This window comes from Dipodomys spectabilis, unplaced genomic scaffold (assembly GCF_019054845.1).
Source record: "Dipodomys spectabilis isolate Male_0828 unplaced genomic scaffold, ASM1905484v1 ptg000188l, whole genome shotgun sequence".
Classification (NCBI taxonomy): domain Eukaryota; kingdom Metazoa; phylum Chordata; class Mammalia; order Rodentia; family Heteromyidae; genus Dipodomys; species Dipodomys spectabilis.
Genome location: NW_024870865.1, coordinates 98,892 through 239,598, shown reverse-complemented (window position 1 = coordinate 239,598; position 140,707 = coordinate 98,892). Strand labels below are relative to the sequence as shown.

The window sequence follows — 140,707 nt, the reverse complement described above, 5'->3', positions numbered from 1 at the left end:
CTCGGTTTTACCAAGGCTCACTTATAGCACCCCGAAAAATACACAACTCTATCAAGCTAGTTACAAATAAAGACCAAATAAAAACATTTTTTAAGAAAGCAAGAAGCCTCCCAAAAGAAGATCAAGTCAAACGCACTAGTTTCTGGCAATGGGTATTATGCCAACTAGGCAGCTCAATATAACTGAAAGGCAAACACCAGTGCAGACCTAACCTCTGGGAAAAACACATCTCTTAGCTCAGGAATTCCTAGGGAAGAGTCTCTTTGCTAAAAAAAGTGCTCCAAGTATCCCAAGGCTCCACAGAGCTTGTTAAGGAGAGTGAGCCTCCACCAAGTCTGTCTTAAAGTGAGACCTCACTGCTGAGTGACAATTAAGGGAAAGAGTGAGGGATCCAAAGAGGTGGGGCACCTGACAGGAGCCACAGCCAATGGGGCTCTTGCCATTCCCCAGCCCTGAGAGAACAATCTGAACAAAGCCCTCCCACCTCTTAGGAAGTGGCAACTGCCTTTCCAAATATACCTTCTCCTAATTTCATCACCTCTCTCAATTATTAACTGGCCAAAATACAACCAGAACATCATTTATAGGCATTTTTTCCCGGGGTCTTCCCCTCATCTCCTATCATTTGCTTGAAACCAGGAAAAATTTCACTTTCTCCTGTACTGCAGTCATCTTAGGAAGAACTTTTCTCGCCATGCAGAATCCAGCGAAGAATACTGTGCCTATGCTGTGAAGGCTGAAGTTTGGTTGCTCATTGGCGAACACTCCACACATACTCGGGGACACAGTGAACACTCGGGATATCATTCTGCTTATTCAGTACAATGCAAATGACAAAAGACTGATGAGAATTCAGCATTTATCAATGATGTTTCTAAATCTTCTGAGCCTGAAGGGACCAGCGACTTTAACATATGCCTGAACTCTTGCATGTAACAGTCCTCACACACCCTAAGTGTACAGCTAGTCATCCCTCACTTTTAACTTGCTGTGGATGTAAGGGATGTACTTCATCCGTTTCATTCTGCATGGATACCTATTGGGGGAGGGGGATGGTAATCAACATGGCACAGAGCATCACCATCATCTGTTTTGCTATGGCAAAAATAGAAAGCATTCAAAGTTCCCCTTTGCCTGAAATGTTTGGATCCCACAAGAGACAACACTAGGGCCAAAGGAAGGTTCTAGTACAACAAGGAGCCCACGAGCTACCTCTTCCCGAATGGTACGTGGGCGACATGGGTGTCTACACTCCCTATTCTGGATGGAAAGGCATATGGCTTCTCCCTACCCAGCCAACACGAATACAATTTGAGAAAATTAGAAAAAGTCAAGGTAACAGGCTCACTAAATATGGCTGACTGGGAAACCGGAGCCATAAGGAGGCTATGAGTTCTCTCAAAAAAAAAAAAAAAAGGAAGTTTATTTCCAAGAAAAGGTTCGAAGACTCCTGGGTGTGGGATGTACAAAGTCTGGTTCTTACTGAACAGAAGGACAATGATCAGAGCACCAAAACTCAAGGGCACATGACCCTTTTCCCATTGGGCCAGTGTGGCATACTGAAGGGTGCCCCCTAAGATCCCAATCAACAGAATATACCCTTGTTTTCCTGGGACAAGGGAGGAATTAGTGTAGTCTTCTTTTTTTTCTTCTTTTTTTTTTTAACTCAAGTACCAGGCACAGCGGAAGTCCTGCCCTACATCTCACAGGCGCTCCCACCTTCACCCAGACAGGGAACTCCGAGGACAGAGAGCGTGTCAGGGTAGACAAACCCCTGGGGAAAGGAGCACTGGGACGTCCAGTTACCTCTACGAGAAAAAGAGGGCAACTCAAAGGGTATTCAGGAAATGAGCTCACCCTAACCCAGGAAAGTGTGCGCAGAGTGTACATAATCTGGGAGAAGTGTCTGCTTTCCTATTTAGAAATGACTTCAGAGCTGCACAGGGCCCCACGATCCACTGGGTGAGGGAAAGAACAACACGGGTCGCCCGAGTCCCCTTCTTCTGGCAAAAAAGGGTCAACAGATAAGCGTGCAGAGGCCCCAAAAGATGCCAGGGCAGGGAAGAGGCTGTGGCGGACCCCTGTGCCCAGCGGCGATCGGGGTCACGGAAGGTAAAGGGCACGGGAGTGTGGAGATCCTGACTTGCCCCGGGAACGCGGGACCCCACCCTCCTGGCTGTCAGGGTGCAAGGGCAAGAGTCGGGTGTGAACGGCGGCGAGGGGCGGGTGCTGCGCAGGCCCCCCTTCCGTCCGGGAGGCAGGGGGAGGGGTCACACGAGGCCCGCGGCCAAGGGACGCAGGGCTGGATGGGGTCCCCCTAGTGGGGGACCCGCGTGGGGACCCCCGTCCGCCCTGGGAGGCGCCGCGGGGCCCAAGAGCTACGGAGAGTGCGTCCGGCCCTGCCCGCCGCCCGGACCGAGCAGGCGGCCGGCGAGGGATGAGAGCCGCCACGGCCGCCCGACGGGGACCGACCCGAGCGGCCCGGCCGGGGCAAGGGGGCCCGCGGCGGGTAAACTTTCCGCCCTGCGGGCCCCCCACCCCCGACCCGGGCCGGCCCGGGGGGGCGCCGGGCGCCTCAGGCCCGGGGGCGGCGGGGATGCCCGGTCCGGTGGGGGAGGCGCCGGCCCTCCGCGGCTCCTCCCCCTCCTCCTCGCTGGGCCCGGCCCCCGCCCCGCGTGCCCCCCCCCCCGGCCCCCGGCCCAGCCCGCCCCCGGGGGTGGGGTGCGGGGCGCCGCGCTCGGCCGCCCCGCGAGTCGCCTCAGGACTCGCCGCGCTCCGCCCCCCCCCACGCCGCCGGCCCCCTCCCCGGCCGGGGCGCCCGCCCGCCCGCCCGCCCGCCGCGCCCCCGCGCTCCCGCCCCGCGCCGCCGATGCCCGGGATGTCCGGCGGGGCCGGGTCCCGCCGCCGGCCGCGCCGTCCCCCGGGCCCTCACGCTCCGGCTCTTACCTTCCGGCTTGTTTTCGGCAGCCATTTCCCCTCCGCGCGCCACATCCTCCTCCTCCTCGCGACCGGGACCCCGAGCGCGCGCCTCGTACCGCCGCCGCCGCCGGCCCAGCCACCCCGCCGCCGCCGCGCACCCGCCCTGGCCCCGCCCCGCGGCCCACGCACAGCTTCCGTTGGGCAGCGTAACTGCCACTCGTCGCTCCCGCCGCCAATCGGCCCGCACCAAGGGTCTCACTACTCTCCGGGAGGAGCGTCCTGTCCGTCCAGACCATTGGCTGGTCACCACCCAAAGGACTGAAAGGATTGGTCAAGAGTCAACGCCCCCTCCCCACCCACTCCCAGGAAAGCCCGCCTTCCGGACCTAAACAAAGCTTTCCAGTGGCCAGAGCCCGAAAGGACGGCCAAATCAGGACAGGGCCGACACGGGATATTTCCTCGAGGCCGAGACGTTGCGTTATGATTGGACGTCACTGCAGTGTTTCCCAAGCCGTCCAGACCAATCAAAGGGGGTTCCCGGAACTCGGGAGCGGCGGAGGAAAGCCCCGCCCCCAAGCGTGACCGTCACGAGGAAGGCGCCCGTTCATTGGCGCGTTGGGGCTTTTCCCGCGTGCTCCCGGAGCTGAAGGACGTTCCCGGGGAAAGCCGCTGCCGGCGCGTGGGGTCCCGGTGGCAGTGGAGGACGCGCCGGGATCTCCGGGATCCCTCAGCCTACCGCGTCGGCGGGGAGCGGCCCCGCGAGACGGAGGCGCCGAGGTGCACCGGGCCGCCGCGCTCCGGAGCCGGTAGCCCGGGCGTCGCTGCCCGCCGCGGGGGGGGAAGGGCGCGCGCGTCCCGCCAAGCCCCGCCCTTCCCCCCTCCCCCCCCCCCGTCACCGAGCCCCGCCCCTCCGGCCCGCCGCCGGAGGCGCGGCCCGCCGCCGCCGCCGCCGCCGCCGCCGCCGCCCCCGGCGTGCTCCGCTGTCCCCTTTTTCTAGAAGCTTAAAATACTGAAACTTTATTTTGGTCACGTTGCCCACGTGACCGGCGGAGGCGATGAGTCACGGACCCTCGTCCCGGGATGCGGCCGCCGGACGGAGCCTTGGACCTCGGTGCGGCGGGGCTGGCTTCCCCTGCCGCCCGCGCGGCCGTGCCGTCTCGCGGAGGTCCCTCCGAGGCCGGTGTCGAGGGGAGAGGGAGATCCCGGGGGCCCAGGGCAGAGCGACGCCACTGCGGCGTCTGCAGACGCGGCCTCGGCCGGAGGTGCCCCCCCACGCCCGCCCCCCGGGCTGACAGCCCCGGGCCTGCCCGCCCTGCCCGGGTGCCGGGCGCTGCACCGCCGGCCCAGAAAACGCCCCTCTCCAGAGAAATTGAGTCATTCTGCACGTGGGCAGGTAATACCAGAAACAAAGGAGGACTGCCATCTCCACTTTCAGGGAAATATAGATATGCATATATACGTGTGTGTGTGTGTGTGTGCAACCCCAAAGTTAGGACCAAAAAAAGTAAAGTTGAATGAAAAGCAGTGCTCTAAACCCGTTTCTGTCGTCTTGCACGGTTTGCAGCGAACATGTTCTATTCCTTTTCCTTCCCCCCTTTTCTGTTACTGACAACTAGCACAACCAGTGAAAAGTAGATGTTCAACTGTTTTGGCATCAAAATTGACTGTCAATGTGAAATTTGTGCCAGCCCTAACAACATGTGTTCTTTTTCTGATCTTCACTGGTGAGAGTTTCTAAGGTTCCCTACCCCACCCCCCAGAAATAAAGATGTCCCAAAAGAATGTTTTGTGTTGTACACCCATTCAACAAACTTTAATATTATGAGCCTCCAAAAAATGCAAAATCTTAACAACTAGGGTACAATATTTTATCGATTAACATTCTTAATAGCACCAGTGTTGACGATTTGTGTGCAGAATCATTCTGGAAAGTGCTGGTGGCATTGTAAATTAGTATAACCCTTTTGAAAAGCAATTTTACAGTATGTATTAAAAGCCATAAAAATGTCTGCATTTTTTGACCCAGTAATCTTACTTCTGGGAATCTATTCTAAGGAAATAACACTAAATGCCCAAAGTACTTGGTGTGTGAAGGTATTCTTCACAGGATCACTGTATCTGTTACAGCAAAAGAATTTTGGAATGTAGTAATACTGGATATTTCCTAAGAAAAACTATGGTATAGCCACACAGTGGAACATTATTCTAGGCATAGACAGCAGAAACAGAAAGAAAAGCTAGAGATAGGGAAAATTCTCAAAATTACAGCATTCGTTTATAAAATATTATCTGATGGCAAATAAAGAAAATGGTTTTCTGTAAGAACACTGATATGAAATACACCTAAGAAATGATATTCGGAGGTAGGTGATGTTGGCTCATGCTTTTATTGCTAGCCAGCAAGGAGGCTGAGACCCAGAGGATCTCAATTTGAGGCCAGCCCAGGCAGAAAATAACCAGCAAAAGGCCAGGCACTGGTGGCTCACACCTGTAATCCTAGCTATGCAGGAGGCTGAGATCTGAGGATTGCCGTTCAAAGCCAGCCTGGGTAGGAAAGTCCGTGAAACTCTTATCTCCAATAAACCACCAGAAAACTAGAAGTGGTGCTGTAGCTCAAGTGGTAGCTCACCTTGAGCTGAAGGGCTGAGGAATAGAACCCAGGTCCATTCAAGCCCTACAACTGACAAAAAAAAAATAAGACATGGCTCAAATGGTAGAGCACCAGCCAAATAAACACAGGAAAGGAAAAATAAGCCGGCGAAGGTGGCTCACACCTGTAATCCTGGCTACTCAGGAGGCTGAGATCTTAGGATCACAGTTCAAAGCCAGCTCAGGCAGGAAAGTCTGAGACACTTACCTCCAATTAACTGTAAGAAAACCAGGAGTGGCGCTGTGGCTCAAGTGGTAGAGCACTCACCTTGAGCTGAAGAGCTCAGGGACAGCACCCAGACCCAGAGTTCAAGTTCCACAACCAAAAAAAAAAAAAAAAAAAGGAAAGATAATTCTTGGGTGTTTAGGAGTATTTTTTCCTCATTCTCTTGTCTATAGCCATAATAAAGCTTCGTTATTAATTAATACAAACATTTAAGAAATAAATTTGCCAGACATGAATGGCTCAGGCCTGAAAGTCACGTGACTCGTCTTCAATTAGCCACAAATGCAGAAAGTTGAACTGCAACTGAAGTGGTAGAGGTCTAGCCTTGAGCACAAAAGCTCAAGAATGTCGGGGGCCAGTGGCTCACATCTGTAAGCCTAACTACTCAGGAGGCTGAGAGCTGAGGATTGTGATTCAAAGCCAGGCCAGGTAGGAAAGTGTGGGAGACTTACCTCCAATTAACCATCAGAAGTGGTGCTGTGGCTCACAGTAGTAGAGCACAGTCCTTAAGCAAAAAAGCTCAGAGACAACACCCAGGCTCAAAGCTCAAGCCCCAAAACTGGCAAAATAATCATTTTTAGTCAAGCATAATGATATATCCTGCAGTCCCAGCTACTCAGGAGTCTTAAGGCAGGAGGATCACTTGAACCTAGCAGTCTAGACCAGGCCAGACAACATAAGAAGACTTTGTTAAAAATAAATAAAGTGTTCAGCCTGGCGCCAGTGGCTCATGCCTGTAATCCTAGCTATTCAGGAGGCAGAGATCTGAGGATTGCAGTTCAAAGCCAGCCCAGGCAGGAAAATTTGAGAAAGACTTATCTCCAATGAACCACCAGAAAACTGGAAGTGGCACTGTGGCTCCTGTGGTAGAGCACTAGCCTTGAGCTGAAAAGCTGAGGGACAGCGCCCAGGCCCAGAGTTCAAGCCCCACAACTGACAAAAAAAAAAAAGGTCATAATTTTATCTGCTGCCTACTGCGGACCAGGTGCAGTGCTCAATTCTGACTACCACAACGAATAATGCTAATGGTCTCCCTTCAAGGCGCTCACAGACTAAAGCAGAGAAGGGCAGGTATGGTGGGGGTGGGAAGTGTAGGAGGACGTGATGAAGGTTATCTGGACCTCCAGAAAGTGTCACGCCTGCCACAGCCTGGGACCCAGGCCGTGCTGTGGTTTTCCAAGCACAGCCTGGGAACCTCAGTGAGCCTCAGGGGTCTCCAGAACTCTGGGAGGGGACATACAAGATAAAAAGTGCTTTTCAGAAGGCTCCCTCCCGCTCACATGCCAGTGGAATTCTACAGAGGCAGCGCAGCGCGCGACGTGGGACTGCTGGGAACTGAAGCTGGGGCAGGTGTGAGGATCAGCCATCACCTAGAAGGCAGATGTGAAACTTGCAAAATGAAAACGAAACTGAAACCACTCACTGCTAATTTTTAGTTATTTTTTAAAGTATGGTTTACATTACCTGTGATGGGTTTATTATTTTTTAATGAACTGCTGGCTGTTCTTGAATTTTGAATACAGTGCCTAACTGTAGCTAAACAAACTCACAGAAGCCAAATTCCTTTGAGGATCCTAAATAATTTTTAAGTATAGTTTGAGAATCCTTGGGCTAGAGAAAGAGATGTTTGGGGGCTGGTTGGTGGGTGTTGTGTGTTGGTTCAAGAAGGTAGCCAGGCATTTTAATTTAAAAAAAAAAAAAACACCTAAAGTGCTTTTTTAAAAAAAAAAAGTAAATATTTTAAAGAAAGCTGTTATACAGACTGGAGCATAACTTAAGTGGTACAGAGCCTGCCTAGCAAGCACAATATTCAGCACCATCAAAAAGAGACGAGGAGCCGGGCACCAGTGGCTCACACCTGTACTCCTAGCTACTCAGGAGGCTGAGATCTGAGGATCATAGCAGGAAATCCAGCCAGAGCAGGAAAGCCCCTGAGACTTATCTCCAATAAACTGCTCAGAAAAAGAAGTGGCACCATGGCTCAAGTGGTAGAGTAGTAGCCTTGAACACAGAGGCTCAGGGACAGAGCCCAGGCCCTGAGTTCAAGCCCCAGGACCTGGGAAGGAGGCGGAGGGGGAGAGCCGGGTGCCAGTCACTGAGATCTAAGGATCATGGTTCAAAGCCAGCCCAGGCAAGAAAGCCCATGAGACTGTTTATCTCTGTTTAATTGCCAGAAAGTCAGAAGTGGAGCTTGGCTCAAGTAGAGCAGTAGCATAGAGGGAAAAAAGAAAAAAACACAAAAAAACAGAGCACTTAGGCCCTAAGTTTAAGCTCTAGGACTAACACCAAAAAAGGGAGCGGGGCGGGGCGGGGAGTGGGGGAAGGGAGACACACTGGTGGCTCACACCAGCTCCAGCTACTCGGGATGTTGAGATATTAAGATCATGGTTCAAAGCCAGCTCAGTCAGGAAAGCCCACTAAATTCTTACGTCCAATTAGGGGGGAAAAAAGATAATTTTAAAAAAGAAAAGATATCAGGAAAAAAATCAGCAAAAAGCTAGAAATGGAGCTGTGGCTCAAGTGATGAAGAACTAGCCTTGAGTGCAAAAAGGTAAGCTATAGCTTCAAGGCCTTGAGTTCAATCCCCAGTACCAGCACAAAAGGAAGAGGGGAACAGAGTAAGAGAAGTCAGAAGATGCACTGCTAATGCATTGCTCCAAATTCTTGCCGATGTAGAACCTAATACTTCTCAAGCAAAGCATGTTACTGCCCAGAAGCAGGACCTTTAAGGTGAATTATGGCAACATTAAATAGCTACTTTGTGTGTGTACCAGTCCTGGGACTTGAACACAGGGCTTTGTGCTCTTAGTATTTTGCTCAAAGCTGTTCTACCACGTGGGCCATACCTCCAATTCCAGATTTTTACTGGTCCATTGGAAATAAGAGTCTCTGGAGATGGCTTCCAAATTTGATTCTCAAATCTCAAGTCTCCTGAGTCATGAGGATGATAGGTCTGAGCCACTAGAGCCCAGCACAAATTGTTATTTCTTTTTTCAAGCTGGAAAATGCACATAGTAGAGCCTTCTTTTCCAATCAGCACTCAGAAGTAGAGTGACTTTATTATGACCAGTGGTGGTGACGATAAAAAATGCTTGGACTCGCTTCTTTAAACTGGCAGCCAGTGAGGCCTCCACATTACTGGACTGGGAGAAGAAAGCATAGACTGAGCCAATTCCAAAGCTTAAATGTTCCTGAAAGAGACAGCGTGAATTAGAGTTCATTTTCATCAGACACAGAAAAAGAGAGAAAGGATTTATTCTAGCTCTGCCTTCTTCAGGGGCTATCAGGTTAAAGGTTATGTTTCCAAAAGCTTTCTCCCCTTCCCTTTTTTGATTTTTTTTTGAAGGTGTAGTTTTGCATACAGCTGCAAGGAATAGTGCAAGGAAGAGCTCATATCCTTTGCCTTTCAAAATAAAACAAAGGGATGAAGTTTTGTTAGAAGCAACCTTTCCCCAGAAGTCCACGCTGTTCAGACATCTTTTCTCTACACCAACCTGCCTCTGTTCACCAATGACATCAGACAGCACCGTCTCATGACACAAGAATAGACACTTGCTGAGTGCCGGTGGCTCATACCTGTAACCCTAGGTACTCTGGAGGCTGAGAGCTGAGAATCATGGTTTGAAGCCAGCCTGAGTAGGAAAGTCTGTGAGATTCTTTTTTTTTTTTTTTGGTTGGTCATGGGGCCTGAACACTGGGCCTGGGCACTGTCCCTCAGCTCTTCAGCTCAAGGCTAGCACTCTACCACTTGAGCTACACCACCATTTCTGGCTTTATCTGCTTATGTGGTGCTGAGGAATTGAACCCAAGGCCTCTTGCATGCAAAGCAAGCACTCTACCACTGGGCCACCTTCCCAGCCCATCTGTGAGATTCTTTTTTTTTTTTTTTTTTTTTTTGGGGGGGGGTCCAGTCGTGGGGCCTGAACTCTGGGCGTGGGCACTGTCCCTCAGCTCTTCTGCTCAAGGCTAGCGCTCTACCACTTGAGCCACAGCGCCACTTCCGGCTTTTTTCTTTTTGCTTATGTGGTGCTGAGGAATCGAACCCAGGGCCTCAGGCATGCAAGGCAAGCCCTCTACCACTGAGCCACCTTCCCAGCCCTCTGTGAGATTCTTATCTCCAGTTAGTCACCAAAATTCATGCTGGGCCACCGGTGGCCCAAGCCTGTAATCCTAGCTACTCAGGAGGCTGAGAGCTGAGGATCATGGTTCTAAGCCAGCCTGGGGAAGGAATGTCCTGTGAGATCTTACCTCCAATTAACTACCAGAAAACCAAAAGTAGCACTGCGGCTCAAAGTGGTAGAGTGGTAGCCTTGTTCACAGAAGTTCAGTGACAGTGCTTGGGCCATGAGTTCAAGCTGCAAGACTGGCACCAAAAAAAAAACAAAACATTTTTTAAAAAGAGTAGACATTTGTCAGGTATCCCAAATCAAATGAGGTATTTGGGCCTAGTAAGCCTGAAAATTCAGCTCATTTGAAATATCATTTGAACATTAAAAGCTTGACTTGGGGAACTAAGATGCTTTTGAAGTTTTCCAATGAATCGCTAGTTTCATTGGTTCAATATTGACTGAAAGGTAGCCAAGCCCACAGGGACAGTAGGTCCGAAGACCACTTCTGGCAGCTTCATTTCCCTCTTAGCAATTAAAACCTAGAACAGAACATTATCCTTTGTCATTGGGGGTTGCAAGCGAGGTTGTTTAAACAATAGCTATCATCATAAAACTTTTTCTCATCATCCGCTATTGCATAAAACACGCCCGAGCGCACTTGCTCTCCAGGGCCCTCCGTGGAGTTACATCTAAATGCCTGTGATGTGCCGAATCTCACCTTCATCGCTCTTTCAACCATCAGGCTGAGTTGGGTTTTGGCTTTGAGTTTTGTTTTGTGTCTGTGTGTGTGTGTGTTTCAGGGATGTTTCCTTTTAAGCAACAAACTTCCTACTCCCTCTTGCACCCTCTAGTACTACAGCCTGGTGGTTTTTGTGTTTCTGTGGACTCTGAAAAAAAAATGACGTCGCTTCTAAATAAGGGAGAAAGTTCAAGAACTCTGACTTTGAGCCAGGTGCTGGTGGCTCATGCCCATAATCCTAGCTACTCAGGAGGCCGAGATCTGAGGATCATGGTTCAAAGCCAGCCGGGGAAGGAAAGTCCAGGAGGCTCTTATCTCCAATTAACCATCAGAAAATCAGAAGTGGCTCTATGGATTAAGTGGTAGAGCACTAGCCTTGAGCTGAAGAGCTGAGGGTAGGTAGGAGTGGAGAAGAAGAAACAGCAAGCCCAAAAGCTCTGAAACAGGGACACACTTGGTACATTGTAAGAACCCCAAGAAGCTACTTGGGCAGAGTGCTGGGACATGGATCCTAAGTTCAGCCCATATAGTGCTTCCCATTCTACTGCGAGATCTCTGGATTTTATTCTGGTAGTGCCAGGAAGCCAACAGAGGGTACTGAGCTGAGCCGGAGAGCATTATTTACTGGTGTTTTCAGAAGATGGCTTTGTGACAGTGGAGAACATCTCACATGTGCGAGACACGAAGCAGAGAAAGTAGGTCGGATACGAATACAGGAGCCTTGCCTTGCCTCTTCCAACTCCTAGTGGCTGGGAGCCACAGAACTCGACTTCAGGGCTCTCCGTGTGCATCTTCGCATGCTCCCTCTATTCTGCACAGATGTCGTCTCCCTTTGCCTACCTTTTATAGGAACACATGTGATGGCATGTTGAGATCACACAGATAGACCTCCCTATCTCATGATCCTCAATCACAGCTACAAAATTACCCTTTTTTCAAATGACACAACATTTACAGGTTCCAAAGATTTGCAAAAATAAGATTTGCATCTTATTTTTCTGGGGGCTGGGGTATTATTCAGCTGGCCATATCACAAATCAACATTTTTTTCCCCAATAAACTACCAAACTGTAAGATTGTGGTCTCTGACACAATTACTCAACCCTACCATCACCCCACAAAAGCATGTGTGAGCAATGTGTACATGGATGGGCATATTTACGTTCCAATAGAACTTTATATATAAAAGCAGGTGGCAGGTGTAGACCAAGGTGGAAGTGACACCAGGTAGATGGATTTAGGATATATATTGAAAGGAGATTGATAATGTTTGTTTGTTGTGGAGGAGGAGGGGGTTGCTGAAGGATTGGATATGAAGTAAAATAGAAATTCTTTGTTACAAGAATTTGGTTGTTGGAACTGGTCTGAGCAATTCAGTTATCGGTATCTAATGTAAAGACCTGGGGAGGTTTAGGAAAGGATGGGAATCTAGAATTCTATTTGAGATGTGCTAATAAACCTGATATCAAGACGCACCTGAGCGTGTGCCTCTGCAAAGCTGTAGGCGGAGGTACAGCATCAAGTAGTTCTAAACCCATGGGATCTGATAAGATTTCCCAGAAGAGGAGGTATAATTTACTTTCACTCCATCCCAATTCACAGCAAAATAAAAATCATACCTCTTGTGCCAGCATAAAGTGAGTGTGTCACAAGCATTTTCTTTGGCTTTTTAATTAACGAGGGAACCCTGAAGATGGTGAGACCGATTCAAAAGAGAATTCAAAAAAACACAGGTACATTTATAGACAAACAAGAGTATTTTCTATGATTAAGAACCTCTGGAGTGCTCAAGTGTCCTGTGTGGGGTTATCTCTACAGACGGGGCCCCCAAAGAGGAGTCTGGGGGGGGGGTCATCTTTTCTATACAACAAAAATCAATTGTATACACGGCAAAGAATTGCGGGTACGTCGTCTAAACAAAAGCTGTCCAAGGTGCTGGTAGAACCTTGTCCTCTGTTCAGTGACCACAAAGCATGGTCATCCCTCGCTCAATGCCAACTCTCGGCCAATTTGGCCTGACACTGCCATCCAACATCTATTAAGCGCCCACCAAATGATGAGGACTGCTCTGTGCTCTAAAGCACATCTCTCAACACAACACGGATCCTTCTTCCAGAGGCTGAGGATGGAGGAGATCTAAGGATCAAGGTTCTAAGCCAGCCAAGGCAAGAAAGTCCATGATGCTCTTCTCTAACCACCATTGTGTCTCCAATGGTGGAGTGCCAACCTTGAACAAAAGAGCTAAGGAACAGCACCCAAGCTCTGAGCTCAAGCTCAGGTACCAGCCAAATAGAAATGAGTATGTAAATAAAGACATAAAATAGATCCCAGATCCTTGCTCTCTGGATGTTTCACTCTAGTGGAATCAAGACGATTGTATGGTATTGTAAGAAGTCCACGAGTGAACAAATAAAAACAGGCTAGAGGCGCTGGGAAGTTGGCTCAGTGGTAGAGCGCTTGCCTTGCATGCCTGAGGCCCTGGGTTCGATTCCTCAGCATCACATAAGCAAAAAGAAAAAAGCCGGAAGTGGCACTGTGGCTCAAGTGGTAGAGCGCTAGCCTTGAGCTGAAGGGACAGCGCCCAGGCCCAGAGTTCAGGTCCCACAACCGGACCCCCCCCCCCCAAAAAAAAAACAGGCTAGAGGGACCAAGAGTGCCATCTCATTTTACGCCAGAATGGTAGTGTTAAGGCAGCATTAAATTGAGATTTTTATGCCATGTGTCCATGCGTGGAGGTGTTATGAGGAGATGTCTGAGAGGAGGTTGTTTAAAGTACAAAAGGAGGCACATACCTGAGGCTCACACCTGTAATCCTAGCTTATTCCAGAGTCTGAAATCTGAGGACTGGTTTGAAGCCAGCCCACAGCAGAAAAAGTTTATAAGATTCCTATTTCCAATTAACCACCCAAAATCCAGAAGCGGAACTATGGCTCAAGCGGTAGAGCACCAGATTTGAGCAAAAAAGCCAAAGGATGGCACCCAGGCCTCTAAGTTCAAACTTCAGTAATGGCCCCCAAAAATGAAAAAAATAAAATACAAATGGAGTTTCACACTTTTAAAAGGTTAATTTAAAAGAAAAGTGGCAGCCGGGCGCCAGTGGCTCACGCCTGTCATGCTAGCTACTCAGGAGGCTGAGATCTGAGGATCACGGTTCAAAGCCAGCCCAGGCAGGAAACTCCGTGAGACTCTTATCTCCAATAAACCACTAGAAAATTGGAAGTGGCGCTGTGGCTCAAGCAGTAGAGTGCTCGCCTTGAGCTGAAGAGTGCAGGGACAGCTCCTAGGCCCAGAGTTCAAGCCCCACGACCGACAAAAAGAAAAAAGAAAAGTGGCAGAGTAATAAGGTCTGAATCATAAATTGAGTCAAAACAGTGTTTTCCTGCCTGCGACATGTTCTTTCAAGTTCTAGGCATATTGTGTTGCTGTGGGCATGAGATGAGATAAATGTGAAATCAGAAGAATAACTTTCACAACACCAATCTCTTCACCCTCTCAGAATGAACACTTGGCGCTCTCTCTTTTTTAGTATTATTATTATTAGAGAACATTCCCATCTGCCTTGCTTTTCCACCCACAAACAATCAGTTTGGGTGTGTGACAATACTTAAAGAAAAAAATTAAAATTTTAGTAGTAAATAGCAATTCAAAAATAGCTTTCTTGAAAGAACTTCCTTGTTAATGGGAGCATTTCTCTCAAGCAGACCTGGGCTGCTGCTCTGATTTTTGAAAGTCTGCCATACTCAGTGTATAAAAATGAACTTTTGCTTCTCTCCTTTCACTTGTGAGGCTAAGGAGACGTGGAATGGAATCTAGGATTATTTCCATTTTTTTAATTCAAACTCAGTAAAGCATGGCCTTAAGACTTGTGCAATGATTTCACAAAGCACAAGTTCTTCCAGTGACAAAAAGATTTCTTTTCTTTCTCATCTCGTCAAACAAAATCACTCACAGATAAAGTCAATTTGCTCTTTTGCCTTGTTGTTCGGCAGTTTCTTTTTTGCCAACTGACTAACGTTTTCTAGGGCAGGTTGAAATGAATCATTTAGCACTCTGAGATTTTTCAGGCTAGCCGTGGCTGTGGATTACAGGCAATAAACTCCACATTCTCCTAACCAAAGGCCTCACAGCTGACGAGAAGAACAACATTCGTAGATCACCTTGGAGAGAACCGTAGGAGGGAATTTGACCAACTACTCCAATCTGGATCTAAACACATTGGCTCATGTGTCAGCTGACCTACAAGTTGTGCTAATGTACACATTCACTATCTTACCCTGGAGCCCTTTTGGTTCCCCCTGGGGGCTTTACTGCCAAAATTTGCATGTCCTGTATGTCAACTCTTCATCCAGCATCTTCTTCAAGTGACCTGAAATCTATGATCTTTCTGCCTGGCTGCCATTTGAATTAGCTATTTCTAGGTAGCCAAGCTCAGCCTGCCTGTGCTCTTAAAAAAAAAAAAAAAAAAAAAAACCACACCACCTGCCCTTCTGCTGTCTGTAGGTTCGAGACCAAAAGACGGAAACATCAAGGCAGGACTACCCAACACTTCTAGGCAAGCTGGCCAGGATGCTAGCACAAATGTCAAGGGATGTTTGCTTCAGAGAGACTCCAGAAATAAGGCAAAATTGTTCTGTCCTTTTAAAGATGGGGGGAAAAAATGCCTTGGCAGGGCGATCTATTATTTGCCTGGCTGCATTTTCTCTCTGTCTCCGTCAAGGCTTGAAAAGTCCTGGTACTTCTGCCTCTTCAAGCGGAGCTGGCTGGAAGTGGACCACATCTAATGCCTCTCCGATGCAAATGAAGATTGAAACTCGTGTTGCCTTTGATGTGTGTGACTAAATGCTCAACCGGGATATTTTCTTTTCGATCCTCCAGTGGCTAGAACCTGTTGGCTCTTTCTGTCTCCCCACTGGCAAATTGAAGTCATTCCTGCACTAGAGGCAAGAGGCTGCGTCCCGTCATTGATGAATGGTTTTCTCTGGGCTGGATTTCCTTTCTTGTGTTTGCAATGATGGTTCAAGTTCTGAAGGGAATTAAAAGCATGGGGGAAATCACAGGGACTCCTCCAGCTCTTGCTGGCTCTGGGTAGTATGTACAACCTGGAAAGCTGGAGTAGGGGGAGGCTGTACAAGAGAAGCCCACCCCAGTGCCTGCTGACCATTCAATCTCACCCCTCACCCTCCCTGCCAAGACAAGAGATAACTGCAACAGTCCAAGAAGAATTGGAGCTCTTCCCTGCACCGGGGAAGCCTCTGCAAACATACATGCAAGGAAATCAATAGCTCTGAGCGCTGTCAGAGCCCCTGAGCCTCCAAATTGGCTATGCTGGGCGTTCCGAACCTCATCCGTAATGAGAGGAAGCCTGACTCTCATCCACCTCGGTGACTTCTCCTCCAGCGCCCAGTTCCACCCAGCAACCTTCAAGGGGATGCTGATGTTTGAACACAAAAGAAACAAAACATTTGGAGCCATCTCTATAAAATCCTGATTTGGACCATTAATTTATCTTTTGTTGTATCTTCTTTCTCCTTTTTTTCTTTCTTTTTTTTTTTTTTTAAATCCTGCAGAATCTCACTTGATGATGAAGCTGGAGACAGGGCAAGTCATTTGGGAAGTGGGAATATTAGATCAGAATATTAGATAATATTAAACAGCATCCCTCCATGACAAAGGAATGTTGTCTACCAGGTTACATGTCTGAGAATAGACGGGACGGGCACATGGCAATGTGCAATAAGGAATGGAAAGGAATGAATGAATGAATGAATGAATGCGCGCATGCATGCCAGCCCAGCTCTATCCAAAGGAACCAGACTGATATGGGAGCAGGACATTCATGTCAGAAAGAATCAGAGTTCACCCCTGGATGAACTGGCTCTGGCCAGTTTGCTCTGGCCACCTTACAGAATACACAGACAGGGAGACTTAACAGCAATTTGTCTTCCCACAGGCCTGAGGGCAGGGGTCCGATGCATGATCAAGGCTAGGCTGCTCTTGCATCTCTCTTTGACCCTCTGACTGGCAGATGGACGGGCCTCCTCGGGATGTGTCCTCCCGGGGTCTTAACACTGCATGTGCATCCGCCGTTCCTTAACCTTTCTTTTTTCTGGAACTACAATTGGAACTCAAGGTGTCACGCTTGCTAGGCAGATACTCTGCCTGAGCCATGCCCCTGACCTCTTCGCTTTGATTGTTGTTGTTTTTTTTTAGTAGGGTTTTTTTGCCTAGTCACTCTGAATCATGATCCTCCTCTTTATGATTCCTGCCTATGTGGGATGACAGTCATGTGACACTACCCTCAGCTTTTTGGTGGAGATGGGGTCCTGATAACATTTTGCCCAGACTAGCCTCTAACCACAATCCACCCGATCTGTGTCTTCTGAATCACCTGGAATTACAGAAGCAGTCTTCTCCTCCTCTTCCTTTTGAGACACTGGTCCGATAAGATTAGAGCCCAAACTAACAGTGTCATTCTGCCATTTTAATTCCCTCTCTTCAACCCTGTTTTCAAATAAGGTCACTTCTAAGATATTGGAGGTCAGAGTTCCACCACATGAACCTCAGGGAGATGCGGCTCAGCCCACCTCTGGTATGGAATGTTCTCGCACTAAAATCCAGCCCTTTGCTGTGTTTTAAAACAAAACAGCACCGGTGTCATTTCCCACTGGGTGAGGAAAGGTTACACTGACAGGTCTTCATCCACACTGGCAAAACAGAGAAAACAGTGCCCTTCAAGTAAACCCTGCAGCCATTTGTCTTTTGTGTTTATTTTTTTTCAGTTGTGGGGCTTGAACTCAGGGCCTGGTTGCTGTCCCTGAGTAATTTTGCCCTAAGGCTAGCTCTCTACCACTCTGAGCCACAGCTTCACTTCCAGTTTTCTATGGTTAGTTGGAGAAAAGAGACTCACAGATTTTCCTGCTCAGGCTGGCTTCAAACCATGATCCTCAAATCTCAGCCTCTGAGTAGCTAGGATGACAGGCGTGAGACACCAGCACCCAGCGTTTTTTGTATGTGAGGTAGTGGTATTAGGGTTTGAACTCAGGACCCTGTGCCTCCTAGGCAGGTCCTCTACTGCTGAACCATGCCTCCAGCCATTTTTCCCACTGGTTATTTTTTAGATAGAGTCTTACTTCCCCAGGTGCCTGCCTGGACCCAAATCTTCCTAGTGCAGGCTTCCCTTGATAGCTGGGAATGTGCCACCATGCCAGCTTCTTCCATTGAGATGGAATCTCAGATTTCTCTGCCCAGGCTGGCCTGGAACCATGATCCTCTCAATCTCAGACTCCAAAGTAATTAGCAAGACAGGCGTGAGCCACCAGCACCCGGCTACCATTTGTCTTTTTAGAGCAGTTTCTCTCTACTTTAGCATGCGTATATGGTCATGGCATAATTGAGTCTGTATCTGCAGAGGTAGTGTGACAAATTACCAGGACAGAAGAAGCATGCCAAGCGCCCTCTGGCTTATATCCTCACTATCTGCGTCACCTGGGGAAGGTCACTTGGTGTCACCAAACATCAGGCACTGCTTCTGACATGGGGCTAGTAATTCCCTTCCTCCCCTCCTCCAGACATCACCACCATAACGCCACAGGTTGTGTGTCTGCCCCTCCTAAGTGGAAATACGTTGTCGGCAGAGGGGCTAAATCTGAGGATAAAAAAGCACATCTGCCCGGAGCATCTGGTTGTTCTGTTGTGTTTTGTCTCCAGTACCAGAGTCTGATCTCAGACCCTTGTGCCGCACAGTTTGCTCACATGGCTGACACTCTACCACTTGAATCACACCTCCAGCTCAGCTTTTTTTTGTGGGTCATGGGGCTTGAACTCTAGGCCTGGGTGCTGTCCTTTAGCTCTTCAGCTCAAGGCTAGTACTTGAGCCACAGCACACTTCTGGTTTTCTGGTGGTTAACTGAGAGGCTCACGGAGAGACTGGGAATATAGCTTAGTGGTAGAGTGCTTGCCCAACATGGGAATGTAGCTTAGTGGTAGAGTGCTTGCCCAACATGCATGAGGTCCTGGATTCAATTCCTCAGTACCACATAAAAAATTAATAAGAAGATAAACTAATAATAAAGTGACATTGTGGCTCAAGTCAGTACCCAGGCCCAGAGTTCAAGCCCCACGACCAACCAAAAATAAGTATATTTTAGAAGGGCACTCTAATCCTAGCTACTTAGGAGGTTGAGATCTGAGGATCACGGTTCAAAGCCAGACTGGGCAGGAAAGTCCATGAGACTCGTCTCTGATAAACCACTCAGAAAACTGGAAGTGGCATGGTGGCTCAAAGGGTAGAGCACTCACCTTGAGCTGAAGAGCTGAGAGACAACGCCCAGGCCCAGCGTTCAAGCCCCACAACTGGGGGGGAAAAAAAAACTTCATGGACTTCCTGCCCAGGCAGGCTTTGAACTGTGATCCTCAGATCTCAACCTCCTGAGTAGCTAGGATGACAGGCATGAGCCACTGGCACCACGCTCCAGCTCAGCTCTTTGCTGATTACTTAGAAATAGAGTCTCGGGACTTTTTTGCCCGGCCAGGCTTTGAACCACAATTCTTCAGGGTTCGACCTCCTATAACTAGGATTATAGGCATAAAGTCCCAAGGAGCCTGGCTTTGAGTATCTCTTTTTAGAAATTATTTTCATTTGAAAGTCAGCACAAATGCATTAGGAGGCAGAATGCAATGTTGACATGATATGCAAATAAAATGGAAAATCTGAAATAACTGCTGCCCTTAGTGACAATCTTTGTGTCTCTGTGATCCCAAGCACTTGGGCAGAAGAGTCCAGCAGTGCCGGTTACACACACGAAGGTGGGTGAGCCTGCTCTCCATGGAGACTGATCAGAGCCATGCCAAACCCTGACAATGTGAAACTCCAGGCACAGAACAAGGTGGTGCCATTTGTTGTTAAAAAGCAAAGGAAGCCAGGTGTGGCAATGCTCGATCTCAGCTCTCCAGAGGCAGAGGCGGGGCCATCGTGAGTTCAAGGCTAGCCAGGACACTACATTGTAAGACCCTGTTGCCAAACAGAAGAAATGGAGACCGCTGGGAGCTGGCAGCTCACGCCTGTAATCTTCGCTACTCAGGAGGCTGAGATCTGAGGATCACAGTTTGAAGCCAGCCTGGGCAAGAAAGTCTCCCGTTAACCACCAGAAAAACAGAAGTGGCACTGTGGCTCAAAGTGGTAGAGCTGAACAGCTCAAGGACGACATCCTGGTCCTGAGTTCAAGCCCCATGATTGACCCAAAAAAAAAAAAAAAAAACAAAGAAAGAAATGGGGTGAGGTGGGGCAGGGTGTGTTTGTAAGCGGCTGTAAATGTAGATCACTCTTCAGAGTGATACATAGCAACTGGAATAGGACTTAACTCGCAGCTAAGGACCTGGGGAATCCAGAACCTCTTCTCACAGAAAACCTTTCCATACTATCTGGTTTTGGGTCTTCTGTTTCAGTGCTGGGGACTGAACCCTGGGCCTTCAGCATGCAAACAAGTCCTCAACCACTGAGCTACATCCATACCCTTAGTTACTTGAAATGGTCTCACAGATAGCCTTGAACTCTCTCCATAACACAAGGTGGCTTTGAACTTGTGATCCTCCCTCCTCTGCCTCCCAACTCTGGGATTGACCAACATGGGCCACCATACCTAGCTCAGATTTCTCCTTTGCTTTTTTAATGTGCATGCACTGCACATTAGCCTTGCCTTTAAAATTAATTACCATTATTCAAATGAGGATAATTACCTGAAAAAATAAGATGAGGAAAACATCAAATGTTGGCTACTATTAAACATTTTGAGTAACAATGCATAATAATTGAGTAGTTGGTGGGTGCTGGTGGCTCATTCCTGAGATTGCAGGATCACAGCTGGAAGCCAGCCCAGTCAGGAAAGTAGATGAGACTCTTATCTTCAAGTAACCTCCAAAAACCAGAAATGGATCTGTGGCTCACGTGGTAGAATGCCAGTCTTGAGTGAGTATAAGGACAGTATCCAGGCCCTAACTTCAAGCCCCAGAAACACCATACAAAAAAAAAAAAAAAGGGTGACAGTAAAATTAAAAGTTGAAATTTCCTCTATCCTTTAGCATCTGAGAATTATTTCTCAGGGCTGAAGGCATGGCTCAGTAGTACAGTACCTGTCTAAGAAGCACAAGTCCTGAGTTCAAACCCCAGTACTGGCAAAACAATGAAAACTGTTTCTCTACACTTTCTACCTACATGCAAGGGAAACATCAGACTGTACAAACTCTGAAATTCTCCCTACAAAAACTCGGAATCAGGCCAGGCACCAGTGGCTCATGCCTGTAATCCTAGCTACTCAGGCTAAGAACTGAGAAACACGGTTCAAAGCCAGATCCGGCAGGAAAGTCTATAAGACTCTTATCTCCAATAAACCACTCAAAACCGGAAGTTGCACTGTGGCTCAAGTGGTAGAGCACTAGTCTTGAGCTGAAGAGCTCAGGGACTGCGCCCAGGCCCAGAGTTCAAGCCCCATGACCAACAAAAAAAAAAGAACAAAACAGGGTCATTGACAAAGCACTTGTAAACCACTCCTAGTCCCTCCCTGCCCAAATGCCTGCATAAATACTAGCTCTTTCTCTTAGAATTTATTTTATATAGTAGATGATATATGCTAGCTTTTTTTTTCTAGTGCTGGGGTTTGAAGTCAAGTTTTTACACTAGGAAGGCACTCTACCACTGGAGACACCCCTCCAGTCCCTAGATGAAATTACTTAGTGTGTGTGTGTGTGTGTGTGTGTGTGTGTGTGTGTGTGTTCTGGGAAGGGGTCTCAAGCTAGGCAAAGAATCTAGCTGGAGCTGGCCCTAATTTGTAGGTTTTCCAACACCATATTCATCAGCTTTTTATGACTATAATAAACCCTAGACGAGCTGGAAAAGATGGTTGTATTGGCTCATGTGTCTGGATGTCCAAGGTTGAGAGGCCACATCTGATGAAAGCCTTCTTGCTGGCAGAGCCCCTAGGTGGTATGTGCCCATCACAGAGCAAGAGATGGAAGTGTTTCTGGGGGGGGGGGGGGGGGGGGGTGAGTCCTGGGACTTGAACTCAGGGCCTGGGCTCTGTGCCTGGGCGTTTGTGCTCAAGGCTAGCACTTGAACCACAGCTCTACTTTCAGCTTTTTTGGTGGTTCATTGGAGATAGGAGTCTCTCGGACTTTCCTGCCTGGGCTGGCTTTGAACCATCATCCTCAGATCTCATCTTCCTGAGTAGCTAGGATGACAGGCGTGAGCCATCACCCACACCAGGCTTTGAATATTTTTATTATTTTTTGTCGGTCATGGGACCTGAACTCTGGGCCTGGGCACTATCTCTCAGCTCTTCAGCTCAAGGCTAGTGCTCTACCTCTTGAGCCACGGTGCCATTTCTGACTTTTTCTTTTTTTTTTTTTGGTCCGGTCATGGGGCCTGAACTCTGGGCCTGGGCACTGTCCCTCTGCTCTTCAGCTCAAGGCTAGTGCTCTACCACTTGAGCCACAGCGCCACTTCCGGCTTTTTTCTTTTTGCTTATGTGGTGTTGAGGAATCGAACCCAGGGCCTCAGGCATGCAAGGCAAGCGCTCTACCACTGAGCCACCTTCCTAGCCCTGAAATACTTCCGTTTTTAGTAGACAGTTAGAATAGGGTATGGACAGTTAGAAAAAGGGTATGGAAGGGGCTAGAAATCTGAGCTGCCCCTTGTCCAGGGAGGGGTAAGTTGAATAGCAATGAAGTCCCCATAGAAACAGGCTATGACTATATGGAGCAGGTGAGCTCCTAGGTTGGACTCATGTTTTTGGGGTGATTAGAGGCTGAAAAGCAGAGAAACAAAGTCAGAAAGCAAAGAGAAAAGAGGAAATAAAATCTGCATAGTGTTCATGTCACAGAAAATGCAAGTTAGAGCCACTTCATTACAATAAAGACTGCCCACCAGTGGCTCAGTTATATCTCAGGTACTTGGGAGGCTGAAATAAGGAGGATTGAGGCTCAAGGCCAGCCTAAGCAAAACAGTTCATGAGACCCTATCTCAACCAATAGCTAGGAAAGGTGGCATGTGCCCATCATGCGAGCTATGGAGGGAATTGTAAAATAGGCTCATAGCCAGGGCAAAAAGTGAGACCCTCTATAACCAAAGCAAAAAGAGCTAGAGGCAGGACTCAAGTGGTAGAGTTCAAACCTTAGCAGTATAAAATGAGACCGAAATTAGAATGGTGATTACCAAGGCTGGGTAGGGGCATAGGGTGGTGTGTATATAGGCAAGGAATTCGCCCGAAAGTGAATTTAATCATTGTCACCAAACTGGCATGTCTAAACGTGGGTAAGATGGTAAATTTTATGTTATGTACATTTTACAGCAACTTTTTTAAAGTAAGAGGAAACTGCTGCTGGCTCACCTTTACAATCCTAGCTACTCAGGAAACTGAGGTCTGGAAGATCTCTCCTAGTCAAGGTGACTCCTTCAAAACAGGCTTCTTCTGACTTTGCTCAGAAAAACATGAACTTGGACTTGCCTACACTGTCAGGGTCCTCAATAATCAGAGCTTACCATTGGCCGATCCATAATCAGAGCTTACCATTGGCTGATCCATAATCAGAGCTTACCATTGGCTGATCCATAATCAGAGGCTGATCCATAATCAGGGTCGATTCTTGGTGACCAGAGTCCACATCAAGGGGACCTGGGTACAAGGAATAAAAGGCTGATTTTAGGACTGGTCCTTCCTTCTTCCTCCCTTCCTTCTCTTCTTCCCTTCCCTTCTTCCCTCCCTCTTTTCTTTCCCCCTCCCACCCTCCTTTTCCCCTCTTCTTTCCTTCTCTCCTCCCTCCCTCCCTCATTACCCTCCTTCCTCTCTCTATTCCCTCCCTCTCCTGTCTCCTCCTCCCTCCTTGTTCCTCTTTTCCCTCTTCCCTCCCACAATTCCATCCCTCCTTTTACAACCCTCCTTTCTCACCCTCTCCCTCTCCCCCTTCCTCCCTTCCCTCCTTCCTCCCTCTTTTCCCTCCCTCCTTCCTTTCTCCCTCACTTCCTCCTTCCCTTTAGGCTGTTGCTGAATGAGAATGGGTGGAGAAAGCAGAGGGTGTGCCTCGCCATGACACACAGGTTCTCTAAGTGGGGCCCTGGCTTCGCCCTACTGGCCTCATCCCGGAACTCATCAAGCACACACTCTGGGTCCAGCTGCACCCCACTGAATGAGAAATGCCCAGAGAGGTCGGGCCCTTCAGGGGCTGGTAGTCAGGTGGTCTGGTGGTCCCTCCAGGAACCTCCAGGGGTGCCAGCATCTACATTGGAGCCGAGTTCCTCCTTCTCCCTTCTTTACCTATGAATGAAGAGATGCTACAATGTCCCTGGTGGGAGGGGAAAGAATTTTTCTTCAGGCCTCTGCCTTCTGGGTGCCTGGTCTGGAGCTTTCTTTATTTCAAAACTGGCTCTGCTGCACACTGGATCAAAACCTATGAAGGTGAAAAATACAAATGTCAACTGGAACAAAGTTCCAAAGTCCTGTGAACTCTCCGGTAGTGGAATGCTGTCATAATATGAGAGAGCTGCGTGCAAAGTCGTTTTCCTTGGTTTTTGTTATTAATACTAGGGTCTGAACTCCAGGCTTCCTGCTTGCTTAGTAGGTTCTCTACTGATGAGCTATGCCTTCGGCCCTTGATTTGAGTGTTGTAGAATGCTCTAGAAAATTGTCTACTTGAAGGAAATGTACTAGCAGTAATAAATATGGTGTTTGAAATGGTTCATTGTGTGTGTGTGTGTGTGTGTGTGTGTGTGTGTGTGTGTGTGTGTGTGTATGCTGGTCCTGAGGCTTGAACTCGGGCCTGGGCACTGTCCGTTGGCTTTTTCATTCCAGTATGGTGCTACCACTTGAGCCATAGTCCCACTTCTGGCTTTTTGGTAGTTACTTGGATAAGTGTCTCACAGATTTTCCTACCCAGGCTGGCTTCAAACCTCGATCCTCATACCTCAGCCTTCTAAGAAGCCAGGATGAGCCACCAGCGCCCTATGAGGCTGACTTTTCCAACATCTGCGTGAGACCGCCTGAGAGGCACAAAACCTAGGTTTCTTGCTTGCATGCAGTGAAAGCATGAGTCCTTGCAGGGCCCCAGCTTAAGGAGACTCCCCAGGTGGGGGAGGGGAGAGGAGGTGTTCAGAAGCCCCTGGAGCAGTCCTTCCCGAGGCCCCCCAGGCTGGAGGCCCCGCCTGCTCAGGCTGCATCTCGCCCTTGCGTCCACAGTTCCTGCGATTTGAAGGGAAACAGCAGCAGCAGCCTGGAATTCCCTACCACACCATCAGTGCTGACTGAGCACTGGCTGAGTGCTTCATGCATTCCAGGGACCCGGTCCCTGCTGCTCCCCGCCATCCAGAGTTGATCTACCTGGGAGGGCATGGGCAACTGCCTGCCCTGGGGAACCCCAAGGAGTTGGTGTCAAGGGCAGGGACAAAGTTCCCTCATTTCCTGCCTTTCTGCCTTTCTTTCTTTCTTTAATTGGTCCTGGGGCTCAAACTCTGGGCCTGGGCGCTGTCCCTTAGCTCTTCAGATCAAGGTAAGCACTCTACCACTTGCCACTTCCCGTTTTCTGGTAATATATTGGAGATAAGAGTCTCATGGTCTTTCTTGCCTGGGCTGGCTTTGAACCATGATCCTCAGATCTCAGCCTCCTGAATAGTTAGGACCATGATCCTGCTACCTATGCCTCCTGAGTAGCTAGAATGATGCATGTACCACTGAGCCCAGCTTGTTTGTGGATATGAGGTCTCTAACATTTTTGCCAGGGCTGTCCTCTAATTGCAGTCTCCTGATACCCACCTCTCAAGTAGCAGGGGTCCTGGGTACGTACCACACACCTGGAAGGTTGTCTCATTCTGAACCCCAATACTTGGAAACACTTTCTATGGAGCCTTGGAGAGAGGATGAGAATGATTCCATCAGAGCCCTCTCCCTCATCCGGGATAAACCAGAGGAGAGAGGAGCGGCAAGAAAATACAGACTCTGGATGTGAAGGGTAAACAAAGGAGGAGGCTGCAATGCTTGGTAAGAAAATAAAATAATAATAAAAAAAAAGAAAAAGAAAATACAGACTCTGCCCCTCCAGCGGGCCCCTGGGGCCCCAACTCACCATATGCCCTCCTGGGGCTGGCTTCGTGGGTCCCAAGGCCAGAGCTCCGGAGTCAGGCGGGACACCTAGAGAACAGCAGAGGCTTCCGTCCTTCCTGCACATAGCCCAGGAAGCAGAGCCGGGCCCACACGGGCCCCTCCCCTCCCCGCCGGGCCTCCCCAGAGACACAATTAAAGGCTGTAGAGGGTTATTGGACAAGATCTGAGGTCCTTGTGCCATGTTTGTGACAAGAGCTGAAGCCACTATCGAGCCCAATCCTCCAAGTCCTCCCAGTCAGCAAACTGCACATCGTGGGGGAAAGGAAAGCAGAGCGGGAAGGGGTGGATCTGCTTTCTCTGTCCGTCCTGCTGGCCGTCGGTTCCACGGGATCAGCAGAAACTCCTTGGCTTCCTTTGCTGCGGTGTCCAACTTGACTGGCACTAGGGAGCATCTGACCAAAGGTGCTGGGCCAACAGCCAGGCCTGGATTCTAGTCCTGCCCCTGCCAATGGCAGGCAGTGGCTGGGGGCATGGAGCTCCTAGGAGCTTTGTTTCCTCCTCAAAAAAAAAAAAAGTATATGAGGCCGGGTGCCAGTGGCTCATGCCTGTAATCCTAGCTACTCAGGCGGCTGAGATCTCAGGATCACAGTTCAAAGCCATCCTGGGCAGGAAACTCCCTAAGACTCTTATCTCCAATAAACCACTAGAAAACCGGAAGTGGCACTGTAGCTCAAGTGGTAGAGCGCTTGCCTTGAGCTGAAGAGCTGAGGGACAGCACCCAGGCCCAGAGTTCAAGCCCCAGGACCAACAACAACAAAAAAATGTATATGAGCCCTGAGCTGTGGTGAGGGCCTGTAGGCGGGAGGCTGAGGCGGAGGATCACAAGAACAAGGTCAGCCTGGACGGCACAAACAGTAACAAGGAAAGAACAGTAAGGGAGGGGGGCCAGGAATGGAGGGAGGAAGGGCAAGCAAACGCAGGCTTTGCGTCCCGTGTACACTAAGTGAAAAATGAACTACTTAATTTGTGGGTAGGGATGGGCGGGGAGAACAGGAAGAAAGCAAAAGGAGAGATGGCATTGACCAAGAAGCACTGTACCTCTCACCTGACTTTAGGGAATTGTAAACCCTTTGTGCAACTACTTAAAAATAACTATTTTTTTACAGGCTGGGAATGTGGCTCAGTGATAGAGTGCTTGCCTAGCAGGCATGAAGCCCTGGGTTCCATTCCTCAGTACCACATACACAGAAAAAGCTGGAAGTGGTAGAGTGCTAGCCTTGAGCAAAAGCAGCTCAGGGACAGAGCCCAGGCCCTGAGTTCAACCCAAACACTGGCTAAAGTAAAATAACAGTTTTTTCTAAAAAAGTATGTTGATAACTACTGCAGGCCCTCATAAATGTCATTAAAAAATAGCCAAAAATGTAACATGCTCTAGAAACGGAGATTATGATAGTAGCCATTGGCTCTTTACCTTCAGGAGTCTCTGCCTCTATGCTCTCTAATTGCCTAGCCACACATATTCATTTTATGTTGTGGCACCCTTTATAAGAATTACTGGGCTGGGAAGGTGGCTCAGTGGTAGAGCGCTTGCCTTGCATGCATGAGGCCCTGGGTTCGATTCCTCAGCACCACATAAGCAAAAAGAAAAAAAGCCGGAAGTGGCGTTGTGGCTCAAGTGGTAGAGCGCTAGCCTTGAGCTGAAGAGCTGAGGAACAGCGCCCAGGCCCAGAGTTAAGCCCCACGACCGGACCCCCCCCCCCCCCGAAAAAAAAAAAAAAAAGAATTACTAAAGCCAGGCGCCAGTGGCTCATGTCTGTCATCCTAGCTACTCAGGAGGCTGAGATCAGAGGATCTCGGTTCAAAGCCAGCCCAGGCAGGAAAGTCTATGACACTCTTATCTCCAATAAAAACCACCAGAAAACTGAAAATGGCACTGTGGCTCAAGTGGTAGAGCGCTCACCTTGTGCTGAAGAGCTGAGGGACAGAACCCAGGCCCAGAGTTCAGCCCCACGACCGACCAAAAAAAAAAAACGTATATGTTCCCAGGCACTAGTGGCTCGGTCCTGTAATCCTCTCAACTTGGGATATAAAAAGATCACAGTTCAAAGCCAGCCCAGGCAGAAAGGTCCATGAGACTATCCTTTCCAGTTAACCAGCACAAACCAGAAATGAAGCTGTGGCTCAAGTGGTAGGGTGCCAGCCTTAAGCAAAATGTTAAGGAACAGAACCCAGCCTGGACTTCAAGTCACAATGCTGGTATACACACACACACACACACACACACACACACACACACACACACACACACACACACACACACACACACACACCTTAAAATCATATGGGTGACAAATATCTTAAATTTTTGCATGGAGTTAATATTTCCCAGTTTACTTGTCCAGGCTGGCTTTGAACTTCTATCTTCAGATCTCAGCCTACAGAGTAACTAGGATTACAGATGTAAGCCACCAGCGTGGGGCTAAGGTTCAAATTTTTTTTAATGCCAAGCTAAGTTCCAATTGTTGGACTGAACTGATTTGAATTGAAGTGAATTGAATTTCACTCACTTGGCCAAGGATTAGCTGGTGACCTTGGCCTTCCGTCCTGAAGTTCTTCTTTGCACATAGCAGGCACTGGCTCAGTATTTTTTGGACAGGAAACAATCAGTACTTGAGGGTTCCTCCTAGATTAGTGTTTGCATTCGCTGAGACCTCAAACTGCTGAGGTGGGCTTAGCATTCTCTAAGCTTCCCCCAGTGTGGCGGCATACCATTCTAATTGGATTATTACAGCTCATTCCTCTCCAGAAACTCTCAAACTCCCTCCTTGGACTCACAGCCACAAAGGGGAAATTAACAGGAACATAAAAAGTTAACAAGGTGAAAGTACAGGATCACTCCTATCAACAATAAAATCTGCTACCCGTCCGCAATTGGGAAGACAGGCCCATCTATTATTCATAGAACACAGATTGTTAAATATTAAATACTTTCTAGGCACGGGTGGGGCTCACGCCTATAATCCTAGCTACTCAGGAGGCTGAGATCTGAGGATCCCAGTTCGAAGCCAGCCTAGATAGGAAAGTCCATGAGACTCTGACCTCCAATAAACTCCTCAGGAAAAGCCAGAAGTGGCGCTGTGGCTCAAGCGCTAACAAAAGCAAAAGAAGCTCAGGGACAGTGCCCAAGCCCTGAGTTCAAGTCTCAGGACTAGCAATTTAAAAAAATACAATAATACAGCATGAGGATAAAACTAAGAGAGTGAACTTGTGAACTTGCCAAAAATCATAAAAATGATGACTCTTTGCAAAGGTAAAAATGCGCCTACATTTTTTATTGCACTGCAAATTGGGGGGGGGGGGGCGGTTATACATAGGTACAATGTGTCCATCTCAAGCTTTCAGTGATCATCGGTTTCACTAGGCTGGCATGTGTGTGTATACTAACTCTGCTTCACAAACAGCTACTGGCACAAGGCCTAGGACTATTCGCCATTTCAGCAGAAGATGACAAAAGGAAAGGCTGCCTTCCTTATTTACCACCAGAGGGAACGGCAGGCCAAGTGAAGCATTTTACGAGCTGGTAATTTTTCTTGAAGATATCTGCATGCTGGTCCAAAAGCTCATGGTAATGAAGGCAAAGAAACTTGGTGAGCTGGGCGTGCCTAAAATCAGAGCTTCTAACTTCAATCGGGAAGACTGAAGTTCACAAAGGCCAACCTAGACCAAAAACAATCAATAAAAGGCCGGCTACACTGGCACACACCTGTATGTCCCGTCTACACAGGAGTCACAGATAGGAGGATCATGGTCCAGGTTGGCCTGCACATAAATGTGAAACCTTATTTTAAAAAAAATAAAAAAGAGATAGGTGAGGCATGACTCAAGTGGTAGAATGCCTGACTGACAAACTCAAGATGCTCAGTTCAAAACTAGTATCTCACACACACACACACACACACACACACACACACACAGTAAAATAAATAAATAAAATCTTCCAGATATGCTGGCACACAGTATATCTCAGTTATATGGGAGTCTGAAAGGGGAAATCACATGGATGCAGGAGTCTGAGAACCCAGCTTAGATAACATAGTGAGAACCCATCTCAAAAAGGAAAAAAAAAAAAAAGCCAAGTATCAATAGCTCAGGCCTAAAATCTTAGCAACTCAAGAGGTTGAGATCTGAGGAACCTGATTCAAAACCCAGCCCAGGCAGAGAAATCTGCAAGAAATAAGAAGAAAACCAGAAGTAGAGGAGGTGTGTTTCAAAAGGTCCAGTTCCAGGGGCTGGGAAGGTGGCTCATGCCTTGCATGCATGAGGCCCTGGGTTCAATTCCTCAGCACCACATAAGCAAAAAGAAAAAAGCCAGAAGTGGTGCTGTGGCTCAAGTGGTAGAGCACTAGCCTTGAGCTGAAGAGCTGAGGGACAGCGCCCAGGCCAGAGTTCAGGCCCCACGACCAGACCCAAAAAAAAAAAAAAGGTCAAGCTCCAGCCTTGAGCTAAAAAACTTAGGGAGAGGGCCCTGGCCTTGAATTCAAGCCCTAGTACCAGCAGACACACACATACATAAAACACATACACAAAAACAAAACAAAAAAAATCTTAAAAGTCACAAGGATACTAAATATTCTTGCAAGATTTTTTTTGGGGGGGAATTTTTAATGCAAAGTGAACAACTTGCCTAGCTACCATTTGATCTATAATGCAAGTCATCACAAGCCCTAGGCATGATGTCATGATCTGACATCAGCCAGCTTCTCCAGACCCAGGTACATCAGAAAATGATTCCCCTCTTACAAAGAACATTTGCAAATCCAATTTGATTTTTCCTTTAAAAAAAAAAAAAAGGGTTCAGCAGGGTACCAGTAGCTCACGCCTGTAATCCTAGCTACTCAGGAAGAGATCTGAGGATTGTGGTTCAAAGACAGCCTGGGCAAGAAAATCCATGAGGCTTTTTTTTTTTGGGGGGGGGGGGCGGGGGTCCGATTGTGGGGCCTGAACTCTGGGCCTGGGCGCTGTCCCTCAGCTCTTTAGCTCAAGGCTAGCGCTCTACCACTTGAGCCACAGCGCCACTTCTGGCTTTTTTCTTTTTGCTTATGTGGTGCTGAGGAATTGAACCCAGGGCCTCCATGAGACTCTTATCTCCAATTAACCACCAAAAGCCTGAAATGGAGCTGTGGCTCAAGTGGTAGAGTACTAGCCTTGAGCACAAAAGCTTAGGAACAGTGCCCATGCCCTGAGTTCAAGTCTCAGGATCAGCCCCCCACACACACACCACCACTACCACCACCACCACCACCACCACCACCACACACACACACACACACACACACACACACACACACACACACACAGAATTGAATTAAGTCAAAATATCTCAATGAAGTACCTGACTCTAATACAAATTTTTCTGCAGCTTTGTGTTTTAATAGGTTCTCAGCAGGGATTATGCATTAAATTATTTCTCTTAAATACTTGCTGATAGACTTATCAATACTTGGATTCATTTTAATGTGAAGAAAGTAAATTCCTAACATTTCCATTTTAGGTAGGGGAGAAAAACGACAATTTAATTATATAACAATTTTAACCTTGACTATCTCTTTTCCTGATTGAACCCTATATAATGATATTAAATTCAAAAATTAATCTAGCCTGCAGGATGGATAATTAGTCAAAACCAGGGAAAAGTCACAAAAAATTAACAATGAAATCAATTCTTTGATTTTATGTCACACCTCTTTCTCCTGGGCATTCTGAGGTACATTCTCAATGGGAGGTGCATCGCCTTCTAAATTCTGCTGAAGTTACATGCTAGAAAGATCTGGACTCTTCCTTTAAAAGATGGGGAAAGTGAGGCAAGGTCAAGTTTCATAATGAGAGAAGAAATCATTCAGAAAGGAAACTCTAGGAAAAGGGAAAAAGCTTGGAGGAGCTGAGTCAACCTGACCAGGCAGTGATTGGGTCTGCGGCTGACAGGTGGCACAGGAGTTTGGGAGGTTTGGTGGCGGAGATGCAGTGAGCAGCTGCTTGGTTTGGAGCAAAAAAAATCAGAGGTTCTGGGAGGAAGATGGCCAATGAAAAAGGAGATCTGATTTAAAAAAAAATTAAAAATGATGGCATGAAGCGGGGCACCAGTGGTTCACGCCTGTAATCCTAGCTACTTGGAGGCCAAGTTCTGAGGATCAGGGGTCGAAGCCAGCTTGGGAGGAAAGTCCATGAGACTCTTTTCTCCAATAAACCACCAGAAAACTGGAAGTAGCGCTGTGGCTCAAAGTGGTAGAGCACTAGCCTTGAGGGAAAAAGCTCAGGGACAGCACCTAGGACCTGAGTTCAAGCTCCAGGGCCAGCAAGAAAGAGGGGGGAGGGAGAGGGGAAGGGAAAAAGGAAGGAAGGAAGGAGGGAGGGAGGACAGAAAAGGAAGGAAGGAAGGAAGGAAGGAAGGAAGGAAGGAAGGAAGGAAGGAAGGAAGGAAGGAAGGAAGGAAGGAAGGGAAGGAAAGAAAGAGAGAGACTGAGGCAAAGACAGAGACAGATGCAGCGAGATGGGGGATGGGAAGGATGGATGGAAAAAGTAAAATGAAAAAAATCTGAATTATAACAAGCAAAGATTGGATGAATCTTCAACCATGCCACTACCCACACCAAAAATGCACAAAATTCTACTGAATTCTCTGGATTTTACCCAATGCTTAAAGAAAAGAATAATGCCAACCCTTTACATACTCTTCTGGAAAAGAGAAAGAGAATAGCTCCCAAGTCATCGTATGGGACCAGTGTTCCCTGGTACCAAAACCAGACCAAGGTATTAAAAGAAAATCCCATGTGAAAAGCCCTCCACAAACTACCAGTGAGTGGAATCTATATACTAAGGATTATGTGACCAAGCGAGACATCCCAGGAATGGATGCTGGTCTAACATATGAAAATCAATCGGCGCAATACACCATAGTAATTGAATAAAGGGGAAACGACCAGACCATCTTAATAGCTGAAGAAAAAACTATCTGACAAAATCCAAGTCCCTTTGCTGTTCACAGCACTGAACAAAAGCCTGTCTCTGAAAAGCTCAGTTAACATCATGTTTAATGATGAGAGATTGAATACATTCCCTCTAAAATCAGGAGCAACTCAAAGACATTCACTCTGGCCAATTGGGGGTCTAATCAGGGTAATTGGCAGAAAACAGCATCTGGACTGTAAGAGAAATAAAATAGTCACAAATGACATGATCTTAAGACACGGGAAGTCCTAAGGAATAGCCTCTCTCTCTCTCTCTCTCTCTCTCTCTTTCTCTCTCTCTCTCTCTCTCTCTCTCTTTCTCTCTCTCTCTCTCTCTCTGTCTGTCTGTCTGTCTGTCTCTCTCTCTCTCTCTTACACACACACACACACACACACACACACAAACCAATACAAGTTCAATGAAATGGCAGGGTACAAAATCAATTAGAGGGCTGGGAAGGTGGCTCAGTGGTAGAGCGCTTGCCTTGCATGCATGAGGCCCTGGGTTCGATTCCTCAGCACCACATAAGCAAAAAAAAAAAGAAAAAAAGCCGGAAGTGGCGCTGTGGCTCAAGTGGTAGAGTGCTAGCCTTGAGCTGAAGAGCTGAGGGACAGCACCCAGGCCCAGAGTTCAGGCCCCACAACCGGACCCAAAAACAAAAACAAAAACAAAAAAAAATCAATTAGATGTGATATCATGTACCAGTGGCTCACATCTGTCATCCTAGCTATCCAGGAGGCTGAGATCTGAAGATTATGGTTTGAAGACAGCCCAGGAAGAAAAGTTCCTGTGAAACTCTTATCTCTAATTAACAACAACAACAAGTCACAAAAAAACCAGAAGTGGAGCTGGGGCTCAAGTGGTAGACCACTAGCTTTGAGCGAAAATGTTAAGGGACAGTGCCCAAGCCTTGAGTTCAAGTCCCAGTACTAGCACAGAGAAGAGAGAGATAGAGAGAAGGAGAGAGAAAGAGAGAGGGGGAAGAGAGAGAGACACCCTAGAATGGGAGAAAATGGGGAAAGGGGGATATGAACATTATCTATCTGATAGGGGTATGCCATCTAAAATGTATATTAAAAAATTTACAACTCAATAATAAATAGGCAATCCACAAAAGACTTGTATATTTTTCTAAAGATTCCAAGTGATCTATAAATTAATGAAAAGATGCTTAAAATAATTGTAATGTGAAATATGCAATTCAAAACCACCATCAGATCCTACTGTATAGCCACAGGATGGCTACTATATATATACATATATGGGGGGGTGTAGAAAGTTCATAGCTGCCAGAAGTTGAAGGAGGAAAGACTGAGGAGAGAGTTTCTTTGGGTGGGGGGAATAGTCTAGATTTAGAGAATGGAGCACACTCGATTGCAAGGTGGCCGTTATCTCTTTGTGAATGTACTTAAAATCACTCCACTGAGCACATTAATAGGGTAAAGTACATCGTGTATGCATCAGATCTTAACAAAGCAATTGTAAAGAGAGAAAGAGAAGAGAGGACAAAGAGGAAGGAGTCAATTACATGCGCTAAATCACCTTCCTGTTTAGGAGTCAAAAGATACTGTACATGCCTGGTGCCAGTGGCTCACACCTGTAATCTTAGCTACTTGGGAGGCTGAGATCTAAGGATCGCAGTTCAAAGCCAGTCTGTGCAGGAAAAGTCTGTGAGACTCTTATCCCCAATAAACTACCAGGAAACCAGAAGTGGTGCTGTGGCTCAAGTGGTAGAGTGCTCGCCTTGAGCTGAAGAGCTGAGGGACAGCGCCCAGGCATAGAGTTCAAGACCCTGGACTGGAACCAAAAAAAAAGCATTTTTTTCAAAGATCTTGGAGATGAGGCCAGGGGAACATGCAGCTATCCATGCTCGTGGACATACAGGACACGGTCTACAGGCTGAGATCTTGTCTCTGCTTCCCACCTGCTGGTCCTCTTAGCGGCTCCCGCTGTGGCCAGATGACTGACTCCAGCCTGAGCTAGGGTAATGACTGACCCAGACTTTCTTCCAGCCAGCTGAGACATGGGTGAGTGACATTTTGTCAAAAAAAAAAAAGAAAGAGTGAAAAGAATTAACTGTAAAATTAATTAAATGTCATACACTCAAAAACACAGCATGACCAAAACAAGAAGAGGGGCTGAAGCTAGCACAGCCAGCACTCCACTTCCACTTACCATCCACCCCAGCAGGCCAAGAAATTGGGGTTTCACGCTGTCAATGGTGTCACCTCTCCTTGTCTTTTTCTGGCATTTTCCCAAACCACTCCTCTCCAGGGTTGAATGTGTGACTTTGCTAAAACACTGCTCAAGACAGCTGTTTGATTCAGGACTCCGGAATTTTTTTTTTTTAAGAGAGACAGAGGGGAAAAAAAAAAAAAAAAAAAAAAAAACCAGCATGTAAGGTAATTTTGTCCCAGATCTTTTCCTCTGAGTCACGAACATAATAGATTTGACTTTTTCCTCGTGTACCCCCCTAAGAAGCATAAAAGAAAGGTTACACTGGCAGGCAGCTAGAAAAGAGTTTAATTAATCCCAAAGTGTACACTTCATTTGGAAAAGCGCATCACAAAAGAACCCCGTGTCTACTGAACTAGATCCTTCAGGCTATTATGTTTTTGGAGTTTTTGGAGGAAGACTTCTCCCTGGCATGGACAAGGCACTGCCATTAAACTAAAGTCCACACAGGGACAGGGATGTGGGAGGCGGAGGGTGCAGAAGAACCTGCACTGCACAGGGAGCTGCGTCCCAGGGCCTGAGGAAGGAGGGCTGAGCTTCAATACTGTGAATTTCTTCCCATCTGGCTTCCCTCACCCCAGCCCCTCCCCAGGCAGGAACCCTGGGGTGCCCTGTGATACACTCTGGTCTGCTAGTTCTCCCAGAGCAGCTCCTGTCCTACCTTGGGCAGGTGTACCAGGACTTAATCGTTGACAAAAATAAAAATAAAAAAACATGTAATTGTATTTTAATTTAGAATTGATTTTAGCAACTAGAGAAGCAGGCTGGGCACCAGTGATTCACGCCTATAATCCTAGATGCTCATGAGGCTGATATCCAAGGATCATAGTTCAAAGCCAGCATAGGCAAGAAAGACTATGAGACTTATCTTCAATAAATTACCAAGAAAACTGGAAGTGGCACTGTAGCTAGTGGTAGAGTGCTAGCCTTGTGCAAAAGAAGCTCAGGGACAGTGCCCAGGCCCTGCGTTCAAGCCCCAGGATTGGCAAAATAATAATAATAATAATAGAAGCAATTAAGGGCATAAGAGCTTAGGATGGTATGCTATAGATGAACTCTGAAGACAGCAAATGCTATGTGGTCCCAAGTTAGTCAGATTCGTAGTCACAGCACTTAGCATGGGAGGGGAAGTAACTGGAATACATTGCATGCGTGCGTGGAAATGTCACAACAAAACTCTCCTTTGCATGTATGCTAATAGAAAAATAAAAGTAACACATAAAAGACTTGCTTAGCACATAAGAGACCCTGGATTCCATCCCCAACACCAAAAGACAGATAGATAGATAGATGGACAGACAGACAGACAGACAGACAGACAGACAGACAGACAGACAGACAGACAGAGCCAATGCTGGACACCAGTGACTCACACCTATAATCCTAGCTACTCAGGAGGCTGATTTGAAGATCACAGTTCAAGTCCAGCCCAGGCACTAAAGTCTGTCAGACTAATCTCCAATAAACTACCCCCCACAAAAGCCAGAAGAGGAGCTGCAGTTCAAGTGAGCAAAAAGAAATCGGGGACAATATCCAGGCCCTGAATTCAAGGTTCAGGTCTGGCATCAAAAATAAATAAATTAGCCAGACACCAGTGGCTCACACCTGTAATTCTAGCTACTCAGGAGGCTGAAATCTGAGGATCATGGTTCAAAGCCAGCCCAGGCAGGAAGTTCGTGAGCCTCTTATCTCCACTAAACCACCAGAAAACTGGAAGTGGCGCTGTGGCTCAAGTGGTAGAGCGCTTGCTTTGAGCTGAAGAGCTGAGGGACAGCGCCCAGGCCCAGAGTTCAAGCCCCACAACCAACCAAAAAAAAAAAAAAAAAAAGTAATTATAATATTAATTAAGAAAAAGAGCCAGGTGCTGGTGGCTCACGCCTGTAATCCTAGCTACTCAGGAGGCTGAGATCTGAGGATCTCGGTTCAAAGCCAGCCTGGGCAGGAGAGACTATGAGACTCGTATCTCCAATAAACCACCAGAAAACCAGAAGTGGTGCTGTGGCTCAAGTGGTAGAGCGCTCACCTTGAGCTGAAGAGCTGAGGGACAGCGTCCAGGCTCAGAGTTCAAGCCCCACGACCGACAAAAAAAAAAAAAAAAGAAAAAGAAAAAGAAAATCAAGAAAGTAAACTATGGCTATCAGGAACTGGGGGACCAGTATGAGGTCTTAGCATTTAGTGGGGATCAAGTTTCAGATTTTGCAAGATAAAGATCTGGAAGTGGGTGACGGTGGTAGCTGTACAATGATGCGAGGAGACTTAATGTCCCTGAAAAGTGGTTTAAATGGTGGCTTTCGTAGTATGCATGTTTTACCATGCTGGGGCTGGGGATGTAGCTCAGGTGGAAGAGAATCAGCTGGTGAAAGAACACATCAACCTTGAGCTTAAGTCGTGGTCCTGGAAAAAAATAAAAATAAAATTGGGGGTGGGGGGAGACGTTCGGAGCTATTCTACTTAAACATCTCTAGCTTTCTGCTTCCTTGCAGGTGTTGGCATTGTGCCAGTTTCCGAGGCAGCCTGAGGCCCGGGACGCGGGCCCCTCAGTGGGCATCTGAGGGTGAGCCCAGACTCTTCTGGAAATGGGAAGGGAGAAAACTTCTTTTGCTCCTGAGTAATGACTGTGGTTTTTCTGGCCAACATTAAGAGGAAGGAACTAAAAATACTTATTGGCCACTCTGCCAAAACTCCACAGTGCTCAGAACGTACCAGGCCAACTTGTAGGAGCACTTACAGAGAAGGCTCTGCCTGAGCGCAAGGTCAAGGGCACGCCCCATCCCCCCCTCCCCCCCGTGCCAACAGAGACGGCTGGTGAGACAGAAGGAGGAATGGGGTGCCTCACAAGGCCCCCACAGCCCGCCGGAGGAACCCCGGGACCCCCGGGCACTGAGACGCCTCCCCCACCCAGCAGTGGGCCCGGACGCGCGCCACTCAGCCGCCACAGCCCCTCTTCTCACGCCAGCTCAAAGCAGCCAAGACAATTCCCTAATGCTTCCTCCCAGGCTGCAGGAAGCCAAGACCAAGACACCTGTGGAGGGGGAGTAATAGAAGAGTCCAGAAGGCAGGCGGGTGAGGATCTGGTCCTGGAGACCTGTCCTCTCACACAAGTCATGGGGGGGGGGGGGGGGACTCATAATAACTCATAATATACAGGTGCTGACCTGACCAAGGAGGACCCGGATGTGAGGATGCTGCTGGACCACGGGCCACGCTGTGAGAAACAAAAACAAAAGCCCACCAGGTACGGTTGCAAATAGGGACAGCCAGCTCCTGGCTGGAGACGGACGCAGAGATTATTTTCTGAACCCTTACCTTGCAGGTGAGCCTGGAGCAGGTGGCAGGAGGCTTTGTGTCCACCAGTGTGGAGGAACTTCACTCCCACTGCGGCTGACCATGCATGAGCCCCAGTAGGCTTGGGGCAAACACTCTGGGGAAAGTAGTCTGATGTGCCTAGGTTCAAATCCCAGATAAGTCTAATACACCCAAGTTCTAGCCCTTGCTGCTCTACATCAGCCATAGGACCTTGGACAAGTTCTCTTTCTTGTAAAGCAAGACTAGTAATGGTACCTTTTCATACCTATAATCCTAGGTACTCAGGAGACTGAGATCTGGAGGATCACAGTTCAAAGCCAGCCCAGGCAGAAAAGCTCATTAGACCCCCATCTCCAAATAGTCAGCAAAATATAAGCAGAGTTGAAGGCGTGACTCAAGTAGAAGAGTGCCAGCCAAGCAAGTAAAGTAAGCACAAGTTCCTATGTTTAAACCCCTGTTCTGCCAAAAGAGAAAAAATAACAACAATATCCCTCAAAGATGTCTATTTCTTGAACCCCAGGATCTGTGAATATGTTTCCTTACATGCCAAAAAAAAGTCTTTGCATATGTAATTAAATGGAAGCTCTTGAGTTAGGGACACACTCCTAGATTTTCCTGGGTCCCAATGTGATCGAAGGGTCATTATATGGGAGAGAGAGACTAGTTCACACCTGTAATCCTAGCTATTCAGGAGGCTGAGATCTGAGGATTGAGGTTCAAAGCCAGTCCTAGCAGGAAAGTCTGTGAGACTCTTAATTTCCAATTAACCACCAAAAAAACAGAAGTGGAGCTGGGGCTCAAGTGGCAGAGTGCTAACCCCGAATAAAAAGGCAAAGGCCCTGAGTTCAAGTCCCAAGGCTGTCACAAAAAGGAAGGAAGGAAGGAAGGGAGGGAGGGAGGGAGGGAAGGAGGGAAGGAAAAGAAGTTTCTAAGCCTGTATATCAACATCCCAAAGCAATGACACTTTAGAGGTGGTAAGGAGGGCATGAACAGAGCTGAACTGCAGCTACAACTTCGGCTTGACGCAAATGAGCAGACGGCTCCACACCTCCATAAAGGAGATCTTGTTGGAGCCCAGTGGCTCAGTCATGAGACAGAGAGCCTGCTTCCTCCTCAGGGCTGGGCCCGGGCCAGGGCATAATGTATTATAACTATAGAGTAAGTTATTCAAATTATGATCATTTCAGGAACCCTTTTTATGAGAAAATAAATTTTAAATAATAGCATTTTAAACTTTTTATGGTTACATTTGTCATGTGACCAAGGACAAGGTATATTTTTGCACTAAAATGGGACACATTAATTATCTCCAAAGTAACATTCACTCCGTCACAGCAGAGAATGAAAGGACATGTGGAATCGGGCAGCCATTTTCTCCACATGAGACACGTGAACCCACATCTGATACACACACACACACACACACACACGCACACACACACAGGTTAAAGGTAGGGCAGTGGGGCTGCAGGCCTAAAAATAGGTCCCTGAAAAGCAGAAGAGGATTCTAAATAGAGCCGTAGATTTTAATTCAGGCCTAGCAAACACAGTAGTCTGTGTGTGCACTCGTGGACAGGTATGTCTGTGTGTTTGGTATGTTTGTTCAGCTGTTCATTAAACACTTTAATTTTGGCCATAGGTTTCCCAAAGTTCCTTGAAATGGGAAAGAAGGCTTCTATCAGTAACGAATTCCCTACCCACGTATGGACAGGCGGACCAATACGCAGGGCTATGGAAGGTCAGAGCAGACAGCTGGACAGCATGAAGGAGATGTTTCCTAGCAGTGAGGTTCATGACACCATCTAAAGACTCATAACCACAGTCTTCTGAATACCCATGAGTGATGCTGCATCTAGACTTGAAGTTGACATAGCCCTTCTTCTCCGTAGTCTATCATCTGCTCTCAACTGCCTGTGCAAGTTGTGGGACCTGATATAGGATACAAATGCGACTATTGGTTTAATGACTATTAAGAATTTTACGACAGTGACAGCACAGGATTAAGGCCCATGTGACTGTTCAGGCCACCTCTCTGTGAAGCTGGTCTAGCCCCTTATGATACTGAGAACTTGAAATCTGCAGGGAACAGGTGGCTCACGCCTGTACTCAGCTACTCAGGAGGCTGAGATCTGAGGATCTGAGGTACGAAATCAGCCCCGACAGAATAGTCCATGAGATTCTCCAAACAACCAACAAAACGCCAGAAGTAGAGGTATGGCTCAAATGATAGAGCGCTAGTGAAAACGCTAAGTAAGAATGCAAGGCCCTGAGTTCAAAAAGCCCCAGTACTGGCATGCACAAAGTGTTTGGAAAAAATCTATGACCTACACATTGCCCATCATGCCCACAGACTCACCTTCCCTCCAGCCAGTACCTCTGCCAACCAGGCAAACTCACTGTCTCTGACCCATTTTCTGAGCATGCTCTGGTTGTGCCCTCCTGGACTGGTGCTGTCCTCCTAGGTACCTAAGCAAGAACAGCCACCTCAGCTTTAGGCTCTGCCATCGGTGCACAGCAATGTCCCAAGAGGCAGGCCTCCCCTCTTCCTACGACCCCACCTTGCGAGCAATGGCTTTTCATCCCAGCCGTGCCCATTGGAAAACAATGGCTGATTTAGACGCCCTTCCATAGACCAATGCTGTCCCCGAGGTTCGCTGGGGTGCTGGCCCCAGGCACGCGGAGGAGGAGGAATTCCCCTGACTGGTTCCCGCAGGCCTCTCCCCAGCCACAGCCCAACAAGGTCAAACCCTGAACGCACACTACTGCTTGTCATAGGGAGTATTATAATGCTGGTTCCCATGCCCTGCCCACAGCCTTGACCAGAACCTTCCATGGGCGATTGTGTAGAATATGACTTTGGCCCTTAGCCGTACCTGATTGTACCATAGAACCCCAGTCCAGGGAGAGACAGACAGACAGACACAGAAGCTGAGACCATCAGATCCTTACCTGGGACATTTGAAGGAAGAGCTGGGCTGAGAGAAGGAAGCAATGTTACGAGTGGATACTTACATATCATAAGGAAGAAAAAAGCCAGAGGCCGCAGTGGTCCTCATCCGCTGAGGTGCTGAGGGGTAAGAACTGTGGCCCAGCAGAATCTACAGCACTCTACGGCTACATTGACCTGACCCCAGCCATCTCGAATCATGTCAGCCATGACTGCTCCTGAATAGGTCCTAGTTCTGCCTGCACAGTTTCCCAGCGGACGAGAAACAGACACAACTCCTAGAGTGGTTAAGGGAGAGCTTTACCATGGGCCTCTGGCTCCGGGATGATCCTAATGCTCCACAATTACCATAAGATAAAGAAGGCATTTTCCGGGCCGGGAAGGTGGCTCAGTGGTAGAGCACTTGCCTTGCATGCATGAGGCCCTGGGTTCGATTCCTTAGCACCACATAAGCAGGAAAAGCCGGAAGTGGCGCTGTGGCTCAGATGGCAGAGCGCTCAACTTGAGCTGAAGAGCTGAGGAACAGCGCCCAGGCCCAGAGTTCAGGCCACACAACTGACAAAAGAAGAAGACGGCGGCATATTCCATCCAGGCCCCAGTCAACTTTTGTCCTAACCAATAAGCTCGCGCGTCCTTCTGACCCAAATTATACATCCAGCTGGGCTTGCTGCTGCCCGGGCCCCAGCAAGCTGCCCTCTGCGGGGTCTGGATCTGACTGCCCCACTCCGGTCTTAGCACTCAGGCTGGTCCTCATAAGCTGACTGCGAGATGAGGAGGAGAACAGAATGAATGGAGTGGATGAGAACAGATGGCCACCTCGTGTGCATAGCGGCCACTGGGGTGAAAGCGGCTGCTGAGGGCCCTGAGCCCCTTGAATCCAGAGCAGCCGTTCATTCCTGTTGCTGTCATTCATAACTTGGCGTCTCCAGCTTTCCCTGGGCTCCCGGCACATCCCTCTTCACCCCCACACCTCCTTCCCTGAACGTGCCCTTCCTCCTCCAGAATCCAGGGGGGACAGCCCAGTAGTCAGGCCCTTCTGCTGTTGTGTGAGGAGAGGGGGAGGAAGGAAGGGGGGGGACAGAGAGGAACCCCAGTCCCAGCAACCTCCCAGCCAAGTGCCTCCAAAGCTTAAACCATCCTGGAAATTTATGCTCCAAGTGAAAATGAGATGCAAATGTTTGATAATAAACAAGCATATGGCAAATTTATTTCCGCTCCCCTCCCTACTGCTTTCTCCTGGATCTGTAATCCTTCTACCACCATTAAAAAAGAATTTAAAGCAAACAAACAAGCTTTATCCTGAGAGCCTTGTGCAGATTAATTCTTACAGTGAGCCAGGCTCACAAACATGTGCAGAGAACCTGAGTGCCACGATCGGAAACACAGGGAATCTGCAACAGATACGCAAGGAAACAGATCACCTACCAAGGATACTCTTTCCAGATTCTAGCTCAGGAGATTTAGGAGTAGAACTTTCAGAGAGAAATGAGCAGAGTGGAATCTGCATGGCATTCATTTGTATCAAGATTCAAGGGAAGCCCAGGTCGCCTGTAATCCTAGCTACTCAGGAGGCTGAGATCTGAGGATCCCAGTTTGAAGCCAGCCTGGGCAGGAAAATCCATGAGATTCTTATTCCCAATAAACTACTCAGAAAAAGCCAGAAGTGGTGCTGTGGATCAAGTGGTAGAGCTAGGCTACCTTGAGCACAAAGAGGCTCAGGGACAGCACCCAGGTACTGAGTTTAAGTCAAAAGACTGGCAAAAAAGAACCAAAAAAAAATTCTAGCCAGGCGCTGGTGGTAATGCTGAAGGAAGAGGAAGAGGAGGGGTAGGGGGAGGAGGAGGAGGAGGAAGAGGAGGAGGAGGAGGAAGCCCAAGCCAGGCACTGGTGGCTCATGCCTATAATCCTAGCTACTCAGGAGGCTGAGATCTGAGGATCATGGTTCAAAGCCAGCCAGGGCAGGAAAGTCCATGAGACTCATCTCCAGTTAACCACCAGAAAACCAGAAGTGGCGCTGTGAGTCAAGTGGTAGAGTGCTCACCTTGAGCTGAAGAGCTCAGGGACAGTGCCCAAGCACAGGGTTCAAGCCCCATGCCAGAAGGAAGAAGGAGGAAGAAGGAAGGAGGAGGAGGAGGAGGAGAAGGAGAAGGAGGAGGAGAAGGAGGAGAAGAAGGAGGAGGAGGAGGAGGAGGAGGAGGAGAAGAAGGAGGAGGAGGAGGAGGAGGAGGAAGAAGAAGAAGAAGAAGAAGAAGCAAAAGCGGAAAGCTAAGTTGGAGGCCAACCTGGACTACATAGTGAGATCTTGTCTTAAACAAAAAAAGAAAGCAATAGGAGCCCATGCTTGGGCAAATTCCTGTGCAATCCTCTGAAGCCAGCACAATCCAAGGAAATTTGTTCCAAGCTCTGCAGAAAGACTTCTACATACCCAACCCTAGCAAAGACTGGGGTGTGATGATTGGAAATTAGTTCCTGACCTAGTAATATTTCTGTCATCTTGGGGATTAAACTCAGAGTTTCAAGCTAGCTAGGCAAGCACTCTACCACCTGAGTCGTACCACAGATCCCATTTCTACTCTTGAGTTTGCCTGGACACATGAGGACAGGACTCAGTGGCCAGCAGTTCCATTTTCTATATCCATCTGTGTACTAGACATAATTATTAGCTATTCCTTCCTCCCCTCCTTGGGACTGGGCTAACCTGTATAACATGTCATTAGCTTCTGAAAGAAATAGCACTGCATAAATCAAAAAAGACTGAAATTTAATTGTTAGATTCCAAGAGAGAAAAAAGCAAGCTTGCAAAGACAGCCCTTAAGGTCAGCTGAAGGGAACAGGAATTGATTTCTTCACACAGTCATGTGACACACCCCTGGCCAGATGTGACCTGGCAAACGTCCACATCTGCATCAATGAATCCAAACCACCATCTTCCCATAGTCAAAGATCACACCAGCGCCAGTCACACCAGCAGCAGCCACCTGCATGAGGACGGGCAAAGAGCGTTAGTACACGCGTTAGGTTTTCAGAGCCAACAACTTTTGATAATTGAGTTTTACCCCCAACAATGAGTATAATTCTAGGAAATCTAGATACAAGCATTATGGACTTTGTTTTACTTAAGTGTTTCCTGAGCAAGGACCATTAACTTCTGGTGACTTGTTGGAGTTAGGATGGAAGGTTGGCAAGCTTCACTACTTCCCCCACCATCTCAAGAAACCCAGTTTAAAAACAATACTTGGGAGCCGGGCACCGGTGGCTCACGCCTGTCATCCTAGCTTTTCAGAGGCTGAGATCCGAGGACTTGGGTTCAAAGCCAACCTGGGCAGGAAAGTCCTTGAGACTTATCTCCAATTAGCTACCAAAAAGCTGGAAGTAGAGCTGTGGCTCAAGTGCTAGAGCACCAGCCTTGAGGGAAAAAAAAGCTCAGGGACAATGCCCAAGCCCTGGGATTGGCACACATGTGCGTGTACGCGCGCGCACGCGCACACACACACACACACACACACACACACACACACACACACACACAGACAACATGGAAAGATCAGGGAACCACATAGGAAAGTCACCCAACTCTGCTTGGTGGGTGGATGGGAAGGAACAACCTTTGACCCTACCCTTCCTTCCCTTTACACACAGAAGCCTGGATTGAACACCACTGAACAATCTCATGTCTCCTTCCTGATCCATGGAACAGCACAGGATTTTCAGAGGAGAATCAGCCTTGGCATCCCAAGCCTTGGCTGTGCCCTTTGGGAAGAGGGTAAAGCCTGGTGACAGGTACCCCCTTCCCTCTCGACATACACACACACACACACACACACACACACACACACACACACACACACACACACACACACACTGCATGAAACTATAATCCATGCACAGGCTGTGAGCCAAGAGCAGTACAAGGTACTTGTCATGAAGCAAGCCGGTGGGCAGAATCCAAGTACCAGGAGAGTTCGGGGAAGGGAGGGAAACTAAGAAACTACTGTAGAAGGTGGAAGGGGTGGAAGGAGCTGGGGAAGGGCTGGGGAGGGGCTGAGCTAAAAAGCATGGGGAAGTTGTAGACAGGGAAAATAAGGTGGTTCTCCAATTTCCAAGGATGAGAAGGTGCCTCAGAGCTGGGGGGGGGGGCAGTCGTGGGAAGGCCTGGGGAGAGGGGTGGTGCCCATAGACAAGCTGGAGCTGGTCTGCTGGAGCTATGGTTTGCAAATCTCTCTATAGAAGGTCTGGCCAGGCTACGTTGCTGAGGTCTTCTGAGACAGACATATTAGCTTAGCAAAGCTGTAGCTCCAAGCTTGGTATTTAAATATGCAGGGATCTGCCTTTGTATTTTAAAATTGATCCTGGAGAAATGTCCAGACATAACACTGAGAACCCCAATTGGCAGTGACTCGGCTTATGCATTTTAATCCTGTTCCAATAGACTCACCAACCTTACAGAGGGGGTAAAGGAGGGACACCCCAGTCTGGTCAGATGACCTGGGGGAGGGGGAGGGGCGCACGAGACACTCACCACCATGTAAATGGCTGTGTGCGTTGTGATGAAGCTTGGAGGGTGTGCGGGGTTTTTTTTTAGTTTATTTTTAGACAGGCTCAAATAACAATCCAGAAAAAAAAACCAAAAACGGACTCTCGAGAACAATGAGAAAATGTAGAGATGTCAAATCGAAAAAATAAAGTAAAACACTAGCACATGCAAAAAATATATATATAATAAAATAATCAATTCACTTCCCCAGATTATGACTGGAAATTCCCAGAGGGATAAGTAGGTTTTGTTTTTATTTTTTTGGAAGAGAAAAAGAGATTGTATTTTATGGGAAAAGACACAATAACCATTCTCTTTCCCATAAAGCAAGTGATGGAAGATTGTCTCTGCTCCATAGATACACTGCACATCTTCAGGATAATACTAACAGAAAATCAATAGGATCGTGTATATGTGAAAAGACATTTTCTCTCAGCTAATCAGGCTGCGGAAGACCTTCACAAAAACTTGCCATTCGGCATTAATCTTGGTCTTGGGGTAAGAAGTAGCCTTTCAATCCAGATCTTTGTGGGTTTTCCAATTGTGTTGTTGGTGTTGTTATTATTATTATTATTATTTTGAAATCATCGCCCTTCATTAGAGTCACAGAAGCATCAGGTGACACGGTGTGGTAAGTGCTCCATGGTGGCCTGGTGCTCTCAGAACCCCTCTGGCCCCAGCCTGGCTGAGGGACCCCCACACCATGGGACCCCCACACCATTAGCCACCAGGAGCTCTGTCGGGGCATAATCTGGCATTGAGGACGGTCTCAGCGGGATTTATGTGATCCTCTTGGGTTTTGCATTGATCTGAAAAAGAACTAAAGTTGATATGAGAGGGAGAGAGAGAGAACCACTTTGTGCTACGTTCATCTTCCCATGAAAGGCTTTGAACATTTATTACACCCCAGTTCTGAGCTGACTATTGTAGTGTCACAATGCCCCGAAGACTAAATATCCCAGGTTTTACCAGGAAGTGGAAGTCTGTTGTGGAGAGGAGGGGGAAGGAGGGGGCCACACGAAAGGAGGGAGGGAGGGCGGGCGAGCAAGTGCAGTCATTGTGTTCAATTATAGAAAAAATGAACTAGGTAAGTTGAGGGTGGCTATGGGAGGGGAGAAACGGGAAGATGAGGAAAAGGGGGACAGTGATCAAGATGCACTGTACTAATAACCTGACTTATGGAATTGTTAACCCCTTTGCACAACCACTAATAACAATAAATCATGGTCTCTGCTGCCCTGTGAGGATATAACCAACCACCATCTTGATAAACCATCTTACTATTCTAAGAAACTAGTTCAATTGTGGAGCAGGGAACCCATGGCAGTCATTTAGCAATGGCTCCGCCCATCCTCCTCCTCCTCCTTGTCCTCTAAGGATCTGCTTAGACTACCTTATCACCATACCAAAGTCTCAGTGGTGGAAACCACAAAAATGCATTCTCACCAGGTGGCAGTGGCTTCTGCCTGTCATCTTAGCTACTCAGGAGGCTAAGGTCTGAGAATCAAGGTTCCAAGCCAGTCCAGGCAGGAAAGTGCATCCGTTAATCTCCAATTAACTACCAAAAACACAATACAAACACAAAAATGCTGAAAGTGGAGCTGTGCCCCTAGCCTTGAGCAAAGAAGCTCAGAGCAGCTTCAGGCCCGAATTCAAACCCAGCCAGGAAAGAAGGAAAGAAGGGAGAGAGGGAGAAAGGGAGGGAAGGGAACGAGGGAAGGAGGGAATGGAGGAAGGAAGGAAGGAAGGAAAGAAGGAAGGAAGGAAGGGAGGGAGGGAGGGAAGGAGAGAGGGAGGGAGGGAGGGAAGGGAAAGAGGGAAGGAGGGAATGGAGGAAGGAAGGAAGGAAGGAAGGAAGGAAGGAAGGAAGGAAGGAAGGAAAGAAGGAAGGAAGGAAGGGAGGGAAGGAGAGAGGGAGGGAGGGAGGGAGGGAGGGAGGGAGGGACGAAAGGAGGGAGGGACGAAAGGAGGAAGGGAGGGAAAGGAGCAAAGAAACAAAGAAAAAGAAAGAAAGGTGTTGCCTTCTGTCCTGGCTCTACAAGCTGGAAATCCAAACTTCAGCTGTTCTGCTCTCCCTGGCTGTAGAGGGGCCTCCCTTCCTCGCCCTTCCAGCTTCCAGTGGCTGCTCATATCCCTGGCTTCTGACTATATCACTTCTATTGCATGGCCACCTTTTCCCTGTGTCCTCTTACCATCTTCCCTCTGGGTCTATGGGTGTCCCAAACCTCCCTTTCTATAAGGACACAAGTCCTGTTGATTGGAGCCCACTCTAATAACTCATTTTAACCGATTGCCTAAAAGGTCCTAGCTCCAAAGACAGTCAATTCTCCAGTGCCAGAGTAAGGACTTCAACTTATAAATTCTTCAAGGATACAAGTTGACCTTAAGGGGTTGGAGGTATGACTCAGTTGGTTAAACACTAGCCAATGTGCAAAATCAGGTACTGAGTTCATATTGCAGTCTTGGACCAAAGGGAGGGGGAAGAGAGAGGGAGAGACAGAGAGAGAGAGAGAGAGAGATCAATCTTTATAAGCCCATAGGAAACCTGCAAAAGCAGACCTGGTCACTTCTAAAATGATCAGGTTAAACCAGAGTTTCTCAGCCTTAGCACTGCTCACATCCTGCCCAAATGTTTCTTTGCCACAAGGGTATGCTGTGCATCATCTGGGGCACTGAGCATGATCTCTGTTCTCTATCCAGTAGTTCCTCTCTCTACCTCACAAGAATCCAAAATGTCTCCATTAATTGCCAGTAGTCTCCTGAGGAGTACACACACACACACACACACACACACACACACACACACACACACACACACACACACACACACACACACACACACCAGTTGGGAAACACTAAGTTCAGTAGAATGCAGGCAAAGCTTAGAGAAGCACTACAAATAACTGAACATGTGTGCACATGTGTGCCAGGAAAAGGTGGCCACACGCCAACCACTGCTTCTTGAACACACGGACCCTGAGCAATTCCCTACATGCCTGCACTCTTTCATTAACTTAACAGATATTTACTGAGAAGCCAGAGGTATGCCAGGTGCTGATCAGGGCACTGGAGGAAAAGAAGAGGATAAAGGAAAGGTTTGTTTTAAGCCCTACCTTAAACATCACACATTGATTGAAAATAAGCAAGGACCATGAGGTATAGAGCACGTTAGTTAGTGAGATTTGTGATGGAGAGAGAGCACAAAGCCAGTGGGGCGGGTAGGAAGAGGTGGTGGAGTTTGCTGGGACGCCCATGCACAGACCTGCCAGTAGGGGGCGTCAAGCCATGGAGAGATGAAGGGAGAAGTTGCAGGCAGTGACACCCTGGGTGTGTCGACATCAGAAGGCTTTAGCAGCAGAAGGCACAGCCAGAACAGGGTGGACAACAGGAGAGACTAGGAAGGACAGACTCACTGGTCCCCTCTTATCCCAGGACCCTACCCCCCCCCCCACCAAGGATCCCAGGAACCAAACCACCCATAGTACCAAACACACGTGTGTGTGTGTGTGTGTGTGTGTGTGTGTGTGTGTGTGTGTGTGTGTGTGTGTGTGTACATACAGAGAGAATGCAGGGAAATCTTATAGAAACGCTACAAGTACTTGTACACATGACACATGTCACCCTAATGACTCAGTAAGCTGAAATCTGGAGGACCAAGGATCAAAGCCAGCCCAGACAGAAAAGTCTTCATGATTCTGATCTCAATTAACCAACAAAATGCTGAACTAGAGGCCTGGTTCAAGTGGCAAACTACTGGCCACGAACAAGCAAATCTGGTGTGAGCACAAGGCCCTGAGTTCCAGGTTTGGCACCAAAGGAAAAATAAATAAATCAACATAAAGACTAAGTGACTAAAAGGAGGGTAGCACACACAATGTGGAGACACTAAACAAAGGGATGATTCATGCCTGAGCAGAACAGACTGGGCAGACTCAACATGTCACCATGCTACGGAGAACAGTGTGCAATTTAAAACTTACTGGGTATTTTTTTTTTTTTTTTTTGGTCAGTTGTGGGGCTTGAACTCTGGGCCTGGGCGCTGTCCCTCAGCTCTTCAGCTCAAGGAGAGTGCTCTAACACTTGAGCCACAGCGCCACTTCTGGTTTTTATGGTGGTTTATTGGAGATAAGAGTCTCACAGACTTTCCTGCCCTGGCTGACTTTGACAGCAATCCTCAGATCTCAGCCTCCTGAGTAGCTAGGATTACAGACGCGAGCCACCAGTGCCCAGCCTTTCTGTGTATTTCTAAAATTTCCCAATTCGGCCTTTGGACCCAAATAGACCTCAGATAGCTAAGCACATGTATGCATGTGCACACACAGAGCAAACCCATGGAGAAGGGGGTTTTTCTTTCATGGAGGACTTGCAGGCTGCAGTAAGGATGAGACTGTTACGGAAGCCAGCGGGACAGTGCCCAGAAGATGGGCATTCCCTGACACCCAGCAGGGCGACTGTGAGAAGGAACATGGGTGTGGGAAAGCAAAAGTCCAGGCATGTGACTCTTACTCCATCTAAGGGGAAAGCAATGATCTCTGCAACAGGATGGTAGAAGATGTGCTGAGATCCTGGGCAAATGTGTCCGAAGTTCTAAACATGGCTCTAAGAATAAGAAGGGATCTTTGGCTTCAACACCTGGAAAGATGATGTTTATTTTAACTGAGAGGAGAAATCAGCAGACCAGCAGGTTTGGAAGTGAAGGCTACTTACTTGTTGCAATGGTGGTAAAATATATATGACATGAAATTGGCCTTTGTGAGAGTTTGGATCTGAGCTGTTCTCCCCCAAAAGCTCAAGTGAGGTAAGCTCAGTTCCCAGGTAAAAGAGTGTTGAGAGATGATTGGTTCCTGAGGGCTCTCAAATTCATAGCTCACCGGCCATTGGGAGGCAGTAAACACTTTAGGAGGTGGGACATAGCTGGAGGAAGTAGGTCACTAGGTCACTGGGTCACTGGGTTACTGGGTCATTGGGGCACTGGGGTTTGCCCCAGAAGGGTCTGCTTGGCCTCAGCCCCTGCCTTTCCCCTTGCTTCCCACTTTCTCTTTGCTCCAACATACATATGCTCCTGTCAGGATGTTCTGCCTTACAACAGAACGATGAAACCGCTGAAACCATGAGCCAAAAATGCCTTCCTTCCTTTCAGCTGATTTCCTTATGTGTTTTGTTATAGGAACAACAAACACTCTAACCTTGTCTCCTTTTTCTTGGTAGAACTGGGGTTTGAACTCAGAGGCGAATGATCTCCAGCTTAAGCCATGCCTCCATCACGTCATTTCTGAGATGAACTCTTGTTTTTTGCCTGGGGCCAATCTGGACCGTCATCCTCCTATCTTACACTTCCCACTCTAGTTGGGATGACAGACACACACCACTGCGCCCAGCTTTTTTCCACTGAAATGAGGTTTCTCGTCACATCTTGCGCAGGCTGGCCTGAAATCACCATCTTCCCAACCTCTGCTTCCTAAGTAGTGAGGATCGCAGGGAGGGGCTGTCGCCTCCTGTGCACGCTGACCATGTCTCAGCACACAGGTCTGTGGCATTTACACTCCCGTTGCTGTGCCAGCCTCACCCCTGCCCATCTCCAGGACCCAGGCCTTGGTCCTGGAGTGCTACAGCCCAGAGACTCGTGCTTAGAGGAGCTGGAACAGGTCAGCCGAAAGTTACCAGAAACTCCTCTTCTCTCCAGAGCAAGTTCAGACCGTGCCTCTTCTCCTGGCATAATCCATAATGGCTCTTCTCACTCTAAAAATCATTCCAGTTTGGGTGCTGATATGGTCACTCTATATACACTGGCTTTCTCTGAAATAGAAATTACCGGGGGCATCTCTTGTAAACAAGGGTATAAACCGGGCACCGGTGGCTCACGCCTGTAATCCTAGCTACTCAGGAGGCTGAGATGTGAGAGTCGCAGTTCTAAAACCAGCCCAGGCAGAAAAATCCATGAGACTCTTATCTACAATGAAACACCAGAAAACTGGAAGTGGTGCTGTGGCTCAAAGTGGTAGAGCCCTAGCCTTGAGCTGAAGAGCTCAGAGACTGTGCCCAGGCCCCAAGTTCAAGCTCCATGACCAAAAAAACAAAAACAAAAAAACCTAAACCAAGAATGTACAACCTCAATGACAGCAGGAATCACCACAACCCAGCTACTCAGAACCAGTTAGAGGACTGTTTACAGCCTATTTTTGCTGATGCACAAAACCTGTACCTGTTGCCATGCTCCTAGTACTGGTAGAGAAAGCAGTGTCAACTCGGGGTCCTGAGGACAAATTGCCTATTCCTGGGTCCACTTTTCCTCTTCTGTTCATCAGGTCTACTGCACTACACAAATGCTAAATCTACATTGCTGAAGTCTTTTTGTTTATGAGTCTGCCTACCAGAATTTCCATTTCTTCTGCCCTGCAGGGGCCATCTGTTGATTCACAACAAATCTCGCCTTACCTGTTGACATTTACAGCAACATGCCAGAAAATGAAGATAAGCCTGAAGGATGAAGGACATGAAAATCTGGGGTGTTCCCGGAGTGCTATACACTTCATTAGCCAGGTAGGCTAGCATGGGGTACAAAAAAAAAAATCCAGAACATTTTGAATCCACAGTTCAGAGTAATGTGGGATGGCTTCAGAATAAATGAAGCTCCATAACAGGCAAAGAAGCAAAAACAACAACAAAAAACAATAGTCCTCCAATTCTGAAGTTTACAATAACGGTGGCACCATTCTCTCCCAGCCTTCTGTTTCCATGGAAACCACGAATGATGCCACACGAAGAGGATTCTGCCCAGAGAGAGGGGAGAATCATAGCAGTGGAAACTAGCTTCCAAATGAGCTTCGGGTAGCTGAGAAGTCACAGAAAGGACACACAAGTAGCCACACTCAAGAGGTCTTATTAGGTAGAGATGCTGGGATCTGGTAACCTGCGCAAAGCTCACTTTTCCAACCGTTAATTCTGGTCATCTCCCCGGCTGGAGGACACTTCCTATACTGCTTTATCTTTCTGCTTGTTTTTGTAAGAAAAGGACAAAGGGCTCTGCACTGTAGCTCACACCTGGAAAAGATGGGCTGAAGGAAGCCCATGTCACCCCTGGAGCTGCTAACACATATCACCATGAACTTGGTGGCTTAAAACAACAAAAATGGCACCAGGCACCCACAATGGCTCACACTTGGAATCCGAGCACCTCAAGAGGCTGAGATCTGAGGGTTGGGGTTCAAAGCCAGCCCAGGCAAGAAAATCTATTCGATGCTTACCGCCAACGAACCACCAGAAGTGGAGATGTGGCTCAAGGGACAGAACACCAGCCTTAACTGAAAAAAAAGAAAAACATAATCAAAAGACAATGCCTAGACCATGAGTTCAAGCCCCAGTACAGGCAAAAAACAAATAACTAAAAAGGCAATTGTGGTGCAAAGGCAAAATCTGGGCACTGAAAACCCTGGAGGAGGAACGCTCCTGCCTTTCCAGCTGCTGGGCTGCCAGCTTCCTTAGCTTGTGGCTAAACGGCTCCAGTCTCTGCCTCTGTTCTCCCATGGCCTCTTCCCTGGGTTTCTGGGATGCACACCTCTACCTTTCCCTTAGAAGGAAACCTGTCATCAGATTAGCGTCATCCACAATCTAGGATAATCTCATCTCAAGGTCATTCAGTGGGCCTGCAAAAGCTTTTCATAATGCTTCATTCACCGGTTGTGGGGGTCAGGATGTGGATATGCCTTTGGGGGTCACTACTTGACCCATATGACCACTGGACCAGAGAGCCTACCCCAGTAGCTGCAAAAACTCACATTCTGAGCACAAAATCAACCCCCTAAGAAGCTTGAGGTGCTGGCCAATTCCAGAGGCTCAGTTCCTGCCATTCTAAGGGCTGGGCAAGGCAGGGGAAATCTGGGACACAGCCATAGTGATTCCCAGCCTTGAAACTTCTGTCCCACTGTATCGTTGACAAAGAATTAGTAACACAGACCACAGATGCAACATGGCAATCCAAGCTGGGCACTGATGGCTCATGCCTGTAATCCTGACTACACAAGAAGCTGAGAGCTTCTTGAGAGGTTCAAAGCCAGTCCAGGCACGAAAACTGTGAGACTCCAACGAACCAGAAAAAAAGCTGGAAGCAAAACTGTGGCTTGAGAGGTACAGCAACACCACCACCAACATCAACAAAATGCCAAGCAAGACTGTGAGGCCCTGAGTATAGACCTTAGTACTGGCACAAAAACAAACAAACCAAACCAGTATGTCGGCTGTTTCTCTAGTTTACTGTGGCTCAGAGTGAGAAACCCCCTCTACCTTCGTTGAAGAAATGCATCTGTGATATTCTTGGGATTTTCTTCCCAAAGGGCAGTTCCTTTGGCTTAGGAGCCACCTTACGTTTCCAACATTATGAGACACGTTTGGAAGTGAAGGGCTCAGACGGGTGAGAAAAGAAGGAACGCGGCCTCACCGATCAGCCGCCACCACTCCAACTCAGAAGAGGCACTGAAAGCAGGCTGCGGCCAGCACCATGGACAGCGAAGGCGCACACCTGTGAATGAGGCTTGTCAGCCCAGCAGTGGTGACTCACACCGGTCATCCTAGCTACTCGGGAGGTTGAGAACTGAGGATCACAACTGGGCAAGAAAATCCATGAGTCTTATCTCCAACGAACCGCTAAAAACTGCAAGTGGAGTTGTGACTCAAATAGTAGAGTGCCAACTTTGAGTGAGAAAGCTAAGGGACTGTGCCCAAGCCCCAGAACTGTGTGCATGCACACACACGCGTGCACGCGCGCGCGCACACACACACACACACACACACACAGCGCAGCTGGTTGTCATGATTGATGTGGCTCTGCTGGGTACCAGTCTCCTTTCAGGGGCTGACAGGAGCAGGCAGTAGGTAAGAGCCCGATTCTCTAGAAAACTGAACCATCATGTTGAATCTGGCTTCGGTCACCCTTCCTGGAGTTTTCAGGCAGAAACACATAAAAGTGAGGACTTGCGTAAATTCATCCGAGTGTCAGCGCAAACAGGATTTTGGCTACAAATGCTGATGGGAAGTTCCTCCTCCATGGAATAAACACAGGAACAAGGTTGCTCTTGTTGGTAAAGCCATCACCTTGTAGACTCCCGGTCCTGACCTGAGAAGCCTGCCTGGTCTCCTGCAGCCTGAACGTGTGGTACCTTTGCAGTCAGACACAGAGCCCCTGAGCGCCAACCAAGGAGGAACCCGCGGGAAGACCTTCCCCTAAGGGGAGTGCAAGGCGTGCTTTATGTCATCCACATGGAGACAGGTCACGGAGTGTTTAAAGAGCTGGACACGCCCGTGAGGCAGGGGCCATCTCCCCCAACCCTTCCCTACTCTATTCTAAACCTTCAAGAACAGCTTTCTTGGCCACATCCATTCATTGAGACCACAAGTCTGCCCTCTGCTGGTGAAGGGGCACGTGAGCATGACAGCCGGGAAGGGGATGGTGGCAGGCCCCTGAGCCAACTTCTTCCTCCCAGATGCCGTAATATAGCAGCCTTATCTCCGAATTCATGGAGATTTTATCATGGAGTCTGAGCTGTTGAATGGACCATATAACATCTCTCGCCTTGGTGGGTCATAGATAACATCTCTGCATGCCACAGATCCCAGGGAATTATAAAATAAGGCTGTTATCACACCTATGGCTGAAAGTTCCCTGAAATATCACCATATCCATTAATAGGGCTGGGTGTGGTGGTTCACACCTGTAATGCCAGTACACAGGAGAATCACAAGCTCTTGACCAAGCCGGGCAACATGTACTAAGATCCCTTCTCAGAAATCATCATCATCATCTGAAAGAGGATGAATAATAAAGGATAAATGTAAAGGCAGTACTTTGAAAAGACAAATGGGAATCTGAATTCTTTGTTCTCTACTTGGGTGAGTGAAAAAAAAGGACTTCATCAGACTTATATATAAAATGAGACTTTACATGTAAAATGAGGCTGCTCTTTGTGTGTGTGTGTGTGTGTGTGTGTGTGTGTGTGTGTGTGTGTGTGTGTGTGTGTTGGTCCTGGAGCTTGACCCCAATTTGAGGCCCCCTAGGCAAAAAAGATTACAAGACCCCATCTACCTCATCTCAAACAACAGCCACCAGTGCCAGCCAGAACTCCTAATTTTTTAAAGATAGAATGTTCATGTTAAAAACAAACAGGCAGATGCCAGTGGCTCATGCCTGTAATCCTAGCTACTCAGGAGGCTGAGGACTGAGGATCACAGTTCAAAGCCAGCTCAGGCAGGAACATCCAGGAGACTCTAATCTCCAATTAATCACCAGAAAACCAGAAGTGGTGCGCTGTGGCTCAAGTGGTCGAGTGCTAGCCTTGAGCTGAAGAGCTGAGGGACTGCCCAGGCCCAGAGTTCAAGCCCCATGACCGAAAAATAAAATTAAGTTGCTGATGCTGATGGTTCACATCTATAATCCTAGCTACTCAGGAGGCTGAGACCTGGAGGGTCAAGATTTGAAAACAGCCTGGCAGAAAAGTCTTCAAGATTCTCTCTCCAATTAACTAGCAAAAAGCCTGACTAGAAGCATGACTCAGGTGGTAAAGTGCCAACTGTGAGCAAAAGCACTGAGTGAGAGCACAAATCCCTAAGTTCAAGCTCTCCCCCTCTCTTTCTCTCCCTCTCCCTCCCTCCCTCCCACTCTCCCCCTCTCTCTCTTTCCCCCCTCTCTCTTATACACACACACTGCAAAATAAAATGCAAACCCAAAACAAGAAAACAAGAAGCTTTTCTTTAAATTGTTATTTCTTTTTTTTCTTCTTGGTGCCAGTCCCAAGGCTTGAATTCAGGGCCTGGACACTGTCCCTGAGCTTTACTGCTCAAGGCTTATGCTCTATCACTTGAGCCACAGCTCCACTTCCAGCTTTTGTCTTTTTTGCCAGTTAACTGAAGATAAAAGTATCATGGATTTTCCTGCCCAGGCTGGTTTTGAATCATGATCATCAGATCTCAGCCTCCTGAGTAGCTAGGATGACAGGTGTGAGCAGCCGCTGGTGCCTAGCTCTCAAATGGGTAGTTCATTTAAGAGAAACCATTTGTTCAATTCTTACTTGACTGTAAGCAGATGACAAAGCCACCTGCACTGTCTGCTCTCAGGAGCCCTGCTCGGAAGAGAAGGGTGAAGCACAGTACTGCGGTCCAAAGACCTCTATGCCTTGTCCCACCCCTTTGCCGAGGTGGAAATCCTGACCCAAGGTGAGGGTATCTGGAGATGGGGAGAGACCTCATGATGAGGTCGTGAGGGTGGGGCTGTGCAAAACAGGATCCGTGCCTTCATGAAGGAGACTGCAGAGAGGTCTCCGTGAGAACGGTGAGAAGGCCAGCCACGGTCAAGGACGTGGATGAACCTCAATCTCTGCTGTCTAAGCTATTCTGCTTTACATACTTTCTTCTCATTGCCTAAATGCACTTAGACATGGAGCTCTCCGAACGTCAGAAGCATCTACTGCCTCAGATGAAAGATGGCCAGCGAGGACCCGTGGACCTAACCCAAGAAGGACTTGGGGTTTTCCTGGTGCTGTTTTGTTCCTAGGAATCCCTGAGACTCTATCAGTAGATGAACAGGCTCAACAGCTTCTACACAGCTGTCATCTTTTGTTTCCAGATCTTTCTTTCCAGTTTAGCATCTATCAACACATGCATATGTTTGAAGCCTTCCTGGACACCTGGCACATGATGCTGTTGAAAATACAAACATAAAACATGTCAGAGAAGGCCCTTGCTCGAATGGGCTTACGGTCTAATCGAGGAAATACATTCCTAAATGATGTGAGTTTGTCAAGTGAAATGCAAAGTGGTTATGGCAGTGGGCTGCACAAAGGGATTTTAATTCTCCTGAGGAAACACCTGCAGAGGCTAATCTTGTTCCCCCGGAAACCCCAATAAAATGATGATAAAGGCCTAAAGGGTATAAATGCATACAGAATGGGAATGGAGATGACATTGGACAAAAGATGTCAACAAAATTTTGGAAGATGCAAAATTGAGGACTTGTGCTGCCGTACTAGAGTGGTTACACAGGAGTGGCTAAGGAACCCGAGCCTGGCAGGTGTGTTCATCATCTATGGGAAAAATAAGATTGCAGCTGGGTGCTGCAATCTTTAAAATCCTAGCTACTCAGCAGGCTGATATCTGAAGACCAAGGTTCAAAGCCAGCCCAGGCAGGAAAGTCTATAAGACTCTTTATCTCCAATGACACACACACACACACACACACACACACACACACACACACACACACCAAAAGCCAGAAGTGGAGGTATGGTTCAAGTGGTAGAGCACTAGCCTTGAGCAAAACAGCTCAAGGACAGAATCCAGGCCCTGAGTTCAAGCCCTAGGAGTGGCATTAAAAAAAAAGAATAATATTAGATTACAGACTTAGACAACACTTCTGTGTCTCCATGAACCAAGAAAAAACACTCAGGTATTTGGCTACAAAGAAAAGTGGGCAAGCTAGCAAAGCAGGAGAAGGTAAAAAGAATGAAAGAGATGAAGGCTTTTTTTTTTTTTGGCAAAGTAAGCTGACTAACAGCTCATGCACCTGGGACTGGTTTGAAATGGGACAAAATCACTAGGGGGTTGTATCTCTGGGGTGACGGGAAGGAGGAGGCTGGGTACACATCTCTGCACAAGTAAATACAGCTTCCTATGAAGGAAACTGACCAAAGGCTCGCGTACCTGAGTCCAGGACAAAAGCACTTGGTGGCGGTGTCTCTGGACCCCCACAGGCTAGGTAAAGTCTCTGCCTAGAGCTTGTCCCTAAAACCCAAAGACTATGCCACAGTCCAGTGGGCACTAGTGAACACAGCACCCCCGAGAGACTTCCAGCAGAACGGGAGCTGCTCCACCTCAGCCCAGCGGCTGCCCCGCCCAGAACCCTCGCTGACCACAGAAGGTCACACTCAGGCTATGCCCAGGAATCGGAGATTGTGACATGCATAAAAACACACCGGAAGAAATGCAAAGCAAAGGCCAAAGACGGAGGGAGAGTGAGGGCGGGTGTCGGCTACACTGGCAGCGCGGTGGAGGGGAGACGCCTCTCTGCCCCTCAACAAGGAAGGGAGACACAGATCTTCATCATTTGTTTGCTTTTTTCTTCTTTTAATCTTTTAAATTATTTTTTAAAATTTTCTGTCTTTATAAATGTTCTGCTGATGGTTTATTTGCCCTCCTGCGTCTATGGCTCTGAATTCCTCTCTTCCATTACAATACCTAACCCTGGCATCCTTACCCACAGGAACTGAGCCATACCATGAACATTACTGTTTTACCTGCAGCGCTTTCCTCATCCACCTTCTTCCGGATTTCTTCCCGCATGCCTCCCTCCTTTTTACCACCCAATGATTAAGTCCTATACTAGCAATCTTTATCCTAACTCCTCACTGTCTCGCACAAGGACGCTAGGCCAGCTGGACGCTGGTGGCTCACACCTGTCATCCTAGCTACTCAGGAGGCTGAGATCTGAGGATCACAGTTCAAAGCCAGCTAAGACAGGAAAGTCCGTGAGACTCTGATCTCCAATTAACCACCAAAAAAAGTCAGAAGTGGGCTGGGAAGGTGGCTCAATGGTAGAATGCTTGCCTCGCATGCATGAAGCCCTGGGTTCAATTCCTCGGCACCACATAAACAGAAAAGGCCAGAAATGACACTATGGCTCACGTGATAGAGCTGAAAAGCTCAGGAACAGCACCCAGGCCTAGAGTTCAAGCCCCACGACTGACAAAAAAAAGCCAGAAGTGGAGCTGTAGCTCAAGTGGTAGAGTGCTAGTCTTGAGGGGGGAAAAAAAAAAAAAAAGCTCAGGAACAGCATCCAGGCCTTGTGTTCAAGCCTCAAGACTGGCACACAGAAAAAAAAAAAAAAAACATACTAGGCCCTTTCAGATCAATGTAATTGGTGGTAGAGATGAAATTGCCAATGGTTTTGACTTTATGAAATCTCTGGTTTGACACTGACTTGGTGTGCTTGTTGCTGCTGAGTGATACTCCCAGGCAGTGGTCTGAAACAGCACATCAGTCCTGACACTGCCCAGTCTTCCCAGAACATGGAGGATGTTTTCAATGGAACACCATTAAGTGACTAATGCCGGCAATCAATGACTTGACTTGATATGAGCAAATCTCAGCTCATCATTACAGCAAATATGAAAAAGATACCTCTAAAAGTCAAAAATAATAGCACAAAAGAACAGCATGAGCCAGGCACTGGTGGCTCACGCCTGTAATCCTCACTGCTCAGGAGGCTGAGATCTGAGGATCACAGTTCAAAGGTAGCCCAGGCAGGAAAATCTGTGAGACTCTTATTGAGTGCTGTGGCTCAAGGTGGCAGAGCACTAGCCTTGAGCAGAAAATCTCAGGGACAGCGTCAATGCCCTGAGTTCAAGGACCATGACCAGAAAAATTAAAAAGAACAGAATGATGATGAAGTGGGTGAAATAACCAACAGCCGAAAGCAATGATGGTAAGAATGACCAGTGAGATGAAAGAAGATAGGCATTCACATCTCAGGAACATCAAAGAAAATACGAGCAAACAAACATTCACAGAGAATATATTTTTTTGGGGAGGGAAGTCCAGTCATGGGGCCTGAACTCTGGGCCTGGGCACTGTCCCTCAGCTCTTCAGCTCAAGGCTAGTGCTCTACCACCTGAGCCTCAGCCCCACTTCCAGCTTTTTTCTTTTTTTGCTTATGTGGTGCTGAGGAATCGAACCCAGGGCCTCATGCATGCAAGGCAAGCGCTCTACCACTAAGCCACCTTCCCAGGCCCAGAGAATATTTTTTTTAAAACAAGTAAATGAATTCAATATTATTAAATAGCTAAGGAACTCAAAGAGGACACAAATTAGCAGATAAATGAAACAAGAAAGTCAATGCAACACATGAAAAAAAAAACGCAAGGAGGGGCTGGGAAGGTGGCTCAATGGTATAGCGCTTGCCTTGCATGCATGAGGCCCTAGGTTTGATTCCTCAGCACCACCCAAGCAGAAAAGGCCAGGAGTGGCACTATGGCTCAAGTGGTAGAGCACTAGCCTTGAGTTGAAGAGCTGAGGCACAGTGCCTAGGCCCAGAGTTCAGGCCCCACAACAAGAAAGAAAGAAAAGAAAAGAAAGAAAGAAGGAAGGAATGAAGGAAGGAAGGAAGGAAGGAAGGGAGGAAGGAAGGGAGGAAGGAAAGAAAGAAAACTCAAGGAAGATACAGAAATCCTGACAAATCAAACCAAAATCCTGGAGATGAAAAGCTCTATAAATCAAATAAAAAATACAGTTTAAAGTTCTCCAAACATTAGAACTTATAGGCATAGGCAGAAACTTTTTGAAAAGAGTCCCAGGGGCACAGCGGACAAGAAAGAGACTTGACAAACCAGATTACATCAAAATAAAGTTTCTGCACAGCAAAGGATGCTGTTACTAAACTAGAAAGACAGCCAGAAGACTGGGAGATCTTTATCACCAATACATTGACAAAGGCCTAATATCCAAAACATACCTGGAGCTCAAGAAATCAATCCCTCCCAAAACTAATAAGCCAATCAATAAAAGGACAAAGGACCTAAAGGGAGATTTCTCAGAAAAAGAAGTAAGAATGACAAATAGACACATAATGAAATGCTAAACATTCCTGGCCATAAAGGAAATGCACATCAAATCACTCTGAGGCTGGGCACCAGTGGCTCACACCTGTAATCCTAGCTACTCAGGAGGCTGAGATCTGAGGATTGTAGTTCAAAGCCAGGCCAGGAAGAAAAGTCCCCATGAGACTCTTATCTCCAATTAACCACTCAAAACAAAAAACAAAACCAAAAATGACAGAAGTGGTGCTGTGACTCAAGTGGTAGAGTGCTAGTTTTGAGCACAAAGAGGCTCAGAGAGAGCACCCAGGCTCTGAATTCAAGCCCCACAACCAACAACAACAGAAAAAAAACTCTGAGACCCCATTTACTCCAGATAGATTGGCCAACATCAAGAATTCCAACAACAAGGGCTGGGAAGGTGACTCAGTGGTAGAGCGCTTGCCTTGCATGCCTGAGGCCCTGGGTTTGATTCCTCAGCACCACATAAGCAAAAAGAAAAAAGCCAGAAGTGGCGCTGTGGCTCAAGTGGTAGAGCGCTAGCCTTGAGCTGAAGAGCTGAGGGACAGTGCCTAGGCCCAGAGTTCAGGCCCCACGACTGGACCAAAAAAAAAAAGAATTCCAACAACAAATGTGGGGGTGTGGAGAGAAAGGAACCTACTGCACTGTTGGTGGTTCAGTGGTAGAGCACTTGCCTTGTATGCGTGAGGCCCTGGGTTCGATTCCTCAGCAACACATAAGCAAAAAGAAAAAAGCCAGAAGTGGTGCTGTGGCTCAAGTGGTGGAGCTCTAGCCTTGAACTGAAGAGCTGAGGGACAGCGCCCAGTCCCAGAGTTCAGGCCCCACGACCGGACCAAAAAAAAAAAAAAAAAAAAAAGCCAGGTGCCGTTGGCTCACACCTAGTAATCCTAGCTACTCAGGAGGCTGAGATCTAAGGATCACGGTTCAAAGGCAGCCCGGGCAGGAAAAGTCTGTGAGACTCGTATCTCCAATTAACCACCAGAAAACTGGAAGTAGCATTGTGGCTCAAGTGGTAGAGCACTCGCCTCGAGCTGAAGAACTAGGGGACAGCACCCAGGCCCAGAGTTCAAGCCCCATGACCAACACCAACAACAAAAAAGATGTAACATAAAGGCACTTGTACATCCATAGTCATTGCTGCACTATTCACAATAGTGAATAGTTATGAAAATAGCCCAGATGCCCTACAATAGATGAGTGGATTTAGACAGAGATAGATAGATAGATAGACAGACAGACAGACAGACAGACAGATAGATAGATTGGAATTTTGTTCATCCATTAGAAAGAATAAGATTATGTCATTCTCTGGGAAATGAATTGACCTAGAACAAATCATGTTAAGTGAGGTAGGCCAAGCTCAGAGAGACAAATGATGCATGTATTCTCTCATATGCAGAAGCTAAAACATACTGGGTCATGATAAATTATACAGGACTCTAGCCATCCCCACACATACTGAGACAAAAGAGGATGCTCTGAGGGAAGGAACTCAAAGGTGTACAGCTCTAAACATTTAAAATATTATTTATCAAAAATAATTCCTGAAAAAGGAAATGTCCATTTCGTTGTTATTGCTGGTGATGGCAGCAGTGGTTATTTATGCTTTTTTATTGTGGTTTTGTTTTATTTGTTCTTTGGTGGGGCAAAGAGTGGCTCAGAAATGGAAGGAGGAAGGATGAACAATGCAGGCATGGTACTCGGTAGACAGAAAATGAACAATGCAACTTGTGGGCAGGGATGGGAGGGGGAAACTGGGGGAAAGTGAAGGAAGGGGTGATATTAACCAAAAAGAAATTACTCATTACCTGACTTACGAAATAGTAACTCTCTCGGTATGACACCTTAATAATAACAATAAAATCATATATATCTTTTAAAGCAATAAAACAAAAGTAAAAGCTTCTCCATCAGAGTAGATCAAATAGAAGATATAATATCAGGTTGTAGTCAGATTAAATAGAAAAATCAGATAAAGGAAAAAGAATGCAGAAGTGGGAAAGAGCTATGTAAGAATTCTAGGACTGCATCTGAAAGACCAAACTCATGAATCATGGGCATAGAAGAAAGGCAAGAGGTACTAGCTAAAAGCACAGTAAATATATTCAATAAAGTAAACCCGAAAACCCTAAATCTTGAGCAAGAGATGCCCATCCAGATACAAAATCTTTAGGATTCCAAACAGAGAAGAGCAGAATAGAATCTCTCTATGGCCTATTACGGTTAAAACATTCAGTACAAAAAGAAAAAAAACAATGAATATTGAAGGCTTCAAGGAACCTATAAAGATAAGCCATCAGCTAACGGTTTTCTCAACGGAAACAAAAGCAAGGAGGGCATAGAATGATGTATTTAAACCACTGAAAGAAAATAACTTCCAAAAGAGGTTACCGTCTCCAGCAAAGTTATCATTCATAACTGAAGGGTAAACAAAAACCTTCCACTATAAAGAAAAACAATTTATGACTACTAAACCAGCACTGTAGAAGATACTCAAAGGAATCCTATACACTGATAAGGAATAAACAGAACCATGAAAATTTGGGGGGAAATGTCACTACCTTAGTAGATAAGCAGATCTTGAGAAATAAATAATCAAATACTAATCAAGCTTGGTGCCTGTGGCTCACACCTGTAATCCTAGCTACTCTGGAGGCTGAGATCTAAGGATCACAATTCAAAGCCAGCCTGGGCAGGAAAGTCCTTGGAAATCTTATCTCCAATTAACCAGCAAGAAGCCAGAAGTGGTGCTGTGGCTCAAGTGGTAGAGTGCTTGTCTTGAGCAAAATAAACTCAGGGGCAGTGCCCAATTCCTGTGTTCAAGCTCTTAATATTAACACAGAATGTTAATGGCCCCAACTCTGCAATCAAAAGACATAGAATGTCGCCAGCTCTTCAGGAGGCTGAGATCTGAGGATCATGGTTTGAAGCCAGCCTAGACTTTTATCTACAATAAGCTACTCGGAAAAAGTGGAAGTGGTGCTGTGGCTCAAAGTGATAGGGCACTAGCCTTGAGCAAAAGAGCTCAGGGATAGCACCCAGGCCCTGAGTTCAAGTCTCACAACTGATCAAAGAATCACTTCAAATTAATAAAGTGAGGCCAGGTGCTAGCGGATCATGCCTATTGTCCTAACTACTCAAGAGCCTGAGATCTGAGGATCAGTTTGAAGCCATTACATCATTTGCAGAGAAATAGATGGACCTAGAACCAATCGAGGTAAGTGAGGTAAGCCAAGCTCAGAGAGACAAACGGCACGTTTTCTCTCATATATGTGGAAGACAGATCTAATTAATTTATTTATTTTTATATCCGGTCATGGGGCCTGAACTCTGGGCCTGGGCACTGTCCCTCAGCTCTTCAGCTCAAGGCTAGCGCTCTACCACTTGAGCCACAGCGCCACTTCCGGCTTTTTGCTTTTTGCTTATGTGGTGCTGAGGAATCGAACCCAGGGCCTCTGGCATGCAAGGCATACGCTCTACCACTGAGCCACCTTCCCAGCCCCGACAGATCTAAAATACACCAGGGCATGATAAATTATATAGGACTCTAGGCATCCACGCACAGACAGGGAGACTAAAGGAGGTTACTCTTAGGAGAGGAATGGAAAGGCGCGATGCCTCTGGGCATTTAAAACACTGGTGATCAAGGAAGGAATTCCAAGAAATAGAAAAGGAGGTTGTGGTGGTGGTGTTCATTTTTGGTTTTTTGCTTGCTTTGTTTTTTTCTGTCTTTTTTTTTGTTTTTTTTTTTGGGGGGGGGGGTCCGGTTGTGGGGCCTGAACTCTGGGCCTGGCTGCTGTCCCTCAGCTCTTCAGCTCAAGGCCAGTGCTCTACCACTTGAGCCACAGCGCCATTTCTGGCTTTTTTCTTTTTTGCTTATGTGGTGCTGAGGAATTGAACCCAGGGCCTCAAGCGTTCAAGGCAAGTGCTCTACCACTGAGCCACCTTCCCAGCCCTTATTTTTTCTGTCTTTTGCAGGAGGGCGAAGGGCAGGACAGAAATGGAGGGAGGAAAGATGAACCAATTGTCCACTATGTGGAAAGTGAAACATACAACTTATGGTGGGGACTAGGGGAAAGCGAAGGAAAGAGCAACACTGTCCAAAGAGAAATATACTCATTACCAGACTTAAGAAACAATACGTTACCTTAGTATTAGCAATAAAATCATATGTTAAAAAAACTCCCGTCCCCACCCCAAGCCAGGTGCTGGTGGCTCACGCCTGTCATCCTAGCTACTCAGGAGGCTGAGATCTGAGGATCTCGGTTCAAAGCCAGCCCAGGCAGGAAAGCCCATGAGACTCTTACCTCCAATTAATCACTGAAAAAGTACCACCACCCAGCTCCCAAGGCTCCACTGCCCCCAGGGACACCTTGGGGGCCACTTGGGGGTCAAGCTCCCCACCAGCAGGACTCCGTCTGTCTGGATGCTTGTCCTGCCTGAGACAGGCGAGATTCCGCGGTGGCTCCTCCGCGATCACCATCGCGGCTGAAGACGTCACTGACACGCCACTGAGTGCTTAAGGTCAGGGAAACATCAAGAAAACGTAATTCTCCAGTGCTTGCAGATTCTCTCATCTTCCCTTTAGCTAAGGATTTTTTCTCCTATCTCTGTCACAGGTTATCAGACTGGTGAGGGACCCGCTGGGAATGACAAGCAAGCACCAAATCCCTGCCAGGCCTCCGTGGCAAAGGAGCAATAAAAAGATGATGGGTGATTTCTCCTCCTGGATGCCAGAAAGGGAAGGTGGAGAAGGGGGTGTGGTGGGCAGGGTGGGCGGGGCTCCCCCCCCTTTTCTTTTTGTTGTTTTTTGTGGGTTTTTTTTGTCAATCATGGGGCTTGAACTCTGGGCCTGGGCACTGTCCCTGAGCTCTTCAGCTCAAGGCGAGTGCTCTACCACTTGAGCCACAGCACCACTTCCAGTTTTCCTGGTGGTTTATTGGAGATAAAGAGTTTCATAAACTTTCTTGCCTGGGCTGGCTTTGAACCATGGTCCTCAGATCTCAGCCTCCTGAATAGCTAGGATGATAGGGGTGAGCCACGGCGTCCGGCCTCCGTTATCGTCTCTCTGGACTGTTAACTCAGGAAAAAAGACGAAGGGTGGGACGATCTCCAAGTAGGTTGCAACCGGTGCCCAGTGTGCCAGTCCGCTGTCCATCACTGTAACACAATCGCCTGAGCGCATCAGCTCATAGAGAGGAAAGGGCCTCCCGTTTTTTGGAGGATTTGGCGCATGTTGTTAGGCCCCATTGCTTTGGGACCTGTGGCAGCACCCTGTGAACAGCCAGAAAGTGAGAGAGAGAGAGAGAGAGAGGATGGCAGGCTCCCCTCCTCTCTTTTGAGGGCATTCCCCCTGCCCAAAGATGAGGTCCCACACCTTCAATGTTCCACTTCATCCCAATAGCACAGAGAGCTGGAGAGCAAGCCTTGAACCCATGCACATTTGAGACATCCTTGATCCAGACGCTAGAACTGCTGGACTTGAATTTCAGGTAAATGGTTATTAATATAAGTCTGTGCACCATGTGTTATTAGTACACGTACACTAAAAAAAAGTTACTCGTCTTTTATCTGATATTGTGATGTGACCAGGCAGCTGGTATTGACTCTGGGGTTCTTGTCTACAGTTCACATTTAGCAGGGAGAACATGGCACTGGCTGAGCTACCAACAGAGGGGATGTTCAGGGATTCTAAAGGTTTGAGGTTCATTCTGCTATGATGATGATGGAAACAAATGCCCTTATATTTCCTGTTCTAAAGTTCAAAAACAGTTGCACAGATATAACACATACATCTGTTTCTGACTACATTGTATATCTATAGTTAAAGAAATCTATACATGTATCAGGTTTTGCTTTCCTGCTAAATTACAAATTGATGCTAGACCCTGGTGGCTCACACCTGTAATCTTAGCTACTCAGGAGGCTGAGATCTGAGGAAGATAGTGCAGAGCCAGCCGGGGCAGGAAAGTCCATCAGACTCTATCTCCCATTACCTAGCAAATGCTGGAAATGGAGGTAAGGTGTGGCTCAAATGGTAGAGTGCCAGCTTTGAGCAAAAAACAAAACTAAGGGATAGCCCCGGGCCGTGAGTTCAAGTCTCAGTACCAACACACACACACACACACACATACACACACACACACACAGAGCACACCTGTATTTTGTGGTTTTACAAGTACAAGTCCCTGAGTTTCAGTGGCTGAGTTTGGCCCGTTGCTCTAGCTTCAATAGTGTATTGAATGTGTGTTTTTAACTTATAAATCTGTATAGCTCCTGCTTTCCATTATTTTGCCCATCACAGATTTAGGTTTTTGGAGGGGAAAAAATGAGAGAGTCAACCTCTGAAATAAATACATTCCCCAAGCCTGTGGTGTATCAAAGCCAGCTTTCTATTTATCGCAATCATTTCCCAAGAAACTCTAATACAAAATACCAGGGGCCCGAGAGAGGGCAGGCGCACAGCATCCCCGAGTCATTATTTATTTTGTCTGAGTGGTGATAAAAAAAAAAAAAAAAAAACAGGTCATTCTCAATCATAGAAACACAGATCTGGACCTAGTGAAACATACGTTATGTTCCATTTATATAATTTCTACAGGCTGTGCTTCCCAAAGCAGAGGAGATGGCTAAGAATGCTTCCACTCAAGTGAACATTACAGCCCAGTTAATGTCTTCCAACTTAAGGAAAAAGGAATATCTCAACATTGTAGGGTCCCCCCCCCCCACCGCACATACCACCAGCCTCTCTGTATGAAATTCTCAAAAAACCAGCAAATGCAAGCATGCAGTTTAACTCTAATCTCAGCTCTGCAAAAAGAGAAAGGGAGATAAAAATCCGCAAAAACAACAACAGCAAAAGCCCATTAAGAAAAAAAAAAATCCCTGCCAGAACTCATGGCCCCTCAGCCACTGCGGGGCCGTGGTGGGAAGACCTCAAAGAGCTGAAGAAATGGCTTTTCCTTTACAATGTGTGTGGACAGCCTGCTACAGGCGGCCTGCTACAGGCGGACTCCATGCTCCTACACAACCAGTCTCAGCCCACCTAAAAAAAAAATCCTAGGTGGATTGGGCAACTTGGAAGGGGACAATAAGATAGGTCCAGATGGTGCGCATCTGGCCAGAAATTAGGAAGAGAAAGAAATCCACTTCTCAAAATCCACAGACAGGTGTTGGGCTTCCCAGGGGACCTGCTCAGGAAAGGAACCTGCCTGGCTGGGAACTGATGGTTAGTTAAGGAACAACAAAGGTTCCTGGGAAATGATGAAGGATGGGGACAGGTCCCCCTGAACCAAACAGGTGGTGAGATTATGCGCTGCTGTCTCCTCCCTCCCTCTCTCTCTCTCTCTCTCTCTCTCTCTCTCTCGCTCCTCTCTCTCTCTCTCCTCTCTCTCTCTCTCCTCTCTCTCTCTCTTTCTCTCTCTCCTTTCTCTCTCTCTCCACAACGGCATCATTTTGAAGACACTTCAATTATTCAGATTATTGTAACCAAGACGTCTTTAATAATGCACCAAACGGCAGGCACCAGGTTGAAATCAACTAGACTCCTCTGGAAATGAGAAGGGAGAAGTGTACAGCAGGAGGACTCTGGGCCGGAACCAGAGGCAACGATGTTGGGAGCCAGATGACGACCACCTTCTCAATTACACAGGAAAAAAGCAAGAAAGATGGCCAGGTGCTCCTAAACACAGGGCAGGATCAAGACTTCAGTGCCACGGGCCCGTTCTCTGGGCAGGGTGGCTTCTGGCTGGGTGGGGAAAGGACAGGGGGCTGGCACGGTTCTCACGTGGAAGGGCTCGCGAGGCCCCCGGGGGCCTGCAGGCCTCCGCCCCTGCCCTGCAGCCCTCCGCCCCTGCCCTGCAGCCCTCCGCCCCTGCCCTGCAGACCTGCTGCCCCTGCCGCCCCTGCCCTGCAGCCCTCCGCCCCTGCCCTGCAGCCATCCGCCCCTGCCCTGCAGACCTCCGCCCCTGCCGCCCCTGCCCTGCAGCCCTCCGCCCCTGCCCTGCAGACCTGCCGCCCCTGCCCTGCAGCCCTCCGCCCCTGCCCTGCAGACCTCCGCCCCTGCCCTGCAGACCTCCGCCCCTGCCCTGCAGACCTGCCGCCCCTGCCCTGCAGCCCTCCGCCCCTGCCCTGCAGACCTGCCGCCCCTGCCCTGCAGCCCTCCGCCCCTGCCCTGCAGACCTGCCGCCCCTGCCCTGCAGACCTCCGCCCCTGCCCTGCAGACCTCCGCCCCTGCCCTGCAGACCTGCCGCCCCTGCCCTGCAGACCTGCCGCCCCTGCCCTGCAGACCTCCGCCCCTGCCCTGCAGACCTGCCGCCCCTGCCCTGCAGCCCTCCGCCCCTGCCCTGCAGACCTGCCGCTCCTGCCCTGCAGACCTCCGCCCCTGCCCTGCAGACCTCCGCCCCTGCCCTGCAGCCCTCCGCCCCTGCCGCCCCTGCCCTGGAGGCCTCCGCCCCTGCCCTGCAGACCTCCGCCCCTGCCCGGGAGCAATGTCTGGGGTCTGGGTGGAGCCTGACCCGGACACCTGCGCTCCCTCCCAGGGCCGGGCGCAGAGGCTGCCCCCGGGGACAGCGGACTCCCGGCTCCCACGACAACGGTGCCCTCGCAATGCCAGGCGCGGGCGCGCCTACCATCCCAGCTACCCAGGAGGCTGGGGCCGGAGGTTCGTGGCTCGAGGCCCACCTGGAGCAGAGAAATTCTTGAGTCTTATCTCTCCAGTTAACTAGCAGGAAGCCGGGAGGGGAGCGTCTCAATCTGCCAGGAGCCTGTGGCGGCGTGAGTTCAAGCCCCAGTACCGGCACACAAAGGCCAGGTTTCCCCTTGGAGTCCCGGATAGACCTAGAAGACAAACTGTCCCGGCAGAGCCCCGCTTCCCGCCGCCCCGCGCCGCTTCCCGCCTCGGCCGCGCGGGGGCGCAGTGTGCGCACGGGGGCGCAGTGCGCGCATGCGCGCTCCCGCGGGCCCGGCGGCTCCGGGCCGCCAGGGGTCGCTGTGGCGGCGCCGGGGCCCCGCGCTGTCAGCGCCCGGGACCGCCGGGCCCTCTTGAGCACGGCCTTACCGGTTCGGCGGGGTGAAAGGTTGCGAAGATGGCGACGGCCTTGGGCGAGGAGGAGCTGGACAATGAGGACTACTACTCGCTGCTGAACGTGCGCCGGGAGGTGAGGCCCGCGGCGGGGCGCCGGCGGGGCCGGGGCCGGGCCGGGTGGCTCGGGAGGTGGGCGCCGGCGGCCCCGGCTGGCCCGGAGGCCGCGGCCCGGCGCGGAGGCCGCGTGACCCCGCCGGGTGCGCGCCCGCCGGCCGGCCGCGCTGTCCCCGCCGCCGCCTTCGCCCCGGGCGCCGGGGCTCCAGGCCGGCCTCTGCCGCCCGCCCCCCGCCAGCCCCGGGCGGCCGGGGCGCCGCGAGCGCGGGGTCCCCGCAGGCCCGAGGCCCCGCGCCGCCGGCGGGGACGGGGAGCCCGGGGCCCGCGCCCCGGCTTGCAGCCGACCGGGCGCCTCGTGGGCGCCAAGGTCAGGGCCGCTCGGGCGCGGCCTGGGCGCCGCCGGACCCCGGCCGGCCGCCCGCCTCGGCGGCTGGCCCGCGGGGCTCCCCGGGCGGGGCGCGGGGGCGCGGGGCCGGGCGTCCTCACGCCGCGCCGCCCGGCCCCCGCCGCGTCCCGCCCGCACGGCCGCCGCCTTGTGCGGAGTCGGATGCGTGCTCCCCGGGGACTCCCGCTCCCAGCCCCCCGGCGCGGGGCGCGGGGACCCGCCCAGCCCCGCCCGAACGGGAACACCCGGCCGAGCGGCCGCCAGCGGCCCGCCGGCCTCAGCTTGGCCCCCACCAGCACGACGGCTCTGGGTCAAATGCTTCTCTGTCCAAAGAAGCTCCTTAGCGAACTCGTTTTCTTTTCCCAGTCCTTGGGAGCAAAGCCGGCCTTGCTCACCAGCCACTCCTAGCTAGTCGATTGTCAGTAATCGAACAGCCTTACTGAACCCCTCCTGAACCTGGGCAGCCACAAGCGATCAGGAAGACCCTTGTCAAAGGTATAACTGCCGTCTGTATCGCACTGATGGATGGGAGAAAAAGAAACCCTTCTTTAAAAAACGTTCTCTTCTACTTCCTATGAGTGAAGGCACTTCCCACATTTACGGCCGTAGCAGAAGTCCTTAGTCTCTGGTGTAGGCTTGTCAACAAATTCATCCTGTGTCTGCTGAAATTTTCTGACTCCCGAATCTACCAGAAGTTCCCAAGGTAGTACTAATAGTAACCAGATATTTTATTTATTTGTTTCTTTTGTCGGTCGTGGGGCTTGAACTCAGGGCCTGGGCACTGTCCCTGAGCTCTTTTGCTCAAGGCTAGTGCTTTACCACTTTGTGCCACTCTGGTTGTCTGGTGGTTAAGGAGATAAAAGTCTCACGGACCTTCCTGCCCCAGCTGGCTTTGAACTGCAATCCTCAGACCTTTCCTGAGTAGCTAGGATTACAGGTGTGAGCTGACAGACAGCAGCCAGCTAGATTTTTTTTTTTTTTTTTTCAAAATCAAACTGAAGAAGAAGTAACCTGATTTCATTGAGGAAAAAGTAATGATAATTGTTGGAGATTCTTGAGCTGTCCAGTGACAGGAAGTGAGAGCCTCTTCCCACCAGGACTGTGCAGCACCTTGGGAAGAACATCCTTAAAACTTTAGGTGCTCATGGAGTTCAGACTTTTCTCTAGAGATCACAAATAGAAGAAGCCTCCACAAAACCAGGGTATTGGTTTAAAAACCATAAGCATTATCCAGCTGAGGTAACAGATGTCAGAAAGCAACCAAGACTCTCTTTTCACATGTCACAAACTTGGTGGTCTCACCCTAACTTTGGATTAGAGAATGAAGAGGCAGCTAGACAGTCCAGCACTCTGCTGTACACCAGCCTGTCGTCTGGAATGGTTCCCTTTCTCGCCTAGATTTCCTGTTGACAGCAGAATCATCATCTGCTTGCCCCAGATGGGAGCGGGAGGGAGGAAGAGAGCTAACCAAAACCTGGTTGGCTTTCTGGTTTAATGTTGTTAGATGCGTGGTTAAGTTCTAAAATTTAACTCACCTGAGATTTCTGAGATGTTTATTTATGCTTAACAGGAAACCCGTGAAGGGGGGCGGTAGCTGAGCAGTCCAGTGTGTACATTATGTGAGATACGTGCATCAAACCCCACGTGGCAAAACAGAACAGTGAATTAGTGAAATTTTCCAGATCCTTAAGTGGCCTATAGAATGTTTAATTACCATAACTTAAACTTAATTTATTCCTAGATCCTTGAGTCTGATCCCTCCTCTATCGGTGCCACAGTGCCTTTGAAGGAAGTTCATTTTTACTGTATGTCCTTCAGCAATGTCTATAGCCTGTTTGAAGATCTCTGGTCCCAATTGCTTTAGCCTTAAGTAACCAATCTCTTTTTCCAGTTCTAAACATTTTTAAAGAAAACATAATTATTAATTAAAGATAAAGCTTTCAAGATAAAAACCATTTGGGTCAGGGTGAGGCTCAAGTGGCTGAGTGTCTGCTTAGCAGGCGCGAGGCCCCAAGTTCAAACTCTAGTACTACAAAAAAGAAGAAAAGACCCAGTGTGGCTTCTACCTTCCGGAATGGCTGGGAAACGAAAAGCCCAAACGTATCACCTACCAAGAAGATATTTCCCAGCTTCCTGAATCTGCCTGCCTTCGCTGGAGCCTGTGCCTTTATGGCTTTTGGTAGTGGTTTCTCTGGCTGCAGGTCACACAGCCAGTGTGAACTGACATTGGAGTTTGGACTGCAGGTGGGAAGAGAGAGCTGGAGCAGTATAGGAAGGTCCACTGGTCACTGAGTCCCCACAGTGGAGACAGCAGCACCCCCTCCCCCTCCAGGACAACTCAGCTACCCACAGCCCTGGAGACGAGACTCAATCAACCCCCTGAGCCTGATTTCTGGGGGGCAGGTGGCTGAACATTCATTCATGGCCATCTAACCTCCATGTTGGGATTAATCTAGTCTTGTCTTGTTTTTTGAGATAGAGAGGATCTTGCATTGTAAGCCCTAACTAGCCTCCAACTCTTATCCTCTTGCCTGTCTCCCAAGTGAGTGCTGGAATTAGACTGGGCTTAATCTGTAGTAAAGATGAGTCTGAGAAGGTCAGTTCTCGAGAGTTTCCCATCTACTACATTGTGTCCAACCTCTGCTATTTATAACAGTGACCCTGGTTAAATAGGTGCATTGGGCATGTAGGGCTAAACCTGGCTGCTACAGCCAGAAATTACCCAGGTAACCACATTCCTTAGGGTGTACTTGGAGCCAAGAGCCTGAGAAGCCGGCACTTCAGCCAGGCTGGAATGACCTTGAACAAGTCTTCAACTGGGACTGGAATGACCTTGAACAAGTCATTTAACCTCAGCACCTCCATTTAGTTACCAGAGCGAGGGAGGAGGCAGCAGTCCTAGAGGCCGGGTGTTCAGGCCTTGCAGCAGGCAGCTCTGTGCAAACCCCCCCCCCCCCCCCCCGGAATTTGTGCCTGCATGCTTCAAGTTTGACCTTTTACTGGTCGCAGTAGTGTGCTCTGTGAGCACTCCTGAAACTGTGGTGCATGGACTGCGTAAGGGCTGCCATGCAACAGGTGAGGGTGCACGTGGACGACTCAGTTAACATCCATCTGATTTGGCTAAACGCGAGGTTTTAAAAGCCATTCACAGTTGGGAGTGTGGCTTCACAACAAAACTTGTACATAGAAAGCAGATCGCTGCCAGCTGAGCCCTGCTGACGGCTGTAACGCCAATCAGCGTTTGGGCTGGGGGGGGGGGGGTGCGAGCTTGCTTAGCAGGCACGGGCTCTGTCTGGGCTCCGGCCCCAGCACCCATGAGGAAGAGACAGGCAGACAGAGGCCCTGGGTACCTTCCCCGCAGCACAGAGAGCAGACAGCCAGACATCCTGCCAGAGTTATGCTAAGCACTAGGTTATGAATTTCTGAAGTTTTCTTTACTCTTTTTGTCCCAAACACTGTGTTTATTCTCAGAAGACATAAACTGTTCTTTCTGAACTGTGCTTTCTTGCAGCGCTGACTTGGTCATGGGAATTAGGGGTAAGCGTAGAGGAGGGTGCAAACCCATGGATAATCCAGAAAATGGGGTTTGAGGTAGACAGTGAGAACCACGGATGGAGTTGTCAGCTCTCCGCACCCGACCTGGAGGAGAGGGGCAGGGAGCAGAGGGTGGCAGGGTGGCCACCTGTGGTCTTGCCTCTGTGGGGAGGGGGCTGCTGAGGATCGCAGTCGTTCCTGGTCTCCTCTCAGGGTAATTGAAGGACCACAGGCGGCCACACTTAGAAACGAGTTGTTTCTTTAATGAACTGGAAGCCAGTTATTACATTCCTGGGTTGGACATTTCAAATAATTGTTTCTTGAAATTTTTATGCCTTGGTTTTGTATTATCTACCCAAACTTCTTTTTCTCTCTTGAAGAGAATTCCATGGAACGCTTTTGTGTTTGCTGTGAGTTGAGTAATGTAATAATAGAGAAGGAAAGATGGACGTGCAAACTGTGTGTTTTCCATGGCAATGGAATTTGGGTGCTTACATTCATTAAACTTCCATCTGAATTTATCTATTTTATGTATACCTATTTGCTCTAGAAAGGAGTTAAGACAACTAAGAGATGAATAGATAGAATAGCGTGCACTTTAAAAGGGGGGTATACATTTCAGAAAGATCACTGGGATTCCATGCCTTACTTCTGCTCCTGCGCGCACGGCCCCCACTCCCTGGGGAAGCTTGGAGCATAGCCATGGATGGGGGAGGGGCTGTGGAGTCGTGGGTAGCTCTGCTATGGAGAAAACCACTGGGCACTCCGCCTCACCAGTGCACAGTCTACCCTCCCTGGCCTGGGAGCCAGAGAAGCCCTCTGCAGAGAAACACAGTAGCCTCTGCCTGAGCCTGGGCCGCCAGGGAGGGGGAAGGCCACACTCCCAGCGTGAAGACAGGATCGCAACCATCTATTTTGATGGGACTCAGAAGTTGAAAGGGAACTCCGGAGCCTTTTTATTTACCGTCGTGTCTCCTGGGCACTGAGTGCACACATGTGGACCAACTGGGGAAGATTCTCGAAAACAAAGCTGTAAGTGGTAGGGAAACAGGTCCTGAGTCACTGGCGTGACCTTGGAAGGAATCTGAACTCTTGCCGTGTCTGAGGTGTGTGCTAGAGGGCGGGGGTCACAAAGGTCATGTGTGCGTGCGCTGCCTTGCATTCTGTGGTCACAGATTGTGTCATCCTGTCCTCAGAGTTTATATCCCCATCTTGAGGGTGTTGCATTGGGTGAGGTTTCAACTTTTTTCCCTCAACTCTAGGTTAAGTAGAACTCAAGGTCAACTAGAAAATGCTTAAAGTGTCAAAGGTTATTCCTAGTTGTAGAAACTTGCCATCTCTGTTCAGTTTTTGGACTCATTCCTGATTCAGTTTTCATTGTTTCTTTCTTGAGCTCTTGCCTTTTCCAATTGAAGGTAAAATGGCTGTAGGAACAGACTCCCAAATCATGTAGATGTAGTGTGTCCACCTGGCCCTGGCCTCTCAGGGTGTGTGAGCACTCATGATCGCACCCGAACCACAGAGCATTTGTTAGTGAAAGCTAGAAATGGCTGGAGAACCTCAGGAGAGCCCTGGGGAACCTGGGGCTCTGGTGAGCTGCCCCCCTGGAGTCAGAGGAACCCAGGGCTCTGGTGAGCTGCCCCCCTGGAGTCAGGGCTGCATCTGATGAACCTCCCTGAACTATTCATCTCACCACAAAACCCAGGCCGTTTCACTGTCCACAACGCAGCAGTCAATGAGAACATGGGTTATAAGTGCTCAACAGAGGAATGGGCACCTTGTCACTGTAAATACCTGTGTGTGCTTATTGGTCTTTTGAGCATAAAAGCTAGTGACGAGATAAGCATGGAGGTACCTATCTGTAATCCCTGGGGTGGCAGGGGGCAGGGTGCTGAACTACAGGCAAAGTGACATATGCTTATAATCCCAGCTACTTGTAAGGCTGGGGTCAAAAAGATTTGGGGTTTGAGGCCAGCCTGGACAAAAAGTGCACCAGACTAAACCTCAACCTATAAAAAGCTAGGTGCTGGCACCTGCCATCCCAGCTACAAGGAAGTGTAAATAGGAAAATCATTGTCAGGCCCACTTGGGCAAAAAGCAATGCCTTATTTGAAACATGATGATGACGAAGGGCTGGAGGCATGGGTCAGTGGAAAAGCTTCTGACTAATAAGGGCAAGACACTGGGCTCAAACCTCAGTACCACAAAAAAAGAAGAAATGAAGGAATACTCTTATTTACTGTAATCAGCATGAGGCCTTGATCCAGTGAGGGGGGAGGATAAATAGCTGTCCCCCCCCCCCTTTTTTTTTCCAGCCAGTCCTGGGGCTTGAACTCAGGGCCTGGACACTGTCCCTGAGCCTCTCTGTGCTCAAGGCTAGCACAGTACCACTTCTGGCTTTTTCTGTGTATGTGGTACTGAAGAATCGAACCCAGGGCTTCATTCATGCTAGGCAAGCACTCTACCATTAAGCCACATTCCCAACCCTTTCTTCCCTTTCTGTAGACTTCTTTTCACTTTCATGAACAAATTTTGGCTGGAGCAAAGCACACCAACCATTCGCTTCTCACCAGCTCTGAGGTTAGCACTACATAGTTAGTGCCCTTCCTTCTTTTGGTCCTCAGTACTTCTATTTGTAAGGTGAGAGTTCAAATAGCAGCAGCATGGGATTGTTAAATGGAAGGGAGTGTCAGCGAGATTGTTCTCCTGGAAGCTGCGTTTGGGTGACAGCTTTGAGGACCTGGAATCTGCTTTCCCTCCTCGGTGCTCGGTCCTCCTTTAGTGGCATGTGTCCTTTCCCGGTCTGCACTCGGCTCCCTGGCTCTGTTTCCAGTCAGCTCTCTGCCTTCTGGGGAAGGTGACGAGGTCAGGTTCACCTGCCCACCATACCTCACTGCCTCCCACTTTCTCCCTAGCCTTCACCTCGGATCACCCCCCAAACCCAGAGAGCTCGGTTCTTCTCCATGTAGCAGTCAGTGATTAAAACATGGGTCCAGAAATCATCACAGAACTTCAGCAGACTCCTTCCCATTCGTTTCTGGATTGGGGGTTGGCCTGTGCCCTTCGCTCGAAATTCCTCCTGCTTCCTTCAGGTCTCTCCAGATTGGGGTTTGACCAAAGCCAGGTGGGACTGGAAGTCTAACCTGGAGCTGGAGCTTCATGCATGCTAGTCGCGTGCTCTGCCACTAAGCCCTGCCCTTCCCCTGGAGGCAGCATCTCTTCTCAGAAACCACATGCCTCCGCTTGCTTCTGGAATACAGCCCAAACTTTGGCTCCATTTCCATAGCCCTCATGAGTTGATGTTTTATAGCTTATGTCTTGTTTGTGACTATGTTTTGCCTCCTTCCTCATGGTCAGGGACTGTGGCTGGCTGCTTCCCACGTGGTGCTGGAACGTGCCCTGTCCAGTCATGCAACACTGAACATTGTAGTGAACTACGCTGCATTTGAGAGAGCACTCATAGGAGAGTCTGACCGGCGTGCAAGTATGTTCTGTGATGTTTGCACACCAACATAATCATCTACACAGAGTACTCCTCAACATACCCCTGTTGAGCAGCCCGGGACCACGTAACAAGTGTTTGCTGAGTGAAGAAGCAACTGGGTAGATGTCCAAATTAATTTCCTGCCTGTTTCCTGCCTACTTGTTTCTTCTTGCCAGTATGCTCAGTGTTACACTCCTGTTGACGTGAACCTATTTTCCCCTGAAATGCCTCCACCCTTCCTGGATATCCAGAGCAGATCAGAATCCATCTTGTGTGTTCCTGTTTAGCTCTCTTTCCTTTGCATTCTAGTTGTCCTGAACTTAAGTCTGCACTGTGATGTTAGCATTTCTGGTTTCAATTACTTGGTTAAATCCACATGTAGTTGAGGGCATGATGCCTAGAGCCTGGCTGACATTCACTTAACTTGCTCATTGACGGGGTGCTTAGTCTCCACATGGAGCCTGCCTTGTGGTGCGTTTTACTTTGCAGAAGGCCTGTGTTCTCCAAGAATACATTGGCAATTGCCACACTGAGATGGTTCTAGAGGAGCTGGTTATTGGATGGGATTTCCTAGTTGTCAGTTGGTAAGTGTAAAGTTCCCTTATGGAAATGACTTGAGGTGAGGAAATGAGCAACTCCCAACGAGCAGCGACACCTGCAAGCATCATGCCAGAAGATGAAGCCAAGCTGGCCTTTCCGCTCGGGCAGCCATCCATGTCTCCTCTTTCCTGTCCTCATTGCCATGGGATAGGTCGCCTGCGGACAAGCGTTTGCACCAGCAGCAGTAGTGACAGTTGTAAAAATAACTGGCTTCCAATGGCTCAGCTGCGGTTGTGTGCGGTTGATGTCCTCTGCCTGGCTGAGTTTCTGCATTTGGTGTCACTGACTTGGCTGGACCGGAGTGTTCCTCCACAGAGCAGTCGAGGGAGAGCGGGGCTCTGTCCACGCCAGGCCTTGCAGGGCTGTGACTGGCTGAATTATTCCACGAGTGAGTGAGGAAGGGGGGGGCCATGCTGGGCAGAGCGCAGCATCGGCACAGGGTCATCGGCACAGGGTAGCACTGGGTGAAGAGGAGTTTACTGTGCCCTGTTAGGCAGTGGAGCAGTAGATGTATTATCAAGTCTAGTTCTGGGGGTGTACTAGAGAGCCTGCCTTCTTAACGGCACCAGATAATGGGGAGGGGGGTACCCTTTCTCTCCATGGAACAACCCTTACTCAGCACGACGCCTCCAGACTTGCTTGCTGGTAATTAGCGCCAAAATCTGCTTTCTCCTGTGAAGTAGATGAGCACCAAAAGTACAGATTTTTTTTTATTGGCTGATGCTGTTTATTTCGGTCAGACTACTGCAGAACATATGGACAGTAATGAATCCTCAGTTGTTGGTCATTGGGCAAACTTCCCAAAATCCAGTCGAAGAGACTTCATGGAGATTTAATTGCTGAGTTCAGTGCTAGAGATACAGCCTAGAAGTTGGAGCTTGAAGACAGAGGCTTCGGCAGAAACCTAGCATTTGCACTGTTACAGCAGTGATGGAAATGGTGAGGTGGTGGCGGTTGCTGCCTGTGCTGGCCGGTCTTCAAAGAAACGCACTCAGTGCTGTAATGATAGTGCTTGTGTGTGCTGCACAGCAGCCTGGCGCTCTCGCCTGGACAGGGCAGGTCCCTCACGCCGTGTCCCTCAAGGGCCAATACCAGCCTGGGGTCTCATGCTCCTCCCTCTGCCACGGCTCCAGAGGGTGCCTGCACCGCCAGCCACAGTGAGACACTGCCAGACACAGTCCTCGCTGCCCGAGGTGGACATGGAGCGTGAGAAACACGCCTTCAGGATGTTTGGTTGTTTCTCACTGCAGTGTCATCCAGCCCAGCACTTCACAGGCCTCTCGGTGTCACTCAAATGATTGGAGAGCCCGAATTGCTTCTGTTTCCATGGTATAAAGCTTTTGACACTCAATTAGAAATTAAAACTGAGAGGGAGACTGGCTCACACCTGTAATCCTAGCTACTTGGGAGACAAAGATCTAGAGGATTGTGGTTCCAGACCAGCCTTGAGCCTCTGTCTCAGCAGAAAAAGCTATGGTCCTCCACTCTTGTCTTTGCTTCCCAGAGGTACAGGAAGCATGGACCTGCCTGCACGGAGACTGCATCTCAACGAAACACCACACACAATCATGAGAGAAAAGCTAAAGTTACCCAAAACAAAACACCACAATCATGAGAGAAAAGCTAAGATTGCCCAAAACAAAACAAAAAAAGATCATAAAATGTCACAAACAATCATGAGAGAAAAGCTAAAACACAAAACAAAACAAAGATCATAAACAAAAGACTAAAATAGAATTTTGCTGTTGGTATATTTGGGGGGAAAAAAAGATTTCACACTTCTAACAGATGAAACTTTCATAAATCACATATAAAAGCATGAATATTCTAATAAGAAAACCATAGGAAACAAATAGCTTAGTTAATAAAAGAAGAAACCAAAAATGCAAGTAAATGTGTGGGAAATGTCCTTACTAGTAAACAACAAATTAAGATACTAGCTGGGTGCCTGTGACTCATGCCTGTAATCCTAGGTACGTAGGAAGCTGAGACCTGAGGATCACAGTTCGAAGCCAGCAGCAGCATGAACGCCCTCAAGATTCATCTCCAATTAACTACCAAAAAAAAAGGTGGAAGTGGAACTGGGGCTCAAGTGGTAGGGCACTAGTCCTGAGCAAAACCGCGGAGACAGCACCTAGTCCCTGAGTTTGCGCCCTCCCACACCCCTACTTTTTTTGGAGGGGGGGGTCGGTCGTGGGGTTTTGAACTCGGCTTGGGTGCTGGCCTTGCGCTCTTCAGCTCAAGGCAAGCGCTCTGCAGCTTGAGTCACAGCGCCACTTCCAAATGGATACTTTTTGTTTGTTTGTTTGGATGGTGCTGTGGCCACCCACCTAGGAAAAGAGTTCTACTTCCTAGAGAGGCTAGAGCCTAGACACCAAAGAGCATTGCGCACAAGTAGGGTGCCCTCCCAACAAAGCCTGGGGTGACGGTCTCCCCCTGTGTGAGGAGCTTCTGTCTGTTGCTGTTTGTAGTCTGGGTTATTCCTCTGAGGAAGGCATCCTCGGAAGGCAAAGCGCACAGAAGCTGGGCGTGCCTGCACGGCAGGCGGTCCCTATTTTCTGATCGGGATACTTTGTGTAATTGATTGCTAAGAGCTCTGTGTGCGGTTTATCCACTTGTTGCCACACATGATTTGCAGGTCTCTCCCAGTCCACGGGCTGTCTGCTCTGTTGAGAGCTTTTTTGTTTCCTGTGTCTTCGGTGTCATGTCTTAAGTCACGGCCAGATCTGGTATCACAGCAGCTAACCTCCCATGTTTAGATCTTTAACTGGATTCCAGTTGGCTTTGTGCATGTTAGAGAAGGGTTCCTTTGTTCTGTGCTGGTGGGTTCAGTCTCCTCCAGCTCTTACACATCTGTTGCAGACCCTGTCTTTCCCTGTTGAAGTGTCCACATCTTTCCCAAACTCATCTGACCACAGATGCTAGGACTGATTGGAGGCTATCCCACTGGTGTGTGTCTGTTTCCTGTTGGTACCACGCTGCACTCCACCGCTTTGTATTAAGATTTGAGATAAACAACAAATCCTCCAGCCTTGTTCTTTTCAGGACTGTTTTGGCCTTTGGGATCCCCTTGAAACTCCATATGCATTTCATTCTTGCAAAAAAAAAATCACTGGGATTTTGAGAAGGGTTGTGATAAATCTCTAAAGTGCCTTATGTAGTAAGATGTTCTAACCCTATTAAGTCTTCTAGTCCATGAGTGTCAGGTAGCTTTCCACTTATTTCTTTTTAATTTCCTTTCCAGATTATTCATTGTGATATATAAAAATGCAAGTGCCTCTCTACATCAGTGTGTGTATGTGTAAGGTTGCAGCATGTAGAACAGAGGTGATTTTACTTATTCCTCTCTAATTTAAATGGCTTTTTTTTTTCTTGCCCAAGTACTCCGGCTGGAATTTCCAGTACGATGTTGACTAGAACGGCAAAAACAGATGTCCATGCCTTGTCCCTGTTGCTGGAAATGTTTCTTCTTTCACCATTGTGTGTGATAGCCACTGCAGACTTTGATATGATGTTGAGGTCATTTCCCTCAACCCCTCCCTGAGCGTTTTTATCATGAGAGTTCAGGCTCACCAGAAGTGTTTCCTTCATCAGTTAAGGTGATCATGTGGAGCTGTGGACATGTGCCTTATATTGATTTATGTTGACCTATCCAAGAAGGATCCCACTTGATCATGGGATGTTTGTCTGTCTGGATTTTGTTTGTTCATATTTTCTTGATGATTTTTGCATCATTGTCCACAAGGATATTGATCTATAATTATATTCTTGTAGAATCTTTGTCTGGCTGACACCAGGATAATAATGGTTTCATAGAGTGAATTTGAATCTGTTTTCTCCTCTTCGGTTTTTGGAAAGGTTTGAGAGGACTTGGCATTAGTTCTTTCTTAAAGGTTTGGTGGACTCACTAGTGAAGTCATGAGGTCAGGAGATTTTCCTTTGTTGGGAGGTTGGGGTCTTTGTTAGTGGTATTTGGCATTGAACTGAGGGCCTTGCACTCTTACCTCCTGAGCCACATGCCCTGCCTTTTTTTGCCTTTGTTATTTTTTCAGATAGGAACTTGCCTCAGCCAGTTGGTCTAAGATAACAGGCATGATTGAAATGGGGAGTCACATTTATGCCCAGGCCAGCCTGAAACTGCGACCCTGCCAGTCCAGCCTCCCGGGCCTCTGGGATGTCAGGTGTACGTCATGACACCCAGCTATTGGTTGCAAAAGTCTTGTATGTCTGCCCAAGCTGGCTTTGAACTGATCTCAGGGTTACAGATATGAACCACTGGTGCCCAGCTCTGTTGAGGTGTTTTTTATTTCTAATTTTTCCCCTTACTAGTTTTAAGCCTGTTTAGATTTTCTGTTTCTTTGTGATGTCCCTCTGAGAAGTACTTTGTTCTTTTTGTAGCTCCTGCTAGTTTTTAACTGTTCCAAAAACCTGAGACGGGGCTGGGAAGGTGGCTCAGTGGTAGAGCGCTTGCCTTGCATGCATGAGGCCCTGGGTTCGATTCCTCAGCACCACATAAGCAAAAAGAAAAAAGCCAGAAGTGGTGCTATGGCTCAAGTTGTAGAGCGCTAGCCTTGAACTGAAGAGCTGAAGGACAGCGCCCAGACCCAGAGTTCAGGCCCCACAACCGGACCAAAAACAAAAAAAAACCTGAGGCTAAATTTAGAAAAGAGGGTTTTTTTAGCCAGACATTGGTTGCTGGTGCCTGTAATCCTAGCTACTCAGGAGGCTGAGATTGCAGTTCAAAGCCAGCCCAGGCAAGAAAGTCTATGAGACTCTTACCTCCAATTAATCTCCAGGAAACCAGAAATGGCACTGTGGCTCAAAGTGGTAGAGCACTAGCCTTGAGCAAAAGAGCTCAAGGACAGCACCCAAGCCCTGAGTTCAAGCCCCATGACCGACGAAAAGAGGTTTGTTTGATTCACAGTTCAGAGACCAAGGGCATGGGCATGCATCCCAGTGGCATCGCAGTGCCTGGGCACACGCCCAGGGAGACCATGAGAAGCTAAGAGCACACCTGGTCTTGTGAGAAACGTGCTGAAAACCGTGTGCTGGTGGCTCACGCCTGTCATCCTAGCTACGCAGCAGGCTGAGATCTGAGGATCACGGTTCAAAGCCAGCCCAGGCTGGAAAGCTCGTGAGACTCCTATCTCCAATTAACCACCAGAAAGCCAGAAGTGGTGCTGTGACTCAAGCGGTAGAGTGCTCGCCTTGAGCTGAAGAGTGCAGGGACAGTGCCCAGGTCCAGAGTTCAAGCCCCACGACTGACCAAAAAAAAAGAACCAGCTTGTGCATGACTGACATGTGTCACACCCGCTGCAGATTCATGTTTTGGAAATTGGTGTTAAGATGCAGTGGGCCCTTTAAGAGGCAGGGCCTGGTGGTCTTTAGGTCAGTCAGGTGTGTCCTCTGAAGAGATCAGCCTCTCCCCTCTCCTCTCCCCTCTCCCCTCTCCCCTCTCCTCTCTCCTCTCTCCTCTCCTCTCCTCTCTCCTCTCTCCTCTCCTCTCCTCTCTCCTCTCTCCTCTCCTCTCTCCTCTCCTCTCCCCTCTCCTCTCCCCTCTCCCCTCTCCCCTCTCCCCTCTCCTCTCCCCTCTCTCCTCTCTCCTCTCCTCTCCTCTCCTCTCTCCTCTCTCCCTCTATCTCTTTCTCTCTGTGGTAGAGTGCTTGCCTTGCATGCATGAGGCCCTAGGTTCAATTGCTCAACACCACATAAGCGGAAGTGGCGCTGTGGCTCAAGTGGTAGAGCGCTAGCCTTGAGCTGAAGAGCTGAGGGACAGTGCCCAGGCCCAGAGTTCAGGCCCATGACTGACCAAAAAAAAAAAAAAAAAAAAACCCCACCAAGGCCTGGTGTGTGCCACTCTGCTGTGCCGTAAGCCCCCAGCCTCCTGTGATCCTACGGGTATCTGTAGCTGTACCCTTAATGCCTCTGATTTGTCCAACATATTTGGGTGTGTCGTGTTTTTGTTTTCATTTGTCTCTATTTCTAAGGTATTGTTTTTTTAACTTCCTCAAATTTGTGGGGTTTCCAGTCTCCTGTAATGTTTTGTGTGGTATGAATCTTAAAATCTACTGAGAATTAATTTGTGTCCTAACATATGTATGGACTGTCCCATGGAAATATAGCCAGATGATTAAGATGATAAAGCTTTTCAGATTACAGCTCTTAATTTTATTACAGAAGTTTAGAAATAAGTACATAACTTTAGGTATCATTCTTAATGATATCTTATTACACCTTGAAATGATACCAGTATTTTTATGATAGTAAAAGAGATGTATGAAATATCGAACCAGTGACCTTAGCTGTTCATTTGTGATGGAGGGCCTTAATCTAACCTTTTATTGAATGTGATATTTATTAAAAATGAAACTTCTCATTCCCATTACTTAATCAATAACACATTAAGCCATTTATTCATATGATGGAAGGAGGTCTTGCAGACTAAACATTCTGCTCCCCAGTCAGCTAGTTTAATTTTAAAACTAGGAAATAACAGTGTAACCTAGAGTCAGTCAAATCCACATGTAACTTTTGCAAGATATAGAAATAACAATTGGGGGGCTGGGAATATGGCTTAATGGTAGAGTGCTTGCCTAGCATGCATGAAGCCCTGGGTTCGATTCCTTAGTGCCACATAAACAGAAGAAGCCAGAAGTGGCACTGTGGCTCAAGTGGTAGAGTGCTAGCCTTGAGCAAAAGAAGTTCAGGGGTAACGCCCAGGCCCTGAGTTTAAGCCCCAAGACTGGCAAAAATAATGATAATAATAACAATTGGAAGTTGCAGGGAGAAATTGTGTTACAGCTGCTGAGGAAAAAATAAGTCCCTTTGCATCATCACGTAAGTGAACCTACAGAAGATGTATTTTATTGTTCCTGTATTTGCTCTTATGTATATTGAAAACCCTGGGGAGCCAAGTACCAGTGGTTCACACCTGTAATCCTAGCTATTCAGGAGACTGAGATCTGAGGATTGTGGTTTGAAGCCAGCCTGGGCAGCAAAGTCCCCGTGAGACACTTTTTTGGTCAGTCCTTGGGCTTGAACTCAGGGCCTGGGCACTGCCCCTGAGCTGCTTTTTGCTCAAGGCTAGCACTCTACCACTTGAGCCACAGCACCACTTTTGGCTTTTTCTGTGTGTATAGTACTGAACAATTGAACCCTAAACTTCATGCATGTTAGGCAAGCACTCTACCACTAAGCCACATTCCCAGCACCCTGTGAGAGACTTATCTCCAATAAACTACTCAAAAAAATCCAAGTGTCACTGTGGCTTAAATGGTAGAGCACTAGCATTGAGCATGAAGAGGTTCAGGGACAGTGCTCAGGTCTTGGGTTCAAGCCCAGGATTGGAGGGGAAAGAAACCCTGGGGTTCAAAAGTGTTGCTCAAGTGGTAGATCACTAGCCTTGAGCAAAAGAAGCTCATGGACAGTACCTAAGCCCTGAGTTCAAGCCCCAGGACCAGCACAAAAAAAATAAAACCCCAGGGTTTGGTGCAGATGCCACGTTGGTAAGAGAGGCAAGAAATGCATTGTGTAATGAATGGTAATTAGGAAGGAGAAAATGCAGATCTGGAATAGTGAGACCTGTCTCTTCCAGGAGCTTTGTGCATCTAGTCAAGTAGAAAGAACATAGAAAAAAAGTGCCCATTGCCAGGCACTGGTGGCTCATGCCTGCAATACTAGCTATTCAGGAGGCTGAGATCTGAGGATTACTGTTCAAAGCCAGCATGGACAGGAAAGTTCTGGAGACTCTTAACCTCAACAAATCGATCAGCAAAGAAGGTGTAGTTCATATGGTAGAGTGCAGCCTTGAGCAGAAATCTCAGGGACATGGCCTAGTCCCTGAATTCAAGCCCTAGTACTGGCACAAAGGCCGGGGAGCAAGGGGGGTGGGGGAGGACGGGGACCATCTCCAGAGCTTGAGTGTTCACCAACAGGACTTCATAAAGGGGTGCACCTGCTCTCTGCACACCAGGGCTGGGCCCTCTCCCAATCCTCCCAGGCTCAGTACTTGCTGCCAAAGGGGTGTTGAACTTGAGTTGAAGTGACAGTGAGAAGTCAGTGGTTGCTTTCCTACTGCCAACCTCTCGCCCGGGAACCAGCTGGCGTATGCCTCACAGCTTGCGGTTCTTACTGCATGGTGGGCACTGGGCTATGATGCGGTTTACAGTCCGTCTCCTTTCGTTCCCCACTGCCTCTCTCTCAGAGGTGCATTCCGCCTTTTAGAGGAAGAAGTTAAGGCCAGAATGCTTCACAGAGCTGAAGTGACAGGCCTGATGTCTGTACACAGGCCCTTCGACTCCAGAGCCTGCTTCCTCAACCACTGAAATGGCAGGTTTGCTGGAGCCCAGAGTATATCACACAGGAGACAGGAGCGGCTGTCAGCCCACCACTGCTTCACGGTGCCGTTCCCAAAGAACATGCAAAAGTTAGAGGTGGGGGCCGGTGCACAGGTCACCTAATCCTGGCAAAGGATGCTCAGTCCCCAGATCCTTGACCCCATTCCATGGAGCAGTTCATGGACACCTCAGAGCTCCTGATTTAAAGCAGCAGTGCTGGAAATGCATGTCTGTGCAGCAGGCAAGCCAAGCTCTCTGAGGCCTGACCTGAAGGATGTGCTGTCTGGCTCGGGTCTGGCTGCTGCTTCTGTGAATCACACACGCGGGTCAGACTCTCGGCCACCTCTCTCCCCCATGCCTTTCGACGCCTGGAGAAGAGGCTGCCCTGTGTCCACAGTAGCATTTATGGTCTGCCTCTTTGGAGTGCTCCAGAATTCTTTTAGAACCTCTACTCAACCTGCACAGGTTGCCAGGGTTTTAACATCTGTAATGAATAATGTAGTTCTGTAGAAAATATGCAAACATCATGCCAAAAAATATTGCCAAAGCACAGTAGAGATTTATTTTTGTGGGTAAAAAAGTGAATGTGGGAATTATACAGCAATGCAATGTAATGTTTGCCTTTGTAACCTTGGGCTCTGAACTCATTGTGTCTGCGACTTCGGACGCTTCCCATTCTAAGCAGAGTACCCTCTGCTTTGTGGCCTCCCTGGTAACCGACGCAGTGTGGGCCCCTCTGCCATGTTGTCAGCTAGTGACTCTCAAGAATGCTTCACGTGGGCTGGGAAGGTGGCTCAGTGGTAGAGCGCTTGCCTTGCATGCTCGAGGACCTGGGTTCGATTCCTTAGCACCACATAAGCAAAAAGAAAAAAGCCGGAAGTGGCGCTGTGGCTCAAGTGGTAGAGCGCTAGCCTTGAGCTGAAGAGCTGAGGGACAGCGCCCAGGCCCAGAGTTCAGGCCCCACTACCGGACCCAAAAAAAAAAAAAAAAGAATGCTTCACGTGCTCCCCAAAATAAAATGTTTCTTCTGACATCTGAGTAGCGTTGTCCCCCAACGTCGTGACCTCCTGTAGGTGGTGGTTTTGGAGCCAACCCTTACTTCCCATAGAAAACCCAGGGCCCAGCCGCATAGGCTGGCTAGCACTCCAAGGCCCAGGAGGGAGGCTGCCCTTATGCCCTAGCACGAGAGCCCAGCACATGCGTCATTCAGACCGCTACATCTGTAGCTATGTATAACAGGGAGATTTGTGACACGTTCATATATGAAATATTGGAGTTACTAATGGGTTCAATGCTTCCCTGTGGGATAATAGAAAGTTCTGAAAATAGACTGTGCTCTGCACGCAACCCGGTGCCCTGGATGCCTCCCAGGACAGCGAGGAGTGGCCTGCCTGGGAAGGGCTTCACTGACTTGTTGGTTATTGAAGATTTGTAAAGCATTTCCTCTACTTTTAGGATTAGAGGCTGACTCAGTGCTGGTGTTGGTTTTACAGTTTCATTTGTCTTTTTTTTTTTTTTTTTTTAATTAACAACGAGTGGTAGAGTGCTTGCCTAGCATGCATGAGGCCCTGGGTTCAGTTCCTCAGTACCACATACACAGAAAAAGCTGGAAGTGGCACTGTGGCTCAAGTGGTAGAGTGCTAGCTTTGAGCAAAAAGAAGCTCAGGCACAGTGTCTGGGCCCTGAGTTCAAGTCCCATGACCGACAAAAAATGTTAACAACAAATACCTTATTAAATGAATGTTATTTCTGAGCAGTGACACGCAACTGTATTCTTTCTGAACATATTCTCCAGCAGGACCTACCAGAAACATCCTGAGTTAAGGAGTGAGCATGTGTCCGAGGCATTGTAGTTGCAGCTCAGAGCATGGAGCCGGCACAGACGGAAGGCCTCATTCCATGTGAGAGTAGCCTTCCCGAGCCAAGTAGTCACTATCAGAGTACATATTGATCACTTTCTTAACTGTGGAAAAAAGGCGTGTTGGGGTAGTAAAGCATAACTTCTTTGTGTCCTGTATGGAGAGACCAAACATGTTGGGATGTGGCTGACAGGTTCCCATTTCAAGGCTGATTCTGATCATGGTAACGTTTAAGTGCCATTGATTGTTCTCTAACTGAATTTTTCTTTATTTAGGCCTCTTCTGAAGAGCTCAAAGCTGCCTACCGGAGGCTGTGTATGCTTTACCACCCAGACAAGCACCGAGACCCAGATCTCAAATCACAAGCAGAACGACTATTTAACCTTGTCCACCAGGCTTATGAAGGTCAGTGGGGGCTTGGCTCCAAGAAACACCCTCCAAGCAGATGTTCGATTTCTTAGAGACTTGATTTGTGGAGGGTAGCGAAAGAGAGTCCTTAGAGGTGTATAAAAGAGGTGGTTAGGTTAGTACTTTTTACTGACGGGGCCCTTTGAAAGAGTAGTATTCTGCTTTAGAAATCAATATGTGTCCAGTAAGTAGAAAATGAAAGTCCAGGTGAAGTAATGGAGCCAGGTCTGAATTGCAGGGGAGCATTCAGTTCTGAATCGTTTACCAGTGCCTTCCAAGGGGAATGCGTGGCGGGGAGGCCGAGTGTTGCAGGAAGCTCTCTTTGTTCTCATTTTTATAAGAAACTACAAGGGCACTCTTTCATCTGAAAGCAATTTTATTGGTTCAGTAGCATTCAGAGAAAGAACGGTTTCAACAAGAAAGCAAATGATGTTAAGAAAGATGAAAAGAAATAGATCCAAGTCATTCAGACCTCTACACCTGTAGCTATGTATAACAGAAAGATTTGTGACACGTTCATATATGAAATATTCAAGTCACTAATGGGTTTAATGCTTCTCTGTGAGGTAATAGAAAGTTCTGAAAATAGACCGGATGGCCCCACAGCAGTGAGGATGGTGCTTAATGCAATTGAATTGCACTTTAAATACTTAAAATGGTAGAAAGAAAGAGAGAAAGAAAGAAAGAAGGAAGATCAAGTAAGATAAATTATTCCAGAAGGGGCTTTGGTGACCTGCTCCTTGGAATTAGATAATATGTTTTTTCACAAAATAATTGACTTCTGAGTATAGACACATAGCATATGGTGTATGTTACCTTAGAGTTTCCCCAACAAATTAGATTTTAATGAACAGATACTTCTGACCATTTATGTGGTAGTTGGCCAAAGCCTGTTCTTTTGTTGTATACTCTTGTCTGAATTATCCATATAGTTTGCTCATATTGTTTTGGAGGTTTGGGACGAGTTAACAAGTTACCTGCCGGTGTTGGTGAAAGCACAGTGGCAGACCTGGCCTCACATTGACGTAAAGGAAGTTAGAAATGAACACTGAATAAACACCTCCCACTAAATCCAAGAGATGAGCTCAAAACGTCCGGGTCCCTGTTTTCCAGCAGTCAGCATTTCTTTCTTCCTCATTATACTTGAATATAGATAGACTCATTTACATTGTTTTTCTAATTAGGCCTAAAAATATATGCAAACTCTCAGGAGATTAGATGCAAAGATCCTGAACAGAGCTTGGCAGAGTAGGGGAAGGATATAGCAACTGTTGACTTTGCTGGTGTTCAAGTTCCACTTGGGCAGCCTTGAATCTGCTCCTGGTGTACTTCAGCTGATGGGCCAGCATGGTCATGAGAAAAGAAGGTTGATGTTGTTAGTGCACACAGTTCTTCCACCTTCCATGTCTGCCCTTGCTCAGAGCTGCCCCAGAAGTGCAGATGGAACCCAGCATCTGGGGCGGGGGGAGTCCTCCATGACCCATGGGAGCCACCATCAGGAGGCCCTGGAAGATTGGCCATTTCCTGTGGAAAGCAGCTAACTGGCAGTTACTAGTGGTGATAACCTCAACTTTGGGTTTGCTGTGCCTTTCAACAGAGTGAGACACCGTCTGCTTAAGAAACCTGGATGTGGGGGCTGGGAAGGTGGCTCACTGGTAGAGCACTTGCCTTGCATGTATGAGGCCCTGGGTTCGATTCCTCAGCACCACATAAGCAAAAAGAAAAAAAGCCAGAAGTGGCACTGTGGCTCAAGTGGTAGAGCGCTAGCCTTGAGCTGAAGAGCTGAGGGACAGCACCCAGGCCCAGAGTTCAAGCCACATGACCAACAAAAAAATAAAAAATAAAAATAAACTTATGACATGGGAAAAGCAAAAAAAAAAAATCAAGAAAAAGCTTTAGAAATAAAGATGGGCCAGTGGCTCATGCCTGTGATCCTAGCTACTCAGGAGGCTGAGATCTGAGAATCGTGGTTCAAAGCCAGACTGGGCAGGAAAGGCTGTGACACTCTTATCTCCAGTTAATCACCGGAAAAACAGAAGTGGCGCTGAGGCTCAAGTGGTAGAGTACTCACGTTGAGCTGAAGAGCTGAGGGACAACGCCCAGCCCAGAGTTCAAGCTCCGCGACCAAAACCAGGAGAAGAGAGAGGAAGAGAGGAGAAGAAGAAGGAGAAGAGGGAGGGAGGAGGGGGAAGGGGAGGAGGAAAAAGAAATAAAGAAGGGTGTACCAAAACATGCCTTACAGTTCTAGCCCGCTCCTGAAAAAATAAATCAAGTCTTGATTTGAGACAGGAATCATCTCTAACAATCCAGTGTACTTTATATGCTGTTTTACAAGCAGCCACCTTCAATGCAGCCTCCCATGTGGCACACCTTGTACCCTAGGACTAAGAAAAGCCTGGACCCACAGGAAAATCAGGGGAAATATCCTAGGTTGTATCAGAAAAGTAATTAGAAGGAGAGGTTTGGGGAAGATGGAGAGGATCTCTAGGAAGATGGTGGTTGGACAGGGAGACCTACCTCATGACTTGTGAAAGGAATGAAAGGTGACTTGTGCACCTTGTAACCATGTCTGACCTTCTACTTGCAGTGCTTAGTGACCCCCAAACCAGAGCCATCTATGATATATATGGAAAGAAAGGACTGGAGATGGAAGGATGGGAGGTAAGAGAAACTGCGTCTGGTGGCCCAGAAGAGTCAGAAACGCCTATAAAGCACCCTCTCCGGGCAACCTGGCACCCTCAACCTGTGAGATTAGTCGAGACAGAGTCTCCTTCCTTGCATTTTCCTGAGATTCTGAGGTTGAATTCTAGACCTGTCTGTACTACTTGCTAACTCTGGAACTTGTCTGGCTTGTCCTTAGCTTCCTAACATGTCCAGCGAAATGGAGAGGTTGCCAGCACCAGCACTGGGGAGGGGAAGGAGCCAGTGGGAGGAGGCAGTTCTGTCTGGACAGTCTCTTCCACCTGATCCACCTTCGCCATGAAACTCTTCGTTTAGGAAAGGTTTAAAAACTTGAGAACTGCATGGGGCTGGGAACGTGGCCTAATGGTAGAGTGCTTGCCTTGCAGGCATGAAGCCCTGGGTTCCATTCCTCAGTACCACATACACAGAAAAAGCCAGAAGTGGCACCTTGCCTCAAAAGGTAGAGTGCTAGCCTTGAATAAATGAAGCTCAGAGACATCGCCCAGGTCCTGAGTTCAAGCCCTAGGACTGGCCAAAAAAAATGAGAACTGCTAGATTACATTGTCTAAAACAACTCTGCAAGTTAGAACACACTGCCATATATTAGAACACTTAACATTCATGAGTGATACAACAAGCACCTGTGAATCAGGCCTCCCTGGACAGCTGGGATGAGCTCTGCCTACATCTGTTTGTTCTGCTCTGCCTCTGGCTGTCACAAGTCTCCTGAAAGGAAGAGGTTAGGATCAAATTGTAAGGCTGTAAATTGCTACTAGAATTGATGTTGGTGCTTGTATGCATGTCTCACCTGCAGCTATTTTATGATTGCCCCACAGTGAATTGTACTTGCTACCATTTAAAACTAAGGGCACCAGGCACCAGTGGCTCATGCCTATAATCCTAGCTACTCAGGAGGCTGAGATCTGAGGATCAAGGTTCAAAGCCAGCCCAGGCAGAAAACGCCCCATGAGATTCTTATCTCCAATAAACTACTTAAAAAAGTGAGAAGTGGCGCTGTAATGCAAGTGGTAGAGCACTGGCCTCGAGCACAGAGACCACGCCAGGCCCTGAGTTCAAGCCCCAGGACCAGCAAGAAACAAAAATGTCAGGGCAGGAAAATCTTGAAAATTGTTACCTAAGATGCGTGAATTCCCCCATGAGGAAACAGGCAGGCTGATCTGAGGAGCCTGTGCCTCGGGTAGGTGGGCTGCCACCTGTGTCCAGTCCCTACCACTCCTGTTGTGTTCCATCAGGCCTCTCTCTGGCGATTGCCTATAATAGGCAATTGACCTCTGACCTCTGGTTTGGTGAAAAGCCGTATTTGTTCATTGTGTTAAATTTAATAGCTTAGCATTTTTTTAATCCAGAAGGAAAAATAGGATCCTATGTGTTTACTAAATTTCTCTTCACACTTTTTTTCTCCCCTTTGGTCAGTCCTGGGTCTTAGACTTAGCCTGGGCACTGTCCCTGAGCTCCTTTTGCTCAAGGCTAGCGCTCTACCACTTGAGCCATAGCTTCACTTTCAGCTTTTTCTATGATGAATTGGAGGTAAGAATCTCAGGGCCAGATGTTGGTGGCTCACCCCTGTAATCCTAGCAACTTAGAAGGCTGAGATCTGAGGATCACAGTTCAAAGACAGCCCAGGCAGAAAACTCCCCATGAGACCCTTATCTCTAATTAACTACTCAAAAACTAGAAGTAGACTGTGGCTCAAAGTGGTAGAGTGCTAGCCTTGACCAAAAATGCTCAGGGACAGTGCCCAAGTTCTGAATTCAAGCTGCACAACTGCCAAAAAAAGAAAGAAATGTACTCATTACCTGACTTCTGAAACAGTAACGCCTTCTGTTCTGTTCATCACCTATATGATAACAAATTAATTGTTGTTTTTTTATTTATTTTAGTACATTACAACAGGATAAAGTAGAAAGAAATGGGAAAGGGAGAGACACTTCCTTCCTACTGCCCACGCAGGAAATGGGAGTAAAGACTCAAAACAGCGATCCCTACCTGGGGCTTCAAACTTTCTGAGCTGAGAGACCACATAGTAGTCACGTGGTCTAGCAACCTATGACTGATAGTAACAACAGGTTCCCAGTAGCCTGAGGTAGCCAAATGGGGGCTGCTTACCATGGATATGGGTATAAGACATGTTCCTCAGCCTCCCACCTCCTGCCCCTCAGTGAGGCGTGTGGCTTCACATCTGGAGGGCAGGGCAGGCCCACAGACTCGGTGGCCTCCCTGTCCTTGTCACATCTGAAAGGAGGGCCTGGGAGGGGCGCTGGCTGCTCTGGCTTCTCAGTTTGCTTCCTGTTAATACCTGAGTCTTGCCCTGTAATTATTATTTTTACTTTTCCTGCCGTCTCATCTGTGTTGTCTTAGGTAGTAGCATCAGTGAGCCCCACACTTGTGTTTTGCACGTGGTCAACCGTGTGCACACAGCTCAGGAATGCATACGGTATTTGCTCACAGCACAGGCACAAGAGCGCTGTGTTCCTGGGCCCCCTCACTTGTACAAGGGGCTCATGGCCACCTTCGTCCTGACACACTCAGCATCGTGCCCTCTGTTTGAGAAGGCGCAGGTGGCAGAGGCCTCTGGGCACCACTGGGGAGGGCGGCGCCTGCCAGCGAGCGTCCTCGCACTCCAGAAGACCTGAGATCTGACCCGGCAGTGGGGCTGCAATGCACAGACTGCAAAGCTTGTATAAAATAGGACTAGAAACGGAATGATCTGGCTCCTCTGAATTACTGTTCTCTATCGCCTATCACGGTGTATCAGAAAAAGTTCCAACAAAAGTTTGATTCCTCGGCCCACCCTCTGTGCTCCCATGCTTGGTGTTCTCATATTACCAACAGTAGTGCATTTGTGAAGGGGACTCTGGGGACTCATATGGTGACCTTGTCTTTCTGAGGTTTCTTCCCATCTCACCTCTTTGGCTGGTTGGTTGGTTTAGTTAGTGCCAATACTGAGGCTTGAACTCAGACCCTGAGCATTGCCTCTCTTTCGCTCAGGGTTGATGCTCTACCACTTGAGCCACACCTCCACTTCTGGCTTTTTGGTAGTTAATTGGAGATACGAGTTTCACAGACTTTCTTTCCCTGGACTGGCTTCAAATCACGATCCTTAGATCTTAGCTTCCTGAGAGCTAGGATTACCACTAGGAATGAACCACTAGCACCCAGCTAGCCTCCACCTTTGAAATCTCAACTAGACTGTCTTCCTTTCATGGTAAGCTACATGAGAAAGGCTCTGATGGAATGCTCTAGATTCTCACAGACTCACATTATTGCCTTAGTTTTCATTCCCTGCGTTTGGTCCTGGAGGGTTGTTGGCCTGGCACGTTCCATGCTACAGTTCACGTCCTCTCATAGTGGGAAGGGCAGTGATTCTAGACCACTCAGCCCTCATAGCCAGATTCTCTGATCCAACAAGCCCAAGCCGCGCAGATTTAGTCCTCAGCATGCCCGTTAACATTGTCACCTAGGACTCTTTAGGAAATTGGAAACTGTGGGGTTTTATTGGTAAGACTCCTGCAGTCTCAGGCAAGTTACGAAAATAAAAGAATGTCAAAGTCTCTGGAGAGCCAAGGAAAAGCACAAGCTGGAAGGGCCTCCCAGCTGGAGGTGGAGATCCCATCCCAGCTCACTGATTTTCTGGGAAGCTTGGAAGTGGAAGCGGGGAGGAAGGCAGCAGGGCTAGGCCCCAGGCAGCTTGTACACACTCCCGTGTGTGTGTGTGTGTGTGTGTGTGTGTGTGTGTGTGTGTGTGTGTGTGTGTGTGTGTGTGGTCTTTTTTTTTTGGGGGGGGGGGAGGCCTGGTCGTGGGTCTGAACTCTGGGCCTGGGCTCTGTCCTTCAGCTCTTCAGCTCAAGGCTAGCGCTCTACCACTTGAGCCACAGTGCCACTTCCGGCTTTTTTCTTTTTGCTTATGTGGTGCTGAGGAATCGAACCCAGGGCCTCATGCATGCAAGGCAAGCGCTCTACCACTGAGCTACCTTCCCAGCCCTGTTTGTGTTGTCTTTACTTCCTGGTCCTCAGCTGTCTCCCTTGATTCTGCGTACAGGTTGTGGAAAGGCGGAGAACTCCAGCTGAGATCAGAGAAGAGTTTGAGCGGCTGCAGAGAGAGCGGGAAGAGAGGAGGTTGCAACAGCGAACCAACCCCAAGGTAACCAATGCCGTTCTGGGGAGGGTGGGATGAAAGCTATGAGAACCAGGCGGGGAATAATGGGGTAGCAATATACAAAACAACAGAGACAATATACAAACCTCACCTATCTCAAAGCGACACCATTGTGGAAGGTATCTCCCCTGTAGCTATGGGCAGAGCTGTTACTGTTGACCTGGAGGCCAGCATTTCAAACTGTATGGAAGCTGAGAACCGGTGACTCACGCCTGTAATCCTAGCTGCTCTGGAGACTGAGACCTGAGGATCACAGTTCAAAGCCAGCGCAGGCAGGAAAGTCTGTGAGACTCTTATCTCCAATTAACCACCAAAAAGCCAGAAGTGCCTTAAGCACAAAAGCTCAGGGACAGCACCCAGGCTCTGAGTCCAAGCCCCAAGCACACACACGCACGCACACATATCCCCATTCAGGTGGGAAGATGACGCCTGTGCCTGGGATCTCACATGCGGCGCCTTGGCTAGTTCTCTGAGGCCTCCCCACCGCCCGTGCAGCTCTGGGAGAAAGGATGTCACCTGGACGCCAAGCACTGAGTGAATACCAGTCGTCTCCGCAGCCATGGGCGACCTGGACCCCCAGGGGGATTGAGTGGCCGTGACATTGCAGTCACAGTTATTTTTCAGTCCCTTGTATGACGTCCTTTCCCTTCCACTTGCTGGGGAAGTTGGTCTCAGTGTGTGCCCCATTCTGGTGGCAAATAGGACATCTTGACAAGTTTGAGGTGCCAGCTGTGCTGATGGCTCCTTGGTTGTGGCTGATTTCTGGTCTGTGTTGAGTTGGGCGGGATGGCCACAGGCAGCCTGTGTGGTCATGATAAGACGTGTGTGCCCCTACCCCCCCAGCCTCCCACCTCTTCTCCATCAGCTCAGCAGGGTTGTTGGCAGGAAGGGGAAGCCATCGGAGATAATGAGAGGCAGCATTACTTAAATCTTCTAAAAAGGTCAGTGGCAGCTTAAACTGGGAAACACAGTATCCTATGATCGAGTTCATGCCACAAGTTTGTTAAAAGACACCTATAGTACTTAAGGGAGCATATTTTCAGAACAATCCACCTATGGAATCCTGCATTTCCAAGTACATACCGTGGTCTCAGTATCCCCGAGGACCCTTGTGTAGCACTTACGCCCACCCCATGGCCCATGTCCGGGTGACTTGTGTGAATAGTGGTTAGCCTTGTGGAGAAGAAACTGCAGAGCATGCTGGGATGGGAGGAAGCTTGGGAGGTCCTAAGCAGCCAGCAGTGCCGCCGCCTCCCTGAGGGTCTCAGTGCCCCGAGAGCCCTCGCATGGTGGACAGGAGTCCAGCTCTCTCTGACCTGTCATTCCTGGGGTGTCTGGTCCCCCATTCGTTGAGCCTGTGGATGTTGGGTTGCAACTCTGCCAAATTGCTGTCTGTCCTGGGATGGATTCTTTCACATCACCTGTCCCCCATGTGCTTTTGTTACTCCCCTCTCTCTTGGGAGAAGAGGCCTTCAGGAGCACACTAAGATAGACACGTGTGTTCAATCTCATCAGTATCTATATCGAAGCCAGAGATGGTGTTATTCGAGCCTGGTGTGCACATGCCTGTAATCCCAGGTGGAGTCTGAGAGGTAAAGGCCAGCCCGAACTATATAACAAGACTCTAGCTCAATAAAGCTGGGGGGGGGGGGGGGGGGGAGCGGGGACTAGTTCAAGGAGGTAAAAGGTTGCATCTGATCAAAGTAGATTGCTTGCATGTGTGAACATAGAACAATGACACCTGTTGAAATTGCTTTAGGAAGTGTGCACCAAGAGGAAGTGATAATGGGCTTGACCTCAGAACCTGATGCTCTCCTTTAGCTTTTTCCTCAAGACTAGCACTCTACAGACACTTGAGCCATAGCTCCAGTTCCAGGGTTTTGGTGGTTAATTGGGTTAATTGGAAATGAGTCTCACAGACTGGCTTTGAACTGTGATCCTCAGATCTCAGCCTCCTGAGTAGCGAGGATTACAGTTATGAGCCACCAGCCCAACAATGCTTTATATTTTTGATTCTATGCCAAAGTTCAAATCTGGGGCTGGGAATGTGGCTTAGTGGTAGAGTGCTTGCCTAGCATGCACAAAGCCCTGGGTTCAGAAAAGGCTGGAAGTGGCATTGTGGCTCAAGGGGTAGAGTGCTAGCCTTGAGTAAAAAGAAGCTCAGGAAAGGTGCTCAGTCTCTTAAGTTCAAGCTCTAGGACTGGCCAAAAAACACAAACAAAAGTCAAATCTGACTTTACTTTTCAGACAGTAACAGAGTATGTGTGTGTGTGCGTGCGTGCACACGTGTCCCAGTTTTAAACGAACCCTTGGCACCCAGCCAAATCTGATTTTGCATTCCTTCCAAGCTTGGGTTGTTCCATTATAGAAAATATTGCCTGTTGTCACAAGTGAAAATGAATAGTAAGTTGCAGTCCAGCCTTTTCGGCATGTTGGGAAAAAAATCCATCTGTTCTAAGTGCCTCGAGCAGTTATTTCCCAAAGGTTATTTCCCTAAAGTGGAACAAGAGCAGGAGGCAGCATCTGGGCCTCTCTCTAAGATAAAGAAATGTCCTTGTCACTCAAAGCGCCCACATCAGTCATTTCCTAGACAGTTAATTCTATCAACCAAGTCAACCCTTTACCTCACGCTCTCCCCAACTCACTATTACTCTTCTGCTTTGGTCGTTTTCCATAGATTTGGGTCAGCACCAAAGTCTAAGATCACAGACTCACTGGAGTTTTCCATATCGTGGCCTTATCTAAAGAAACAACCGAGTAGTTGAAGAGTAGTAACTGGGCTGTATTTGTAAATTCTCCTCTGCTGAATGAGATGAGAGGCTTCCTGAGTGGGATATGATGTGCATACCTGTAATCACACCGATCACATGCTTGAGGCTAGACTGTAAAAAAATCTTAAATTGTAACAATTGTGAACACTAAAACATGTGGGGCCCAACACTGGTGGCTCACACCTGTAGTCTTAGCCATTCAGGATCTGAGGATCACAGTTCAAAGCCAACCCAGCCAGAAAAGTCTGTGAGATTCTTCCCCTCGCGCCCCCTATCCCCCAGGCCTGAACCCAGGGCCACTCTCCCTTAGCTTCTTTTGCTCATGGCTAGCACTCTACCACTTGAGCCACAGCTCCACTTCCAGCTTTTTTTTTTTTTTTTTTGGCCAGTCCTGGGGCTTGAACTTAGGGCCTGGGCACTGTCCCTGAGCTTCTTTTGCTCAAGGCTAGTACTCTACCACTTGAGCCACAGCGCCACTTCCAGCTTTTTCTGTATATGTGGTACTGAGGAATCAAACCTAGGGCTTCATGCATGCTAGGCAAGCACTCTACCACTAAGCCACTTTTCCAGCCCCTAGAATACCATTCTTGAGCCCAAAAAGCTAAGCAAAAGCACAAGATCTTGAGTTCAAGCCCCCAAAATTATACACATATACAGAGTTGGGATGTGTCGCCTAGAGCAGAGGTGATGTTTTTTTTTAATAAGTTTGTTGTGAGACTATTGTACAGAGGGGTAGAGGCAATATTTTTGCAGGTAGCATGTACTTGAGGTCACCACCTGTGTGTCTCAGTGTCCGTTCTGACTGCATGTTGTGTCTCCAGTGTCAGTGTCCTGTGTGTGTTGTGTATCCAGTGTAGATGTTCTGGGTGTTAGATTGCTGTATAACTGACCACTCCAAGTGGCTCACAACAGCAGTTGTTTTTTTTGTTTTTTTTCTTTATTTTGTTATATGGAGCTTTTTTTAAATTTGTTTTGGTTTTGGTTTGAGGTTTGGAGTGGTACTGGGTTTGGAACTCAGGCCCTCACACTTACCACTTGAGCCACACACAACCTCCCCGGGATACGGTAACAGAGGGTCTGATTTTTGCCCACGCTAGCCCGGGCTATGACCACATTTTACAGTTCCCTCCGTAGCTGGGATGACAGGTACATGCCAGCTTCCCCAGCTAGTGATTGAGCAAGAGGTCTCGCAAACTGCCTGGACTGGCTTCCAACCTTGATCCTTCTCATCTCATCTTCCAAGGATCTAGGATTACAGGCCTGAGCCATGCTGCTCAGCTTACACAACAGTTTCTATACTGCTCGAGGGCAGGATGTTTACATTCAGAATCAAGTCATCCCAAGAGTGCATTAATTACTTTCTGTATTAGTAACTGCTATGCTATAAATACACCAAAATATTTGTAGCTTTTGAAAACTACATTTTCCGTAAGTATGGACTGCAACAAATTCTAAGCGTGTTTCTTCTCCCATGGGGCCCTTGGCGTGATTGGCTTTAGAAGTTCCCTACAGGGGCTGGGAAAGTGGCTCAGTGGTAGAGCGCTTGCCTTGCATGCATGAGGCCCTGGGTTCGATTCCTCAGCATCACATAAACAAAAAGAAAAAAGCCGGAAGTGGCGCTGTGGCTCAAGTGGTAGAGTGCTAGCCTTGAGCTGAGAGACAGTGCCCAGGCCCAGAGTTCAGGCCCCACAACTGGACCCAAAAAAAAAAAAAGTTCCCTACAAAATAGTTTCACATTCAGTGTGGAAGTTTTGAGTTCACAGAGGCATTCGTCAAGTCTGATGTCTCTCCTTAGAAGTAAAGTTGTAAGCCAGGTGCTGTGGCTCACACCTGTAATCCTAGCTACTCAGGAGGCTGAGATCAGAGGATCTGTGGTTCAAAGCCAGCCCAAGCAGGAAAGTCTGTGAGCCTCGTATCTCCAATTAACCACCAGAAAACCTGAAGTGGTGCTGTGGCTCAAGCAGTAGAGCGCTCACCTTGAGCTGAAGAGCTGAGGGACAGAGCCCAAGCCCAGAGTTCAAACCCCACAACCAACAATAAAAAGAAAAAAAAAAGCTCAGGGACCACATCGAGGCCCCGAGTTCAAGCCCCAGGATCAGCACCAAAAAAGTAGTGGTGGTAGTGGTGAAGTTGTTGTTGGGACTGGCTGGCCTTATGCTGCAAGTACCTGGGCCACTGTGGGCCAGGCTGCCGACGGGTGCGAAGTCTGCTGACCAAGCTAACCTGGAAGGAGCTTGCTTCCCTCAGGGGGTGGAGAGGAGGCGACAAACCTTGGGTTCCCAGCTCCCCGCAGGGAAAACCCTAACCATTTAAAATGAAAACACTCCTACCAGCATACTTTGAGGATGAAAGAAATGTTCTGTGTCATGATTTTAGAAGTGGATTCATGAGTGTATTCATCTTTCAAAATTCATTGAAAGCCAAACACTAGTGTCTCATGCCTGTAATCCTGGCTGCTCAGGTAGCTGAGATTCAGAAGATCAGTCCAAAACCAGCCAAAGTAGAAAAGTCCACAAGACTCCATCTCCAAAATCGCCGACAAGGGCAAGGAGTGTGGCTTAGTGGTAGTGTTTGCCTAGTACCCATGAGGCCCTGGGTTTGATTCCTTGATACCACATAGCACACAAAAAAATAAAAATTTGGGGCTGAGAAGGTAGCTCAGTGCTAGAGCGCTTGCCTTGCATGCCTGAGGCACTGGGTTCGATTCCTCAGTACCACATAAGCAAAAAGAAAAAGCCAGAAGTGGCGCTGTGGCTCAAGTGGTAGAGCACTAGCCTTGAGCTGAAGAGCTGAGGGACAGCGCCTAGGCCCAGAGTTCAGGCCCCATGACCGGACCAAAAAAAATAAAAAATAAATAAAAATAAAAATAAAAATTTAAAAATATTCATAAAACTTAAAAAAAAAAAACAAAAAAAAAACGAGGGGCTGGGAAGGTGGCTCAGTGGTAGAGCGCTTGCCTTGCATGCTTGAGGCCCTGGGTTCGATTCCCCAGCACCACATAAGCAAAAAGGAAAAAAAAAGCCACAAGTGGCACTGTGGCTCAAGTGGTAGAGTGCTAGCCTTGAGCTGAAGAGCTGAGGGACAACACTCAGGCCGAGTTCAGGCCCCACAACCGGACCAAAAAAAAAACCAAAAACCCAGGGTTACAAGCATGGCTCAAATAATAGAGTAATACCTGAGGAAGCATGAGGCCCTGAGTTCAAGTCCCAGTACCAACAGAAAATAAAAATAAACTCAAATTATGCACTTCAGATGAATACAGTTTATATGTAAGTTAAACCTCAGTAAAAAGTTTGTTTTGTTTTTTAAGTTGGGCTGCAATTTAATACAAGTATGTATGGTGACGTTTTTTAACGTTGAGTTAAAAATACCCATGTGAGGGCTGGGAAGGTGGCTCAGTGGTAGAACGCTTGCCTTGCATGCATGAGGCCCTGGGTTCGATTCCTCAGCACCACATGAGCAAAAAGAAAAAAAAAATCCAGAAATGGCACTGTGGCTCAAGTGGTAGAGCTAGCCTTAAACTGAAGAGCTGAAGCCGGGCGCTGGTGGCTCACGCCTGTAATCCTAGCTACTCAGGAGGCTGAGATCTGAGGATCGCGGTTCAAAGCCAGCCCGGGCAGGAGAGACCGTGAGACTCCTATCTCCAATAAACCACCAGAAAACCGGAAGTGGCGCTGTAGCTCAAGTGGTAGAGCGCTCGCCTTGAGCTGAAGAGCTGAGGGACAGCGCCCAGGCCCAGAGTTCAAGCCCCATGACCGACAAAAAAAAAAAAAAAACAAAAAACTGAAGAGCTGAGGGACAGTGACCAGGCCCAGCGTTCAGGCCCCATGACCAGACCCCCCAAAAAAAAACAAAAAACCCATGTGAAATGTCTTGGGACTTTGGAAGAATGTAATGAACACTGATTTTCTACATAAGGAATATTTTATCAGTTAGCAAATCTGATAAAAATTAGTATGGACTTCTCATAGTTTTCAAATTAACTGTGGATAACAGAGCAGCTTTCTTTCTTTCTTTCCATCCTGGAGGCTGCAACTCAGGGTCTTGGCGCTATCCCTGAGCCTCTTTGTGCTCATGCTAGTGCTCTACCACTTGAGCCATAACACCACTTCCAGTTTTTGAATGGTTAATTGGAGATAAGAGTCTCAGAGACTTTCCTGCCCAGGCTGGCTTTGAACCTCGATCCTCAGACCTCAGCCTCCTGAGTAGTGAGGATGACAGGTGTGATCCACAGAGCAGCTTTTAAATCCCATCTGTTGCTCGCGTGTTGTGTGTGTCGTCATGCTGTGCGTGCCCCGCAGTCTCCTGAGTGCCTCCTGGTGCTGCCTCGCCCCTCGTGCTCATCCCTGCTTGTCCTTAGGCTGTCATCCCTCCACAGGCCGCAGGCTGCTGCTGCTGGTCCAGTTGGTTTCTAGCTGCGGGAGCCATGGACTCTGCAGCTCTTAGGGGTGAACTAACGTGTGTAGTGGGGCTGCCTGGGTGCAAGACGGGGCCGGGGCCTGGTGCAGGGTGGGGTTCGCAGTCTCTGCCCTGTGCGCTCACTGCCTCCCACTTGTTTCTGTGCTCAGGGGACCATCAGCGTCGGCGTAGACGCCACCGACCTCTTCGATCGCTATGACGAGGAGTATGAAGATGTGTCTGGAAGTGGCTTTCCACAGATTGAAATTAATAAAATGCATATATCTCAGTCCATCGAGGTAAAGTGCACCAGCTCAGTGCAGCTCGGGCTCCCGTTCACGAGGCTCAGCAGGCAGCTGGAGGGAGAGCTGCTAGGGTTCCACATCTTCACTCATGGAAGGATGCCCTTAGCTACTCACAAAGCTGTGCACTCCGCTCTCACCTTGTGTATCTGCGGTGCCCACGCAGGAGCGGGCAGAAGGAGCGGGGCTGGGACACGTGGCTCCCACTGTCCCTAATCCTTCTGGTATTAATAGTCAGAGAAGGAGAAGCCCAGGGTTGCAGTGGTTGAGGTTAGGAGAGAAGGCAGGCAGGCCTCCACACAGCATTGAAAAAAGACAGCACTCGTGTCTGGGCACACTCCATGATGTGCCGCGAGGCAGTGGCAGCTCTGCGCCCTGGGCCAGAGGCCACCAGCCAGGTCACCTTCCTACCCACTGCGCATGCTCCTACTCAGTCTCCTGGATGGAGGCCAGCTTAGGCCATTCCTTCCTGCTTGAGGTACAGCCTGCAGGTGGAGTCTGCTCAGAGCAACCTGCCCTTCCCAGCGCTGCCGGTCTGCAGCCACGCAGGCCTTCTGTACCTCTCAGCCCCGTGGCAGGTTCTGGAGCAGCCCGGGAGTCCCAGGTGGCAGGCACAAAGCCACTGTAGTTCCTGCCATCCACACACTGCCCACCCAGCTTTGGCTCTGTGTCCCTGAGCTTGGGGAACGTGCCCCTTGAAAGCTTTCATGGCCACAGGCAGTCCTCATGACCAAGGGGAGGGAAGCAGCGCTGTCAGGCGGTTCTGCCCAAGGCCGTGCCCTGACAGGGTGTCTACCCAGTGCTGGTGCTACCCTGGCTTTGCCTCCATTGTTACCGGGAGATGTTTTTCCCCAGGCACCCTTGACAGCTACAGACACCGCCATCCTCTCCGGAAGCCTCTCCACCCAGAATGGCAACGGAGGGGGCTCTATCAACTTCGCTCTTCGGAGAGTCACTTCTGCCAAGGGGTGGGGAGAGGTAAGGCCATGGGCCGGACTGCCTGGCCCCCCTAAAAGCGGGCCCTCCAGCTGACTGGGGCCACGTGGTGCTATAACAGGACGGAATATCAAACGAAGGCATTTGCAGGCCCTTGGGTCTGAGGAGTCCTTAGAATAGGCTCTCCTGTGCGGTGGCCACTCCAGAAAGGCAGCCTCTGGAAACAGCCCAGTGTCGTTTCCTGTGCTGTGATGACCATGCTGCCAGAGGCAGGACTGTGCCCTGGTTCAGTGCTCGGCGCTCACGGAACAGCCCGCAGCGGAGCGGGCAGCTGCAGCACGTCGACATGACGGGCTGCTGCCCACTGAGGCAGCCCGAACGGCTGCAACTCCAAGACCCTGGCAGTGCGGAACTACGCCAAGGGGCTTTCACATGAGACTCCAGAAGCCCACCCCAGCTCCCTGGGGTGGGAGAAGGGGAATGCAGAGGGGTCGTTTGGGAAGGAACACAACCACAGCAGGGAGGGGCCCAGGGACAAGCAGCCTTTCCTGCAGAAAGGAACCCTTTCTGCAGCCTGAGCTTCCAGGGGCAGCAGTCACCTCCAAGGACAGAGATGAAGCCGAGACTCAGGAATCCGCCACTCCCTCTATGTAGAACCCTGGCAAGAGCTCAGAAACCAGGCAGGGAACTGTGGCCAGAGGCACACACCTAATCCTTTGCTGTTTTCTTTTTCCAACAGTTGGAATTCGGAGCTGGGGACTTACAAGGACCTTTATTTGGTCTCAAGCTGTTCCGTAATCTCACACCAAGATGGTAAATATGAGAGCGGGCTCTGTGGTCTAGAAGGCAGGACCTGCATGTTCTGTGATGAAGGGCGTTTGGGTGGGGAGATGCCAGGGTCCTGACCCGGGGCCTGGCAGTATGTGAGTGGGAAGCGCTCTGGACTGGGGAATGAGACTGCCTGGGCCGGGCCTTGCCTCTGTGCTTAGAAGCTTCCCCCACTTGGGGCTGTCAGCCTGCTGGTCCTGTGGGGGTGTTGTCCTCGTCCCCCAGGTTCACAGGTGCAGGAATGAAGCTATGGTGTTGTCAGGTCTATGCGGGTGAAATACCTGCTTTTGGCCAGGAGGTGGTGCTGCTCTCAGGAAGCTGACTAGCACTGCGCACACAGAAAGTGGCTTTTGCTACAGCCGATGGATGTGCATCAGGATTACCTTGCTGGTTTGGGGCGTGGGGTTTGTCAGTGTTGGAGTTTGGGGGTTTTCTTTTTCTTTTTTTTTTTTTTTTAAACTCTGGGCTTGGGCGCTGTCCCTGAGCTCTTCAGCTCAACTCAAGGCAAGCGCTCTACCGCTTGAGCCACAGCGCCACCTCCAGTTTTTCGAGTGGTTTATTGGAGATAAGAGTCTCATGGACTTTCCTGCCTGGGCTGGCTTTGAGCCTCGATCCTCAGATCTCAACCTCCTGAGTAGCTAGGATTACAGGCGTGAGCCACCAGCGCCCAGCTCAGTGTTGGAGTTTGAACTCTGGCCTCACACTTGCCAAGCAGATGCTCTGCCGCCTGAGCTACTCCTCTAGGCCCATGATGGCAGCTTTTTACATAGATTGGTACCATGTCCCCACCTAGAAATTCTGACTTCCATGGTTCAGAACAAGACCGAAGTGAGTGGTTCTGACACTGCTGCACACTAGCAATGCCAGGGCTGCTTTGTGAGCCCAGGGGAACTGACCTGCATTGAATGAACCGAGCTGTGGCGGGGGAACTGACCTGCAATAAGAGAACTGACCTGCAATAAGAGAACTGACCTGCAGGGGGGAACTGACCTGCAGGGAGGAACTGACCTGCAGGGGGGAACTGACCTGCAGGGGGGAACTGACCTGCAGGGGGGAACTGACCTGCAATAAGAGAACTGACCTGCAGGGGGGAACTGACCTGCAGGGGGAAACTGACCTGCAGGGGGGAACTGACCTGCAGGGGGGAACTGACCTGCAGGGGGGAACTGACCTGCAGGGGGGAACTGACCTGCAGGGAGGAACTGACCTGCAGGGGGGAACTGACCTGCAGGGAGGAACTGACCTGCAGGGGGGAACTGACCTGCAGGGGGGAACTGACCTGCAGGGGGGAACTGACCTGCAGGGGGGAACTGACCTGCAGGGGGGAACTGACCTGCAGGGGGGAACTGACCTGCAGGGAGGGAACTGACCTGCGGGGGGGGGGGGAACTGACCTGTGTTGAATGAACCAAGCTGTGGCGGGGGAACTGACCTGCAGGGGGGGGAACTGACCTGCAGGGGGGGAATTGACCTGCAGGGAGGAACTGACCTGCAGGGGGGAACTGACCTGCAGGGGGAAACTGACCTGCAGGGGGGAACTGACCTGCAGGGGGGAACTGACCTGCAGGGGGGAACTGACCTGCAGGGGGGAACTGACCTGCAATAAGAGAACTGACCTGCGGGGGGGGAACTGACCTGTGTTGAATGAACCAAGCTGTGGCGGGGGAACTGACCTGCAGGGGGGAACTGACCTGCAGGGGGGAACTGACCTGCAGTGGGAGGGAACTGACTTGCAATAAGGGAACTGACCTGCAATAAGGGAACTGACCTGCAGGGGGGAACTGACCTGCAATAAGGGAACTGACCTGCAGGGAGGGAACTGACCTACAGTGAGGGGGAACTGACCTGCAGGGGGGGGGGCTGACCTGCAGTGGGGGGGGGGAACTGACCTGCAGGGGGGGGAACTGACCTGCAGGGGGGGGAGCTGACCTGCAGTGGGGGGGGGGAACTGACCTGCAGGGGGGGGAACTGACCTGCAGGAGGGGGGAACTGACCTGCAGTGGGGGGGGGCTGACTTGCAGGGGGCGGGAACTGACCTGCATTGAATGAACCAAGCTGTGGCGGGGGAACTGACCTGCAGTGAGGGAACTGACCTGCAATAACAAGAGAACTGACCTGCAGGGAGGAACTGACCTGCAATAAGGGAACTGACCTGCAGTGAGGGAACTGACCTGCAGTGAGGGAACTGACCTGCAGTGAGGGGGAACTGACCTACAGTGAGGGAACTGACCTGCAGTGAGGGGGAACTGACCTGCAGTGAGGGGGAGCTGACCTACAGTGAGGGAACTGACCTGCAGTGAGGGGGAACTGACCTGCAGTGAGGGGGAACTGACCTGCAGTGAGGGAACTGACCTGCAGTGAGGGAACTGACCTGCAGTGAGGGGGAACTGACCTACAGTGAGGGGGAACTGACCTGCAGTGAGGGGGAACTGACCTGCAGTGAGGGGGAGCTGACCTACAGTGAGGGAACTGACCTGCAGTGAGGGGGAACTGACCTGCAGTGAGGGGGAACTGACCTACAGTGAGGGAACTGACCTGCAGTGAGGGGGAACTGACCTACAGTGAGGGAACTGACCTGCAGTGAGGGGGAACTGACCTGCAGTGAGGGGGAACTGACCTGCAGTGGGGGAACTGACCTGCAGTGAGGGAACTGACCTGCAGTGAGGGAACTGACCTGCAGTGAGGGGGAACTGACCTACAGTGAGGGAACTGACCTGCAGTGAGGGGGAACTGACCTGCAGTGAGGGGGAACTGACCTGCAGGGAGGGGGAACTGACCTGCAGGGAGGGGGAACTGACCTGCAGTGAGGGGGGGGGGAACTGACCTGCAGGGAGGGAACTGACCTGCAGTGAGGGGGAACTGACCTGCAGTGAGGGGACTGACCTGCAGGGAGGGAACTGACCTGCAGGGAGGGAACTGACCTGCAGTGAGGGGGAACTGACCTGCAGTGAGGGGGGACTGACCTGCAGTGAGGGGGAACTGACCTGCAGTGAGGGGGAACTGACCTGCAGGAGGGGGGAACTGACCTGCAGTGGGGGGGGGCTGACTTGCAGGGGGCGGGAACTGACCTGCGTTGAATGAACCAAGCTGTGGCGGGGGAACTGACCTGCAGGGAGGGAACTGACCTGCAATAACAAGAGAACTGACCTGCAGGGAGGAACTGACCTGCAGTGAGGGAACTGACCTGCAGTGAGGGAACTGACCTGCAGTGAGGGGGAACTGACCTGCAGTGAGGGGGAGCTGACCTACAGTGAGGGAACTGACCTGCAGTGAGGGGGAACTGACCTACAGTGAGGGAACTGACCTGCAGTGAGGGGGAACTGACCTGCAATAAGGGAACTGACCTGCAGGGAGGGAACTGACCTACAGTGAGGGGGAACTGACCTGCAGTGAGGGGGAACTGACCTGCAGTGAGGGGGAACTGACCTGCAATAAGGGAACTGACCTGCAGGGAGGGAACTGACCTACAGTGAGGGGGAACTGACCTGCAGTGAGGGGGAACTGACCTGCAGTGAGGGGGAACTGACCTGCAGTGAGGGAACTGACCTGCAGTGAGGGGGAACTGACCTGCAGTGAGGGGGAGCTGACCTACAGTGAGGGAACTGACCTGCAGTGAGGGGGAACTGACCTGCAGTGAGGGGGAACTGACCTGCAGGGAGGGGGAACTGACCTGCAGGGAGGGGGAACTGACCTGCAGTGAGGGGGAACTGACCTGCAGGGAGGGGGAACTGACCTGCAGTGAGGGGGGGGGGAACTGACCTGCAGGGAGGGAACTGACCTGCAGTGAGGGGGAACTGACCTACAGTGAGGGGGGGGGGACTGACCTGCAGGGAGGGAACTGACCTGCAGTGAGGGGGAACTGACCTGCAGTGAGGGGGGACTGACCTGCAGTGAGGGGGAACTGACCTGCAGGGAGGGGGAACTGACCTGCAGGGAGGGGGAACTGACCTGCAGGGAGGGGGAACTGACCTGCAGGGAGGGGGAACTGACCTGCAGTGAGGGGGGGGGGAACTGGCCTGCAGGGAGGGAACTGGCCTGCAGTGAGGGGGAACTGACCTGCAGGGAGGGAACTGACCTGCAGTGAGGGGGAACTGACCTACAGTGAGGGGGGGGGACTGACCTGCAGGGAGGGAACTGACCTGCAGTGAGGGGGAACTGACCTGCAGTGAGGGGGGACTGACCTGCAGTGAGGGGGAACTGACCTGCAGTGAGGGGGAACTGACCTGCAGGGAGGGGGAACTGACCTGCAGTGAGGGGGGGGGAACTGGCCTGCAGGGAGGGAACTGGCCTGCAGTAGGGGAGGAACTGGCCTGCAGGGAGGGAACTGGCCTGCAGCGGGCTTGCAGTCCACTGTGTACAATCCCTGTGTTCAGTGCCTCTGGCAGGAGAGGGCATCTGTGGCCGGCCACCACACCCTCATTCTGCCTGCCTTGGCAGGAGCCGGCCCAGGGACTCATGGGAGTATGGCAAGCAAGATCTTACCCTGGCCCAGGCAACCACAGAGCAGGTGTCATCCAGACCTTTCTATGTCCCCCAGCTTTGTGACGACAAACTGTGCTCTGCAGTTTTCATCCCGTGGAGTCCGGCCCGGCCTCACCACCGTCCTGGCTCGGAACCTGGACAAGAACACCGTGGGCTACCTGCAGTGGCGGTGGGGCATCCAGTCAGCCATGAACACCAGCATTGTCCGCGACACCAAGACCAGCCACTTCACTGTGGCCCTGCAGGTGAGGGGAAGACGGCTCCTGCCAGCCACGCGCTCTTCCGTCCCCCCGGAGCAGGGGTGCAGACACAGTGGGGCATCAAGAACTATTCCCTTGCGTTCTTGGGTGGCATTTCCACATCCCCTGCGAGAGAACCTCATGTGGGGTGGGAGCCCTGGGTAGAAGGGCACCGGCCGCTACCCCAAGACAGGCTATGGGAAGACGGGATGGTCGGGAAGGGCCCTCAGATCCACTCACTGCTCCTCACCTCCCACCACAGCCGCTGCCCGGCAATGGGGGTTCCCTGTGGGCAGAGGTTCTTGTTTGTCTTGAAGCTAGACATGACATCTTCCAGTTTTCACCCACGGCGTGTCTGCCGGTGACAGTGGTCCGGTCCTACTCAGTGGCAGATCACAGCCCAGTCTCACTCCTGTGCAGATGGCAGGTGGCAGCCCTGCAGAGGCTGGGCCAGGCAGATGCCCAGCGGCTAGGGGAGCGTAGACACCATCTTCCCAGAGCGCCAGGGCCAGCCTCATCCTCCACTCTGTCTCCGCAGCTGGGCATCCCCCACTCCTTTGCACTCATCAGCTATCAGCACAAGTTCCAAGACGACGAGCAGACTCGAGTGAAGGGGTCGCTCAAGTAAGTCCATCAGCTCTGGCGGAAGGGCTGCCTTGCATGGCGCCAGCTTCTGGAGATCCCCACGGTGTCCCCAGGTCTTTCCTGGGGCGGGAGGAACAGGCAGCCAGGCTCTGATCTGAGGGAGTCGGTGCTGACTGCTGCCCCTGCTCCCTGCAGGGCGGGCTTCTTTGGGACGATCGTGGAGTATGGCGCGGAGAGGAAGATCTCCAGGCACAGCGTCCTGGGTGCCGCTGTCAGCATCGGAGTCCCGCAGGGCGTGTCTCTCAAAGTCAAGTAAGTTGAGCGTGGCTCTTTCTGGTCAGGGAATGTCTGGTGGCTTCACTGGTGAAGGGTGAAGGACCTGGTGAAGTGATTCAAGTGGCGGAGCATCTGTCTAGCCAGCGCCAGGCCCTGGGTTCAGACCCCAGTGCCACCAACCAAAAAAAAAGTCCACTAAACTATGGATGGAATAGCCTTTCCTTTGTATTTTGTTGTTAAAGCTATAGCTGCAGCCAGGCACTGGTAGCTCACACCTGCTACTCAGGAAGCTGAGATCTGAGAATCATGGTTCAAAGCCAGCGCGGGCAGGAAAGTCTGTGAGACTTATCTCCAGTAAAGCACTAGAAAACCAGAAGTGGCCGTGTGGCTCAAGCAGTAGAGTGCTCGCCTTGAGCTGAAGAGCGCAAGGACAGCACCCAAGCCCGGAGTTCAAGCCTTATGACAGAAAGAAAGAAAGCTATAGCTGCTTGTCTCTTGGCTTTGCGACAGAGATGGAGGAAGACAAGAGGTTCAGTCGCCTCCCGCGGCAGGGGTGCCTGCCTGCCAGGTGCTGGCAGTCTACAGCCTGCCTTTGCTCTTCAGAAGCGCCCTTGCTTCTTGTGAAGCTTTCCTCAGCCATCAGGAGGGCCCCCACCAGGGGGAGCTCTTCATCCAGATCCAGCTTGAGTGCAGCCCCTTTGCCCAGGTGGCCTCTTGCCTTGCAGCTCCCCAGGCTGGGCTCCTACCTGGAGGCTCCACTGTGGAGCACGGTCCTCTTGTCTGGGCTCATTACCTTCAGCACTTTGATGCACAGAGGACTTTGTAAGCCTTGCAGCTTCTCCACACAGCCAGCCCTCTGTATCCACGGCACCACATCCTGGGACTCAGCCATCTCCGATTCAAATGCAGCCTGGTGTGGTGTCACATGCCTGTAATCCCAGCGCTACAAGATTGTGAATTCAAGGCCAACCTGAAACACATAGTAAGAGCCTGTCCCAATAAAAACAAAACGTTGGCGGGGAGAGTGCATTTGTGTTGAACATGTGTTCATGGAACAATGATCTAAAATGCAGAGGAATGGTGGAATACTCTGTCGTGTTACATAAGACACCAAAGCATGCCTGCACCCGTGCTCTGTGGCTGCCAGGGGACAGATTGCCATCCAGTCCTCCTCCCCAGCTTCGCATGGATATCAGCCACTCAAGTGTCACACATCCAAGACCTGGATACGCGTTCGTGCAAACACCCTTCCCAAGCCTTCTCTGCCCGCAGGCTTTCCCGCCTAGGGATGGGAGCTCCTGTTTGCTGCTTGGCGTTGGCCATCATCACACTCCCCTGCTCAGTCTGATCCATCTGACCCCTCTCCCCACACCACCTGCCCTTGCAGATAGAGGAATCCCCCGGCGTCACCCCGCTTAGAACTGCGGCTGTCTCTCTGTTGGCCTCCTCTCTCCTCTGACCAATCGCTGGGACTGCCCCTCCTCAGCGCCCAGCCCCAGAGCAGCCCCACCCCTCACTCAGCCTGGACAGGCTTTTACACTGGGGCTTGAACTCAGGGTCTGGGCGCTGTCCCTCAGCTCTTCAGCTCAAGGCAAGTGCTCTAGCACTTGAGCCACAGCGCCACTTCCGGTTTTCTGAGTGGTTTATTGGAGGTAAGAATCTCACGGTCTTTCCTGCCCAGGCTGGCTTTGAACCTCGATCCTCAGATCTCAGCCTCCTGAGTAGCTAGGATGACAGGTGTGAGCCACCAGAGCCCGGCCCAGGTTTGGCTCTTGAACAGCACTCGATGTTTGCCTGTCTGAAAGCAGCTCATCACAGTTCTGCAAAGGAGCCAAAGCCGCTTACCAAGTTCAAAACCCGCCTCGCCCTCCCCTCAGACAGGTGGGGAGCCCAAGGTTAGTGCAGGTGAGCGGAGCTGTTAGATTCCTGTGTTCACCTCCTCCTTTATTATAACCTGAGGTTTTTATCAGTTGGATTCTCATGGGAAGGCTTGGATGGAAGATGCATTTTCATTCCAGCTGAGTTTCTGTGGTGGCGTGGCTGGGCGTGCTGGCATGAACAGTCCATCTCTCGGTGCCTGCGCACGCGCGGTTCCACTCGCCAGACCTCAGGACGCTTGGGTGACACAGGGAGCGTATGGGGGGGGGGTGGACCAAAGCCTAGACGTGGCACAAGTGTTCCTGTGTACACTTACTTGCTTAACTGAAGTAACTTCTGCAGCAGGTTCGTAGCCTGCATTTTGACTGATGTTTTAGATTTTGGTGCATTTCATATTTTCAGGGTTCAGTTTCAGCAAAAGCAGGTAGTCGTGCTTTGCTGACTTGGTTCATTTATCAGATGAGCCCCATTTTTAGCAGCTCAGAGTGTTATGCTTGCTAGACAGGCACTATTCACTTGAGCCATACCTCAACTCTTTGTGTGTGTGTGCCTGTTCTGGGGCTTGAACTCTGGGCCTGGATGCAGTCCTTGAATTTTTGGCTCAAGGCCAGTGTTCTACCACTGGAGCCACAGCTCCACTTCCGGCTTTTTGTGGTTTATTGGAAAAGAGTCTCACAGACTTTCCTGCCGGGCCGGCTTTGAACCTCCGTCCTCAGCTCTCAGCCTCATGAGTAGCCAGGATGACAGGTGTGAGCCCACAGTGCCCAGCCCCAACCTTGTTTTTCTGCTTCCCTTATTCTTCAGCTAGGGTCTCGTGTGTATACCTTGACAGCCTGGGCCATGGTCCTCCTGTTTGTGCTTCCTGCGTGGACGTGGGGACAGCCATGTACATGACCAGCTTTTTGGTTTGAGATGACCTTTTTGTCTAGGCAGCCTGGGTAACTAGGATTACAGGCGTGAGCTACCGGCCGCCGGCTTGAAGTACTAGTTTTTATGTTGTTTTTTGTTATCAGTACTGGAGATTGAACTTAGGGCTCACACTCTCTGTGCAGACCTTCTACCACTGTAGCCATGCCCACAGCCAGCTGCAGACCACTAGATCCTCCTTCCCGTGGCCTTCCCCATAGCTGGTACCACAGATGGTACCTCCATGCCCAGGTTATTGGTTCAGAGGGGGTTTCTTGAACTCAGTTGCCCAAGCTGGCCTTTGAACTGTGATCCATCTCCATCTCCTCCTGAGTAGTTGGGATTACAGGTGTGAGCCCTGACTTTATTCCTGGGATGGGGGGAGGGATCCATTAATCATGACATCATCCTTTCTCTATATTGCTTAATTTGATTTGCTAAATATCTTAGTGGGGACATTTGTGTGTATATTTATTAAGGATACTGGTCTGTAACTTTCCATTTTTATTATGCATTTGTTATTAGGTTGGGGAATGAGCTGGGAAAGGCTTGTCAAATAAGTTAGGGTATGCCTTTCTTGGCTTTCTGACAAAGTCTATAACAGTGGGAAGTTATTGCTTCCTTGTTTTTGGTAGAATTTACTAGTAAGATTGTCTAAGTTTGGATTTGCTTTTCTTTGTAAGAAGATTCTTGGTAACTAATTCATTTCATAAACATAGGGGCTGGGAAGGTTGGCTCAGTGGTAGAGCGCTTGCCTTGCATGCATGAGGCCCTGGGTTCCATTCCTCAGCACCACATAACCAGAAAAAGCTGGAAGTGGCGCTGTGGCTCAAGTGGTAGAGCGCTCGCCTTGAGCTGAAGAGCTGAGGGACAGCACCCAGGCCCATAGTTCAGACCCCACTACCAGCAAAAAAAAAAAAAGAACAACAACAACAACAAAAATATGTCAACTTTGTTATTTCGTGTTTGTGATTTTTGTTTTTGTTTGGGGTGGGGTTACTGGTTGTTGTTACTGTACCAGTACTGGAGTTTGAACCGTTAGCTTTTTCTGCTCAAGACTGGTGCTCTACAACTTGGGCTCGGTCCTCCTTCCTCTGCAGACCTGTCTTACAGCCCAAGATGTGGGGGTCCTGGTGCTTCTACCAAGCACGCACCGAGGTGAACGTGCCTTCTGCAGTTGATGCAGGCCGTGATTGACAGAATTCAACTCCCTGGCTTTGCTGAGTGGGGGAACTGCCAGTTTCTTAGAGGAACAGTGCCATCTCTAATTTGTAGAGCTTATATGTGTTCCGGGAATGTGGACTCAGCCTTGTGCTCCTGACAAATTCTTTCACTACAAGCTGACACTGTTGCTCTTGAACCATTTAGTGTCTCCACTTCTGAAGGGCAGCGTGGTTTATCCATTTGATAGCTTTCTATAGTTTCTGTTTCAAGGATGAAATGTCATTTTTTTGTTGTTGTTGGTTGTGGGGCTTGAACTCAGGGTGCTGTCCCTAAGCTCTGTGCTCAAGGCTAGTGCTCTACTATAGCGCCACTTCCGGTTTTTGAGTGGTTAATTGAAGATAAGAGTCTCACAGGGACTTTGCTGCCTGGGCTGTCTTTGAACCATGATACTTAGATCTCTCCTTAGTAGCCAGAATTTCAGGCGTGAGCACCCGCGCCTGGCAGATGTTGCCTTTTTTTTTATCTTATTTGTGGTGCTGCAGAGCACACACTACACATATCCACAGCCCTCCTCCTCATTCTCTTCTGCCTCAGAACAAACTTAGAATAGCTGCTTTGCAATCCTTATGCATTAGTGCTGACACCTGTGCTTGCTCTTTGTTCTTTCTCGTCGGCTAGTATGCACACACACAGGCCAATTTTTTTTTTTTCAGTCATGGGGCTTTGAACTCTGGGTCTGGGCTCTGTCCCTCAGCTCTTCACCTCAAGGCTGGTGCTCTACTGCTTGAGCCATAGCACCACTTCCAGTTTTCAGGTAGTTTATTGGAGATGAGTCTCACAGCCTTTCCTGCCCAGGCTGGTGGTGGTAGTGTATATTGTTGTTTCAAAAAAAAAAAAAAAAGCCAGGCGCCGGTGGCTCACGCCTGTAATCTTAGCTACTCAGGAGGCTGAGATGTGAGGATCACGGTTCAAAGCCAGCCAGGACAGGAAAGTCAATAAAAACTACTAGGAAACCAGAAGTGGCGCTGTGGCTCAAGCAGTAGAGCACTCGCCTTAAGCTGAAGAGCACAGAGACAGCGCCCAAGCCCAGGGTTCAAGCCCCATGACCAACCAAAAAAATAATAATAAATATATAAATTTAAACAAATTTACCAGACACTGGTGGCTCAAGCTGAAATTCCAGCTACTCAGGAGGCTGAGATCCTCCGGAAGCCAGCAGAAAAACATGGAGACTCCATCTTTGCATAACCAGCAAAAAGGCAGGCTGGTGGTTCAAGTAGTCGAGGGTCAGACTAACAAGTCAGCCAAAGTACAGAGACTGAGTTCAAAACACCAGCACCCGGTTGCAGAGGGAGTAACTTGGCAGGGCTGGGGTTGCAGACCCACTCACCCTTGGCAGCAGCTGTGAGATCCCAGGGCAGTGGCCTGAATGTCCGCTCAAACACAGCGCTAGGTGTTCCTGGCTCGGCTGCCTTTTACAGACCCCCCCCTGTGTACATGTTCTGGCTGCTGCTGGTTCCACACTCAGCCCTGGTTCTGGGATCTAACATGACCCAAACCCCAAAACACAGGAAAGCTGTCAGACCCTGTTTCTCCATCTCTGCCCGTCTGTGTCTGCCTGCTTCTGGCTGATCTTCATTCCATACTCTACCATCTTCATTTCCGACACCACAGGCTTCGAGTCTGGTGTGCTGCACGTGGGGACCAGCCCGAGCCGCGCACCGAGCCAGGAGAGGCCTTGTCTTCCCCGTGGGCGGCCAGGACCCCTTAGCCATCGCTGCGGCAGAGCTGCTAACTTAGAGACCCCATGGGCGCGGTGTTGGAGTCGCCCTCCCCACATGGGGACGGACGTGGCTGTGTGCGCCCTGCTCAGCGCAGCGGCCGCTCTTCGCCGCGGCCCAGCGTGCCGTGGAGAACTGGGGGCTGGGAATGTGGGGGCTGCCGCCCTGGGTGCGAGGTCCCCGCCAGCCTGCCCTGCCCGCACAGCTCATGGTGGGGTTCTGTCTTTGCTCTTTCCCCAGGCTGAACAGGGCCAGTCAGACCTACTTCTTCCCCATCCACCTGACGGACCAGCTGCTGCCCAGCGCCGTGTTCTACGCCACGGCGGGGCCTCTCGTGCTGTACTTCGCCATGCACCGGCTCATCATCAAGCCGTACCTCAGGGCGCAGAAGGAGAAGTGAGTGCGTGGACACGGGCGCGCCCAGGTCGCCAGGGTCACTGCGCCACCCACGCCTCCGGCGCCTCGCCTTTAAGCTGGGGCTGTGTCGGACCCTAGCAGAGGATGCCGGCCTCCGTAAGCGGAGGCGGTGGCGGCAAGGCTGGGGACTCCCCTTTGCGTTCCTCCTTTGAAAAAGGGACTCAAGCAGGGTCCTTCTCCTCGTGCTGGCCTCGCTGAGTTTGGGAGCAAGGGCCCTGCTCGGGTGCCCTCGCCCGCGCCCAGAAGCTGGGGCCTTGGTGACTGCGCATGGTAGCGCAGCGCTGAGCCTCCGGGCTGCAGGAGGGACTTCCTCCTCGCCTTTGTGAGCGAAAGTGCTGCTGCTGCTCCTACCAGAAGCCTCCCTAGTGATCCAGACGGCTCTCCTACCAGAAGCCTCCCTAGCAATCCAGACGGCTCTCCTACCAGAAGCCTCCCTAGCAATCCAGACGGCTCTCCTACCAGAAGCCTCCCTAGCAATCCAGACGGCTCTCCTACCAGAAGCCTCCCTAGCAATCCAGAAGGCTCTCCTACCAGAAGCCTCCCTAGCAATCCAGAAGGGTCTGGCGGGGCGGGGCGGGGCGGCAATGCTGGCGAGGCCCCTGGGCCCCGCCGTGGAGGGCAGGAGCCTCCCACAGATAACTCTGCAGTCCTAGAAATGGAGGCTCCTCACGCCAGCCAGGGGGACATGTGCGGGAAGCGTGTGGCACATGCAGGGTGGCGTGTGCAGTGACGTGTGAGGCGACACGTGTTGGGTGGCGTGTGGTGATGTGGGAAGTAGCCCCTGTGGGGGTGACGTCTGCGGGGGCATGCGTGGGGATGTGTGCAGTAGCGTGTGGGGTGTATGTGTGGTGGCATGTCATGTGTGGGTCATGTGCAGTGACGTGTGGTGGTGGGGTGTCACATGACATGGGGTGACGTGAGGTGGCATGCAGGTTCGTGTGTGGTGGCGTGCAGTGGTGTGTGAGGTGTCGTATGTGGGTGGCATGTGGTGACATGTGACGTGCAGTGGTGTGTGAGGTGACACGTGTGTGGTGGCGTGGGGTGGTGTGCAGGGTGGTGTGTGAGGTGTCGCGTGTGGGTGGCATGTGGTGATGTGTAGTGGTGTGTGAGGTGTCGCGCGTGGGTGGCATGTGGTGACGTGCAGTGGTGTGTGAGGTGTCGCGTGTGGGTGGCATGTGATGTGCAGTGGTGTGTGAGGTGTCGCGTGTGGGTGGCATGTGGTGATGTGTAGTGGTGTGTGAGGTTGCGCGTGGGTGGCATGTGGTGATGTGCAGTGGTGTGTGAGGTGTCGCGTGTGGGTGGCATGTGATGTGCAGTGGTGTGTGAGGTGTCGCGTGTGGGTGGCATGTGGTGATGTGTAGTGGTGTGTGAGGTGTCGCGCGTGGGTGGCATGTGATGTGCAGTGGTGTGCGAGGTGACACGTGTGTGGTGGCGTGGGGTGGCGTGCAGGGTGGTGTGTGAGGTGTCGCGTGTGGGGTGGCGTGCAGGGTGGTGTGTGAGGTGTCGTGTGTGGGTGGCATGTGGTGTGCAGTGGTGTGCGAGGTGACACGTGTGTGGTGGCGTGGGGTGGCGTGCAGGGTGGTGTGCAGTGCAGGGTGGCCCCTGGTCGACATGTGCGGCTTGTGTTGTCTCGTGCAGGGAGTTGGAGAAGCAGAGGGAGAACACGGCCAGCGACATCCTGCAGAAGAAGCAAGAGGCCGAAGCCGCCGTAAGTGCCGCCACGCTGCGCAGCCGCCGCCCGGGACGGGAACAGAGACACGCGTCTCGCGTCTGTCTTGGGTTTCCCTTCCTTTACACACTGCCGGGGCGGGACATGGGGTGCAAAGGCAGGGGCAGCGTGGGGTTCCTCGGAGTCGGTGGAAAGCCTGGAAGGCACCGTGTCCGCCCCACGGAGGCGCCGCGGGGACACAGTCCACTCTCGGCTTCCCGCGCGGTCTGCATCGCACGTGCCGGGGTGGAATTGCTCGCGCCTCGCACCCCTGCTGCTCCCCGCCGCCCACCTCGCGCCAAGGCCTGGAGCTTGTGTGTGCGTGCGGGGCTCAGACCAGGCCGTGCCCACGAGCCAACCAGCCACGCAGCTCAGCGCAGTAGACCCGCGTTCTCTCCCGCAGGTACGGCTCATGCAGGAGTCTGTCCGAAGAATCATCGAGGCAGAGGAGTCCAGGATGGGTGAGGAACCGGGTTTTCTCTTGGCCTGGGCTCTCGAAGCTTCGAGGGGAAGGGTCTGGGCAAGGCTGGCCTGCCCTGACTGGCCGAGTGTGGTCCGCAGGGCTCATCATCGTGAACGCCTGGTACGGGAAGTTCGTCAACGACAAGAGCAGGAAGAGCGAGAAGGTGAAGGTGATCGACGTGACGGTGCCGCTGCAGTGCCTGGTGAAGGACTCCAAGCTCATCCTCACCGAGGCCTCCAAGGTGCGCTGCGCCGCGCCCCACACGCCCCACGCCCCACACGCCCCACGCCCCACACGCCCCACGCCCCACACGCCCCACACGCCCCACGCCCCACACGCCACACGCCCCACGCCCCACACGCCCCACGCCCCACACGCCCCACGCCCCACACGCCCCACGCCCCACACGCCCGCCCACGGCCACTGGGGGCCCCTGCACCCCTGCCACTCATACCCACTGCCCAGGCCAAATCCACACCATGGACCTTCCTCCCTCCCTCTTCTTTCTCCCTCCTTCCACCCGCTCCCATCCCACCCTTACCCCTTCCTTTATCCCGCAAGTCGCTGCGCGATTGCTAAGGCTTATGCCAGCACACCCACACAGCGCCGCGCCCCGCCCCGCCGGCCCTTGCACTGCTGCCGTCCCGAGTGCGCAGGCTGCTCCCGGCACACGGAGCCTTTGCCCCGGGAGGAGCAGCACCTAGTGGAGCCAGCGGGCAGCGGTGCAGAGTGTGGGCAGGCGGGGCAGACAGGGATGAGCCTGTCCAGCACTGCCCAAACCCCGAAGTGCACCTCCCCGCCCTGTGCCCAGGCGTGTGGCACTGGCACGCGGGATGGGTGGCACGTGGGGCGGCCTGAGAGACTGCCATCTGCTGCAGGCCGGGCTGCCGGGCTTCTACGACCCCTGTGTGGGGGAGGAGAAGAACCTGCGCGTGCTGTACCAGTTCCGAGGCGTGCTGCACCAGGTGATGGTGCCGGACAGCGAGGCCCTGCGGATACCCAAGCAGTGTGAGTGGCGGCTCCTCCCGTCCCGGGCAGATGGAGTCCAGGGGGGCATCGGGTCCTGCGGGCACCTGGCTGACGGCGAGGGCTGCGGAGCAGGGCGGTGAGGACGGGCATCTTTCGGAGCCTGACGGGTCTTTCCTCTCCCAGCTCACAGGATCGACACAGATGGATAAACTCCTTGGGGACATGATTTCTAAAAGGCTTCAGAAATTCTTTTCCTGGGAATCTACAAATTTGGAGGCAGGGAAAACCAGACACCGGTGTTGTTCTTTCTCCCTCTGAGAAGGTGGCATCTATCAATTACGAGAAGGGACGCGCAGACGCCCGGCTTCACGAGCCCGTGACGACCGAGGAGCCCCACGCGCTGCACCGCCTCCTTTCCCCAAGGATCATGTTCCTGGAGGGCGGGGCCGGGCTCTCTTCGTCCCGGTCCCGGTCCTCAGCACACCGCTGCCTGGAGTTCTGGTCCCCGGGAGGGATTTATGGAACATCTGCCCCCAGGTCCGCGCCTCCTCCAGCCACACTGGCCACGGGACACGTGGACAGGAAGAAGGAAGGCGTGCCCTGTGCCAGGCCTCCAGACCAGGGGCGCATGCTCCAGGGCTTCCCGAGACCACCTTTCTTTGCTGGTGTTAATGAACCTGGAGAGGACTGTGGGTTTATAAAACTGCATTTTATCTGAGAACAAACAGGTTTGGAAATCGGTCTCTTTATTCCCCATTCCTAGAGCTTCTCAAGCCATTCTTCTGGGTCACAGGGCCCAGCCGGTGGCGGCACCCTGACCATTCCTCTGAGAGGGCCTGCCGCGAACTCGATCCTTCAGCTCACGCGCCAGCCTCGCCTGTAGAGCGCAGGGTTGGGAAGCAGGGAGCTTTGCGAGGGGAGGGCCGGCAGAAGGCCCAGGGCTGGCTCCGGTGCCTGTGCATCTCACCAGTGCCCAGCAGGTGGCGCTGTGGCTTGTCAGGCCCGGCCCAGCCCCCACGGGCTTTCCTGTATCTCAGCTCCCAGAGCCTTTCTCCCTGGTTGCTGGGCCACCCATGAACAGCCCTGGCCGGCTGCAGGAAGGTACTGTGGGACCTGGAATACCAGTGGTCACTCGCTGTCCCCCTCCAGCAGCTGCTGCCCAGGCTGTGACCACAGGCCCTGGAGGCGGGGCCCCCAGTGGCCCCCACCTCTCTTTCAGCAGTTGCTAAAGTCATGCTCACACCCGAGTGTCGCTAATGACCCTTTCCTCACTTTTAACGCAGTGCAGTTCGGATGGCCCAGCTCTGTAGTCATCACCTCCGTTTTCTCTCTCCGTGGAGCGACGTGCAGGCTGGTGTTGCATGCATCGGTCGGCTGGCTGCAGGCTGGTGTTGCATGCGTCGTCGGTCGGCTGGCTGCCCGGCCTCCTGAGCTGACCACACGGCGCTCTGCCGCAATAAACCTGTCCCGCCTGGTCTGTGTGCGTCTTTAGGAGGGGCACCTCCAGGGGCTATGCCCCCCCCATGACAACACTGCTACACACCACAGGTTAGCAGCAGTCTACAACGGGATCTTTTGGTTCTGACTGTATTTTGTGCCAGTCTCGGGGCTTGAACTCAGTGCCTAGATGCAGTCCCTCAGCTTTCTTGCTCAGAGCTGGTGCTCTACAGCTCCCGCTTCCCGCTTTTTTTTCTTTTGTCGGTCATGGGGCTTGAACTCTGGGCCTGGGCGCTGTCTCTCAGCTCTTCAGCTCAAAGCTAGTGCTCTACAGCGCGTCTTCGTTTTCTGGCGGTTCATCGGAGATAAGAGTCTCATGGGCTTTCGTGCCTGGGCTGGCTTTGAATCACAGTCCTCAGATCTCAGCCTCCTGAGTAGCTAGGATTACAGGCATGAACCCCTGGTGCCTGGCCCCACTTTCCAGCTTTCTGCCAGCTAACTGGAGATGTGTCAAACTTTCTGCTGCAGCTGGCTTTCAATCGCAATCCTGGATCTCAGCCTCCTGAGTGGCTGAGACTACAGGCGTGAGCCACTGGGGCCCAGCTTTTCTTCCCTCAAGAACTGAGAGTTGGGGCTGGGAAGGTGGCTCAGTGGTAGAGCGCTTGCCTCGCATGCATGAGGCCCGGGGTTCGATTCCTCAGCACCACATAAGCTGGAAGTGGCGCTGTGGCCGAAGTGGTAGAGCGCTGGCCTTGAGCTGAAGAGCTGAGAGGCAGCGCCCAGGCCGAGTTCAGGCCCATGACCGACTCAAAAAAAAAAAAAAAAATAGAATTGAGCTTTGAACTCCGGGCTGCACCCTTGCTAATAGGCAGGCCACACTAACTCTTGTTTCTTTTTTCAATTAAACTACTTTTTGTAGTCAAAGGTAGTCACCCCTACCTATTGAACCGGAAACAGGGAGTAGCTGTGGCGAGGCAGAAAACTACAGGAAGAGAGACCTTGGGGTTTTAGGGATTCTTTATTGCTGTGTTCACACAGAGCTCTGCGCAGCAGGGTGGGGGCTGGTGGCTGGCAGAGGGGGCCCCTCCGTCTCCTGGGCCGTGGGAAGGAGCTCAGCCCGGAGGAGGGGCACGGGATGGAGCGCTGGACGTCCCCTGGCCAGCTCCTCCAGGTGACGTGGCTGCCACTCACCGGCGAGCTGCGGACAGCTGGGCACGGGCATGGGCTCCTGTGCTGGACAGCGCGTGTCCAGCCGCCGTCTCTGAGCCGCGGGCCGTTCTAGGCAGGTCTCCACACCAGCTCCCCGGCGTCCCAGCGGGCAGTATCCCCATCAGCATGGGGACCACGCAGAGCCCCGCGGGCTCAGCGCCCCGGCTCGGGCCCCGGCCCCTCCCCACGGGCCCGGAGGCAGCGGGCCAGCCTGCGCATGGCCAGCCGCTGGGCTCTCAGGCGCTTTCGGAGCTTCTCGTTCTCCTTCAGCGTGAGGAAGAGTTTTTTTTTCAGGGTGTCTAAGTCCAAGAGGGCGTAGCTGTGGTCAGATGGCCACTTGGGGAGCGGCCTCCGTGCCGCAGGTCCGGCCGGCCGCCCCGGGGCCTCAGGGGCCTCGAGTCTGGGCAGCAAGACCTGAGGACAGAGGGCAGCGCGGTCAGCGCCGCCGCCTCCCTCTGCCCCGGGCCTGCGCTGGGGTGAACTCGCTCCACTCACAGCAAGATCCCGGCGGCCGGCCACGCCGCCCCGCGCGGACCCTGGCTCACCTGGTTCACGTCTCACCTGTTTCACGTGGCCTTCGGAGGTGGGGGGCAGGTGGAGCCCCCCCAGGGCGGCCTCCACACTCCTCCTGGGGCTGGCCTGCCCAGCCCCGGCCTCAGGGCGGACCTGGAACAGGAGCAGCGGCTGTCACATCCTGGGGACGCCCACCACTCTCCATCCAGAATAATCCCCGCGCAGGCAGCTCCTCCCAGGGCTGGCCGCAGCCTGGCAGCAGCAGGAGACCCAGGATGGAACCTTCGGGAACTAGCCAGGGCCCACTGGGGCTCGTGCCCCGAGCACTCACCTGGCCCTCAGAGCCGCCATCCCCGCGCTCGCGCTCGCCTGCAGCCGCGGCGCTGTCCCTCGCCAGCTGTAAGCCAGAGCAGAGCGGTCAGGAGGCCCAGGCCCGGCAGAACCACACAGGGCCGGCACCTGAGCCCACGGCGCGTCCCGCCGCTTGGCCACCTTCTGGCTCAAGAGGGCACACACCCCCCACGACTGGCACGGCCAGGCCGCCATGTCCAACGACCAGGACCTGCCCCAGCCCAAGCTGTGCCCTGCTGGACGCCAGCCCGTGTCCCACAGCCGTGTGCGCACGCGCAGCCAAACTCTGGAATCAGAGCCACGCGCTCCGGGATGCGTGGCTGCACGTGCTGCCCAGAAACTCGCGCCCCCGCCCGGCCGATGGCATCGACACCAGAGACCGGAGACGCTGCTTGCTCTGCTGCCTACTGGACAAAGAGACACGGTCCACCCCCAAATCCTGGCCATGCTGGCGGCTGAGCCAGCCACCGGCCTCCAAAAGCCAGAGGGAAGTGCCTGAGCCTCAATCCCCAAGCCGAGGCCAGGGATGGAGCGGCAGAGCCACGACTCCCTAAAACCCACTGGCCGCCCACTCCCACGCCCCCCCTTCCTGCCTCTCCCTCTCCTCCCACCCTACCCCCACCCCCCCTCCCCCGCTGCCTGAATCCCTCTGCTCCCCTTGCAGCTGCCCCAGCCTCTTTCCTCAGCCAGCCCTCTCTCCTCCCAACCCAGCGCAGGCCCAGCAGGGCTCCCAGCTGCTCCACCTCCAACAGCGAGTGCAGAGCCAAGCTCAGCTCAGTCACCAGTCAGAATGCTGTGTGTTCCCACCATGGCACTCTAACTCGGCCCAGCATGCTCTTGAGCTTTTTGACTCCAGGCTGGCACTCTACCAACTGAACCACAGCTCCACTTCTGGCTTTTTTTGCTGATTAACCAGAAATAAGAGTCTCACAGATTTTCCTGCCTGGGCTGGTTTCAAAGCAAGATCCTCAGATCTCAGCCTCCTGAGTAGCTAGGATTACAGGCATGAGCCACCAATGCCTGGCTTGCCTGGATTAAAGTAGCTTTAGATTACAACTGTATGTGTGCCAGTACTGAGGCTTAAACTCAGGACCTTAGTTTTTTCTCTCAAGTGCTATACTTCCACTTCTGGCTTTTCAGTGGTTAACTGGAGTCTGTGACATTCCTGTCCAGGCTGGCTTTGAACCCAGATCCAAAGACCGCAGCCTCCTCAGTAGCTAGGTACGCTTAACACTTCCTGGAGGCCGCATAGCCTCTCCTTTTGCTCCCCATGCAAATGCCTCTCCCCCCCCCAGGTCTGAGCTTGGAGGCGCGGCCACGCCCTACCTGAACCCGGTCCCGCGAGGCAAACACGGTGGGCACAGCATTGTGCTTGAGGTTCTTGCGGTTGCCGAAGGCGCTGAAGCACTCGGGTCTGAAGTGCTCCGAGCAGATGACCGTGTGCTGCTTGGGCTTGAAGTCGGCCCGGCCCAGGTTCAGCACCCACTCCTTCAGCAGCTCCGGCCGGCTGAACGGGAACCTGCGAGCCAAGCGTGCCAAGGGACGGCTTTAGAAGCAGTACCCCCACCTGACTGAATGGCTTTCAGTTTCTAGAAGCCTCTAATAAAGCTGCTGATGAAGAGCACCTAAGAGCCCAAGCACAGGACGCTGAGCTGGAGATGGGGTGCCACCCAGGAGCCCACACTTGAGAGAGCAGGGACTGTGGGCACGCAGGAGGCCACGCGGGGCCGGCAGGGATGGCCCAGGTGACACTGCAGCCTTGAGAAGCGGCGGCAGGAGCGGGGTCATGGGGAAGGCAAGGCCCAGGGCCTCGGGCAGCTGGGGGTCCCTGGAGACCCTGGGCCCATGCCAGCTGTGACTGAGTCCACTCTGGCAGCCATGAGGGGCAGCAGCTGGCGTGGGGCAGCGTTAGGAGGAGGCAGGGCACGGAGGCTGCGTGCAGCTGTGTTCTGGAGGCCAGGCGCTGAGGCTGGTCAAGGACTATGAAAGGCGGATGCCTACCACGGAGGGTGGCAGGTGGGGAGCGGGATGGCCCGTAACCCACAAGGCCGGTGAGACAAGGGCTTGGAGGCAGCATGGGGGGACGGCACCGGGCACGGGCAAGGCCACAGCTGACCGCATGTCGCGTGTGGGACAGGGAGCCGGGAGGGGACAGCCGGGACAGAGGCAGAGCATCAGACAGTTCTGGATTAAGATGAGCTCAGGGCTTGGGGGAGGGCCCAGTGCGTCTGACCAATGGTGTGCAAGGCCCTGGTGCACTCCCCACCACTGAAAAAAACAAAAGCAAAGGTTTACCCAAAGCAGGGAAAAGGAGCAGTTGCATGGCAGTGGAAGGAGGCACTGGGCTCCATCTCCAGTGACACAAGCAAAGGAAGATCAGGAAGAGGGCCAGGACGAAGGGAGAGGGGTTTTGCTCTTGGCAGTACCAGGGTTTGAACTCCCTGCTTGTTAGGCGAATGCCTCCTTTTCGATGCTTATTTTGGAGACAGAATCTAGTGAACTTCTCTGCCCAAGTTAGCCTCCAGATATTAGCCTCCTGAGTCCCTAGGTGACTTACTAGCTCCCAGCATAGGAATGACTGGTGCAAACAGCAAGAGTGGAGTCAAAAAAAGGAGAGCAGTTCTGAAACACTGGAGGAGCCATGCGCCCGATTCACACCTGCAATCCTAGTTAGGAGGCTGAGATCTGCGGATCATAGTCATACCCGGCAGGAAAGTCCGTGAAACTTTTATTTCCAATAAACTACTCAGAAAAAAAAAAAAAAAAAAAGTGGTGTTGTGGCTCAAGTGACAGAGCGCTAGCCTTGAGCACAAAGAAGCTCAGGAACAGCAGCTAGGCCCAGCTCAAGCTCCAAGACCAGCATAAAAATAAACACTGGAAGCCGGTGGGCACCAGTGGCCCTGTCAGGAGGCTGAGACAAGAGGATCACGGTTCAAAGCCAGCCTGGGCAGGAAAGTCCATGAGACTCCAATAAACCACCAGAAAACCAGAAGCGGCACTGTGGCTCAAGCGGTAGAGCGCTCGCCTTGAGCTGAAGAGCGCAGGGACAGCGCCCAGGCCCAGAGTTCAAGCGCCACAACTGACCAAAAATAAAATAAAATAAACACTGGATGGAAGTATAAGGACATGTGCACAGTCAGGTCCTTGTAAACTGTTGTTGTGGCCAGAAAAAAATAGAGCCAACAAGATGTCCTTCAATTGCAGAATAGGTAAGTTCTGGTATGTGAATTTGTGGAATACTATGCAGCAAGGAAAACAACGAACTCAAGCTGCTGTAAACAGAAAGTACAACACACAAGCACACCAGTGGGTCAATGGCGGCTCCTCGGAAGGCTGAGATCTGGGGATGGTAGTTTGCAGCCAGCCCGGGCAGCAAAGTCCAGAAGACTTTATAAACTCCCACGAATCACAAAAAAGCCAGAAGAGTGGTAGGTGAGCAGGCCGTGCGCAGAGCCGAGGGACGGGCCTGGCCGCGTCCGGCGCGCTGCGGGACATCACCGAGGACTCCAGGCCTGGGACCGAGGGCGCGGACGCGGGCGGCCCGCTGGCGTGGATGGACGCGTTCTCAGCAGCGCGGCGGGCGGGGAGGCCGCGGGCCGGGCGAAGGCCGCTCCCCCCCATTCCCCGCCGCTCCCCGCCGCGGGCCCCGCCGGAGCGGCTCCACGGCCGGCGCCCCGCCTCCCCCCTCCCCGCCGCCGCCTAGGTCCCAGCGCCCGGCGGAGGCAACGCGGGCACCACCCCGCCCGCCCGCGCGCACCGCGCACCGCGCGCCGCGCCCCTGCGACGTCCGGGCACAGAGCCGCGCGCGCAGGCGGGCCGAGCCCCCGCGCCGGGCCGGCCCCGTCCCGCCGCTCCGCCGCTCCTCACCGGTGGAAGGTGAGCTGCTTCCTGCGGTTGCTGTAGCGGTTGCAGCACTGCCGGGCCGCGCACGACTTCGGCATCTCGGAGCCGGGCCCGCTGCCCCTAACAAAGATGGCGGCGGTGGGGCCTGGGGGCGCGGGGCGGGGCCTGGGGGCGCGGGGCGGGGCCTGGGGGCACGGGGCGGGGCGGGGCCCGGCGCAGGGGCGGGGCCCACGGGCTTCCCGGGCGGGAGGCGGGCCGCGGGCCGGCTCCACTTCCGACCCGCTCCGCCGACCCCGCGTCGCTACGGGCCCCGCATAGGGTCCCCACTCAGGGCCCAGTCCCTGGCCCCAGCCCGGGGTGCGTTTGCCAAGCCCCCCACCCCCAGGCAGCCTGGTTCCCCGAGGTCCCCGGGGGGGGGGGGAGTGGAGAGCCCTGGCACCGGGGCCCAGGGTTAAGAGCGCCAGGCCGCGGGGGCCAGGGCAGGTGGGGGGCCGCGGGGTCAGGGGGGCGCGCGCAGCGCACGCGCACGCGCACACACACACACACACCTGCGGCCGCGCAGGCTCACACACCTGCGGCCGCGCGCGCGCACACACACACCTGCGGCCGCGTGCGCACGCACATACACACCTGCGGCCGCGCAGGCTCACACACACCTACGGCCGCGCGCGCACACACACACACACCTGCGGCCGCGTGCGCACGCACACACACACCTGCGGCCGCGCAGGCTCACACACACACACACCTGCGGCCGCGCAGGCTCACACACACCTACGGCCGCGCGCGCACACACACACGCACACCTGCGGCCGCGTGCGCACACACACACACACCTGCGGCCACGCAGGCTCACACACACACACACACCTGCGGCCACGCAGGCTCACACACACACACACCTGCGGCCGCGCAGGCTCACACACACACACACACCTGCGGCCACGCAGGCTCACACACACACACCTGCGGCCGCGCAGGCTCTCACACACACACCTGCGGCCGCGCAGGCTCACACACCTACGGCCGCGTGCACACACACACACACACACACCTGCGGCCGCGCAGGCTCACACACACACCTACGGCCGCGCAGGCTCACTCACACACACCTGGCGGCCGCGCATGCTCACTGACACACACACACCTGGCGGCCGCGCGCGCACACTCACACCTGCGGCCGCGCGCGCGCGCGCACACACACACACACACCTGCGGCCGGACACTGGAGCAAAGTAGTAATATCTTTATTTACAAAATATACAGTTTCACAGAAACAGCTTGCTTTATACACATAAACTTTAATTACACAGAACCATGTAAACGATGGTCAGTGACTGGCCTGGTCAGAGCCCGTGGGAGAGGCCTACTGTGGGGGTCCTTTCCCTCTCCCCGCTTCACTCACCACCCACCAGGAGCCCTAGATGGGTCATGCCTACTTTATGCATAAAGAAGCTGATGACAGCTGCCCAGCTCAGTCTACCCCCAAGCCCAGGTGTCTGCCAGACATGCCCACAGGGGTAGACCTGTTAAACCAAAAAAAGCAAAAGCAAGGAACAGAAGTGGAGAGGAGATTCGCAGGACGCGCGTGGCGTCCAACTGCCAGCCGCCGAGCACCAGCGCTGGCCGCTCTGCTCTAAACCCCGTGGATTCGTAAATGCACTTTTAAAACCCCACAGAGCTATTAAAAAAGAAAAGAAACACTTTGGAACTTTGGTTATTCTCATGGTGAAGACACTGGACAGGCATTGTCACGGGGCAGGGCTTTGGCAAATTCTTCCCCCAGCTTGTCCTGGGTGACTGTGCCCAGTCACCGACAACAGCTTGGGCCCCACATTGTTTCTAAAACAGCTATTTTTCTCTACAGAATTCTCCCTTGGGATCTTCACAACAAACTCGAGCTTCGGAAACTATTTCTACTTTAATAAGCAACGAGAGTTTTGAAAGCTAAGACAGCTAGCTGACTGGACAAGCGAGAGAGAAATTAGGACAAAACATGGCTGCCCTTAGCCAGATCAGCGCCCTGGTGTTTGGGTGCGAGCCCGGAGGTGGGCTGGTGGCCTGCTAAGGTCCCAGCAGGGACACCTGGGCCCATCCTACGGCAAATAAGTTAGAGCAAATAAATATGACCAGCGTGGGCATTCTTCCCTTTCCATGCCTGACAAGAAACAAGGCTTAGAACACACCCACCCTTCTCTTACAAACAGTTGAGAACAAGTACTTGAACTGAAGAGCAATGACAACGTCTAGCGCAGAGCCCTCCTCAAGCCCCAAAAGCACCAGTGTACTGAGGGCAGAGTTCCGGGGGGCGGGAAGGGGGCAGATGTCAGGTGCAAACTCCTTAGTTTCTCCAGACCTACACCTCAAAGGGGCGGGGGGGGGGATTCCAGGCCAGGACCCCAGTGCAGACCTGTGCATGGTTCAACACGTTCCTGAGGCCAGTGTTGGCATTACTACCTACTCACGAATTCAAACCAGAAGGGGGATGAAGTCCCAACCTTGCCCCGTGGAGTCGCAGGCCAGCCTGCAGCCAGGACTCATCTTGCAATCAACACAGTAATGACCACCGCAGCTCCTCGCAGTGGTTCTCACCCATTACTTTACTATAGGAACAGCACTCATGTCTAGTCTGTGGGTCACGGCTGCAACAGAGAACAAGGGGGTACTGGAGAACAGCTTGTCCTTCCAGGACCCCCCAGGCCTGTCCACCACCACGAGAGAAGAGGACCCACGGAGAGAGATACGGCCAATACTTCGGCTGCATCGTGCAAAACAACAGGTTTTTTAACATCGTGCAAAACAGGAGTCAAACACAGGCCTCCTCAACCCCCTTTCCAGAGGTGGCCACAAACTGTCCCTTTAAACAACGGGAAGCCAAAGAATCACCGAGCAACCCAGCACCCTGGGGCTTCCCCGGCCACAGGAGCAGCCAGGTAGGGGAGGGAGTGGGGACTGGGAAGGAAGGGGCAACTTGGACACTAATGGTAAACGGACACTGGAGAAGAAACACATATGGCTGTTCATTGTCAGGGAGGGAAAGTGACCATCTCTCCCCACCAGACAGAGGCAGGATAACCAGTCACCACTCACAGGTCCCACAGGGCGGCAAGTTAACACCAGCTACAGCTAAACTCGGAGAGGTCCACGCGCCCTCACTCTCAGGCAAGTGAAACCAAACCTCCACTGCCACGCACACAACTCTGGCAGCAGCTTGGCCAGCTAAGGTTCTGTTCGGGCGATGGCTAAGTTGTTTCTACCTCCAGACAGCCTGTCCTTTTGCTTAGGCACCTGAATGGCAGGATCTGTCTGCACCAGAGCTGGGAGTTCTGTAATCAACCAAGAAGGGCCACAGAGCCCATCTCTTCCAGTCCCTCTCCTGGAACCTCCTCACCAGCCCACAGTCAATCCAGAAACAGCTTCCGGGAGCCCATTCGGGAACGGTTGGATCGGCGGATGTCGAACTTGGAGTCCCGGCACTTTTGGCAGACAAACACCTCTGGAACGTTGGACTTGCGGATTTTCGCGCAGGACAGGTGAATCCAGGTGTGGCACTCATTACACTCTATCATGGGGCGGCCCGCAAACGGCTTCATGCAAAAGCAGGTCACCAGATCCCAGGAATCATCATCTGGAGGGTGAAACAAACTCATAGTACGGAGGGGGGAAGACTTTTGAGGGGCCCACTCCCCCCAGAGTTTTACATCCAGACAGGGCAGCCAAGTGTGACTGGAATCCATTCCCCAACTTCTACACACGCTCACACCTCTCACAACACGCAGCCAGTGCATTGCAAGGCAGCGATGTGGGGGACAGGTGTTTCCCGCAAGACATGCACTCATGAACAACACCTCTGTAGGTGCTGATGTCGGTGGAGGCACCGGGCTGCTGCCTCCTGGTCTCCTCCCTGCACCCTGTCCCTGAGGACTGCAGTCACCCTCCAAGAAAGCGCACAGGTAGTCCCGTCCCCCGAGGGACACTCACCTGAATCCACCATGATGTCCTCGTCATTGCCAGTGCTGTCCTCGTCGCGGAATACCACTTGCTTTCCCTGCCGGACAATAGTCCGCTTGCCTTCAGTTTTTATTTCTTTGGCCTGATCGGGTGACACCGTGGCACAAGAGCCACTGGAGGGGGTGTCAGAGTCCCAACCCGAGCAGGGGTCACCGGGGGCCTGAGGAATCTCCTGCAGGGCGGGGCTTGTAGGGGCTTCCACATAGGGATCGGCAGCTTCCAGCTTCAGCAAGCCCCCCCTGTACCCCTCCTTTGCAGGCACTTCACTATCCCTTCGCTTCCTCCTCTTCTTCTTCTTCAGCTTGTCCGTTTTCTTTCTGTCCAGCAGGAAGTTGCTTGGCTTGGCTCTCTGCAGGAGGGTGGGCTGCAGGTGGCCAAAGCAGTGGTCGGACACTGGCAAGGGCACTGAAGACGCAATGTCGGAGAAGCCGGCGTCCCAACCGTCGCTGTCCACGGTGCCAGCAGTACTATTGGCGGGGCTGGGGCTGCTCCTCAGAGGGAGCTCCTGCGAGGAGAGACCCTGTCACTCCCCGCACTGGGTGTCCAGGACCGCCCACCCCCACCAAGCCTCATCTCAACATCATCTGGAGAAGCAGCCTTACTAGCAGTTCCATGTGGGACAGAAGGGCCCTCAGCCTCTACCCCAGACTCAGGAGGCAAGCGGAGGTAGGCAGGGCTCAGTGGGAAGCGCCTGCCTAGAATCAGGAGGCCCTGGGTTTCCTCCCAAACAGGAGCATGTAGATCTGAAAATCCTCCATTTCTTTTGTTTTTCAGATTATACACTTTCTCCGTCTACTTGTCCTCCAAAGAGATGTTTCTGTGGCCATTACTGGGGGTTTGAACTCACTGCCTTGCATAGCTCTACCACTTACGCCATACCTCAGCCCTGCTTTTTGCTAGTTATTTTAGAGATGCAGTCTAGGAAACATTTCTAACTGGGATGAACCCGAATTCTTCTTAAGTAGCCAGAATTACACATGTAAGCCACTGGCACCAGGCAAATTTTTTTTTTTTGGTCGGTTGTGGGGACTCTGGGCCTGGGCGCTGTTCCTGAGCTCTTCAGCTCAAGGCAAATGCTCTACCATTTGAGCCACAAGGCCACTTTAGGTTTTCTGATGATTAATTGGAGATAAGAGTCTCATGGACTACTTTCCTGCTTAAGCTAGCTTTCAACCTAAATCCTCAGATCTCAGCCTCCTAAGTAGCTAGGATCACAGGCACCGGAAGGCAAGATTTAAGTGATTAACTTAGTTTTGGGAACTCTAGTTTACTTTTTTCTTTTTTTGTTCAGTTGTGGAGCTTGAACTCTGGGCCTGGGCACTGTCCCTCAGCTCTTCAGCTCAAGGCAAGCGCTCTGCCACTTGAGCTACAGTCACTTCCGATTTTCTGGTGGTTTATTGGAGATAGGAGTCTCATGGTCTCTCCTGCCAAGGCTGGCGTTGAACCATGATCCTCAGATCTCAGCCTCCTGGATAGCTAGGATTACAGGCGTGAGCCACTGGTGCCCGGCGAGAACTCTTAGTTTTAAAAAAAAGTTACAGAGGCTGGGCACTGGTGGCTCAGGCCTGTGATCCTAGCTACCCAGGAGGCTGAGATCTGAGGGTTGAGATTTGAAGCCAACTGGAGCAGGAAGGTCCATGACTCTTATCTCTAATTAAACACCAGAAAACAAGAAATGCAGCTTTTGGCTCAAAGTGGTAGAAAACTAGCCTTGAGTAAAAGAGCTCAGGAACAGTGCCTAGGCCCCAATTTCAAGCGCCAAATCCATTTTTTAAAAAAATGGGGGTTGTGAAGGTGGCTCAGTGATAAGAGTGCTTGTCTCACATGCATGAGGCCCTGGGTTGGATTCCTCAGTACCACTAAGAAAAAAAAAGCCGAAGTGGCGCTGTGGCTCAGTGGTAGAGTGCTAGCCTTGAGCTGAAGAACTAAGGGACAGCCCCCAAGACCAACCAAAAAAAAAAAAGGTGGCTCGCGCCTATAATCCTAGCTACTGAAGAGGCTGAGATCTGAGGATCATGGTTCAAAGCCAGCCCGGGCAGAAAAGTCTGTGAGACTCTTCTCTCCAATAAACCACTAGAAAACCGGAAGTGGTGTTGTGGCTCAAGTAGTAGAGTGCTCACCTTGAGCTGAAGAGCGCAGAGATAGCGCACAAACTAAGAGTTCAAGCCCCATGACCAACAACAAAAAAAGATACAAAACCTGGAGACAGCCTAAATACAAAGTCAAAGTAGGCAATTACTATCCAAAGCAGCCAGCTAAGCTCTCTGCTCTTGTCACTCAAGTGCATTATTTGCCAATAGGGGCAACATTCTATGTGGTACAAAGCAGCTTACCTACCACCTAGCAAGTGAAGAACAAACCAGTGCCTCAATTCTGCCTCCTGAAATCACTAGATCCAGCTAGTGTAACATGAATGAAACCAGTGAAGTCTGAGCCCCACCACAGTTCTGGCCCAAAGGCCCACAGCTTTCTCATTAAGGCAAAGAAACCTCTATTCACGTAAGATTTGGGGCATAGGTACTGTAGGATCCCTAAAGACTTACACATGCGGTAGGCTACCCCAGCTCCCTCTCTACCTCTCACACGTGCTCATCTTCAAAATGGGGGTGAGAATTAGCACCTACCTATCCTCTAAAGCGCCCCTAACAGCAGCTGGCTACAGGATGCACTGGCCACTCTTTTTTTTTTTTTTTTTTTTTTGTCGGCCGTGGGGCTTGAACTCTGGGCCTGGGCGCTGTCCCTCAGCTCTTCAGCTCAAGGCCAGCGCTCTACCACTTCAGCTACAGCACCACTTCCGGTTTTCTGGTGGTTTATTGGAGATAGGAGTCTCACGGTCTCTCCTGCCCGGGCTGGTTTTGAACCGCGATCCTCAGATCTCAGCCTCCTGAGTAGCTAGGATTACAGGCGTGAGCCACCAGCGCCCGGTGCACTGGCCACTCTTAAAGGGCAAGCAGTAACAAACATTCTCCACTAATTTTGAATTTGGTCATTAGTAGACAAGCCTGCACGGTCTGTTTTTATTTTTCTTTTTTTTTTTTTTGGGTCCGGTCGTGGGGCCTGAACTCTGGGCCTGGGCGCTGTCCCTCAGCTCTTCAGCTCAAGGCTAGCGCTCTACCACTCGAGCCACAGCGCCACTTCCGGCTTTTTTTCATTTTGCTTATGTGGTGCTGAGGAATCGAACCCAGGGCCTCAGGCATGCAAGGCAAGCGCTCTACCACTGAGCCACCTTCCCAGCCCGTTTTTATTTTTCTTAAAGAGATTTTTGTTGTTTTGTTTTTGGCGTTTAGGGAGGACCATGGGGTAGGGGGGAAATTCAGGGCCTTCCACTTGCTAGACAGGTACTGCATCACTTGAGCTATGCCTCCAGACCAAGCCTGCACGGTCTATCAAAGCTTTAAGAACCACTCCCCACTCTGAGCTAAGTTCACAAGAAACTGACTCTAGCCAGACTACTGCCTGAGGTCATAGCCAGTAAACAAACCCTCCCAGACCCTACTGGTCCCAGGGAGGGCACTTAATCAAGAGACTCGGGTCTCACACCCGCACGGTACCTCCTTCGGATATGGGATATAGCCAGCATAAGCCAAGACGAAGGTGCAGAATTTGTTGAAATCCTCCACAGTCCTCCGCCTCTTGTAACCGGGAGAGTACTCCTGTTAAAGGGGAGACAAGGGATTGGGGTGAAGGAGAGGTTCCAAAGTGAAATCCCACAAACAAGGAAGCAAGCTGAAACTCCTACTGATCACCCAGAATGCTGCTGGACTTACAGTCTAGAAAACAAGATAAGCAAAGTTCAGGTCAAGAAAAAACTCTTCAGAAGGGTAAACGAGGAGTATTCAGATTGTTGTGCCAAGAACACTGGAAACCAGCTAGAAGATAAAAACCTGTACAGAAAGTCCAGCTCCAGGTGCCCAAACAGCATTTTTTTACCCTATCTATTGGTCCCTGCAGGCCTATCGGGAGTTCTATTAACCACGTTATTGTTACAGATTTTCCATTTTGAAAAGAAACTCCCGCTGCAGCTGTACTGAAAGCGCAAGAAGTGATTCCAAACCCGGAATCGCTTATCCTCCGGCCTCCTCGACCACCACGCAGCCAGGGCGGGGGAGGGCGCGGCCCCACTGCCCAGGGGACACTCCCCCCCCCCCCCGCAGGGTCCGGTGGGGATGCGGGGCAAGCCGGCTTCCGGCCTCTCGGGAGGCGGCGGGGAACGTTCCCGCTGTTTGGGCGCACACTTAGGGTTCTGCTCCCGAGTTCCAACGCCATCGGACGCGGGAGCACCCACCCCGATTTTGTCCCGAGGGCGAGACTGTGCGGCCCTCGACCCGGGTGCTCGGTCCGCCCCACCCCCGCTGCCCTCCGGGCCTCCCCGGGCGTTTGGGCCGAGCCCCAGGCTGCGGGCCAGGCCCAGGAGCTCCCCAGGCCCCTCCCGTGGCGGGGCGGGGAAGAGCCCGCAACACGCCCCGCAAAGCTGCACTTCGGAAATGCTCGCCGCGCGCCCGGCACCGCGCTCGCCCCCGCCCCGCGCTCCCGCCGCCCCAAACTCGGGGACAACTTTAACTTGGCGGGGCCCGAGGACGAGGGGCGGAGGCCCCGCACCCGCGGCGAGGCGGCGCGGGCGGAGACGGGCGGGCCAGGAACCCGCCCTCCCTCGGGGAGGCGGAGGGCGCGCGGCGCCCCACGCCAGGCCCGGAAGGTGCGGGGCCCCGCCGCGGGGTGCGGGCGCGGGACGCCGGCGAGGTTCAGGCACCGCGACGCCGGGGAGACCCGGCGAACCGCAGCGAGCCGCGGCGAGGGCGGCGGGCGCCGCGCCCCATCTGCCCCCGTCCTCCCGCGCACCCGCCCGCGTCGCCGGCCCGCACCCGGAGCCCCGCCAATGAGGGGGCCGCGCGGGGGGCGGCGCGGAGGACCGAGGCCCGGTCCCCGGAAGGAGGGAGCGAGGGCGGAGCCAGGCGGGGGCGGGCAAGCTCGCGGGGGTGGGGACCCCGAAACCGCGGACCCCCACACCGGCGGGGCGGGGGCGGCGGCCGCGCGCGGCGCCAGGGGGCGGGGCGCGGCCCGGGGGATGGGGCGGCGGGGCCGCGCGGCGCCGAGCCGTTCTGAGGGGCCCGCGGCGGCCCGGGGGAGGGGGGGGAGGGCGAGACGGGGCAGGAAAGGGGGACGGGGTCCTCCAAGAGGAGCGGCGCCGGGCCGCATCCCGGGGCTCGGGGAGGCGAAGGCCGGCGTGAGGGGCGGGGGGCGCCGCCGGCCCCGGGGCTACGCGAAGCCGGGGAGCGGCGTCCCCGGGGCGAGGGGTGGGCGCGGGGCCCGCGGGCCCGGCACGGGGGGCCGCCGGCGCCCGGGCGCGGAGGGAAGGCGGGGGGGGGAGGGGAGGGCGGGCCGGGCGGCCTCCCGGGGTCGGGCTCCCCGCGACCCCGCTCCGGGGGGCGGAGGGCCGGCCAGCGGCGGCCGGGGCAGGGCGATCGGGCGCAGCTCGCACTCACCTCAGGGTGGAAGGCGGCGGCGCAGGAGTCGGAGTCCATGTTCCGGGCGGGGGGCGGCGGCTGCGGGAGTGCAGGAGCCGGGCTGAGGGCGCAGAGGCGCCGGGCGCTCGGGAACGGGGGCTCCGGCGGCCGCGACGGCGAGGGTGGACCCGGGAAGGGTCGCCCCGGCTGGAGGTGACCAGAGGCTCGGCGTGTCGCGTCCCAGGCTCGGTGCTCCGGGACTGGCGGCTTCACAGCGAGCAGAGTGGGCGATGCAGCTCCCGCGGCGGAGAGGCGGGAGAGGCGCTGCGGGGGGCGGCGGCGGCGGCGAGCGGGAACCCGACCGGCTCCCCGACCTGACGCCCAGTTCGGCTCGTGTCTCGGGAGGGAGGGCGGGAGCGCCGTGAGGCCTGTCGGGAAATGTAGTTCTGGCTCCGCCAGAGGGGGCGGGGCGCGCGCGGCGCCGCGCATTGTGGGAGTTGCAGTTCTTGGCGCGCTGCCATGGCGTGTGCGGAGGGCGTCTCCGAACTCCAAGTCCCATGGGGCTCCGCGGCGAGCGCCGGCTGCGGGGGCGGTACCTCAGGACTGGCGGCCCCGAGCAGGGGAAGTGCGGGGGCTCGCGCCGCTCGGCCGGTGGGGGAGGGGCGGCACGAGCGGCTGCGCCTCGGCCTCCGCGCAGGCTGGGCGGGGGCGGGGGTGACCGTGCGGGGTGGGGGCAGCTTCCCGGGCCTGCGGGGGGCGGGGCCGCCCCGCCTCCTCCGGTGGGGATGGAGGGTCGCCCTTTGTGGGGGCCGGGGGGCGGGAGCGGTGGGTGTCCCCGCAGCCCTGGCGGGAATGGGGCCGGGCGCTGACGTCCCGGAGGGCGGAGCGCGCTTGTTTTCCCGGTGGCGGGGTCCGCCCGCCCCCCCCCCCCCCCCCCCCGCTTCCCTCCCCGCCGGAGTCGCGGAGCCGCTGGGCCGGGCGGGCGGACGCGGCGCCCGGTGCTGTCGAGCCTTTGCGGTCGTTTGAAGGGGGCCACGCCGAGCGCGGAGCGGCGCCTGGGCAGCGGTTGGCGGCTTCGGAGGCCGGCGGTTTGGCGGCAGGGGGCGGGGCGGAAGTGGGCCATGGGCGTCCGGAGGCCCGGCGCGGCCGGGACGGCGCCGGCGGCCCGCGCGCTGCCCCGGGCACCTGGGCTGTGCCCTGCGGGGAGCCTGGCTCAGCGCCGCGGCGCCCCGCGCCCTCAAACCCAGAGCACGAGGCCCGGCCCGCACACCGGCGTTTGCCGTGGCTCTGCCGTGATTTGTGCCCCGCGGAAGCCCGACGGACCCTCCGGAGGCGACACACCGAGGTGCTTTACCAGATCATTCACCGGTCACAGGCGATAAAGCGGGGGTCGCCCGTGGGACTTCATTACCAGCTGCTTCCAGGATTGTTTTGGAGCCTCAGATTGGGAATGGTATCTGACTGCTGTGGCCCGAGCGAAAAGTCCCCGAGTTAGCCAGTGTTAGCCCAGCAGCCACTCTCCTGAATACAAAAGGGCTTCACCGGGGCGTGGTGACCCTAGGAGGGCAAGAGGAGGGGCCGACCCCGGCCCTGGCCTCGGCCTGGCGGCCAGCCGGGGATGCAAAGGTGGAGCCTGTCTCTAAAACCCAAAAACAATAGGGAAGAACGTAGGCGTAGAGGATCCTTTTGACCGTTTAAGGGTACAAACCGAAACTCTCCTAACTTTACACAGATGGGATTTTTTTTAAACACTTGGTCTTCCCTAAGGTAACTCGTTCGCTTAGCAAACTTTAACTCTTTCTCACACGTTCAGATCGAGCCTGAGGGTGTAAAGCAGTGGTAGTGCAGAATTAGAATTCAGGAGGCCCTAGGTTTGGTCCCCAGATGTACAAATCAGATGCCAGTAGCACGAGCCTGTAATCCTGAGGCTGAGACCTGGCAGATCAGGGCTCCTCGCCAACACACAAAAAAGTCAGTGACTCAGTCTGCAATTAACCAACCAAATGCCTGACTGAAGATGTGATCAAGCAGTAGGGTGCCAACCATGGTCAGGCCAGCCAGGCCCTGAGTTCAAGCCCCAGTGCCAGCAAAAATAAAACTCAGAGTTAAAGCACTTGCTGAGAGTAATTTCTCTTGTTGGCAAAACAGTATAGAGACTTCAGGGGCCAATATAGAACCACTCATCTCTGTAAAGGACAATCGCAGACCTAAGTGTTCATTCCTTCAGATATTCAATATTTCATGTATATCAGTGAACAATTCATAATACACACACACACACACGTCCCACTGGTATTGTGTTGGTTGCTGTGTCTCACCCAGGAGCTCCATTGGTGGAAAGGGAGCTTTTCATTTTCTTTCTTCCTTTTGCCTCTCAATCTCTCTTAGAAATTTAGTCCTTCAGGCTGGAGCCGTCAGTCAGATGGCAGAGCACCCGCCTAGCAAACACAGTACCAACCCTACCAGAAAAAAAAAAGAAATTTAGCCCTTTGGGATAATTTTGAATATTAATTGTCTATTACCTATCTCCAGCAAAAGAGGACCATAACACTATAACTGACCCAAACTCAGTAATGACTGACCAGGCACAGCTGATTTTCTTTGAGTGACAGAGAAGTTGTAAATAAATTTATTGCCAAGGTGGGCTTAAGGATAGGGCAAATGTAGAATCCCTTGAGTGGTTTAAAAGCATTACCATCAACCACTATACCTAGGTCCTTGGAGTCTATGATTCTTTTTTTTTTTTTTTTTTTGGGGGGGGGTGTCTGGTCATGGGGCCTGAACTCTGGGCCTCGGCGCTGTCCCTCAGCTCTTCAGCTCAAGGCTAGCGCTCTACCATTTGAGCCACAGCGCCACTTCCAGCTTTTTTCTTTTTGCTTATGTGGTGCTGAGAAATCGAACCCAGAGCCTCAAGCATGCAAGGCAAGCGCTCAGCCACTGAGCCACCTTCCCAGCCCCTCTATGATTCTTTTCTGCTTTTAAAAAAAAAAATAAATTATACCTGCTGCTTGAGTGCAAATTCTCAGATGATTGTAATTGCTTAGGAAAGGCGGGTTAGAAGCCAGCATGAGCACAGGTTGTGACAAGTTAAAAATACTCAGAATACCATGGTTTCCTAGTAAGTAACTTGAGAATGTAGTTATTTTAACTGAGTTACCAAATATAGCTTCACTTTCCTATACTAACTCCACCACCTTCACTTGGGGGAATGCTCAAGAAGGAAGCTTTCTGCTTCCCTATTAAAGCTGGCTCTTGAATATGAATTTTACAAAAGGTTTATTTTTCCCAGAATAACTTTCTGATCTTTCATCTTCTTACTAGCTAAAATTGATGTATTCTTGTGAATTACTTCTGCTCTCCTCTATCCCGTTTGTAGATGGGGAGGAGGAGGGCATGTGTGAGTGAAATTCTCAATATCTCACTGTTCCCAACTTGTAGAATACCTGTGTGCCAACAATGACATTCATAATTTATAGACTGTAATGTCAACTATTTACATTCAGGAGAATATACATAAACTGCCAAGTACAGAAGACACTAACATCCTTACTAACAGAATATAAAGGTAATAGCCATCGGAGACAATGCTTTTACCTACATCACCTTGCAACACATATAAATGCAGTTAACTGATTGAGAACACTGAAAAACTTCTTTAAAAGATTATGCATATGTCAAGCCAGGCTCCAGTGTCACATGCCTGTAATCCTAGCTATTCAAGGGTCTGAGATCTGAGGATGGAGGTTTGAAGCCAGCCCCAGCAAAAAAAAAAAAAAGTATGTGATCTCCAATTAACCAGCAAAAAGCTGGAAGCGGAGGTGTGGGCTCAAGTGGTAGAGTGCTTGCCT

General features: G+C 51.1%; 4 protein-coding genes across 6 annotated transcripts in view; 1 reads left to right on the top strand and 3 right to left on the bottom strand.

The window, feature by feature from the left end:
- Window positions 1–3,032, bottom strand: part of Camta1 (calmodulin binding transcription activator 1) — a 731,341-nt gene extending 728,309 nt beyond the window's left edge. The window contains 1 exon segment of the mRNA XM_042695784.1: window positions 2,947–3,032. The gene's annotated coding sequence lies outside the window, so the exon portion shown is untranslated.
- Window positions 3,033–70,402: 67,370 nt separating this feature from the next.
- Window positions 70,403–120,886, top strand: Dnajc11 (DnaJ heat shock protein family (Hsp40) member C11). Of its 2 annotated transcripts, none has more exons than XM_042695735.1 (16): window positions 70,403–70,503; window positions 88,958–89,087; window positions 91,678–91,751; window positions 95,833–95,934; window positions 103,289–103,417; window positions 104,276–104,398; window positions 105,096–105,169; window positions 109,721–109,910; window positions 110,443–110,528; window positions 110,685–110,801; window positions 116,735–116,890; window positions 118,550–118,619; window positions 119,023–119,080; window positions 119,181–119,323; window positions 119,961–120,090; window positions 120,235–120,886. In XM_042695735.1, exons 1-16 carry the CDS (start codon window positions 70,432–70,434, stop codon window positions 120,258–120,260), a joined length of 1,680 nt encoding a protein of 559 aa, XP_042551669.1. In that variant the 5' UTR covers window positions 70,403–70,431; the 3' UTR covers window positions 120,261–120,886. The 2 variants fall into 2 exon arrangements, with proteins under 2 accessions (XP_042551669.1, XP_042551670.1); XM_042695736.1 differs by lacking the exon at window positions 70,403–70,503 and adding an exon at window positions 73,129–73,309.
- Window positions 120,887–122,500: 1,614 nt separating this feature from the next.
- On the bottom strand, window positions 122,501–127,545 carry Thap3 (THAP domain containing 3). Of its 2 annotated transcripts, none has more exons than XM_042695697.1 (5): window positions 127,429–127,545; window positions 124,888–125,080; window positions 123,542–123,607; window positions 123,259–123,363; window positions 122,501–123,111 (listed from the first exon to the last, which is right to left on the bottom strand). In XM_042695697.1, the coding sequence occupies exons 1-5, from the start codon at window positions 127,500–127,502 to the stop codon at window positions 122,851–122,853; spliced, it is 699 nt and encodes a 232-aa protein (XP_042551631.1). In that variant the 5' UTR covers window positions 127,503–127,545; the 3' UTR covers window positions 122,501–122,850. The 2 variants fall into 2 exon arrangements, with proteins under 2 accessions (XP_042551631.1, XP_042551632.1); XM_042695698.1 differs by having other exon boundaries at window positions 122,994–123,111; window positions 123,243–123,363.
- Window positions 127,546–128,635: 1,090 nt separating this feature from the next.
- On the bottom strand, window positions 128,636–137,194 carry Phf13 (PHD finger protein 13). Its single transcript, XM_042695774.1, has 4 exons — window positions 136,899–137,194; window positions 134,967–135,068; window positions 131,386–131,920; window positions 128,636–131,032 (listed from the first exon to the last, which is right to left on the bottom strand). The coding sequence occupies exons 1-4, from the start codon at window positions 136,935–136,937 to the stop codon at window positions 130,806–130,808; spliced, it is 903 nt and encodes a 300-aa protein (XP_042551708.1). The 5' UTR covers window positions 136,938–137,194; the 3' UTR covers window positions 128,636–130,805.
- Window positions 137,195–140,707: the final 3,513 nt, after the last annotated feature.

Coding starts and splice junctions, on each gene's coding strand:
- Dnajc11 (XM_042695735.1), top strand. CDS start 70,432: ATGGCGACGGCCTTGGGCGAGGAGGAGCTGGACAATGAGGACTACTAC. Junction 103,418..104,275: donor ATATATCTCAGTCCATCGAG/GTAAAGTGCACC, acceptor GTTTTTCCCCAG/GCACCCTTGACAGCTACAGA. Junction 104,399..105,095: donor CTGCCAAGGGGTGGGGAGAG/GTAAGGCCATGG, acceptor TTTTTCCAACAG/TTGGAATTCGGAGCTGGGGA.
- Thap3 (XM_042695697.1), bottom strand. CDS start 127,502: ATGCCGAAGTCGTGCGCGGCCCGGCAGTGCTGCAACCGCTACAGCAAC. Junction 125,081..127,428: donor AAGCAGCTCACCTTCCACCG/GTGAGGAGCGGC, acceptor CTTGGCTCGCAG/GTTCCCGTTCAGCCGGCCGG. Junction 123,608..124,887: donor CCTCGCGGGACCGGGTTCAG/GTAGGGCGTGGC, acceptor TCTGGCTTACAG/CTGGCGAGGGACAGCGCCGC.
- Phf13 (XM_042695774.1), bottom strand. CDS start 136,937: ATGGACTCCGACTCCTGCGCCGCCGCCTTCCACCCTGAG. Junction 135,069..136,898: donor CCGCCGCCTTCCACCCTGAG/GTGAGTGCGAGC, acceptor CCCCTTTAACAG/GAGTACTCTCCCGGTTACAA. Junction 131,921..134,966: donor ATATCCCATATCCGAAGGAG/GTACCGTGCGGG, acceptor CTCTCCTCGCAG/GAGCTCCCTCTGAGGAGCAG.